Below are 144,179 nucleotides of genomic sequence, written 5' to 3'. Positions count from 1 at the left end.
GGACAAAGATAGCAGCAGAAGAAACTGGCAGCAACCCTTACTGTTCTACAGCTGCTGCAGGTGATCCCCAGGCAAGCAGGGCCTGGAACGGACCTCAGCAGTCCTACAGCAGAGGGGCCAGACTGTTAGAAAGAAAACTAAGAAACAGAAATAAATAATTTCATCGTCAACAAACTGGACATCCACTTAGAGACCCAATCTGAAAGTCAACAACTAAAAAGACGATAGGTGGATAAATCCGCAAAGATGGGAAGAAACCAGCAAAAAAAGGATGAAAACATCGAAACCAGAATGCCTCTCCTCCTACAAGGGATCACAACTCCTCACCAGCAAGGGAACAAGGCTGGATGGAGAATGAGTGTGATGAATTGACAGAATCAGGCTTCAGAAGGTGGGTAATAAGAAACTTCTGTGAGCTAAAAGAACATGTTTTAACCCAATACAAAGAAACTAAGAATCTCGAAAAAAGATTTGATGAAATGCTAATGAGAATAAACAACTTAGAGAGGAATATGAGTGAATTGATGGAGCTGAAAAACACAACACGAGAACGTCGCGAAGCATACACAAGTTTCAACAGCTGAACTGACCAAGTAGAAGAAAGATATCAGAGGTTAAAGATCAACTCAATGAAATAAAAGAAGAAGGCAAGATTAGAGAAAAAAGGGTAAAAAGGAATGAACAAAGTCTCCAAGAAATATGGGACTATGCAAAAAGACCTAATCTACGTTTGATAGGTGTACTGGAATGTGATGGAGAGAATCAATCCAAGCTGGAAAATACACTTCAGGATATTATCCAGGAGAACTTCCCCAACCTAGCAAGGCCGGCCAATATTCAAGTCCAGGAAATACAGAGAACACCACAAAGATATTCTGCAAGAAGAGCAACCCCAAGGCACATAATAGTCAGATTCACCAGGGTTGAAATGAAGGAGAAAATACTAAGGGCAGCCAGAGAGAAAAGTCCAGTTACCCACAAAGGGAAGTCCATCAGACTCACAGCAGATCTCTCGGCAGAAACCCTACAAGCCAGAAGAGAGCAGGGGCCAACATTCAACATCCTTAAAGAAAAGAACTTTCAACCCAGAATTTCATATCCAGCCAAACTAAACTTCATAAATGAAGAAAAAATAAAATCCTTTGTGAACAAGCAAGTACTCAGAGATTTTGTCACCATCAGGCCTTCTTTACAAGAGCTCCTGAAAGAGGCACTAAACATAGAAAGGAACAACCAGTACCAGCCACTCCAAAGACATACCAAATAGTAAAGAGCATCAACACAATGAAGAAACTGCATCAACTAATGGGAAAAACAGCCAGCTAGCATCAAAATGGCAGGATAAAATTCACACATAACACTATTAACCTTAAATGTAAATGAGCTAAATGCCATAATCAAAAGACACAAACTGGCAAATTGGATAAAAAGCCAAAACCCATCAGTGTGCTGTATCCAGGAAACCCATCTCACATGCAAGTAAACACAAAGGCTCAAAATAAAGGGATAGAGGAAGACTTGCCAAGCAAATGGAGAGCAAAAAAAAAAGCAGGAGTTGCAATTCTTGCCTCTGATAAAATAGACTTTAAACCAACAAAGATCAAAAGAGACAAAGAAGGACATTACATAATGGCAAAAGGATCAATGCAACAAGAAGAGCTAATGATCCTAAATATATACACACCCAATACAGGAGAACACAGATACATAAGGCAAGTTCTTAATGACTTACAAAGAGACTTAGACTCCCACACAATAATAGTGGGAGACCTTAATACCCCATTGTCAATATTAGACAGATAAATGAGACAATAAATTAACAAGGATATTCAGGACTTGAACACAGACCTGGACAAAGCAAACCTAAGAGACATATAGAGAACTCTCCACCCCAAATCTACAGAATATACATTCTTCTCAGCACCACATCACACCTACTCTAAAACTGACCACATAATTGGAAGTAAATTACTCCTCAGCAAATGCAAAAGAATGGAAACCATAACAAACAGTCTCTCAGACCACAGTGCAATCAAGTTAGAACTCAGAATTGAGAAACTAACTCAGAACCACACAGCCTCATGGAAACTGAACAACTGGCTTTTGAATGTTGACTGGATAAATGATGAAATGAAGGCAGAAATAAAGATGTTCTTCGAAACCAACAAGAATGAAGACACAATATATGAGAATCTCTGGGACACATTTAAGCCATGTCTAGAGGAAAATATATAGCAAGCAATGCTTACATGAGAAGCAAGGAGAGATCTAAAATCAATACCGTATCATCAAAATTGAAGGAGCTAGAGGAGGAAGATCAAAAAAACTCAAAACCTAGCAGAAGACAAGAAATAACTAAGATTAGAGCAGAACTGAAGGAGATAGACACAAAAATCCTTCAAAAAAATCAATAAATCGAGGAGGTGGTTTTTTGAAAAGATCAACAAAATAGACCACTAGCCAGATTAATAAAAAAGAAAAGAGAGAATAATCAAATAGATGCAATAAAAATGATAAAGGGGATATCACCACAGATCACACAGAAATCCAAACCATCATCAGAGATCATTACAAACAACTCTATGCACATAAACTAGTAAACCTGGAAAAAATGGATAAATTCCTGGACACTTGCATCCTCCCAAGTCTAAACCAGGAAGAAGTCAAAACCCTGAATAGGCCAATAACAAGGTCTGAAATTGAGGCAGCAATTAAGAGCCTACCACCCAAAAAAAGCCCAAGTCCAGCTGGGTTCACAGCCAAATTCTACCAAACATACAAAGAGGAGCTGGTACCGTTCCTTCTGAAACTATTCCAAACAATCCACAAAGAGGAAATCCTTCCCATATCATTTTATGAGACCAACATCATACTGATACCAAAACCCAGCAGAGACTCAGCAAGAAAAGAAAACTTCAGGCCAATATCCATGATGAACATAGATGCAAAAATCTTCAATAAAATACTGGCAAACCAATTGCAACAGCACATCAAAAAGCTTATCCTTAATGATCAAGTATGCTTTATCCCAGGAATGCAAGGCTGGTTCATCATATGCAAGTCTATAAACATAATTCATTACATAAACAGAACCAAAGACAAAAACCACATGATTATCTCAATTGATGCAGAAAAGGCCTTTGACAAAATTCAACAGCCCGTTTTGCTAAAAATCCTCAATAAAGTAGGTATTGACAGAATGTATCTCAAAATAATAAAAGCATTTTATGACAAACCAACAGCCAATATCATAGTGAATGGGCAAAAACTGGAAGCATTCCCTTTGAAATCTGGCACTAGACAAGGATGCCCTCTGTCACCACTCCTATTCAATATAGTATTGGAAGTTCTAGCCAGAGCAATCAGGCAAGAAAAAGAAATAAAGGTATTCAAATAGGAAAGGAGGAAGTCAAATTGTCTCTATTTGCAAATGACATGATTGTATGTCTAGAAGACCCCATCGTCTCCACCCAAAATCTCCTGAAACTGATAAGCAACTTCAGCAAAGTCTCAGGATGCAAAATCAATGTGCAGACATCACAAGCATTTCTATACACCAATAACAGACTTAAAGAGAGCCAAATCAAGAATGAACGGCCATTCACAATTGATAAGAAGAGAATAAAATACTTAGGAATACAACTAACAAGGAATGTAAAGGACCTCTTCAAGGAGAACTACAAACCACTGCTCAACGAAATAAGAGAGGACACAAATAGATGGAGAAACATTCCATGTTCATGGTTATGAAGAATCAATATCATGAAAATGGCCATACTGCCCAAAGTAATTTACAGATTCAATGCTATCTCCATCAAGGTATCAATGACCCTCTTCACAGAACTGGAAGAAACCACCTTAAACGTCATATGCCAAAAGAGAGCCGGCATAGCCAAGTCAATTCTAAGCAAAAAGAACAAAGCAGGAGGCATCACACTATCAGACTTCAAACTATACTTCAAGACTACAGTGATCAAAACAGCATGGTACTGGTATCAAAACAGAGATACAGACCAATGGAACAGAACAGAGGCTTTGGAGGCAACACAATACATCTACAACCATCCAATCTTTGACAAAACTGACACAAACAAGCAATGGGGAAAGGATTCCCTGTTTTGTAAACGGTGTTGGGAAAACTGGCTAGCCCTGTGCAGAAAGCAGAAACTGGACCCCTTCCTGACACCTTACACTAAAATTAACTCCAGATGGATTAAAGACTTAAACATAAGATCTAACACCATAAAAACCCTAGAAGAAAATCTAGGCAAAACCATTCAGGACATAGGCGTAGGCAAAGACTTCATGACCAAAACATCAAAAGCATTGGCAACAAAAGCAGAATAGACAAATGGGACCTAATCAAACTGCAGAGCTTCTGCACAGCAAAAGAAACAGTCATTAGAGTGAAGCAGCAACCAACAGAAAGGGAAAAAATTTTTGCAATCTACCCATCTGACAAAGGGCTGATATCCAGAATCTACAAAGAATTAAAACATATTTACAAGAAAAAAACCAAACAAGCTCATTCAAAAGTGGGTGAAGGATATGAACAGAAACTTTACAAAAGAAGACATACATGAGGCCAAGAAACATATGAAAAAATGCTCATCATCACTGGTCATTAGAGAAAAGCAAATCAAAACCACATTGAGATACCATCTCATGCCAGTTAGAATGGCGATCATTAAAAAATCTGGAGACAACAGATGCTGGAGAGGATGTGGAGAAATAGGAACACTTTTACACTGTTGGTGGGAGTGTAAATTAGTTCAACCATTGTGGAGGACAGTGTGGCAATTCCTCAAGGACCTAGAAAGGGAAATTCCATTTGACCCAGCAATCCCATTACTGGGTATATATCCAAAGGATTATAAATCGTTCTACTATAAGGACACAAGCACACCAATGTTCATTGCAGCACTATTTACAATAGCAAAGACCTGGAACCAACCCAAATGCCCATCAATGATAGAGTGGATAGCGAAAATGTCGCACATATACACCATGGAATATTATGCAGCCATTAAAAACGATGAGTTTGTTTCCTTTGTAGGGACACGGATGAACCTGGAAACTATCATTCTCAGCAAACTGACACAAGAACAGAAAATCAAACACCACATGTTCCACTCATAGGTGGGTGTTGAACAGTGAGAACACATGGTCACAGGGAAGGGAGCATCACACACTGGGGTCTGTCGGGAGGATATAGGGGAGGGACAGCGTGAGGTGGGGAGTTGGGAAAAGATAGCATGGGGATAAATACCAGATATCGGTGATGAGAAGGAAGGTGGCAAATCACACTGCCATGTGTGTACCTATGCAACAATCTTGCATGATCTGCACATGTACCCCAAAACCTAAAACGCAATAAAAAAATAAATTAATTAAATAAAATTCCTTAAAGAGAACACAGAAAGCTCCTGGGCTTTGGGCCTGGAAGTAATTTTTTGAATATCACACCGAAAAATGATAAAAAAGCTCAGTCTGCAAAAGCAAAAATAAATAAATGGGAGTACACTGAACTACAAAGATTTGCACAGCAAAGTAAATAACTAACAAAATAAAATGGCAGCCTATGGATTGTGGAAAATATTTGCAAACCATGTATCTGATAAGGGGATGATATCCAAAATTAATAAACAACTGATACAACTCAGTAGTAGGAAAGCAAATAGTCTGATTTTAAAATGGGCAAAGAACACTTGTTGACATTTCTCCAAATAAGACATATAAGTGGCCAACAGATAAATGAAAGGCACCCACCGTCATTAATCATCAGGAGAATGCAAATTAAAACCACCGAGATACCACCTCACACCCATTAGGATGGCTATTAGCAAAAACACAAAAGATAAATTTTGGTGTAGTTGTGGAGAACAGGGAGCCCTGGTACATTGTTGGTGGGGTTATAGATTGGTACAACCATTATGAAAAATAATATTGAGATGTCTAAAGAAATTTAAATGAAAACTGTGATGATCTGACTCAGCAATCCTTCTTCTGGGCATAGGCCCAAAGTAAATGAAATAATCACTTTTTAAACACATTGACACCACATGTTCATTGCAGCACTATTCTCAATAGCCAAGATATGGGCCAGGCACGGTGGCTCACACCTGTAATCCCAGCACTTTGAGGGGCTGAGACAGATGGATCACGAGGTCAGGAGTTCAAGACCAGCCTGGCCAAGATGGTGAAACCTCATCTCTACTAAAAATACAAAAAATTAGCCAGGTGCAGAGGTAGGCACCTGTAATCCCAACTATTTGGGAGGCTGATGCAGGAGAGTGACTTGAACCTGGGGTAGGGTGTTGCAGTGAGCCAAGATTGTGCCACTGCACTCCAAACTGGGCAACAGAGTGAGACTCCTATCTCAAAAAAATAAAAGTTATTCACCCTTCCATGTTCATTGCAGCACTACTCTCAATAGTCATGATATGAAAAGATCCTAGGTGTCTGTCAATGGATTAATGGATAAACTATTACATAGATATATATGTATATACACATATATATATCAGAAACATGTATTTCTCTTACACTGAATGTATATTATTCAATATTGAAAAAGATCCTGCTATTTGCCACACATAGATCAACCTGGAGGATGTTATACTAAGTGAAATAAGCCAGACGCAGAAAGAAAAATATTACATTATTTCACTTATTTGTGAAATTGAAAGAAAAAAGTCCAATATACAGAGATAGAGAATAAAACTGTGGTTATGAGCATGGGATAGGGAGATGTAGGTCAAATATGTGGGATGAATAAGACTATTGATCTAATGTACATCATGAGTAATATGGGTAACAAAATTGCACTGTATTTGGGATTCCTTCTGAGTAGATTTTAGTTACTCTTGCCACAAAAACAGAGAAGAAATAGGTACCTATGTAAGATTATGGATATGTTAATTTTCTTCACTATATGTTACTATTTATATGTATCCCATAACATTGTCTTGTATACCTTAAATGTATACAATAAAAATGTATTTTAAAAAATTATCTCTGGGATTTATTCATGTTGCAGCAAGTAGGAATAATTAATTCATTTTGCATCACTATAGAGTATTACATCTTATGAATATGCTATAATTTACAGCATAATTTATTTTTGCCTTGAGTGAATATTGAAATTTTTATAGGCTTTTATTTATTTGTGTGTCTGCTTGGGTCTTACAAACGTGGCTGCCTTGAACATTTTTATATATCTCCTGGCATTTATATGCAAAAGTTTATCTAGGTTTATCCACCTAGAAGTATAATTGTTGAGTTATTGGACATGGCACCTTTAATTTTATTTGCTGGATAATGCCAACTTGTTTTCCAGAGTACTAATTTATACAGTTGTCCATTAGTATCTGTGGAGGATTGGCTCCAGGACTCTATACATATCAAAATACACGAATACTGAAGTCCCTTGTGTAGAATGGCATAGTATTTGCAGGTAACCTATGCATAGTATTTGCATAAAACCTATGCATATAACCTATTCCATATATTTTAAATAATCTCTAGGTTACTTAATATACCCAATACAATGTAAATATTATGTAAATACTTATGCTGTATTAAGAAATAATGATAAGGAAAAAAATTGGTACTTGTTCAGTACAAATGCAAGCACCCTTTTCTTTCCAAATATTTTCTGTTCCACAGTTGGTTGAATCCATGAATACAGGACCCATGGATACAGAGGACCAACTGTATTCATACTTGCCTTCTGTTATTGCTTGAGAATCTCTTCAACACTTGTTATTATCCAACTTTTTAATTATTGCTGGTTCAAAGTAGTATTTTTATGTCATTTCAATTTACATTTCCTTTATGCTTGTTGCCAGTCCTGCTGTCTTTCTGGAAAATGCCCATTTTTGTCTTTTGCCCATTTTTTCTATTGGGTTGTCTGTCTTTTTTTCAGTGATTTTGAGTTTTAAAAATTATCTTTTGAGTTCCATATATTCTGCAGACTAATCCTTTGCTAGGTATACATGTTACAAATTGGGGTTTATTGAACAATACAATCATTCATTTTAATGTAGTTCAATGTATTAACTTTTTTCTTTATGATTTGCTTCAGATATCTTGTTAAAGAAATTCCTACCTATCATGAGACAATTTATTCTCCTTTATTTCCTTCTAAAAGTTTTGAAGTTTTGTCTTTCACATGTAAGTCCTTCATCCAACTTGAAACTCAATAATGCATTTCCAATTAAGTTTTATAATTTTCTCCATAATTGCCTTACATATTGAGATAATTGTGTACATTTTCTTTCTTCACAGTTTGTTAAAGTAGTATTAGAGTAATAAACTTGAGAACGTTTAATCAACCTGCATTCCAGAAACAAATTCAACTTGAGCCTGATGTGCATTGTGTAATTTAGTTTGTGAATATTTCCTTGGTGATTTTCATACCGGTTCTTAAAGGAGACTAATCTGTAATTTTCCTTGGTTTTGATCTCACAGTTATTTTACCCAAGAAAGTATTTTAATGCTTTTATCCTTAAAGTATATTTTGTCAATATTAAAATATCTGCATTACATAAATTTTATTAGTATATATGTATACCTATATACCTACACATATGTGTTTGTGTAGTCATTAAGCTGTACACTTAGTATTTCTGCTTATTGTCATATGTAAACTGTACCTAATAAATTACTATTGTTGTTTTTAAAAAGAACATAATAAGCAACCAAGAAAACATGGACGATTCAGCTGCCACCATCAACTTTCAGTAATGGATAATGGCAGGTAAAACCAAACAAAGATGCATAAACCAAAGCAAAATTTCAAAATTCTTTCATTTTGGAAACAAAAACCTCTGATTAAAAAATTTCTTTGACATAAGTCTGTTGGTAGAAATATCTGTTTTTGTCTTCAAAAAGTTTGTTTATGAGAAACTAGAAGCTTTCCTGCCAAGATCAGGAGCAGGGCAAGGATGTCCCTTCTCACCACTTCTTTCAACATGATACCGGAAGTTCCAACTAATGCAGTAAGACGAGAGAAGGAAATATATATACAGACTTGGAAGGAAGAAATAAGCTGTCGGTATTCACACAAGACATAATTGTTTATCTAGAAAATCTGAAATAATCAACAGCATCAAAAAAATTCCTGGGGTCAGGCATAGTGGCACATGCCTGTAATCCTAGCATTTTGTGAGGCTGAGACAAGAGGATTGGTTGTGGCCAGGAGTTCAAGACCAGCTTGGGCAACAAAGTAAGACCTTATTTTTACAAAAACCTTTTAAAAAAGTACCCAGTTGCAGTGGTGTGCACCTGTAGTCTCAGGTACTAGAGAGATTGAGGCAGAAAAACCACTTGAGCCCAGGAGTTTGAGGCTACAGTGAGCTGTGATTGTGCCACTGCGTTCCAATTTGGGTGACAAGAGCAAGACCTATATCTAAAAAGCAAAAAAAAAAAAAAAAAAAACCGAAAATGGCAACATCAACAACAAAACAAATTAATAGATGATGGTAAAGTTACAGCATAGAAGGTTAATATAGAAATATCAATTGCTTTTCTATATACTAGCAAAGACCAAGTGGAATTTGAAATTAAAAACATAATGCCATTTATATTATCCCCAAAAATGAAATGCCTAAGTATAAATTTAATAAAATGTGTCCAAGATCTAGATGAGGAAAACTGCAAAACTGCAATGAAGGAAATTAAAGAAAAAGATGGAGAGATAGTCCATGTTCAAGTATAAGAAAACTCAAAATTGTCAAAACATCAGTTCTTTTCAATGTGATTGATAGATTTAATGCAATCTCAGTCAAAATCCCAGCAAGTTATTTGGAGGATATCAACAAACTTATTCTAAAGCTTATAGGAAGAGGCAAAAGAGCCAGATTAGCCCACACAATATTTATATAAGAGAAGAATAAACTCAAAAGACTGGCACTACCAAATTTCAAGACTTACTATAAAGCTTTAATAATCAAAACAGTGTGGTATTTGGCAAAACAATAGACTAATAGAGCAATAGAACAGAATAAAGAGCTCAATGTAAACCCACATAAATATAGCCAACTAATCTTGGACAAAGAAGCAAAGGCAATTCAACAGACAAAAGACAGTCTTTTCAACAAATGGTGCTGGAACATCTGAATATCAACAGGCAAAAAAAAAAAAAAAAAGAGTATGGAACAAATTCACACCTTTCACCAAAATTAACTCAAAATAGATTATAGACCTAAGTGTAAAATTCAAAACTATAAAACTACTAAAAGATAGCATGGGAGAAAACCTATGACCTTGGATATGGTGCTGACTTTTTAGGTACAGCACCGAAGGCCCAGTTCTTGAAAGAAATAATTGATAATTTTGTCTTCATTACAATTAAAACTTCTTCTCTGAAGAAGACACTGTCAAGAGATAGATGGCAAGTCACAAACTAGACTGGGAGAAAAATATTTGCAAAAGTCCAATTTGATAAAGGTCTTGTTATCCAAAATATATGAAGAAATCTTAAAACTCAACAGAAGAAAATGAACAACTCAATTTTTAAAAAGTGGGCCAAAGAACTTACAGCCATCTCACCAAAGAAGATACACAGAGGGCAAGTAAGCATATGAAAAGATATTCCCCGTTGTATGTCATCAGGGAGATGCAAATTAAAACATTGAAATACCACTATACACCTGTTAAAATGGCCCAGATCCAAAACTCTGGCAACACCGAATGTTGGTGAGGATGTGGAACAATAGGAACTCTCATTCATTGCTGGTGGAAATGGAAAATAATACAGGCCTTTTGGAAGACTGTTTTTCAGTTTCTTACTGAAAAATACTCTTAACATATGATCCAGTAATTGCGCTTATTGGTATTCACTCAGAGATGATGAAAACATATGTCCATGTAAAAACCTGCACATGAATGTTTATGGTAACTTTATTCATAAGTGCCAAATCTTGGAAACAACCAAGGTGTCCTTCAGTAGGTGAGTGGATAAACTGTGGTACCTCCTGACAATGAAATAATATTCAGCACTAAAAAGAAATGAGCTACCCAGCCATGAAAGGACATGGGGCACATTAAATGCAAATTGCTAAAATCTAATCTAAAAGACTACATATTGTATTATTTCAACTGTGTGACATTCTGGAAAAGGCAAAACTATGGAAACAGTAAAAGATCAGGGGTTGCCAGGGGTTAGCAGAGAGGGAAGGCCGAATTGGTGGTGCACAGAGTATGTTTAGGGCAGTGAAACTATTCAGTACAGTGGATATATGTCATTACATTTGTCCAGACTCACAGAATGTACACCACCAAGAGTGAACCCTAATGTAAGCTATAGACTCTGGATGATAATGATGCAATGTAGGTTCATCAATTGCAATAAATATGTCATTCTGATGCCAGATGTTCATTGTGGGAGAGGTTGTGCTGTGTAGGATTGAGGGCTATATGATTATCCTATACTTTCTGCTCAATTTTACCGTCAGTTTTATTTTTCCTTTGTTTTAGGAACATAGTTTCACTAGGAATATGTGAAAACTTAAAGTTGCAAACACTGATTATTCCACTATTGCTGCTGAAAAATCAGCTGTCAGTTTGGCAATGTTTTGATGGTAATATCTTTTTCTGGCTTATTTGAAGGTGCTTTTTATTGTTGGCATTCTGCAGTTTCACCGTATTCTTTCTGGATATGCATTTCTTCTTATTTGCCTTGTTTGGAATTCACTGTTTTTTTTCCTTTTTTTTTTTTTCACCAGAGAATTTGTCCTTTCATTCATTTTGGAAGACTATAAATCACTGAATATTTTCTTTTGTTTGTCTATTGTCTCGTTTAACTCCAATTAGAAATATGTGAGACTCATGGTCTTTTCAAAAATAGCTTCCTAGAGTTATTTCACCTTTTTCAAAAGCCATGGAAAATATAACCTGCATAGGAGTTTTTGAACTTGCCTTTATAATCTGCCTGAACTGTAATCTTCCTGAATTATCTTCTGCTGTTAAAGGCCAATTGCTTAGAATGTGAGGGAATGCAATAACAAATTATAATGTTTTACACTGATGAATTTACTTGTGGGATTCACAGCAACTTGATTCTTGATATTATGGAAACTAAGTTTGGGGTCTTTATAATGCCATTGAAATGTGAGATGATCCAGTCTCCTTGGTCATAAAAAATGAGGAAAATGTCCCATAATAGAAAAGGAGTGGGTAGTGCCACTGATCAATGCCATCTGCAGATTTTTTAAATATAGATTTTAGAAGTTTGGGCCATAACAAATTAATAAGGAATTTATAGGGCTTCCAGTGTATGACATGGATATAACACTTATTTTTAAAAGAGATTTACAACTCTTTTTTATTATGTGATTTTTAAAAGCCTTTTCTTTACTCATTAATAAAAAGACAGAACCACTAATTTGCTCCTCACAAGCATAAACAGTAGGGAAATGGATGTCTCCATCTGGATATATTTGATAGTATCTCAGGGCAAATATTTAAATGCCGCTGTGTCAGTATATTTCTTAACATTTGGAAAGAGCACATCCTGAATGAGGCCCTGTAGGCAAGTACCTAGTAGCAATATTCAGGATGGCTGCCTCTGTTTTTGCCAGATCACCTTGTAAAATGAATAAAACCTATTATTCCAGGAATCTAAGCTTTGTCTAGGACTTCCAATGGCAAATTCTCTGTATATGAAATAACAGTGACACTATTCAATCAACCACTTTTGCCTTAGTAACATTAAGCAAGAAAAGCTAAGTAACTGTTTTAAGTAGAATGAATGGGACAGGAGGAAACTGAAGATATTATTTGATTAAGTGGAACAGTTTGGAAAGAAAAATAGTGCTGCTATATATACAAAATGGTAAGAGGAATGATTTGATCAATGCAATCGTTTATTGCCTGCCTACTCTGAGCAACCTAGTTCCAGTTCTGAGAGCACCTACATTGATCAAAAGTCAATTGCAAGAGCAAAAAACAGCAAACAAATAAAAAGTATACAGGTTAGTATAACATTTAGTAAGAGCTTATATATTTTGTAGGCACTGACTGTGCTAGATATTAGCACACAAAGAAGAAAAAGACATGGTTCTCCTCTCATATAATTATATAAACTAATGCAGTCATATAAGTCACTTTAGAAGACATGCTATAATAGATTCCTGTCACCACGTAAGTTGGCTCTACATTGACGCATGAGTCAGGTTCACCACACCCTGACAAAAAGATGAGGCTGACGTTGCTTATGGCACAGAAAGCTCCATTGTGAGGGCCTGGCACATGAGAGAAGGTGTGCCTCAGACGTGATTGAATTCTCAGAGGATAGGGTGAAGAAGCTGGAAATGCTATTCCTGGGAGGCTGGACTGATGAGGCAGACATCAGTCACCAGGCCATGAGAAACAAAGAGTCATTGATCCTGGTGCCAGCCTCAGAGCTTCTGCAACAGAGTTTGCTCCAGACTATCAGATGGAGTTCATTGCCACTCTCTCTTCACCATCACAAGCAGTCAGGAACTCCTGAGAAAGGAGTGCTTGCACAAAAGCAGAAGAGAAAAGGTTGAAAGCAGGTTATGCTTTTTTTGCATTAAGTAGAATGACACAGCAGTATACTCCATGTGGTTTCATAAAGCTTCAAAACCAAAACTTCTAAATTAGGAGTGAAGAACTGATCAGTTAGTATTCCAATTAAACTAAATTATAGGTGCCAACTTCTTATTCATAAAATCTTCTTTTGCTCCCATTTCTTAGCTAGGGAATGGGAAAAAAACAATTTTTTTTCCCCAAATCGTTATCCCCATTAATGGGGAACATGTTGAATTCTTTAGTGAAACTCTCACCTTTACACTGGAGATGGTGAGATTTCTTACTAATGGTTTTCTTATTCAAAAATTCAAATGGCTTCAACAAATTCTTCCAGGATAGATGATGACCTCAAAGGTATGTTTCTCTACCTGGTATTTTCTGCAAAATCAACTATTTCTCTCATTCTTCATTACTGATTCTATCTCCTAGTATGTCTTTGGCAGACATAAATATGATGTGGCAAGTATGCACTCTACTTTGACAGGAAGTACTAACATGGTTTATCTAAAGTCTGTGATTGGTAAGAGCTTGAGCATACCATACGTGAGTGACCTTGGTGTTGAGTTCATGGTAGATGCTGACTAGACTTAGATTCATGGGGGGGAAAAAATGGTGACCTAAAATTGAACTTGGTCAAAGCAAATATAAAGGTTATTGTTGCATAAATTAAAGATAGGCCTACATAAGTAGAAGTCTAAAACTTTAGACTGGATGTAGAGAGATAGACTTTCAAGGAAATGATCTTATCCTAGCCGGGGGAGATCTAACACTCCCGTGAAGGTGGGAAGTGTACAGAAAAGGCAATCATCATTGTGGAAAGGAGTCACAGTGGAAATGTTAATCAGAAAGAGGGAGAACTTTGCAAAGTTCTCAGCCCTTACGGTCAGCTTTAGGTAGCTAAAATAAACCCACAGACCCACTCTGACTTTTTATATTCCTTTTCACATTTGGATCCACTTCCAACATTTTATCCTCTACGCTTTTAAATGTTGTGAAATATCTCCGAGAATTCCTTTAATGTGAAGCTTCATTTATTTGTTTTGGCTAGCATCTTTATCCTTTTAGTCACAATCACTTTCCTCATTTACATGGATAAATTTGCCTTCACTCTAGAGTCTCTCAAAGGTCAGCAGTGTCAACATTCTCATTGTCTGGTCTTTCTTCTATAATTCCATTTGCAACTGATTCGGATTTTACTTCCAGTGTTATCACTTAACATTTATTTGTGCACTTTCATCTTTCTTGGCCAATTCTCTCTTGCATTTTTGTACAATGTCACGTGAGTTCATCACTGGGAGTCAAGGAAGTAACATAGCTACATGGTTTGCTATGTGTGCATGAACTGTAATAGTTATGCAGTTATACCCAGTTAATGTATTATGATAACTGAAATAGGAATTATGTTTTTGGGAGACTAGTATTATTAAATAATTCATAATAATTAAAATTTGTACATGTTGGAACTGTGCAAAGGGAGGGTTGCCTGTGTATTCAAAGGACTTACACTGTAATTGCCCATGTGCTTCTTAGGTTAATTTTAATTTTTGTATGCCTATGAAATTTGCTCTAAGGATATTTTATAATGAGAGTGGCTTTTTTTCCACTTGTTTGGAATGGTTTTCTTACTAATTCAAAATAAGGAGGTCTTACTGGTTTTGCATAGTCTTTATCTTGTGAACTGTTATGTATTGCATGGTTCTCTGCATAAATAAATGCTATTCAACCTCAGTGATAATCTAGAAAGTTTTAGTCTCCCATGAAGATGAGATGTGAATTTAGAATGTAGCAAAAGGTAATTATTTCCACAAATTCATTATAAAAAGAAAAATATCCGAAATGTTCTGCTTCCCAATTGTTTACTTGACACTATATATCTTTTTCCTTTCTAGAAATTATGCAGCATCATCCATTAGAATGGTTCTAATATCTCAACTAACATTTCATCTACTCTCACTTTATTATTGATTTTACACAAAAATTGGACTTTTTTAAAAAAACACATAATTATGCCTCATAAATGTTAGGTGTTTTTGGAGGGCTAAAGAAACATGTATTTTACTTAGTGTGCTGAGAGAAGATTCCTCCAAAAAGGGATTGTCTAATGTTGGCAAACTAAGCTGCTCCATGTAACTTCAGTGTTAGAACAACCACACTCAATAGGACCATCTTTTTACTTTTTTTGTATATGTCTTTAATTTTCTTCCATTTATAGATCTACCAAGTGGTTCACTCACACATCACTTCAAAGATCTGGCTCATGCCAGAAGCAGGACAAGGCAACTTTGCACATACGTGTGTGCTTTGCTTATCAAAAACATTTTTGCACATCTCTAAATTTGATTGCAGTCATTTAATGTTTTCATTTGTATCAAACTATTAAATAAAATCTGTGTACTGTATTCCATAATATTAATTAGTCCATTGCTTCAAAGCCAATTTCTTACCAACGTTACAGACAAGAAATGTATGCTTCAAATAAATTGGGGCTCTGGATATAATAATTCATTTGATGAAAAAGAAATATTTGAAATGTAAGTGAGGTCAGAAAATCACCTATTTCATAGTATTAAATTATTTATTCTCTTAATTGGTCTTTTGTCAAGAGCTCCCTTGTACTTTCCTCTAAGTGCTTTCCAAATAGTAGAGTATTTCTTCATTATCATCATATTTCTATTTTTTATTCACATATAGTTTCCTTATCTATATATACTTAAAAACTATTTTTCCCTCTTAAAATTTCTTTTTTCCTTTCTAGAAATTGCCAGATCCTTCCCTTATAACTTTTTCCTCCTTTTTAACCCCACTTATCTTGTTACTGAAATCCCAAGATTAATGAGGTACCTTCTAATAAATGCCTTTAGGTGGACTATAAAAGCCATTTTCCTTTTGTAAAATTAATATGAAAAAATAAGACTGGACCTAAATTTCTATCGTCTAGTGAGTTTGTAAACTAAAAAGAGTGAAAGTGTACAAATTCTTATTAAAGATGCCCATATCTGCATTTTTTATAAACAGTGTCTCCGTGTACACTTTGTCTACACCTGGCAAGAGATCTGGATTATGGCCAAATCCAGTTTGTGGACTTCAGCTTCACCAGTAGCTCCTGCCAAATTATTTGAGCTGAGGTAACTAAAAGAATGGATTAGCCAACCATTTATTACTGATGATAAAAGAGAAGAATTTGCATTTTCTAAAAAATTAAGATATGTATTTCTGTTATTTGAAACTAAAAAGTTATTTAGCCTTTTCATTTCCTAGAACATTACTTTGGGTGGAGTTACATCAGTGAGCATGATAGTCACATTTCTTGACCTCATAAAATGCATAGTTTATTAAAATTAATATCCTAACACTATTCATTTGACTTTCTGTTAATCTTTCAACATCTCTTTGCAAGTTGCATCTATATAGCATATGTTTAGTTTCAAAAATTAAAAGAATGAAAATAAACATTATCAGATTTTCATAACACCCCTTGAGATAGAGATGCCAGAAAAAATATAGAGCACCCTGTTAAATTTGAAATACAGATAAACATTAAATAACTTTTGATACATAAGTATGTCTTGTACAACATTTAGGTATACCTTACATTGGATATACCTAAATATGGAAAGTCTAAATAAGAGAATCTCTGGATGGCATTATAGTAGGAAGAGTGACATTCACTATCAAGAGATCACTATGATGGCAACAGTCGGTCCACTCTGCATCCCACAACCCCAGCCATTCTCAACGTCTCCCGCCCCCTGGCCACCCGATAAACAGTATCATCTCAGAATCAGATTGATACTGTACTTCAAACTAGCTAGTCATCTCAATCTATCTTCACCATATGTGCTTATTAATGTGATGTATTGTATACAGCAGATACCATACACAACACCCTCTCTGCTATCCATATTTAAAAATACGTCTAACTGATCAGGTCATAGAAGATTACTTCCAAAATATTCTCCATAAAGAACAACCTGAAATAAGGCATGGCTCAATTTCAGTGGCTAAATTAGCAATTTATATTTTGCATTTATAAATAGTCCTGAGTATTGATTTTGAATAAGGAGATCAAATGTTTTTATTCCAATTCAGGACTTTTACCTTTTGTCCATATTTTGGGGGATACTGGAAGACAGAAGACATAGTTGTTACCCTCCAAAATGAACTGGTGGCCTTGTTTAATTGACACTCTTTGTACACTTGTGAAATTGACAGGGTTTGCAGTATCTACAGGTCAATAGGAGACCCTTTGAGGATAAATGCTCGATTGGGTGTATCAAACATTAAACCTAGGAGGTAGGAGAGAAATGGGCTGGGAAAAACTTGGTAGAAAAGGTAGGACTTCACAGGAAGAAACATGATCTACCATGTGATTAAAATACGAAGTGTGCAAGTATAGAAAAACTAAGTTTATATTATAGGATTTAGCATAGCAATGTTGTGTATAATGGTATATCACCTCTTTACACATTGTCTCAGGGTCAGAAATCTTAATACCATTATATTATATTTTAACCTCACTTATCTTGTTACTGAAATCCCAAGATTAATGAGACTATCTTCTAATAAATGCTTTTAAGTGGACTGTAAAAGCTAGAAAAATTCTATGAATGAAATTGGAGTCTATTTCAGTTGCTCAGCTCACTCTAAATGAAATGTAAACAGTCTGCTTTTCTTAAAATTAAAGAGTTTTTTAAAACTATAAGAAATATATTCATGGTCAGGCATGGTGGCTCACGCCTGTAATTCCAGCACTTTGGGAGGCCAAGGTGGGCAGATCACCTGAGGTAACAGGTTCAAGACCAGCCTGGCCAACATGGCGAAACCTCATCTCTACTAAAAATATAAAAATTAGCCAGGCATCATGGCAGGCGCCAGTAGTCCCAGCTACTCTGGAGGCTGAGGCAGAAGTGCTTGAACCTGGGAGGCGGAGGGGCGGAGGTTGCAGTGAATTGTGCCACTGTACTCCAACCTGGGTGACAGAGCAAGATTCTGTCTCAAAAAAAAAAATATATATATATATATATAATATCCCATATTTTTGTATTCAAATTGGGATATTATGTGCATGTAAAATTCTAAATTATATATTTGTTGACATGATTATATTTTTGTTAAAAATTAACATTTTCAATAACGAACTACACAATTTTTCTTTTAATCAGTTTATTATTCTATAATTATTTAACTTCATTTTCTGATAGCTGATTTTAGAAATTCATATACCTTAACAGTTTAATCTAAGAACAGAGAATTAAAATAATTAAATGAATTTATTTACAGTTCAAAATCAAAAATCAGAACATTCAAAGCTAAAGGTAGTAAGATAGATGCTACTATTTCTTTACAAATAATCTTTTCTAAGGTCTTTGATTTTGGAATATGATCCTACTTAAGCACACAGCAAGTTTTCTTAATTTTAGGTCATTAATGTTTTGTACTTAACAAAAAGCAAGAGTGAAACTATACATTATTTCTTGGCACTTCTTCACCTAAAATAAAGCCATTGAAAGCCCCATCTTCACATTTATGTAGGTCTTATGGAATGCCTTGGTTACTTTAGACATTTGGAAATGTCGGATCAATAGCTATGGGGGCTGAAACGTGCTACTTTACTTTAATAAACAAGAATTAGAAGGCAGGGCATTACAATAAGATTTATGTATGAATATTGGGAAGATAGGCAGAGACCAAAACCAAACAGATCACCATCAGTATTTCGAGTGGGAAGAGTGTTTGAAATGAACTGAGATGGCAACTGAAGAACCACTGGCAAGCTTAATTGAGGGCCATAATTCAGTTCACTAGGGTCAAAATAGGGCAAAGCTATGGAGGATGAAGCCCATTGGCTTAGCTATATAGGATGAGGTCAGGGAAGGCCAATGCCATCATCAGACAAGTTAGCAAGGCATACTGAGACTTTCTTAAGAAAATTAGATAAGCAGAAACTGAAGTCTAGCTCTGAGATAATACTATCAGTCTCCGTGAGTTATTTTGATAAGAGGCTATATTTAACTTAGACCTTTTCTCTGCATGAGCAGGTAAAAGTCTTCCATCGACAACTCTGATACTATGTCAGTATTTCTAGGACTGTGTTTTTTGAGGCAGGTAAGCAGCTGCAGTTTCAAACTCTCAAAACCTGACCCGTGTTTGTGTTGGGTGCTAGTGCTCTGTCCTGCTACCTTAGCAGGGAATCTCTCAGAGGCCAAGTTCTCCAATTTCCTTTTAGCCTCCTTCATGGTACTTTTACTCTGGTCCTGCCCCCACCCTCTACAGGCCAACGTCCTGGGACAAGGGCCAGGCTTAGCAAGAGGGTTTAGAGGTACATTGCTTACTTTAAAAAGTCTCTGATTGGCAACAATTATTCTGTATTTACCTCTAAAGTGCTATGTGTGCTTAGGCATTGCTCTTACTGGAAACAGGCCTATGGAGATAGATTGGGAATGATATAAATATTCTCAATGAATGGAAAAACACATCTAGAAATATTTATTTTACTCTTCCTTATCAAAGCTTTTAAAACTACTAAACTATGATCTTGGATTCCTAAGTGTCTCTGGGGAAGGTCATTTGATTCTGCTGTATTGTCAGGCTGTCTAACATCTGCAACGTGTCAAACCTGGACACTTGGAAATTAGTGTCAGTGTTTTTTGGTTATCACAATGACAAGGGAGTAATACCAGCATTTAGTGGTGATATTCTGTGGATCTTTATCACCTCTAAAATTCATGTTGAAATGTAATCCCCGGTGTTGGAGGTAGCATCTGGTGAGAGGTATTTGGGTCATGGGGGTGGATCCCCCATAAATATCTTGGTACTCTCCTCCTGATAATGAGTGAATTCTTGTTCTGAGTTTATATGAGATCCTGGTTGGAAAAAAAAATGTCACAGCTCTCCCACCTTGCTCTTGCCCTTGTTACCTGATGCAGCTGCTCCCTCTTCACCTTCTGCCAAGATTGTAAGCTCCGAGTCCTTCACCAGAAGCTGCGTAGATGCCAGCAGCATGCTTCCTGTACAGTCTGCAGAACTGTGAGTCAACTAATCCTCTTTTCGTTATAAAGTACCCAGTCTCAGCTATTACTTTATAGTGATACAAAATGGACTAACACAAGTGGAGAACAGCTAGTGATGCTAAGCTTCCTACAAATGCAAAAGACAACAATCTTGCACAACCAGGAATTCCCCTAGCACTACCATGATTGGCAATACCTGTAGTGATTTCTAGTTGACCTTCCAGGGCATTGGCACTAACATTTGTACAAAATTTTTCTTCTTTTCCTAAATACACTGGGGATTATCTGCTGTTACAGACAATTTCATTTTTGTTTTCTCAGACTCTTCATATCAGTCAACAAAATCTTGAATTCCCTCCCTCTTCCCTTTATTATTCTTTATCTGTGTTCAACTGGTTCTCTTTCCTCTGCTCTTACAGAAGGAAATCTTTCATGTCCTTTCCAAAGCTAAGGACAGCTCCATTCAGAGCTTTGCTAACATCCCACTCTGTCTCATCCCCAACTCTCCCTCTTGCATCTTTAATGCCCCAAGAGTCCCTTCTTCCCCTTAGAAAAGTGCTTAACTGTTCGTATTCCAAATACCACATAAAAGCAAAAACAAAAACTCTTAAACCTGCCACTTAACTCCTTAATGTTTCTTATCATTTCTTCAGCAGAAGTCTCAGAGTCTATAAATTGTTTTATGCATTCACTGCCTCTAGTTCCTCACCATCCACTGGCTTTTAAATCTCTCGTACTCTGATTTCTACCTCTCTAACTCTGCTCTCTTGAGGAATGACCCGTTGCCAGAACCACTCTTTCTCACTCTTCAGATTCCTTGGATTCCTCTACAAAATTGGATTCTTGATAAATCCCTTGTTAAAGATCATTTCTTCTCCCTTTGCTTCAGTTTACCTCTTGACGCTCCTAGGAAGACTGAGGCCAAATGAGCCCCTTTATTTTCCTGAATTCCACTTTAATATTTCACTATTTTTATAAATCCAGGATTTTCATTGTTCCATCTTTGGGGCTCCTATATTCCTCACCCTCTTCCCATACACTGGATACTGAGCCTGGGCTCCCTCTGCTGACTCTCCTTAGCCTTCTTCTCAACTAGGTGAATGTCCTGAAATCTACAAACACGGGTAACCATAACCCCTCTCTTCCACTCTAGGCCAAACTTCCAGCTTCCTGACAGATAACTCCAGTTGGATTCCCACTGTCACTCCTGATATTCAACAAAATGACATCCAAAATATTTTGGCGTATTTCTTGTATAGTATTTTATGTTTAGTGATCATTTTTATACATGACTGTCTCAACTACCAGTTCTCACCAGCCTGAGAACTCCTTAAAGACAGGATGGTTTCTTATTTTGTTTCTTTTCTCCCCTAGCCCCTAGCATAGTTCTTTAAAAAATGGATGACACAGAGGAGTGAAGACTTGAAGTTCCTTTAGAAAATTGATTGTGTCATATCTGTGGCACAGTGCCTAGCACAGCTATATAGCAACACAACTGTGCTAAGCAATTTTTTTTTTTAGTGAATCTGTCATCTCTTCTTCCAAAGCCACCTCTGATTTATTTTTTATCAATGTCAATGATACCGTCATTTTCCTAGTAACCTAAGTTACAAACCTCAGTCTTCTCTGATTCTTCCCTGGTCCCTAAATCCAGAGTCATCAAGTCTGATAAATCTTCCTCAAGGATTTTAAATTTTCTCTTTAATTTCCACTGTCACCATGCTAATATGTGCTTTCACTTAGACCAGTATTTCCAGTCTGCTCTCTTGCAGTCTATCAGAGGTTCATGGAGGCATACAAAGAAAATGAAAAGAGTTCTTCAGGAGCAAATAAGTTTTGGAGTTAAACACTGGGACAAATGAAGATAACTAGGTTTTTTGGCTGGGTATCCTCTCTGAACCTTTCATTTTAAAAAATATAAATATCTTTTAAAGGGAAGATAATATATGGGAATTTACATTAGAAGCATTTTTCTGATGCTACATCAATTAACCTCTCCTGAGTGTTCCATAGAGTACTCCTCTAGAAAATCTACCACTAGACTACTAAAATAGCATCCTAATTGCTCTCCCTGACTTGAGTGACTATTTTTCCTAACCTATCATTTAAAATAATCTTAAACTAGAGTTCCTGAAATCCAGCTCTGATTGATGGATTATTGTTTTCGTGTTTGTTCACACTCCCAAAAGAAATTTTTAATGACTCTCAATTACTTAACTAATAAACTTTTTAAATGCCTAGTTATTTTTAGCATAGTGCAATATCCTGGAACAGTTAGGTTAGGCTGGGTTAGCAAACAACTCACCCTTCTCAGTGGATTAAAAGAACAAATGCTTATTTCTTGCTGATGTTATGTGCCCATCTTGTGTCAGCAGGGAGACTTTGCTTGTGTTGAGTGGCTCAAGGACTCAAGCTGACGGAGTCTTGCCAGAGGACGGAGAGAGCTCTGGCGTGTCTTGCACTAGCAAAGTTCTTCAACCAGGAAGCGACACATGCCACTTCTGCTCAAAACTTAGTGGTCAGAACTAGTCATATGACCTCATTCCTTCATAAGAGGCCCAGAACTGCAATTATATCATATGCCAAAAATGAGATCGGACCAGAAATATCTGAGAAACAACACTAATAACTGCCCAGCCTACACTCATGCCCTCATGATCTCTGATCTATCTTTTCTTGTTTATTCTTTTATCATACACAGTATACTTCAGTCAACCCAGGCTGTTTCTGCCATTAATTTAATAACCAGCAATATTTATTGTTTACCTATTGGGTGGCAGATACTGTGATAAACAGTTAATTTCATCACAGAGTGATAAGGGCCATTCTAAGACTAGGAAGCACAGAGGATAAGCACCAAACTCTAGTCGTGTGTGTGTGTGTGTGTGTGTGTGTGTGTGTGTGTGAAAAGCAATGGGAACAGGTAGAAGCTAAAGTTAGAAAAACCTGCATTTGGGTTTCAATTTATTTTATATTTAATTGGGGTGGGTAAATAGTAGAAATATATATTTATGGGGTGCATGAGATGTTTTGATACAGGCATGCAATGTTAAATAAGCACATCATGGAGAATGGAGTACATTGAGAGTTAAGAAAAAGTCCATGGCAGTTTCTGAGGTGGAGGTGGGGAGGTAGCCCAGGGAGGAGCAGGGAATGAGAGAAAGGGTATTCCAAGCTAAAGGAGCCGAGAGAGAGAATTTGTAGGTGGGAAGACAGGACAGACGAGGCTGAGGACAGGAGCCTTGGACGGAACACCGCAGACCTCTTTGCTGTTATTAAACACCTTGAACTTTATTGTCTCCAAAGTATAATTTGCACTTTCCCAACATCATGTCTCTGATCTCACTATTTCTTTCAAATAACTTTTTCTTCTTCTAATCTGTCTTTTCATCAGAATATTCATTTCTACATGCCAATGCCAACTGAAATGATTCTTCATATATGAAGGATCTTTCATTTTCCCCACCAGGAATAATTTCTATCCATGTTTTGATCTTCAGGCACCTCTGCATTCCTTTGACCTGAGTCTTTCTATCCTGTATTAGCGTTGTATCTGCCCTCAGGGCCATCTGCTCCTTGAAGGATAGAGAGTATGTTTTATTCATCATCTATCCTGCCCTTACAATCATTCCCCCAGGCACCAAGAACATAGCAGATGGTCAGTAAATATTTGTGACCCTTGAATCATTTTCTCATAGCTTCTTAGTATCAATTTATAAGTTAGTAGCAGTGAAAAGAATATCATTTTCAATAAGAAAATACCTTTATTCAAGACAACTGTTAGGTGTTATCTACTTTTTTAAAAGAGATTTAAAAAATCTCTTTTGGAAGATTTTTTGGAATCTTCCAAAAGAGAAGAGTTTGGAAGGGGTTAAAATACTTTGAATTATTAAATTGGATAATTCAGAGGCCTATTTTCTTTCATGGTATTAGAATGAATGGAAAATAAAGCAATTGGAGGAAAGATTAGAACGTTTTATTCCATTTGTTGAAATTATAAGGATTATACTAATATGTCTTGGGTCCTAAAAGCTTACTGGTTAAGTTATATTTTTTAGGTGGGTGTAAGGATTCATTCAACTGTTTTTTCACAAATGTGTATGTAATTTATGAATTGTTATGCAATTAATAAAAATATTTTAGAAAAATGTACACCTTTCACTTTCCAATTTTCTTTTTATTTTTTAGTTTTCTGCCTTTTATAAACACTTCTGTCCCCAAGAAAATTAATTAATTCATTCATAATAGAGACACTCTGTCAAATTAAACATTGGGGCTTAGGACACTCCACCCCAGAATATGACTGTAGGTGACCAGAATATGCTTCTTTGGCATATTTTGAGCTGGTTATTCTGGGAAACTGCAGACACAGGAGTAGCTCTGAAAGGCTGCCCTTTTATAAAATAAACTTACATGTGTGAAGGACATTTACATTAGTAAAAGTATCTGTATCAGGTAGACAGCTGCTGTGAGACAACTTTTATTACCTAAGAGACTTTTTAATCTTCATAATAACACAATCTTTATTCATCATACCTTTCCTCCCCTCCCCCTCCTGCAGCTTGTCTCTACCATCCACTAGAAGCCCCAAGCCCTTATTCTTTTGCTGTAGCTCAAGATGCAGCATAAGCTTCAATCAGCTGGTCCTCCTTCAAGTCTCATATTTTGTGGGACATAAGTAATTAAATATGTTTTTTTTCCTGTTAATCTGTCTTCTGTCAATTTAATTTGTAGCACAGCGAAAGAACCTCGAAAGGTAGAGAGAAGCTATCTTTCTCCCCTCAGCAAAAGCAAACCTTATACATTGTACTGCTCTTTAGTTTCTATTTCAGTGAGTATTCAGTATTTGAAAAAATATATTTTCCCTAAGAATATAATAGTTCCTTATGTATTCAGCATTAAATGAAGTTTCTTCTTGTGTAAGTAAGACTCAGAGTTAGAGATTTGTGGCCACTTTTAGGCTTCCCTAGGAGATGGTTGTACAGTTCAGTAAAACATATAGTGGCCTAAAGCGTGTGTCATCTAAACTCGCCACTTTCTAACTTGAGTATTTAAGCAGATGTGATGTGACATATTCATTTGTATCTAAGGATATTGATAAATTTCTACCAGTTTGTCCTACTTTCGCACCCTGTCTCCTTCGTTATTTATAAAATGCAGTTTTGAATGTCCTGAGGTTAGAGCCATTTGTACGAGACTGAAAAACTGATTTTCTTGTGTGATTCCAACCTTGTATTCATTAACAACTTGCTCCCATCAGCTGCATAACTTGCACCAACAGCATGGGATGTTGAACTGAATCACTACTCCAGAATACAATCATTTAAAAATAGAATGGCCGCTTTCAGTATCTGGATAATCTTGGAATCTCTGCTTGAAAAGCCAAATCCTGGGAAACATCTAGACCTAGAAATACAGTTTCTGATTTTGTCAACCAGTGAAGCATGTGGCCACCACATGGCTTACCTTCTGGTCAGCAATATCACCACTATCCACCCACCTCACCCCTCACACACACAATACTGAAATTTTCCTGAGAACAAAGAACGTGGTTTATTCTTTTTAATAAACTGACCATGGCAAGAGTAATTTGGTCTTAATGTTTTCTATAAGTACCAGGGAACAACACACAAAGCATCTTTTTGAGTACCTTTGAATGACTCATTTCCTGGGTGTGCTCAATCATGATGAAATCAGGAAAGCTATGATACATTTCAATTTAAGATTTTTATTTTCTGGATAAGTAAAATTGGAGAAAAATCATATTCTTTTCCAGGGGTGGGGGAGCATCTGGTAACTTCACTAAGAAGGAAGGAGTAAATATGTTTCTAGTTGCTTTGAGCAAGTCATATGGTGCCAATCAGTACCAACACTGGCCAGTGAGAGAGCTGAATTTCACTCATGTGTTTTGAGACTTAGTCTGATCCTCTGTCATTTCCATTCCTAGATTCTGTGCAGATCTATTTTCTTCCTTGTGTTCTCATTTAATACTTTCAAAAGATTATCTATTATTGATTGATATTTTCTTTTTTTCTGTATAATTCATCAATAATAATTTAGCCAAAACTAATAAGAAATTCTCCTGGAAGTCTGATCTCTAATGAATACCGAAACCAAGTTCAACACATTAAAGGAAGTAATTAAGAAGGCACCCTATTGTGTTGAGGTATGCTAGGTCAGCCAAAACAGAGGCTTTTTATATTTTTATGAGTTTTTGTCAAATTTAATGTATGTCTACATTTTAAAACAAAAATTTAATGGAATTTGTTTGTAGCTATGCTACTCTATAAATATTTATTTTTAAAATTATTCTTCATGTAACTTAAAGATGGTTTTTTTGAAAATAATGGCCTAGACATGCCAATAAAAATACCTATTCAATTTGCAAAAAAAAAAAACTTATTAAATACCACAGATATTTTCTACCTAATTATATATATATACACAAGTGGTAAGTGTGTGCATGCATGTGTGTGTGTATACGTGCTGTGTAGCATACTAGCCATGTAATAACTGTTAACTGTGAAAGGTTATAGGAGGTCAGTCATCTGTTTCATCATCTTACTTCTTATTAACCATGGGGCATGGCTAACTAATGTGGTTTCTTACCTCTTACTCTTCTACCCCGTTTTTTTTCCACTGAAGTCGCAGTCATAACTAGCCCATACACAGTGCTCACTGTTTGCCAAGCAGGTTGCACTTTACACATGCTGACTCACTTAACTCTTACAGCAACTCTATCACATAGGTTTTCCATTACTCTTCATATATTTCCTTTAAATTCCTTTTCTTTCTTTCCCTTGCTTCTTATTTAACCAAATTCTGACCTTAAATAAGCTCACATCTCTTTATTCTTCTATTCTCATATTCATACTTATTTTAATTTTTTTCTGACCCATTTTCCTTGCTGTGTCACTACTTTATCTTCCTGACATTTTGTTTTATCTCCCTCTTTCTATCACATTTTTCAGTACTTTTGCTTTTCCTAGAACTTTTAGCTGACAGCCACTGCTGGGCAGTGAGCTCTCACAGTGCAAAAGGCCAGTGCTCAGGACTCCCAAGACTGAGCTGCTCACTTATTCCCATATGATAGGAGTAGGTGAGGCTGACAAGCAGGCTGGGTGCCTGGGAAATCCAGCAGGGTCAGGCAAACAACACTTTTAATGAATAGAGCACTCACCCTGTTAGATTGTGTTCAGAGATAATCACGCACTCAGTCAGATTGCTATTTAGATTAACAAGCTCGTGAAAAGTAATGCCCAACCTTCCCTGATGAGTATTTCAAGTTCACCCTCCCAGCAAAGATTCTTCAGAGGACTCCTTAATAACCTTGCATTACATTAGAGTCACCTGGAGAGCTTGTTAAAACAGATCTGTGGGTCTGGGGAGGGGACCACAAATTTGCAATTCTAACGAGCTCCCAGGCTTCACAGATGCTGTCTGCGCGCAGACCACTGTTGGAGTAGCACTGCTTTACAGTTTATTTATTTTTCTAATTTTCAGTTTAAATAATTCTGGATACAGTTTAAAGCCAATCACCTGTACCTTTTTTCCAGTGTAAATGTTCTGCTAGACAGCTCCTGTTGCGTGACATTCATTCATTAGATTCTGTTTTGCGGCTAAACAACACCAAGTTTCTTTAGCTTTATATAAATCTATTTTGTAAACCTTGCAGCACTCTTAATCTCTCTTTGATGCCTTCTACCAGTTGTCTACATCTTCCTCCAGTGTAGATATGCAAACTGAACTGAATCTCTGTATGTTTTAAATTGGAGGGAGGTTTTATTCCAACTTGGTTTTGCAGATTAACTTTGGTTTATATTTATTTAAAAAAATAAGTATTCAGAACCTACGTATAATGTACTATGAAAAGTGAACTGGAGATTAAAAAACAAAAAAGAACTTAAGACACAGATCCAGGACTCCAGTTGCTTTGAAACACAGTAGGAAAATAAAACATAACAAGGCAATAACAAAACAAATCACAGAGAAAGAATTTTGGGAACTGGAGTGGACCAATTAAAGACCAAGCATTGAATAATAATATAAAACTGGAACAGCAATTCAAGGGAAAATAGTTGAGTCAGTCACGTTTAACTAAAAAAAATAAGGACACGGATAACAATTTTTCATTTGTATATCAGTACCCATATAAATATACTTTCTGTCTATGCCATGAAGTTGTCACTGGATACATAGCCCCTTTTTCATCCTTATTTGCTATGTCCTGTCTCCTCTGCTATAATTTAAGGTCCTTCAGGGCAGAGACAATGTCTCATACCTCATATTACCAACACTTAATATAGCATAAGTGTGTAGTCCCCACTTACTATTGATTAAATATGTGAAAGTGTGTATATAGGACATATTCTTATTAAGAAATAAAATGGTCACTGTATCATATTTTTAAAGCATATCAAGTAATTTCACATCAATCATATTAAAGATCTTTGTAGGAAGTAGCATCTAAATTCAAGCACAGTGTTCTACATGTAGAAAGACCTTATTAGCAGCATGTATTAAGCTAATCATTTCATTCAACAGGTATTATTTATTGAAAGTCTATCTGACCCAGTCATAGCTTTTCGGCACTTACTAATTCACTTATTCTTCCCGGATATATACTTAGGATACTAGGTGGAAATTACCGCATACAATGATAAGATAATCTGCCTAAGGTCACAGTGGTTGAACTGGAATTCAAACCCAGGATATGGAGCTCCCAAGTCATGCTCTTGAGCACCGTACTGCATCACCCTACCTCCAGGAAGGAATGCCTGTTACAGTCTCCCTCCCTGCAACCAGCTGACATCCTACCTTGCATTACTTCTTTGTGCAGAGCTGGACATTGGTGCTTCCCAGGTATAGGTGAGGTGTGTGGTACATGGGGGTGTTGCACTTTGCCCTGACCTAGTACTAAGTTGAAAGTGATTCAAATTTGAATAGTATGGATCTATTGAGCTTAGTTTGGTGCTAGTTTGAATAGAATGCTGAACTTATGTACTAAATCTCCGTTAAAATATGTTTATGGTTTCTAAATATTAGATTAAATTTCCATGCTTCATGACTTGAAATTTGGTTCTGTTTTTGTAAATGAATTGCTGATCCTACTCACAGTTTCCCTCTCTATAGCTAGAATCCTGTCTCTTGCATTATTTCTTTGTGCAGAGTTGGACACTGAGGCCTCCGAGGGATAAATGGGATGTGGCGTACATGTGTGTTTGGGGCTTTGCTGTGATTAGCACTAATATGGTTAAAGCAATTCAACTTTATACTATATGAATCAGTCTTGGCCACATTTTAACTTCTTTGAGCTCCTAAAGGACTTTATATTATTCCTGTCACACACTGACCTGGATTGTTAGGGAAGGCTGGTATACATCCAGCACAGCAGGACAGAAATATTTGTCCAGTAAATAAGGAAATGAGTGAAAAAGTCTGGAAGAATTCTATGTCACCTGAAATTCATAAGCAGACTTTTCTTTTTAAATAGAATTGTAGTAATTATGAAAGTATGAATATTAACAGTTCTTATACAATTTTCAGTCTCCTCATTAAGCCCACATTCCTCTTGGTTATATGTGTAAAGAGAAAATAGGTCAAGTTTATATTAGCAGCCATCAACCTACAAAGAAAATAGTAAACCTAGAAATTTACAAAGAAAATAGAACACCTAGGTCAGATTTTCTTATTTAAAATTAATATCTGCTTGAAATAACATATTTAGAAGTGGCTCTTAAATATAGCTTTTATTCATTTGAACAAAAATAAACATATTTAGTGTTATGGAGCAAAAATTGCACATTAAAAAAGAAAACACATAAAGTCTAGTTCTTTCAGTTCTTTGAAGATAAAAAGGTTGAGAGGAAAAGCAATTCTTCCTGATACCAGTCTTATGATACAATATATGTTCTGTGAAAATGTGAAAAAAAATGTAAAAATTTTAAAAATGTGAAAATAGTATTGAAAAAATGGTTTTAAAGACTGATGATGAAGCTGCCTTCTGCCAATCTTAATGCTAGAATAAATGTTGAATGTGTAAATTCTTGTTGGTGCCTGTGCAATTAATCAAGATATTTATTCTAAATACATTTTTGTTTCTATACATTCTCGTATGTTTTCAGTTAATCTCGTTTCCATATTTAAGAAATAACAAGAATAATGTTTAAAATACCACAAGTAAAGGAAAATATTAGGTTGGTACAAAAGTAACTGCGTTTTTTGCCATTAAATTCAATGGCAAAACCACAATTACTTTTGAATCAGCCTAATTGTGTTGCTGGATGACACCTACACAACATCCTGGCAATTCAGCCCCTGTCCCCCATTCATTTAATTTCACGTTTCTAGTTTCTACCTCTCCTCCTTTCACAGTTACCCATCTTAATCATAATGCCCTCTTTCACACTTCCCTGGTCAGCAATGATACTCAAACTATTTTTCCTGCACAAGCACATATACCCATAAACATAAATACACGCAGATATTAAACAATCCAACACTTGATGGATAGCCCGGCAGCCTGGGACACTGTGGGGATGTGGCTGCACGTGGGCTCTGACCCTGCTGGCCTTTTGTTGGTGTTGGAGGCTGCCTCTTCTGAGGCTGCAGCACAGGTGGCTGGAGGTGGCAGAGTGTGCCGGGTGGGCAGTAGTGTGCCTATTCAGCCCAGGTACAGTTTCCCCAGGTGACCAGATCTCAGGTGATCCGGGCAAAGGTCTTCAATGCAGCCATGTGGTTCTGGATTCTCTGGTGCTTTTGTCATGACTCAGGTGCTGTGTTGGGTCACTTTGAACATCCAGAGCCTTTCCAGATGAATTGGAAGATGAAGAATTAGGTATCCTTCCTGATGATGAAGACTAAAGTGTAGACTCAGCTCTTTACAAGAGTTAGGTGAGAATTTCAAGAGATTATAGGCTTCACGTTATATATTGAGGTAATAAATTAAAGTTGTTTGGTGAAAAATAATAATAAAGCTGGGTGTGGTGGCCCAGCACTTTGGGAGGCCTGGGTGGGAGGATTGCTTGAGCCCAGGAGTTTAAGATCAACCTGTCAACATAAGAAGACCCTGTCCCTACAAAAAATTAAAAATTCAGCCAACCACGGTGGCACACACCTGTGTTCCCAGCTACTCAGGAGGCTGAGGTGGGAAGATCTCTTGAGTCCTGGAGGTCGAGGCTGCAGTGAGCCATGATCGCAACAATGCACTCCAGCCTGGATGACAGAGTGAGACCCTGTCTCAAAAAATACAATAAATAAATAAAAATAAACAGTACATTAGGTCATACTGCTAATGTGTGTGTGTATATGTGTATGTATACACATATTTTTTCTCATGGTGTAAGTGCAGTGATCACTGAACAGAAGGTATAAAATAGTTTTGTCTTGTGGTCATTAGTAAATCTTCTTGTCAATACTTTCATGAGCCCTCTATTGAGATATTGTCACTTTGGTGCATACTTTGTGGTATCCAGTTTAGTCTATGATCAAAGGATAATGCAGAGTGAAGGCAAACAATTTTGGAGGAAGAAAATCCACCCTGATACCACTCTCATAATTAACATGCTATGTGCAGACTTCTTGTTTTCTACCACCAACTTTGTGTCCTGGCAAACAACTTTGAATTCTAAGACTGATAGCAGAGTGCTAGTGATAGTGCTGCAACTTTAGCAAAGAAAAAAAAACCATGTTTCTGTATGTTAAAATGCAAGTTTTGCCATGACTTAAGACTTCTTCAAACTGATTGTCAGTGAAACAGTGAGCAAAAATCAATTTAAGATTGGTGGAAGCCCATTGCCAATAAAGGATTGATCTCTAACTTTGAGGAAGATGGTTAGAGAAACTATTGCTAAACAGTAGGCAGGGCTTTATAAAAAGGAATTACCAATAGATAGTACTGGACACACAAGGCCATAATGACCATACTAATACCTGGAAAATGCTCCTCAGTCTTGTAAAATGCTCTTCAAGTAAAGCTACCATTGTTGGAAACATGTTTTTTTTTTTTTGCCTCTCATTCATGCTGTGTGTGTATACTTAAAATGCCTTTCAGCTTTAGAAGGACCTCTGTGGGATTAGATTACAGGTATTGGATAAACTCATGGTTTAATAATAATTCTAATAAACCATGAGTTTCCATGAGATAAACATGGAAATAGATATAAATGTATGCATGCATGTGTGCATGTATGCATGTATGTGTTTGTATGTTATAAAGCTATTTTCTACTTCTGTCTGCTGAAAGAATATATAAGCAATGGCACCCCACTAGCAATGACACACCAAGTGTCCAGATTTTATTTCTAAATACAATTCTATACACTAAAAGGAACCAGGTCTGCATTGTTTGCCCTTGTACAATTGTTGATTGTAGGATTGGGGTTGGGAAAGAACCAGATGAGCCTGGAACATTTTACGGTGGCAGCAAGCAAAGAAGTGCTCAAAGAATGGTGAGTGCAGTAGCTCATGCCTGTAACTCCAGCACTTTGAGAGGCCAGTGAGAGAATTTCTCGAAGTGAGGAGTTTGAGACCAGCCTGGGCAACAAAGCGAGACTCCCATCTCTAGAAAAATAAGATAATTAGCCAGGTGCAGCTATTTGGGAGGTAGAAGCAGGAAGATTGCTTCAGCTCAAGGGTTCAAGGCTGTGGTGAGCTATGATCAGGCCACTGCACTTTAGCCTGGAGCCTGAGTGACAGAGACCCTGTCTCTAAAACAAACAAACAAACAAACAAGCAAAAATAGAATGGTAGGGACAAGTCAGAAGAACACACATCCAGCCTGAAGGAACTTTCACAGGAGAAAATGGAATAATCTGATCATCAAAATAAATAAAAATATTAATGAATCTAATCCTTTGAATAAAATAATACAATGAAGTCCACAGCAATATTAACAGGAAGGAGAGGATAGAATCTACCTCTTTCTTATGATAGAAATATAACTCCTTAGTGTAGAAAGAATGACTAGAATAATTACCATTTGGCAATCATCATGATCATTACTGATTCAGACAAGAATTATCAATGGATGCTAAAACTAATGGTAGAAACTTTGAGGTGTACCAGGATATTCACATAGTCTCAAAGTATTGCCCCACAAGAAACATGTTAATTACAAAAGGAAAATAGTAACTTTGCATTGAGTAAACCTGGAAGACATATTTTAACCAATTGATCAATATTATGATCACTAGCGTCAATGCCTTGTGGCCTAAGACCACCAGGAACACATCCACCTGCAGTTGAACAAGATGAGTTATTAATTATTTAATGACAGAGAATGTACCTCATGAGAAACCACAGGGACAGCTCCCTAAGATGGTGTTAGAAAGGACTTAGAGGATTTGGGCTTGTGTTAGATAATTTTGTGGAGGATTTAAAGAAATTCTGGATTGGATGCTCTCAGGAAGCAGGGATAATTCTATGGTTGAATAGCTTATTAAATCTAATAAAGAAGTAAGGAAGACCAGACTGAAACTAGAGCTGTAATTGGTAAAGAAGCCACAGGCATACATATTAGCTAGGATCAAGGGATGATTAGTTATTTGTATGATGATGACAATGTTTATGGTTTTGTCTATGTTCAGACTTGATAATGAATGGTCTTGTCACAAGGTCACAGAGTGGCCTTGACTGACTGCTCTGGTTCAATAAAACGGAGCTTGACTGGTGTTCTGGTAAATAGTTTATGTTCAACAAAAGAACTTCAAGTCTCAGCTGTGAGTGCCAGTGTATCTCCTAGCAACACCAAGGTTACTGTGGCATTCTCAGATTCCAGATGTCAGGGAGGAATCAACATCACTTGCCTACTGATATGATGCAGTGAAAATGGAACACCATCACGCCTGTGACATTCCTGCCCAAATTTCATAACCTGGATTCAATCATGAGGAAATATGAGACAAATACAAATTGGTGGATATTCTACAAAATAGCATGCCTATATTCCCCCAAATGTCAATGTCATGAAAGAAAGACAGATTGACTAGTTAATCGTTCTGCATCAAAGGAGACTAGCAAGACATAACAACTGACTGCAATGCATAATTAACAATTTGCTTTTGCTTTAAAGGACATTACTGGGATAGTTGGCAAATTCTGAATAAGTCTGTAAATTAGGTAATTGTATACATGTTAAATGTTCTGATTTTGATAATTGTACTATGATATGTAAGAGAATATTTTTACTTGTAGAAAACATATATTGAAGAATGTAAAGATAAAGAGGCATTATATCTGATTGTGCCTCAAATAGCTCAGAAAAAAACAATATTTGTATATGTATATACACGTGTGCACATACACAGAAAGGGAAGAATAAAACAAGATTTGGAGAATCTGGGTAAAGAATATATGAGAATTTCTGACACAATTGTTGCAAATGCTGTGGATCATCTGTAATGATGTCAAAATTCAAAGGAAAAAGAAAAAACAAATGTGAATTTGACTTTGCTGTTTGACATATTGCATTCTTAGGTAAAATGTCTATTTATACACATATTTACATCTAAATCTCCTAGCTTAATTTTTATGGCCGCCATAAGGCTGACTTGTAGGGTTTACTCAGAGGTATATAATTCCTTTAGCAATCCTTGTATTTGGTAGAATGTGTTCTAATTAATCTTTTCTTCTGTAGATATGAATTGCCAGAAATATACGCACTAAACTTTGCTTTGAAAAACCCCCTTGATGCCGGATGCACTGCATCACTGAGAAGTGATCCACAGGTGAGTATCTAAGCATTGAACATTTTTTTTATTCTGTATTTTTTCTTTCGTGTGTTGTTGATATCAGACTGTTATTAACACATTCTATAAAACAGGACCATAGGTGTACGCATTACAACACAGAACTTATTCTAGCACAGAGTACAGAATTAGGGATAAAACAGAAGTGAAATCATTTTTGATAGCTTCTTAGTGAAACATAATTGTTTTTATTTTAATGACTATTGTTTTAGATGATTTGAATATCATAGAGCACAAGAGAAAACATAGTGTTTTCATATATAAGTTCGTGTGTGTGTGCTCATAAATGACTTAATTTTAAAGCTAAAGAGTATTTAGTATGCTATAGATTAAGACAAAGCATTATTTGAGGCAAATAAAATTATTATCTTACTATTATATGGTCTAGAATCAGCTAAAGTCAGATACTATGGAATTGTGTTGACACAGGCCTGGGTCATCCTAAGAAGGAAATAAAAGTACTGTAGCTCAGTCCATTGTATCACTTAGTCTTAAAATTTACAAATTATTATGAAACCTTGCTAAATTTAGCTCTTCTTGATAACAATTGACAATCAGTGGTGGCTATATAATTTTTAATAAATGTATAGAACAATATCTTATTTAGTGCAAGTATCTCTTAGGTTCTCATGTATATGTCAGGGGGACTACCTTACCTTCAGGATTCTACCATTAATCTCACTGGGCCCCATTACCTGTGGCAATGACCTGAGGTTTGACAAAACTGTAAGAACCAGCATCAGTAACAGTGGTTCTCCAAGTGTGGGTGCTTATTAGAATGAAGATTCCTGGCTCCACCCCAGACCTACTCCATTGGAAACTGATTGCAGGACCTAAGAATCTGCTTTTTAAAGAAGCTCCCTAAAGTGATTCTTAGGCACCTAATTATGAAAAACATTCTCCAACTTGCCTTAAATTAAATTTTAAAAAATGAATGTACTTTTTACTCCTCTATCTCTCTCATCTTTCTTTTCACATTACATACTTTATCAATATCTCAAATTAAACACATAAGAAACCTCTGAAATAATTTTATTCAATCAAGATCTTAAAGTCCAGAACTACCCAAGATATCCTCAGTACAGCTCTTCCATAGTTCTGCTTTCAATCTATTATTCAAATCATCTAAAGATCATGAAGTCATTTTAAGCTATAGTTGTTTGATAAGGAAATAATAATAAAGTTTATTAAAACAACTCACATTCTTCAACTATGCTTCTTGTTTTAGCAGGTAACCTGCGGGCATCATTGATGACATTAAAATTAGGATGAATCACAAGCAGGAGAAGATATTACTTCAGAAGATTATAAAGTGAATCACAAACAATATACATATATATATATATATATATATACATACATATATATATATATTTCAGTTCCTTTATATGTTCAATTTACTTGGTGTTTGTTTATTTTGCCCTGTTTGTGGTGATCCTTAGCTTTTTCATTTTCTTGCAACTAGTTCATTCCTGTAAATGAAGAGTTTCTAATTCAGGAACTGCTTCTTTTTATACACATTAATTTTTAAAAGGTTTTTTCCACATAGAATTTGTCTATGAAATAATACATTTTACTGTTCCTTAGTATGCATTTTTGAAATGTACTTATTATCATTCTATCAAATAAACCATCATTTACCCAAAGCATTTAAATAGGAGTCACCTTTAAAAAATGTGGGACCTGAAAGGTAATAATTCTAATAATAGAATGCTCAAAACACCCAGTAATGTTCTATATTGTGCAACAAAGCAAAGCATTGGGCAAATGATTCTGGACTTCCAGATCAAAGATATCAAAGCTATTTCTGATTTAAAGTCATTATTGAATCGCAGATAAAATAATACAGGAAATAGGCAAATAAATAAACACCAGCATGATAGACTAAATATCAGCATTAACAATGTGGTCATTGGAGTGTGAAGGGAGTGGGTAATTTTTAACAAATGTAGACCTACCATCTCACCAAATACATATGAGACAAAAAGACCATATATATATATATATATATATATATATATATATGAACTTCTTAATCAAATGCCTAGTATATATAGACTGATATATACATATATAGAGAGAGACATATATATATAATATAGGCATTTGATGAAGATGTTCTTTTTTCTGTAAAGCATATACTTAAAAACTTTGATAAACTGTGATTTGTTTAATATATTCACTTTTAGAGTATCCTTCTCTGATGCTGAAATCCAAGCTGAACTATTCTTGCCCTCATTTAAGAGTATCTTATTCATCTTTTTAAATTTGTAGACATCTTACTATCTACTACAAGCAATTTGCATGTATAAGCTTACATTATACATAAAGTTCACATTCAAGGAAGCAGTCTAACAATTACACAATTTTAACACTTGCATAAGATTCTTGTACTAAATTTGGAGAAATAGAGAAATCTGAATATTCTATCCTTCTCAGTCGGAGTTTAAAAAATTAATGGTTCAGTGACTTAATACTTTGAGCTCAAATTAAATTCAAGGTTTGCTATAAAACTTTTCACATTTTAGCCCAGAGGAAAACATTTAACCACTTTTAATTAACTACAAATATTTTTTGTTCTATAGTATGTACTATGACAATGATATTATAGTGATTTTATGCAATAAAAATGTGATTACAAATTTTAATAAATTACTCTGAGCCTAATTTTCCCTAGCACTTATCATTAATATAATTCTCTCATCAGCACCCCACCACATGCCTAGTTTGATACTGCAGATTGAGAGCACTAAGGGAGAACCTACTGCTATAACGAATGAGGAGAAAGAAAGATCAAACTTTTGGAAACATGTACGTAACATTTTCTAAAAATATTAACGCTGAAAATAGGAATATAATTCAAAAAATATTTTTCATGATTTGTAATACAAGCAAATGACTTATTACTGTCACTCTGTCAATTTATTACACACCAATAACTTCCATAAGTTCCCTGGTCACATCAAGCCTTGCAGCATCTTCATGGACTGGTACATGACCTCACCAACTGGTTGGGTTTAGGATTTTCATTCTTCAGAATCTATTGTATGAACTAAAGTGGGTGGGAACAAACTGTTCTTGACTTTACTTCCAAATGTTTCTGAAGCTACACTTCTTAATCTCCTTCTTCCTTTCCTGTCTCAGAGCAACAGAGGTTCTTTTTCCTCACCAGTTCTAACTTCCATCTGCAGTTTTGATCTCATGGCTTCCCAACAATTTCCATCAGTTTTCTATGTATCTATCTATCTATCTATCTATCTATCTATCTATCTATCTATCTATCTATCTATCTAATATACCTACCTATCTGTCTGTCTTCTGTCTGTCTAGCTATTTCACTGTGTTTTTTCTGTCTCCCAATTCTCCTTTTATATACAAATATCCTCCTGTGTGCTCCATTTAAAACAAATTTAAAAATTAAAAGCAGGCCAGATGTGGTGACTCACACCTGTAACACTTCCCAGCACTTTGGGAGGCCAAAGGTGGGAGAATGGCTTGAGCTCAGGAGTTTGTGATCAGCTGGGGCCAGATAGTAATATCCTTTCTCTACAAAAGAAAAAAAAGTAGCTGGTTATGCATGTGGGAGGTTGAGGCTGCAATGAGCCGAGATCGTGCCACTGCACTCCAGACTGGGCAACAGCGAGAGACCACATCTCAAAAAAAATAGTAATAAAAAAATAAAAAATTTAAAAAGTGAACATTGAAAGAGCAAATAACAGTAAACACCCTTTCATTTGATCCTCCATTTCTCATTTTCTTTACTGCAAAGCCTTCTGAAACTGTCTCTTCTTTGCCTAGCCTTTCCCTTTGCCTAACTCTCACTCAACCCTCAGCAGTCAGGCACTCATAAAACTATTTTCACACTAGTGCCTTGCTTACTGCCTAACAAATGGTCTCTCAATGCTCTTGCTAACTGCTCTGTGTTTGACACGACTGAACACGCCTCTCCTAATAAGACTTTGTTCAGCCTGGCCATTTCCTACCTCTCTTTCCCTCCCCAGCGTCTTGGCTGACTCCTTAGTGCTGCCTTCCCGTTATGCAGGGCTCCATCCCGGCTGCCTTCTCACCACATTCTATGTGTTATACCTGGGCAGTTTTGTCTACTCCAAAGTAGTAGCACCCACATACTTCTGACTCCTAAATCTGTATCTTATGGCTGGACTTCTCATCAGAGATCTTGTTTAATCTATGTATCCACCTACTTAACACCCCAACTTGAAAAGCCATAGACTCCTGAAACTCAACATGTCCAAGAGTGAATTCATTTGTTACTGCCGTAAACCTGCTATGTCCACAGCGTACGTTTTCCTCCTACTTTCCTCATCACTATGAAGGTAGGAGGAAAAGCAGGTTTTTCTCTCATCACTCTTTGCCCAGAGTCATCCCTAGTTTCATTTTATGCTTCCAACTTCTGCCACCACCACTGTATCCAGTTGGTCACCGAAAATATCTTTAACTTTTTTCCATGCCCTTCCATCTCAGTTTCCATTACCTTAATCTGACCCCTTTTCATTTCTTCCCTGTATTACTAAGTGGCCTTCTATTTGGGTTCTGCTCCACAGTTGCCTTGGATCACATCATTCCCCTTCTTGAATGCCTCTCATGGCTATCAACTACCTACAGAATAAAGTCTGAGCTTTCCAGATGGCATAGGAGGCCCTTCACAACCTGGGTCCCACTAGCTCCCCAGTGTGGCTCTGACCTCTTCCCTTAGAGAGGTATAAACCTTGTATTCCAGTTGAGCTGCAGTATTTAAATCTCACCTCTGTTCATGCTACTTCCTTTGCCTGGCCTCTTGGTACCCACCTACCTCCATCTGTGGATCTAACAAACTCTGACGTCTCATGGTACTGCTTAGGAGCTACTTACTCTCTCACGTTCCCTGCACCAAGTAGAATGATTGCTCACCTTTAGTGCATGATGCTTTTCTAACACATCACACAGAATTATGAAAGTTTATTCAGGTCTGTTTCCTCCTTACCAGGCTCTGTGTTCCATTAGGGAGAAGACTACATCTCATTCATTGCTGTATGTTGGAATGTCCTCATGGAACTTGAGACTAAATGTTCAATAAATACGTGTTGAAGTGGATTCAAGACTAGAATTCTCCCATCCCCATTTGCAGAATTTTCTACTGCCCTATGGCTCTTTGCCACCTTTTGCAAATTTACATGAGAGTTATAGACAAGGAAGAGATTGCTGTATGTATTCCAGAAGAAAAATATTACATAGCTATCTTTCTTGAGTTCTTACTAGGTGCTGCTTTTAAGTAACATATGCATATTAATTCATGTAATGCTTGCAACAACCTTACAAGGTAGGGATCATCTTTATCATCATCCTTACCTGAGAGAGGAGGTAACTAAGACAGAGTAGTTAAGTCACTTGCCCAAGGTCACAAAGCTAGGAAGTAGAAGAGCCAGGATTTGAACCCAGGCAAGTTGGCTACAGAGTAGACATTCTCAACCATCACTCCACACTGTTTCCATTGGTGCAGTCCCAGCCTACCTCTTTGTTTTCCTTATTTGGTAGCAACAGCACATGTATTTTCAGGAGCAGATAAATATGTCAGTACGTTTAAATCTATTTGGCTATGTAAGTATGGGAATGTTTTATTGATATAAAGTTTATATGTAATTTGTAATTTTAAAAAAGTTAAATAAAGTATGTATTGCTTTTGACTTTCTCAAAGAAGTGTAGAATTTTTGAGTCAAAAGGGGCTTTGAGGATCACTCAGAGAGATGACTCTTTACTCAAGGTAATAAATCTAAATTTTAAATAGGAATAATTTTAGAATATAAGCCAATAAAGTTAAAATTCTTAACTAATCCAAATAAGTGTAACTTACAATATAATTGTTGGATAAAAGTGTAAGTGGGAACTTTATTGAAGCCTACTGTGAACTCAGAACTCACTCTTATGAATATGTTGCTTTACTCAAGAAGATGCATTTCTAAATAATACTGCTAAAATGAGTTATATAAAGTCACCTTTTTCATAAAGCATATTACTAAAATAGCTTCTTGGCAATTAATATTTCTTTTGTAATATCAGTAATTACTCTTAATAAAGAGTAATTCTTTTTGAATTTGGTTTTCTGAAAAAAGAATAAACCCCTGCTAGACATTTAACACTGGAGGATTCATAAACAATTAGAGAGAAATCTTCAAAATTTCTATCATTTAGCCTATAAAGCAAAATACTTGGTTAAATTATAATTAAGCACCATTTAATTTTTTTTAAAAAGATGAAAAACAAATTATTATTTGGAAACCAAATGGTGCAGCTCTAAAAAACATACAGGAAAATCCAGTCCCTTTCAAAAAAGTCAAAACAAATGTAGGAGGAGACATAATTTAAGGAAACAGAAAGAAAGTTTGGACTTTGTCATCTTACATTGGACTTGGCAGTGAGATGTGAGAATGACCATCTACAGCTATCACTAGATTGAATTCCAGGAAAGTTCAGAAGCTGAAGAGCCAAGGAGAGTCACCAGCAGGGAAGTAATGGATATTATCTGTTGCTTTTTCTGTGATGAGTGGACCAGGGCACGAAGAGTTCAACTCATCACAAAGTAGATTGTGCCAATATTCTGGGTGATACAGGACTAAAAAGAGGAAATCTAATAACAATGTGGAGGATGTGTAAGTCTGGCTAAATCTTTGAGCCTGGTTCCAGGGCTACCTCTAGAGACACCGCTATTGGTAGGGACCTGCTGAGTGTGGCCTGGCACAGTTCACAGCATTATTGGTTAGGTTACTTGCTCTTCTGTGGGAGGCAGGTCACAATTAGATGAAATTCATGACCTAAGAGACCCCAGGTTACTCTCCATGCTGATTGTGACCCTAATTTCCCAGGTTCTAATGCATTTAGAGCTGATTTTTTAGATGCCATTTGGCCCCCAAGGATTAGAACCAGTCATAATGATGTCTGATATGGTTTGGCTGTGTCCCCACCCAAATCTCATCTTGAATTCCCAGGTGTTGTGGAAGGGACCCAGTTGGAGGTAGTTGACTCTTGGGGGAAAGTCTTTTTCATGCTGTTCTCATGATAGTGAATAAGGCTTATGAGATCTGATGGTTTTAAAAAGAGCAGTTCTCCTGCACAAGCTCTCTCTTTGCTTGCTGCCATCCACATAAGACATGACTTGCTCCTCCTTGCCTTACGCCATGATTGCGAGGCTTCCCAGCCAAGTGGAACTGTAAGTTCAATTAAACCTCTTTCTTTGGTAAATTGCCCAGCCTCGGGTATGTCAATCAGCAGCATGAAGATGGACTAATACAATGTCCTTAGAGGATATTACAGAAAAAAAAACTAGAACCCTCCCTTCCAGATTCCAACACCCTAGAATTAAATGAGATAAAAGAATGACAAATGAAAAAGAATAAGTATTTTGGGAGGACGAGGTGGGTGGATCACGAGGTCAAGAGATTGAGTCCATCCTGGTCAACATGGTGAAACCCCGTCTCTACTAAAAATACAAAAAATTAGCTGGGCATGGTGGCGCGTGCCTGTGATCCCAGCTACTTGGGAGGCTGAGGCAGGAGAATTGCCTGAACCCAGGAGGCGGAGGTTGCAGTAAGCCGAGATCGTGCCATTGCACTACAGCCTGGGTAACAAGAGCGAAATTCCATCTCAAAAAAAAAAAAAAAAGAATACGTATAATATATGTTACAGCATAAAATAATTATGACCAAAGGGCAAATATTCTGGATTATTGTTTTTGAAAGTTAAACTAATTGAACATGAAAAGCCTTGTGATTTCTGATTTAAACTACTTTGTAGATTAAAAAAAAACTTTTTAGATTTTAAATTTATCTTTAAAGGAAAAGGCTACTGGCTGGGCACAGTGCCTCATGCCTCTAATCCCAGCACTTTGGGAGCCAAGGCAGATGGATCACAAGATCAGGAGATCAAGACCATCCTGGATAACACAGTGAAACCGTGACTCTACTAAAAATACAAAAATTAGCCGGGTGTGGTGGTGCGTGCCTGTAGTCCCAGCTACTCGGGAAGCTGAGGCAGGAGAATCACTTGAATCTGGGAGGTGGGGGTTGCAGTGAGCCAAAATCCCACCACTGAACTTCAGCCTGGACAACAGAGTGAGACTTTGTCTCAAAAAAAAAAAAGGAAAGAAAAGAAAAAGAAAAAGATTACTGAATTAAAAAAAATTAATCCTATGTGATCCAATTTCAGTTCCACTCACATTCTTTATGGGTAAAGTCTGGATGTTAATAAAATGAAAGTAGTTTTATGTAATCTGACTTAAAGGCAAGTCATTATAGAGAGCAACCAGAATAAAATAAGTGTACTTAAGTCAAGCGTGCAGTTTGTGCCTACAGAGGCGAACACAGGCAGCTTGGTTCTTATGACAGAGCTGCTCACTTGGAGTTCTCCCAATTACGAAGTTGGAGACAAAAGTCCATTTTTTATAGTTGCATGAACCTTTTAGGTATGAATCAGCTTCAGTTGAACTACATTAAATTTTTAGTTCAGTGGCAAGTATAACATCATAGGGTGACTATAGTTAACAATAATAATAACTAGTTTCAAGTAGCTAGAAGGAGGATGTTAAGTGTTCTCAACATAAATAAATGATAAATGTTTAAGATGATGGATATGCTAATTACTCTGATCTGATCACTGTATATGATATGTATCAAAACATCACTATACATCCCATGATACTGTACAATTATTAGTTTTCAACTAAAATATTTAAAAAGTTTATAAAAAGTAAATGTAACTACAAAAGGGCAGAATGATACACTGATCCCCTTCAAATTAACTTTAGATATTAAAGCGACATTATATATATATATATTTTATTATACTTTAAGTTTTGGGGTACATATGCAGAACGTGCATGCTTGTTACATAGGTATACATGTGCCATGGTGGTTTGTTGCATCCATCCCTCCATCATCTACATTAGGTATTTCTCCTAATGTAGTCCTCTCCAATCCTCCCACCCACTGCTATCCTACCCTTAGCCCTCCCACCCCCCAATAGGCTCCAGTGTGTGATGTTCCCCTCCCTGTATCCATGTGTTCTAATTGTTCAACTCCCACTTATGAGTAAGAGCATGCAGCGTTTGGTTTCTGTTCTTGTGTCAGTTTGCTGAGAATGATGGTTTCCAGCTTCACCCACGTCCCTGCAAAGGACATGAAGGCATCCTTTTTTATGGCTGCATAGTATTCTATGGTTTATGTGTGCCACATTTTCTTTATCCAGGCTACCACTGATGAGTATTTGGGTTGGTTCCAAGTCTTTACTATTGTCAACAGTGCTGCAATAAATACACATGTGCATGTATCTTTGTAACCCTTCGGGTATATACCCCATAATGGGATTGCTGGGTTAAATGGTATTTCTAGTTCTAGATCCTTGAGGATTTGCCACACTGGCTTCCACAGTGGTTGAACTAATTTACACTCTCACCAACAGTATAAAAGTGTTCCTATTTTCTTCATATCCTCTCCAGCATCTGTTTACTGATTAAAAAATCAGGAAATTTTTCTCTTGATTTTTTAATGGTCACCATTCTAACTGGCATGAGATGGTATCTCAATGTGGTTTTGATTTGCATTTCTCTAATGACCAGTGATGCTGAGCTTTTTTCATATGTTTGTTGACTGCATAAAAAAGAGACATTATATTTTCAAAAAACATATCAATAATAAGTATTGCTACAAATCATTGATGAGCTAGTGTGCCTATGTCACTTACAGTTTCTCTTCAATGGAAGGTACATTATCAAAAGAGCCATTGATTTTCAACACCAATTGTTGCCAAACTCCTGCTCAATTTCTTCTTGTTTTCTTATGGAGTTACTGCTTTACTGCAGTATAAGTGATTTCTTTTTGCATTTTAAAGCAGGTATTATGGATCCTATTAGGTTTTCTAAATACTAAACCAGTGATTTATCTTTTTTTTCTCATAATTATTCCCCTGAAAATTGACTAGCAGTTAAGACACTCTGAAGGGCCTGAGTAATTTGATTTTTGTAGGCCGGTGCCCCATGAACCCTTGCAGGGGTTTAGAGAGCATTTCATTCCACTCTAGTGCAGGCAGAACACTGCACACATGCAGTCACTGAGGCCTCAGGAGAGTCAGCAACCTCACAGAGCATCAGATATGAGCATGTAAGCAAAGCATGATATTAAAAGTTATTTGTCTTTATGTCTTTAGAATGTCTACCTATTTAGGAGTTTTGAAATATAATAAAATTCATTGCTGCTCTGGTACTTGATAGTACTGATGCTTCTCAATGCTGCTCTGTTGGAGGATAGCAATACCCAAATTTCCAGTGCATTTCCTGTATGAATACAGTGGCACTGCAGCTGTCTTCTGAATATGTAGTCTAAGGCTCTAGTCATATTTCCTTTTGTTAACAATCTGGGGTCATCCAATATCCATATTTATTATTGTCTCATAATGATAAACTAGGATCAAAAGGAAACAAGATTAATTTATAAAGTGGTTGTTATCTTTCTTCCAAGTGATTAAGAAGTAACATGGATTGTGGTTTACTGTTTATATTTGAAAGTGAAACATGCTTTATGTTTTGTGTAAAATCAAAAGTTTTACTCATTTCTTGATAACATTTTATCATTTATGAAATAGATATGTGGGGTGTTTTCTGCTTTGTGAGAGGCATTTTTGCACAAACGACAGGTTTTAGTCTTTGTTTTTATGATTATAAACCACTTCATGGTGAACAGCCGGAGGAGCTGAGCTCTGAGAAAGCTCCCAAATTTCCTGAGTGTGAGTCTCCGTGTGCCAGCTGCCTACTGACTGGCTGTGTCCATTTTACTCAGCTCCAAAACATTTGCCTGCTTTCTGCTCACCTCTGTGGCTCTGTGCCCGTCCTCAAAAGGGGTCTGTAAGTAAAAGTATGTCCTTTGGCTTCAATGTGTTCTTGGATGACTGTGCTGTCAAGGAAGTAAGGCCCCTCTGCCTTACTTTGCTTAATACGAATATTACAGATGATGCATCATAGTATGAATTTTCATACAATGCTGTAATATATTTGATTCTGTTTAATTCTTCAAACAGCCCTCTCGATATTATTTCCATTTTAGAAAGATGGAACTGAGGCTCAGAGATGGCAAGTGACTTTGCGTTTATTTCCTTGTAAATGGCACGTCCAGGCTCTTAACTTAGGATTTCTGCCTTTCTGCCTCCTTCCTCTGCAGCACGGCTGCCTCAACCTGTTGTTAATTTTACATTAAGCTATATTAATTGGAGCTAGGGGTCTTCATAATGCTAAATGAAAATTCTTTGTTTTGTTCAATGTTCTTATTTTATGGTTGGCAAACAAAACAACGAAACAGCATCCACAACAACAACCAAAACCACCAACTAAAGCTACAGCTTTGAATCTTTCTAAAGACAATAGGCTAAAGTGTGGTCCTCATAATAAGGTGCTAGTCACCAGGAAGGAAGCCAGGAAAAATCTCCTCTTAGGGGGTAATTGATCTCTATTGGCCTAACACTACATATAGCACTGAGTTAGGAGGCTCCATGGAGAAGTGTCTGCTTCTTTTCCTCTGCTGCCAGAACAAAGTTCACAAACACGTTTGTTTTCCCCACACCCTTGGAGTTAGCTAGTTAGGGCTCCTATTTTTGTCCGGGAGACCAGACCTGGGCATTTGTAAAAGAACTGAAAATAGATGGATAGCTAAGAAGAAAACAAATGTTAAGATTATCATTATTTATAGCCCAATGATTTAGTAATCTAAAAAAAATCCAAGAACAACAAAATAATCCTTAAGAAGGACAAGAATTTTAAAACATGCAGTTCAGAAAACCACATTTATCAGGCCTAGGGCTCAAGTAAAAAAAAAAATCTGACATGAAGTCTGGAATACTGGGCCTAGATTCTACTCCTGGCTCTGTGCCCTTCTGTGCCCTTGGGTAAGGCATTGAACTTCCCCACCCCAGATTCATGTGTCTAAGGAGGGTGTAGGATTTTGTAGCCTTCCTAGTGAGGGCATGCTATTAATCAGAACCTTTACCAGCTCTATTCTCACTATCCCAGTAAAATGATGTTAAAAATTAGACCTCATGGCATGAGAGAAGAGGGGAAATTAATTACAGATTACAAAGAAAGTGTGGGATCTAAGTCTAGGGTGAGCTGTTCTACTGAACCTCTAGGGTTGGTCATAGCACCTGCCATATTGCAAGCATTCAGTAAATGATGGTAAAGGACCTGGGGCAAAAGAGACCTGTTGTTGAGTCCTGATCCCCACACATGAGTACAGTGGCTTGACAAAGTTATAAGCCTCAATTTCTTCCTGTGCCAAATGGAGATAATACCTCAAGGGTTATGAGGATTAAATAAGAAAACTGTAGTTCCGTGCCTAGTACACAAGTACACAGTGAATATTGGTTATTATTATTTCTAATACTGTGATGGTATCTTCCCGCCAAAGACTTCTCTGAGGAGCAGGGAGGATCCAGAGATAAGAAGCCTGCTGGTGGCAAATCTGTTAGCCTTTCAGGGCCTTAGGCTTCTGCGGAACTCTGCACCTCTTCCCTGTCCTAGTTCTTGAGAGCGGAGACTCTCCAGGGACCTGCGGTGAGGTAGCCGGTGGGAAGATGAGGTCTGGAAGTAAGGGGGTGCCTGCGAGTCTCAGTTTCCGCCTCTGCTGCACTGAGACCCAGGCGAGTCTTGCTTGGCCTGTGTGCTACTGGGAGAAATGGACGTGGGCTTGAGGGCGCTGGCCCCGGGGCCATCCAGCCGGCGGGGACACTGTAGCTGTCGTTTGTCCTTCTGCAGGCGGGTAGGAGCAGCGGTGACCAAAGTGGAAGTCGATCGCTCAGTGCAGAGTGTTGACCAGGAAAGTCTAGGCTCTTTCTAAATCTTCCCGCCAGACCTGGTGACCCATTCGCATGTATTTAAGGCGTTTGCACGCAGAACGTTATCACAGAATGTAGCCACCTTTCTTAAGATCCAGGAAACCAGAGGTCTCTCCAGCAGGTCGTGGTACAGGAATTTCTCCTATCTCCATGTGACGTCTTTTGATTTAGAAGAACTAATGTTAGATTTCTTGGGCCTTTCCACCTACTACAGCGACAGTCTTCCCTTTGTTTAGCTAAAATTGAGGCAGGCAGGAAAATATTATTGGGGGCATGAACCTATCAGTGTGTAAATGTATTTTTATGAAGTGTGCCTCTAGGGAGCGATTAAAAACTGACCTCTCAATCACAAACATAGAAGAGATTTTGATAACGTTGAGAAGCTGCCTTTTGGAAGGTAAATTTACAACGGTCCTTGACGAAGGGGCTCGGGAGCGGAGAAGTCCAGCCAAGAGAAGCTCATTCCATGCTGTATTTTTGCCGTTGAAAAGCTGCCTAATCATTGCTAACTGCTTCCCGCATAAGAGGTCTGGGAAGCCTTCAGAAACAAGGCAAATGAAGACTTTTCACAGCCTCCTTCGGGCTGTCGCTGCGGGAAGCCAAAGTCTTAGCACACAGAGCAGCCGGAGGGGGCTGCTTTCAGGCAGTTCCACTGAGCAAAATAATTCATTGAATGGCATTAACGTTCTGGCTTTAAAAATCGGAATTTATCAGAGGCAAAAATTACCTCCGAGAAACTACGGACACTCGGCGTCCTCATTCATTTCCAAGGCAGCAGGGTATCTGCACTTGGGCAACGTATTCAGATTCATGCCTCCTATCTGTCTCACCTCCTTTCTCTTTGAAGTGATGCCCTTTCCAAAGAAGACGGCCGGAAAATGGACCCCACCCGGAGAAAAAGAAAAATGAAACGTAAATCAGTTTGGCACTGCTTGCGTCTTCCAAAACGCGGTGGGGACAAGGCTATGGAGAGTCTATAGGTAATTCTTTTATATATATAAAATGTATATATATAACAATTCATATGAATTCTTTTATCTGAGTCCATGTGACTCTGAAGCCGGAGAAATCAATTCATATGAATTTTTATGTATATAACATATATACATATGTATACATTATATATATATTTAAGAATTATCTATAGATAATGTAGCTATGTGGAGCTGTGAAGCAATTCTCCATGCTTTCGTCTCCCGCAAGTTCCCAGGTGGAGGCCACAGTCAAAGGTATTATAAGCCGCCTTAGTGACCACCAGAGACGGAAACCGCTAATTACCACGTCTCCTTTGATCTCCAGGTGCCCTTTGGCCCCTGATACCAGAGGCTTTGGTATTGGCGCTTTCCCAGAACTGGACCAGAGGAACCAGTTCAAAGTCTGACTTCGGTCTGCATTTAACGTACACACGGAGGTCTGGATTAGACTCCCCCGGTTTTAGAGAAGTGTGCTGATTGCTGTGCTGCTAGAGGCCAGCAAACTCTCCGTGTGGAGATGATTAGTTTCAGCAATTCGCCACCTGGGAGCTTTTCTTTAAATTTTGGGAGTAAACTGGGAAAATAAAAAAACCTCCAGGTCCACTGGCTCTCTCCCTTTCCCCACCTTCCTCTTTCGATTCGTTTGTGGGAGTTTCTCCTCTTTGCTGGGACTAAAATGTGATGCGCAATCGTTTGTGAATGAACAAAAGTCACCAGCAGGCGGGGAGACAGGGACAGATCTCTGACGACAGACTGAGGGTGGGAGCAAAGGTCCTGCCTCCTAGGATAAAGGGGAGCAGCCCTTCCCGCCGCCTGGTCTCCATGGCTCCCTTCGTCTTCCAGGTAAGATGAATGTTCCTTCATCCATCATCCACAGAGTACCCTCCCCCAGGCGAGCGTAGAATCTGCTCTCTGATGAAACCTATTAGCCCCGAACTGGGTTGCTTTGTGGAGCCAACCGAGGCTCTCCATTGTGGCCTTTGTCTGCAGAATTTAAGCATTTACATAATGCATTAGCACGGAACTCAGCACGGGGTGAGGACACCGCGTGCCAAGCCCTTTGGCATGGGCTGACACTTCAACAGCTCCCTCAACCGGCAGTTCTCAAGGACCACCCTCGAGGATGCGCTGGAATTGGGCTGCAGGCTCTCTGGCAAAGAACTCAGCATCTCATCCAAGTACTTCTCCTTCCTTGGTCATCTCTGGGAGGTTATGCTTTAAAAATAAAAAATATAAAGGAAGGGGTGCAAAGTTTCGGTTGGTGAACTGAAGCTGGATCCATGTGACCCTGAAGCCGCAGAAATCAACTTAACATGAATCTTGCTTCCCTGGCGGACGTTGGGACCTCGCCGTTTTTCAGGCGGACCGTTGGAAGCTTTGTGCCCAACGGCCACAGGTGCCTAGGAGCACAGAGGCTTCGGGTTCGAATCGCTGGCGCGAGGGGCCTAGACTCGCGAGTAGCGACTACCTCCCCGCCCCCCACAAACCCGCGCGCCGGAAGCGGTGTCTCACGCCAGTAATCCCAGCACTTTCGGAAGTCGAGACGGGCAGTTGAGGTCAGGCGTTCGAGACCAGCCTGGCCAACATGGTGAAACCCCGTCTCTACTAAAAATACAAATATTAGCCTGGCGTAGTGGAGCATGCCTGTAATCCCAGTTATTCGGGAGGCTGGTGCACGAGAATCACTTGAACCTGGGAGGTGGAGGTTGCAGTGAGCTGAGATAGCGCCACCGCACTCCCGTTCTGGGTGACAGAGCAAGACCCTGTCCAAAAAAAAGGAGAGATTCGGTCAGGAAAGAATCCATAGGTATTCGGGGCGCTCCCACTTTGCAAAGTAAATGCAATCTGTTTAGTAAGCCGAAGTCCCGAATAACCATCCTATAGAGGGTGGTGGTCCAACTCAGAAATCTCGCCCAGAAGGACTTTCCACCAAAGATGTCCCTGAAGCGCCAAGAACTCGCCCCAGTCCCGACAGGTGCAGGACCTTTTGTGCTGCCACAACTTGGGACTCTACCTCCCTAAATAGGCCGCTTAATGGCCAGCTGTGCAACTGGGATCCCGCGGCGATAAAGAATCACTGTGCAGAACCCTGGAGCTGGGAGTCAGCCCGCCCCCTTCCAAAGAAACCACCGGCCGAACGCGGCGGCTCACTCTTGTAATCCCAGCACTTTGGGAGGCCGAGGCGGTAGGATCACGAGGTCAGGAGTTCGAGACCAGTCTGACCAACACGGTGAAACCCCGTCTCTACTAAAAACACAAAAATTAGCTAGATGTGGTGCTGCGCGCCTGTAATCGCAGCTACCCGGGAGACTGAGGCAGGAGAATCCTTTGAACCCGGGAGGCGGAGGTTGCAGTGAGCCGAGATCGCGCTACCGCACTTCAAGCCTGGGCGACAGAGCGGGACTCTGTCTCAAAAAAGAAAAAAAGAAAAGGAAAAAGAAAAAAGAAACCACGATCCCGCGTCCTCCCAGCCGCTAGTGCTGCGCGCCGGCGGCGCCCAATCAGTGAGCTTTCCGGGTGTGTGACGGCCTTCGGCTCCGCCCCCTCGACGGCCATAAAAAGCCTCAGCAAAGCCTGCACTTCCTAGCACCGCACGCGGCCCTGCGCTCCGGGATTTCCCCCAGGTGCACCTCTTCTCCGGCTCCTTGTAGCACTGGTCTCACTGTCCCCGCCGTCCGCAGCCAGTTCCTTATCCTCCTCACTTCCCATTGTGGCTTGGCTGAGCCAGTCGCCAGGCCTCGCTGTCCTCCTTCTCTGCCGTCCTCTCTCAGCAGCAGCCACTTTGCGCCGCACCTCACCTGGCTGCAGGTGAGCAACAGCGCAGCGCCCCTGTCCGGCGAGCTTACCTTGTCCAGCCCTGCCCACGCCAGAGCGGCACCGGCACCTCTCCAAGACTCCCCCTTCCCCGCAGGATGAAGAATCCCATGCTGGAGGTGGTGTCTCTACTGCTGGAGAAGCTGCTCCTCATCTCCAACTTCACATTCTTCAGTTCGGGCGCCGCCGGCGAAGACAAAGAGAGGAACAGTTTATATGAAACCAGCTCTTTCCACCGAGGCGACGTGCTCGAGGTGCCCCGAACCCACCTGACCCACTATGGCATCTATCTAGGCGACAACCGTGTTGCCCACATGATGCCCGACATCCTGTTGGCCCTGACCGACAACGAGGGGCGCACGCAGAAGGTGGTCTCCAACAAACGTCTCATCCTGGGCGTCATTGTCAAAGTGGCCAGCATCCGCGTGGACACAGTGGAGGATTTCGCCTACGGAGCTAACATCCTGGTCAATCACCTGGACCAGTCCCTCCAGAAGAAGGCACTGCTCAACGAGGAGGTGGCCCGGAGGGCTGAGAAGCTGCTGGGCTTAACTCCCTACAGCCTGCTGTGGAACAACTGTGAGCACTTTGTGACCTACTGCAGATATGGTACCCCGATCAGTCCACAGTCAGACAAGGTATGACCTGTGACCCGCAGGGAAGTGGGCTCGCCGGGGATGCCCCCTCCCATCCCTGATGTTTTCTCTTCCGCGCTAGTAAGATCTTCTACCTTGACGCGCCCCCCCCCTCCGCCCCACACTCCCATTCCATTCTTAAAGCTCTAGATTAAGTAAGGAAAGTTCTGGTGTTCCTAAGGTAGGCTAAGTAAATAAACAAATGGCAACGTGCCTTGTAGGACTCTCGAAATGCACAGAGAAAGGGTGTGGTAACTCAGGGCCACTTCCATAGATTCCAGAGCTGCTCAGTATTGCTGCAGAAGTCATCAGGGTGTCCACCCACAATGTAGTTCAAATGACAGAGGGCAAGTGACTGGGGGCGGGGGATACAAGAAATCAGTCATTGCTGCTTGCACCTTTAACCAAGAATTTCACTTGAAAGGAAGATGTCCAGAGTTTATATTTAATCCTTAACACTATAAACAAAGTGTGTGCCTTTAAAATAAGGAAGCATGCAGTTTTCTCCCTCTGTAAGCTGCATAGAGGGATTTTTCATTGTTTGCTATAAGCTATCAAAATTCCTAGTAAGAGGGCCTCCCTGCTAGGTCCCTTGTTCTTGTGTTGGTGTTTCAGAGTGGTCTTTTCCTTGGTATTCTGATTTCTTTCTGGGTTGGCTTTATCTGCATCTAGACTTCCTCATTGTTAAGCATCCTTTACTCATTAGCCCTCAAGGTAGATTGGATTGTTTATGAGTTCCCCAGAGATCAATACAATTAGTTTTCGAGAAGAGATGTTAAATGTTGGAAGGTAATTTTTATAAGTAATTTGAAAAACAGTATTAGAATTGAATATTATTAAATTAGCCACAAATGCAAAGGGGAAATGGATTTTTATTTCCTTTTAAAACCTCTTAACTTTTAAAGATAGTTAATATTTTAAGCCTACAACTTCATTTACAATTGGAAACGCTCTTAGCCTTCATTGCACTTGTTAAAGAAGCTATTAATGTTCACTCTTTACAGTGGAAACCTGGGCAGTAACATAATGAGCTTTAGTGTTAGTCTTCATGTTTAGATATTTTGCAGACCAGAAAAATCTGAGTACATTTTTTTCATGTAACCAATTTTTTATTGCTCCACATCTCGGTTAATTTTTTTGACCCATTTGGGGATATCTCATCCTCTGTGGGAGAACATGAAAGTATTTTGCTTTTATAGATCGGTGTATGAAACTTTTTGTAGATTTTATAGAGCCACAAAAGACTCCATCTAGGAATTCTTTTCCAAGTAAAATAAAAATACAGTTAGAGCACTGTGCAGCGATTCAAGAATCACAGCTCTAGTCCAGGCATGTTTAGAAATGAACTCCACCACATTTACAAACACTGGCTCCCAAAGTGTACAAAAGGAAACACGTCAGATTTACTTAGGAACCAAGCAAATCATTTCTCTAAGGAGAAACAGTATTTCTATCCAGTAATTAGGAGTTACCCTTTCGTGGAACACATACAGTACTCCATTATATATTTCTACAGAAAAACAGTAACTAGTGCTTTTGTAAGGTAGTAAAATATTTAATCTGCATGGATTAAAACTGCATGTAAGGTAGTAAAATATTTAATCTGCATGGAAACAACTAGTTGGAGTAGTTTTTCATCTTTGGAAACTTTGTCAGGGTTTATAGAAGTAGAGAAGTGTTTTAATTGCTATTGCTGCATAGCACCTCTTGTGAAACTGAGTTTTGTCTTCACTTTGAATGGTCTAACAAACAATTTGGCCACAGAGTAGATTTCCCGGGGGAAAAAAGTTTTCATCCCAAATTTCCTAATCCTACAAACTGTTTTTGAACATGCGCAGAGACAAGTAGGTCATTAACACTGAAGGAAGGACTGGTTTCTACTTTTTAGAAACGTAAGAAATTATTTAATTCTGGGTCTGATTGTCGAGTTCTCCATATATGCAACTATCATTAACATGAAAGATGCAAGGTTGCCTCTTACTTTTAACTTTGAGTTAATAAAAACTCTTAAGAACACACTATCCCTAAGGGAAACACTGCAATTAGTTTGCAAATGAATGAACTGGAAAAGAACATTTACTTCTTTGTGGTAATACTCTTTTTTACAAGTTTAGAAGTCATAAAATTATGGGTTTTTTTATATAGCTGTTGACAATCAGTATTTTGTAAACTAAAAATTCCTTTGGTTAATGACTATTACTATTCCTTATGCTCTTTCTACTATGATTTTTATTTTACTTTGTTAATATTGCTTTTTTTTTTGCCAAAAAAGATTGCAAATGACCCTTTTAATTTGCGTGGATTGAGTGCTCACAAAAGTGTTCCTACAGACTTCTTGATCCTTTCTAGAAATTTCCTACTGTTGAGCACCACTAAAGATGCTTGATGGTCTGCTGACCAAGTGAACAGGAACAGGGTATTAGACATGAGATGGTCCTTGAAAAATCTGCTTTTGTGGGAAATACAGCCCACAATGATTCTGACTGACTTATAAATTATCAAGGAAAAGATAAAATAAGGATAACTGTATTCACAACTTACTCATGTACCAAAATATATGTCCTTTATTATTTGTCAACCTCCATTTCTCCCTGTCCTGAAAACTTCAATTTGATCTTCACCACCGTAAAACAGTATACTTCTCAGTGCCTTGCTAGTTTATTAAAAAGAGACAAATAGTGTGTTTGACAGAAAAATAGACCAACATCTAGATAAAAGAATATTTTCACATTTGTTTAGGTAATTGTGTAAAAGTATCGATGAGACAACCATACTGTCGAGATGGTATATTGAAACACATTGTACTTGTTCATTCTATCCCTAAAAAATTTGGAAACCTAGCTGCCCAGTACCATGTAAACCACTGTCAAAAACCCATAAAGCACATACAATGCCATGTCTAGAAAAAGAGCTTAAAATTAGTATGAATAGCAAAACCCATATAGAAATGACAATCACTGCATTCTGGCATCAACAGCAATGTGGTAGAGATAATTGTCAACAAATACAGTAGTAATAATCATTGTAATAAATTATGATTTTTATGGCACATAGAAGAATACAGAGTACTTGTGCATGAAACATCTCAGTTGATCCTCAGAACAATTTGAGTGTTCTCATGGAGGAGTAGAAGAGGGTAGCCTGGTTAGGTTAAATGACTTACTTGAGGTGACACAGCCAATAAGAAGAGTTGGAGCCAGGACTCAGACATAGGCCGTCACTTCTAAGTAAAACTAGTTCTTTAAGGAAAACATTACACATATTAGAAGGATGCATTCCTCAGATGTAGGGCCAATAGTTGTTTTTATTTTTCCAGCAGCCAGTTATGTATTACAAAATCAATGGTGAATTTAATGTATTTAGTCAGGGAATGGGATTTGACATTAAAATTGGACTTCCTAACTTGTAGATTTTGAGAATTATAAAAAATTATCATTGGTATCATTAGATTTTAGAATGGCAAATTGTAGAAATTGAATCTACCTTTAATCTCTTATTCTAAGTTCTCTTATTTTTACTCAAGATTAGAGAACTCTTTCCTCATCTAATTTCAGAATATGCTATTGTTATTGATAAGCAGTTTGATGTTTTAACCTTCAGTCCTGAATAACCATGTGGTTATACTTTCTATAGTTTTCTATACATTATGTATTTACGTAGGCAACTGCCATTATTAACTTAGCTGCTGAAAGGATCGTTTCTGCTACTACAGGGTATAGAATCAGAACTGGACTCTTAACATTGTAAAGTTTTTTGTAAGTCATAAGAGAATTTCTAGTTCTTCTGGTATACAGAAAATAGCTGGGAAAACTGGCTTACTATTTGATATATGTGATTCTTCTTGGGTTTAGTCACCTTTCCTAATTTTCTTAAATTTTATTTTCCAGTTTTGTGAGACTGTGAAGATAATTATTCGTGATCAGAGAAGTGTTCTTGCTTCAGCGGTCTTGGGATTGGCATCTATCGTCTGTACAGGCTTGGTATCATACACCACCCTTCCCGCAATCTTTATTCCATTCTTCCTATGGATGGCTGGCTAACTTCATACCCCCATGTCAGTGTGTGTATTCTGTGTGTAAATATTTTATATTTATAGAGCATCAATCAGTATAAGCATTATCAAGAAAAATGTGACCTGTAACACTGTGTTCTGGATAAAAATGTGATTAGGAATCACACCAAGTGCTTACTGTGTAAGCCCAAGAACAAAGGCTTTCCGAATCTTCTCAGGCAGTTCAGATTTAAAGCACCATCCAAACCTTGGAAACACAACAGGTTGTGGTAGAATTCAGCAATATGAGAAAACCAGCCCCAAAGATGATAGCCACAGAGATTGTGTTCTGTTTTTCCTCTTGTAATCCTTGTACTGTTAGGCTGAATTTGAAGATTGGAAGACTATATTGAGACCAATACCTTTTTTATAAATTTACTTTGTTTTATTGAAAAAAAAATGGATAAACTTGAGTTAAAATGAAAGTATTTTCCTCATTCAAATGAAAACATGTTTGCTAACTGGTCAAAAAATAAGCTCAAAATCTATTTTTTTCATGTAGTGTATATAATCCTGAAAAAGTTGAGTGTTTCATTTTCATTATGTGAAATCAATATTGACAAATAGTACTTTAATAATAAAGTAACTTACCAGAAAGTATAGAAATCTGTGTTTTCCTGTAAAAATAGTGACTATAGTATCATTTGAACATTGATTTGGTTTTACTTACTAGGAAGCCTGGAATTCATTATTTTTTTTCCTTTTATGTGTCACTGTGGTTACTTTAAATCACTCTGAGAGGTAAATGGATATAGGATTGAAGTTATGTGGGTATTTGGCGTGTTTGTGTGTGTGTGTGTGTGTGTGTGTGTGTGTGAAATAAATATGCATATAGTCATATACACAGACTGAGAGACAAATTGTTCTTGATTGCTTTATTATCATCATACTAGTGTGGTTATTATAGAGCATCTATAGAGGTGATTGTAAAAGTAAGTCCAATCTATTTTCTTATGTCTTTGAATTTGTAGTATTAACTTGCATATATGATATTGGATGGGTTGTCTTTTGAAGCATTTACTAATGTACTGTAAAATTTTTAAAAACCTTCAGATTTGTTTACTAGTCACTTTTCTCCATATCATTTCTAATTATAGTTTATATCCTTAAAAGAAGGATGCCACAGCAGTATATAAAACCCAAACAAGCAGAACCCAAACAAATAAATTTATTAAAGATAATTTTAAAGTAGCTTAGTCCTGCCAGTCATATAAATTGATTTTGCTGAAGCTCTTATAAGAGTTGAGGTATAGCAATTTTAAAACAAGCATTCGAGCACTTTTGCAAAATTACCAAATTCTTAAAATGAAGCCACAGCTAGACTTGCATTTCAAGTATTAAAATTGTTTTCTCAACTGCCAAGAATCATAAAATAACAAATCATATTATGAGTGAATATGGTGGGGAAGGTGGGGCCAATCAATGATTCAATCAGAATAAATTTTAAGAGCAGATCTTAGATTAACTAATGTTTTATCACCACTGATTTGCCCACAACAAACTTAGTGTTTAATTTTTCAAATTAAATGTTGAATGATTTAAGTTTTTAAAATAATTATAATATTAAATGGCACCATCAGAGAATACAGGTGTTCTCTGGACCTATTCCAACCACTTAAAATTATCATAAGTATGCATACATAAAAGCAACCACTATGACAACTACTGTGTTAGTGGCTTTCACTTGCTATATATTACCCTTGTAGAAATAGTTTAAGTAAATTCATTTCTTTTTTTTTCTTTTCTTTTTTTTTTTTTGAGACCGAGTCACCAGGCACCAGGCTGGAGTGCAGTGGTGGGACCTCGGTTCACTGCAACCTCCGCCTCCCAGGTTCAAGCAATTCTCCTGCCTCAGTCTCATGAGTAGCTGGGACTACAGGCGCGTGCCACCATGCCCACCTAATTTTTTTGTATTTTTAGTAGACATGGGGGTTTCACCATGTTGGCCAGGATGGTCCGATCTCTTGACCTCATGACCCACCCACCTTGGCCTCCCAAAGTGCTGGGATTACAGGCATGAGCCACCGTGCCCGGCCTCATTTCTTAAAAATATAGTATCCTCAAATAATTTTTGCAAACTTTAGTTACTACAGGCAGCAAAAACAACTGTCTGAAATTAAATCTGTGTTTAAATATAAAGACCCCATATTAAAGCCAAGGATGTTCTTAAGATTGGAATTGCCATAATTAGTCTTATTTCATTAAAGCAAGATTCAATTCGTTGTTCATTTGAATGCTCATTGTATGCCAGGCATTGACCAGTTGCAATTTTATGGTCCAGAGTTAATATTATTATTCATATAGTAGCTATAATAGAGTATACACAGTGCTGTGGGAATACAGAAGAAGCAGCAATTAAATCTGCCAGAAGGGTAAGAGAATTCTATATGCAGGAGGCAATGTTAGCATTAAGCCAAGAAATAGTGTACGGTGATCTTATCATACTGATGTGTTCAACTGTTTATGGGAAGAGGAAACTAGAAGGATGGTTTTATTTGTGAAATGTTCTACAACGCTAGAATTGTTGAACTTCTTGGGAGAAAAGGAGTCTTTGTTTTGTTGTGCTCTGTTTGATTAGCTGATAACAAGGTAGAAAGAAAAGCACATCTTCCTGATCACAGTTAGACAAGAAACCCTGAGCCATTAATGTGTCTCCTAATTTGAGGCAGTTCATGAATTTCTCTGGGCTTCATCGGGTAAGATTCATCCTTACGCTCCTGCAAGTCCCTTATATTTCTGTATTTCTATTCTAACTTCTGAAAGGATAACTTAGTAGTGTCTGATGAAGTTTTTTCTTGCTTATTTTATTCTTTGTCATAGGTGAAGACAGAATAGGACTAACTGGGGCTCAGATGAGTTAATTTAAGTGTCAGATACTAGGCCTGTGTTAGTGATGAAATGATGAATGAGGCATGGACCTTTTTCTCAAAGTTTATGGCCTAGTAGACATAATTGTATTAGGACTCTCTGCAGTTGACATTTGCATAAAGCTGACTGAAGGCACAGAAAGTGAAATGGTTGATTTTTAACTGATAAGGCCAAATTTATACAAACCATGTACCAAGACTTGGGTGATATTTTCCAGGAAACAGATTTCAGGCAGGACATTCCATGCATTGGAAATAGCATGAGCAAATGCATGAAAATTGCCTACAACATGCCTGGCACATAGCTATGAGATACCCTACTAGTTGTTGACTTGAAAACATGGAACTGCACAGGGCATTCAGGCAAGTGCAAGTGCTTCAGGGGCCAGAGCAGAGAGCAAGAGTGGTGAGCAAAGATGTCAAAAAGGAAAGCAATGGTCAGGTACAAGTCTTGTGTAGATCAAGAAGTTTAGACTTTTGAACAGGTAATCGAGATTTGAGGTTCAGAAAGATAAATCCCAAAAGTACGGAGGACAAAGGGACTCATTTAAAGGACTAGCTAAGGTGCTCAATCTCTAAAAACAGGGGTCTGTATTTGTGAGAGTAGAGAGCAAACATGTTAAGGAAGAGTCAACTGACCTTAGCAAAATCCTTTTATTTGACTCATGCATAACTCTTGACGGAGTGTTAAGGACGAATCATTCACTTTTCTTTCCTGCCAGAAAGTGGGTTCTTGCATAATAGATTAACTTGATGTCTATGTGTATATTGGATACTCATGATTTTTGCTCTGTTAGATATGTTTCTTTCTAAGGACAAGCAAGTTTGTATGGATTTGTTGTTTGAGTTTTTTTTTCAGTATATATATATATATATATATATATATATATGTTTCTTGTTTTTCCATTTTCTACTTCATACTGTTAATGTCAAATATCAAAAATGTTTTCCAGCAATATCAAGTTATGGCAATGACAAAAGTCCTTCACTGTAGATGAGAAGCATATAAGAAATGGTTGCCAATCTTTGTTTTGTATGATCTATTTAGCATTTAAAACAACCTAGATCTGTCAGCTAAGCTAATTTTATATTTGGTATACATGCATGTCAAATAAAGTCAATTTTACATACTGTCCTCTCTTGTCTTTGAATTTTAAATACATAAATATAGATTACAAACTTTATTTTTCAGCATGGTAGCCTGAAGAGTTTTGCCTCTCCAAATTTCCTTTACAGATTACCAAACATAGCTGTATGCATTTGAAGTTAAATCTTTATGTGGCTCTGTCTTCAGACTGATACAATCTATGTTGTCTGTATCTTGAAGCCTACCTCGATTATGTAGGAATAGGTTCTGTGTAATGTTAAATAACATATCCCTTCTCCATTCCACAAAATTAAGTAACAATGACAACAAATAATATTAGTCATAGTATGAACTCTATACAGTTAACCCTTGGACAAAACAAGTTTTTCTCTCTTTATTTTTTGAGACAGGATCTCTCTGTCTTGCAGGCTGCAGTGTAGGAACACAATCCTAGCTCATTGTAACCTCAAACTCCTGGACTCAAGCGACCCTCCTGCCTCAGCCTCCCAAGTAGCTGGGACTACATGGGAGGTAGGTGCATGCCACAATGCCCAGCTAATTTAAAAATTTTTTGCAGAGAAGGAGGCGAGGGAGGTCTCACTATGTTGCCTGGCTGGTCTTGAACTCCTGACTTTAACTGACCCTCTCACCTAAGCCTCCAAAAGCACTGGGATTTTAGGTGTGAGCCACCAGGCTCAGTGAAAACATAGGTTTTAACCAGGTAGGTCCACTTACATGCAAAATTTTTCAACCAAATGTGGATAGAAAATAAAAGTACTCCTAGGATATGAAACCTGTTTATATAGGGAGGACCGACTTCTGTATATGTGGGTTCCAGTTCCTGCAGGGAGTCAGAAGAACCCATACCGCAGTTGGGTTACAACAGGGCGTTAAGAACAATCACTTGAGATTATATTGTTCTTCTGAGAGAAAGGTGCCAGTCCTGCCACAAAGAACTCACCATTCCTTTGGAGAAGAACAAGTCTGACTCAGATGATGCTGGAGACAGGAGGCAAGTTCACAGAGGGCTTCGCATTGTGAAATTTTGGAGTGGAAAGCAAGCATTCCCCAAACTTTTCAACTGGCTCCGGTGAGTATTAGGAGCATGTGATTTTGTGAAACATGTGAAGAAGAGGTATGTAGTTGGTTTGTAAGGAAAATAAACACTCTTTTCGGATGGCATTTCATTTACGGTTACATGGAGAAGTGGAAAGTACAGAAATCACTTCAGCACTCAGCAGATGGTCACAACTGTTCTGTGTCCCCAAACAGTTCTAGTGATATCTTCTCGAGTCTAGATTCTGGTGCAGCTATTTGTTCCCATTGGGCTTGTGATGGCTACTCACCTGGTGGTCCACCTACTGTCACTCATAGTGCAATTGCTTCTGCAGCCTTGTGGCGTCCATTACATTTCTACCCCGTTACTTTTAACTTCTGCTCCACTCTATCTGGTCACTGTCTTTCATTTAAAATTGCAAAGGGATCTAAGCAAGCTGACCAGTCACACTGCAATATTTGTGGTCACGGTAAATAGTTCTCTAGCCAGGCTACTGCATGGGCCAGTGGTTGCCCTCATGGCCTTTATGTCAGGTACCTCCAAAAGATGACATCCTTGGGCTAATCACTTGTTGCCAAATTGCATGCACGTGCTCCCAGGCATGCAGATCTACCCTATTCTTAAGGAGCTATTCATAACTGATACTGCTTGGAGGATGGCTGTCTGCTTTAGTTTAAATGGGAGAGTAATATCTGATGATCACTTTAGAGAGCTTATTCTGTAGCAATATAGAGAAAGGATTGGATGAGAAGATGTAAATTAAAGAATATGAAGTCTATTACCAAGATGCAGAAGATGAACAATGAAGACTAGATGGAAGTCAGTGGCAGCAGAGATGGAAGGGAGAGAATGGATTGATTTGAGGGGTGTGAAAGATGGAGTGTTTCACACAGGGTCCAATCAAAGAAACGAAAGCCATTCTAGGTACTGTCCGGTGGTGTGTGTGCATAAGACAGATGCCCTGTCTTCTCCTTTCCTCTCATTCCAATCTCCTGTGAGAACTTCACATTGGTCAGCCAATGCAGAAACAACTAACAGGACAGCCTGGAAAGGAGCCTGCTGAGCAAGGCAAAAAATGTATTTGAGGGATAACAGGCCAAAGCAGGGATTAGTGTGACTGACTGTATTGGGGCATCATGGCTAATCTAGGGGAATTTTTTAAAAATGAGGCTTGGGAGAAGTATGAATCTGGGTTTGGATCTATGAAGTGTGAGTAGCCCAGGGTCTCACAGTTCTTACAGGAAGGTAATTGGAAATTGGAGTCTCATAAGACAGAGTTCAGGGATAGAAATGTATTTGGGAGTTATAACAGTGGTGGTTCAGGCCAAGGATGTGAGTGAGCTAGACCATCCTGGGGAAGTTTGTGAAAAACTTGTGTTTTTTTGGGGGGGTAAGGATGAAAGAGTAGGGTCACAAACAAGGGAAAGGAAGAATGATCCAGAATAGTTCCAGGAGGAGACTACAAAATAATGGTACAAAAAGTTAGAGCAGATCACATATGGGAGAGGCTGTATGAGGAAGTCAAGGAGGAGTGAGTTTTTAAAGGGATGAGTGTGAACAACACCAAGATACAGAAGTGAGATAAGATCTGAGTAGTGCCTACACCAGATTTGGCAACAAGGAGACTGTGAGTGACCTTAATTAATAGGCGTTCCACTAACTTTAAGTATGGGAGTGTTAGGAATGTTGTGGGGGGAAGGCAGGTCGTGGGTTGAGATGTAAATGGAAAATGACGATTAACTTCTGTTTGCAGTAGTTTGATGGGAGAAGGAAGAAACAGATAAAGGCCAAGGACTCCGAAAGCAGTATATCATCTGATATCTCTTACTACTTCTGCTTGCTTTAGAACAAAATGTGCTGTAACCTGTCACATGTTAATTTTTGTAATTATTTTCTGATAATATCACTCTTTTTTGTGATATTATCACAATTGTACTTTTTTCCCCAAGACTAATTACTATCAGACCTTCAGTCAAATCAATGAGCATTCCCATTTCTACTGGATTATTTTAAAAGAACACATATACCATCTCACGCCAGTTAGAATGGCGATCATTAAAAAATCTGGAGACAACAGATGCTGGAGAGGATGTGGAGAAAAAGGAACACTTTTACACTGTTGGTGGGAGTGTAAATTAGTTCAACCATTGTGGAAGACAGTGTGGCGATTCCTCAAGGCCTTAGAAATAGAAATTCCATTTGACCCAGCAATCCCATTACTGGGTATATATCCAAAAGACTATAAATCGTTCTACTATACGGACACATGTACACGAATGTTCATTGCAGCACTGTTTACAATAGCAAAGACCTGGAATCAACCCAAATGCCCATTGATAATAGACTGGATTGGAAAAATGTGGCACATATACACCATGGAATATTATGCAGCAATCAGAAATGATGAGTTTGTGTTGTTTGTAGGGACATGGATGAATCTGGAGAACATCATCCTCAGCAAACTGACACAAGAACAGAAAATGAAACACCGCATATTCTCACTCATAGGTGGGTGATGAAAAATGAGAACACATGGACACAGAAAGGAGAGTACTAAACACTGGGGTCTATTAGGGGGAAAAGGGGAGGGCCAGTGGGATGGGGAGGTGGGGAGGGATAGCCTGGGGAGAAATGCCAAATGTGGGTGAAGGGGAGAAGAAAAGCAAAGCACACTGCCATGTGTGTACCTACGCAACTGTCTTGCATGCTCTGCTCATGTACCCCAAAACCTAAAATCCAATAAAAAATTAAAAAAAAAATAAAAATAAAAAAAATGAAAGAACACATATTCAAATTCAGAGTCTAAATAGGCTCAGAGAATGGGGAAAGAGTAGAAATTAAAACCACACTGCATAGTACTCTCGATTCTTGGGCTCTCATTCAAACAATCTGTTGAAGAAAGTCGATTACCATTCCTTCCCTTTCACAGAATGATAAAACAGAGAGATCAAGACACAGTGCAAGACTCAAACTCTTTTGGAAACTTTTGAGCAGCATGACCTCATAAATACTTCAGATTCTTTACAATTAAATTATTCATTAAAAATATAATTCATGCAGCATATTGAGACCACTTATCTGGCACTTGAATCACCTGTCCTTTGAAGAAGAATGTGTTAGTATTCCCCAGAAAACCTTCTTATTTGTGGTGAGCCCAACAACAAGCCCAAATTCTAAAATTTATTGTCTGCTAAGCCTGGCTCAGCAGTAGCTGCTCCCAAGAATCTGTTCAGGCAGAAGCAACAGAGATTTTTAAGCTTTATGTTGGTCCAGACACACCTGATCTGACCAGGTGTCTCACTGCTGGGTAGAAACCAAAAAGGTAGCAATTGCTACATGCTTGATGAACATCAAGATTTATTTCTTCTTCAATCCCCCCATGTCCCTAATTCTCTTCTTCACACATCACATCTCCACGCACATCGTTCTCCACTACCCCTCTGACAAGTCACAGACTAATGACTGCCAGGGAATTTAACCATGGTTAATTCATTTCACACTACATGCAGTTTTTCTGGATGGATGACAGAAAGTTGAGATGACAACAAACTTTACATTAAAAAATATAAAGGCATTTAAGGAGTAAATCAAGATGGGAGAAAATCTGAAAGTGAGATTGAAGGAAGTGGATTTGCAGCACCTCAGTCTGTTTGAAGGGCAACTCCTCTGTGAAGTGAAGCAGCAGGTAACCGTCAGGTTCCTCTCACAGCTGCAGCAGCAACTGGTGCATCAACACAGCTCAGCCAGATTTCTCCACTTTGCTAGTGCTCCTTCTCCTGACCACCCTGCAAGCCAGTGCAATGGGGATCCTCCCTCTTACGAGATATTTGAAAACAATGTTCTTTTTGCATTTATTCTTCATGCACCTCAGCTGTAGGATTTCTGGACTTCTGAGGTGGAGAAACAGACTTTCTTTTGGAGCAGTGATTCTCAAAATATGGTTCTTTACTTGGTTTTCAAACTCAAACTTACCCTGCAAGAGTAAGTCCATTCTTCTATTTGTACTAGAAAGTGGGAATGAATGGGATAGATTAGTTGCAGTCTTTTTCTTCTTCTAACAGGACAGAAATAAAAGTTTCAGTCACTATTTTAGAGTACTGTGTAGTTTGAATGGGTATAAATGAAAGAATTGTCATCATGGCTTCACATGAGACTTTGGAAGTTTATCCTCTTACAGTGTAATTAATTATATCAAATTTGTCAACTTGATTTCCTCTTTATGTTTTATTATTATTTTATATTTATTTTCTTACTTAGAGAAAGATGAATCAACTTTCACTCTCAGAACTTGGTCTTTATTTTTTTTTCCAATTAAAAAAACTTTGTTCTCAAGTTCCCATAGTGTCTAGGCTCAAGTGTCTTAGCTCTTGAGGACTTCACCTGCTCTTCTGGACTTTTCCATGCCAGGTGAACAGATCCAACATGCAGAGTAAGCACTCTACAAGAGACCAGAGCATGAAAGCTTTATTTAATTGACATAATTAAAGTATGGAATGTCACTACATCCTTGCAAAGCTGATTTATGGTCAAAGGGCAGTGAAATGGCAATGATGTCTTGTAGTTATGATGACCAATGTTGAATATCATTCATAACAGCAGAGAATGAGATCACAAGTTTCTGGAGGAGCCATGGATGCCCAAATGTAGGGGAGAATATTCAGATTATGAACATTCCTGAACCCCAGTAATTATCAGTCAGAAATGGACGGCCATGGCAACTGTTGGTATGATCGTCTACTGAATCAGAGATGAGAACACATTCAGAGCTCCCAGATGGTTAGGCTAGAGAGGCTAAGGCCAGAGCCAATCTAATCCCTTCTCTTTATATGCAAGTTAGAGACCTATGATAACATAGGCCTCCAGGAAATTTTGTAATAGAACCAGAGCAAAAATCTGATTTTTCTGACACTTATTCCCTATTCTGCTCTGGGGATTCTATATTGATGTATTGTTTGTAAGCTCGCCAGCTGATAAGATTCTTATTCCACACTGGTACCATTGGTAGCTTATTTGGAGGAAAAATATTTGATCCCAAAGTTTTCTTCCCACCTAGACAAGTAGGGCATACTCTTAGAAAAGTGAAAAAGGTCAATTTTTATCCCTTCTGCCCTCCTCCTCTTTTTTTTTTTTTTTTTTTTTTTTTTTGGCTTGCTTGATTCTTTTCCTTGCCAGGCTCAAATAACTTGTACAAATTTTGCCTGGTATGGAAAAGGTAGAATCAGGGAGTTCATCCAAGAACCCAGAGAATCTGTAGGGGTTCAATTACCAACCATTCCACATTTATAGCCTTAAAGCATTAACTTTTTTATGGCAGGGCAAGGCAGCCAGCTTATTCCCATGACAGGTAATTCAGTTCCTTCACTCCTTTCATTCAATTCACATGGATTCACTGTCCATAATGTGCTAGGCATTGAACTTGGCAGTGGGGCTACAGCAGTAAAGGACAAAAGTTTCCACTCTCATGGAAAAGGTATGTTGTGACATAGTGTTATAATTATCTGAGCTGAAACAGCTTCAGAAAACATATAACATTTTAGGATTTATTATTTCAGAACATACTTTCACATAAGTTTGCTCATTTAATAACTATCACCCCATAAGGCAAAGAAGAAACTGAGCCCATAAATATCAAGTAACTTAGCTTTTCATAAGCCATTTTAACCAAGAAGGCAACTGTGATTCTCATCTTATAAACAAGAAGATTGAGGCTAAACACACTAAATGTTTTATTCAAGATCCTATAGTCAGTGATGTTATAATAAGACTCATACCTCAGTATTTTCACTCAAAATTCTGTATTATATCACACTGCCCTACTTGTAGAAAAACCAAGTAAATACAGTCATTACTTCCTTTCAAAGGTCATACTGATACATTTAGCCAGTGGCCACTTGACATTATAAGAAGGCAACATATTTATTTCTAGTCCTCACCTGTGCTTTTTGGCTATAGAGTTTAAAGTTCAATATGGGCCGGAAGCGGTGGCTCAAACCTGTAATCCCAGCACTTTGGGAGGCCGAGGCGGGTGGATCACGAGGTCAAGAGATCGAGACTATCTTGGTGGGCACGGTGGTGTGTGCCTGTAATCCCAGCTACTAAGGAGGCTGAGGCAGGAGAATTCCCTGAACCCAGGAGGCAGAGGTTGCGGTGAGCCGAGATCCCACCATTGCACTCCAGCCTGGGTAACAAGAGCGAAACTCCGTCTCAAAAAAAAAAAATAAATAAAGTTCAATATGATACAACAGTTCTTAAGATCTTAAAATCTTCACCTAGGGAAGTAGTATGGAAAAATATGGCAGTGTCTGCCCCTGGAGCCTGAAATTAAGCTGACACAATTCATGTCTGGCTTCAGTTTTGTTAATGTATCTGTTATGGGATGAATATCTGTGTACTCCCTAAATTCACATACTGAAATCTTAACCCTCAAAGTGATGGTATTTGGAGGTGGGGCCTTTGGGAGATGATAAGCATTAGATGGCATCATAGGGTGATGTCCCATGATGGTATTAGTGTCCTTAGAAGAAGAGAGACCAGAAATCTCTCTCTTTCTCTCCCTGCCATGTGAGGACACAGTGAGAAGGTGGCCATCTGTAAGCCAGTAAGAGGGCATCCACTAGGAATGGAATCTGCCAAAACCTTGGTCTTAGACTTCTCAGACTCCAGAATAATGAGAAATAAATGTCTTTTGTTTAAGTCTTCCAGTCTAGGGTATTTTCTTATAGCAGCTCGAGCACATTAAGACAGTATCCATGCAAGTTGCACCCAGTTACACCACATACGTTTCATGTTCAGCAGTCCCCGATGAGGACAGTATGGGGTTTATGAGCTGACACCATTATGAACAGTCCATAGTGAAGTGTTTGCAAAGCAATTTCCTTTTGTGAAGCAATGTTACAACAGGTATTGAGATAAAACAAAAGACTGCAATAATAGATGTGTCCCTGCATCTTGTTGGTATAATACAGATGCACATGTAGGTTCTTAACTGGGCATCTTGGTAATTGAGATTTACTCTCTAGGTGTATGAGGAAGAATCATTTATGGGCAACAAAATCTGAGTTCCAAATTATAGTCCTGAAACTCACCTGGTCCCATGCTGAGAAGCTGGGATGTAGTGGTAGCAAATGAACCACCCTGGCTCTTCAGTGGGGAATGGTGCAATCCTTCTCAAGGCCTCGTTACAAATCAAAGAATATAATTTACATGTGTGATATATGTAATGTTGATTCAGCAGAAATCTGTCTTGGCCATTTTCTGAGTGGACAGGACTTAATCCTTCTATAGTTCTCCTATGGAATTTTTAAGCACTTATAAACCAAGCCCTGGAATCTTTGCTGATATTGTTGAGAAGTCAAGGGAGAGGCCACTGTCAATTCTCCCTCAGAGAACTGTCCTGAGGTGTCAAAAACACCTCTGTCCTGAAGAAGAAATTAGCCTAGGAGATGGGAAATATGTTAAAAGGCAAAGTGGAGACAGGCAGAGCAAATGGTTCATGACAGTGCCTGTTGAAAGCCCATGTGGTCCAGTCTATTCTCATAAGGACATTCCTCCCAGTTTCATATGGACCCTTTAGGCACCTACCAAGTGCCAGCCTGAATGTTTGCAGCAGTGTGGGAAAACAAAGACCACATGAGTGCAGACAGGGGTGCAGACCCCTCTGCAGACAGGGGCTTAATTGGTAGATACAGGGCCAGCACCCTTCTTCTACCGGGGATTGTAAAATGGGGGATGGGAAGCTGAGCACAATGGCTGGTTCCTGTAATCTCAGCTACTTGGAAGGCTGATGCAGGAGGATGACTTAAGGCCAGGAGTTTGAGACCAGCCTGGGGAACACAGCAAGATCTGGTCTCTAAAAAAATTAAAAAGTTACCCAGGTATGGTGGTGCACCCCTGTAATCCCAGTTACCCAGGAGGCTGAGGTGGGAGGAACACTTCCGCCTAGGAAGCCAAGGCTGCAGAAAGCTGACTGTGCCACTGCACTCCAGCCTGGATGACACAATGAGACCCTGTCTTATAGACGATACACAGATAAAATGGGCAGTGGAGGGAGGCAGAGCTCAAGAGGCTAAGTCACTCCAAAACACCTCTGTGCTGAAAGTTTGAAATTGATGAGTTTGCCTTGTTTGTAGTTTGCCTTACTCCTTAACAAAATTATGCATTTTTCAAAGGAGTTTTGTAGTGTCTAGTAGTCACAGTATATATAGCACTCATAAATTATAAAGCGTGAATACAATTTCACTGTCCTCCAGAGTCATTTTGTTTTTTAAACATTTCTATAGACAGGCAATCAAGGTAAAGAAGATCTTTCATTTCTAGTCCCTCAGGAGACATACATTCAAACATCTAACCATCCATTCTTTTCCTTTTTTCTTTCTACTTTCCTCCCTGCAACAAGTTTATATTGAATACCTGAGCACAAAGCAGGCGCTGTGCCTGTCTCTGATCTGGTTTGGAAGAAGAAACAAGAAGTCTTCCTCACAACCAGATTGCAGAGGGTAGGTCTGTGTGCTCTCTCAATCTTGTGCCTGACAGTATTAGTGATATTATTCAGGCTGTGGTTTACGCATGTGCATCACACTTATCTTCCATGCATTGTAAATTTCCTATTTAGTCCATTGCGTATCTCTACATTCTTATCCCAGAGTTTGAAATCTCTGTCAAGACTGGCTCTGGGTTTAAGGTAGAAAGGATTTTCCTTTCTGTCTTCCTAAATTTCTTCTGTTGTCCAGATGACTATCATATAAAAAACTATTTTGGCATGAACCAACATGAAGTGAATTTGATTGGCTCTGAAAGCACCAGTTTTCTGGGGTGTTTGCTCCACTGCCTGCTTGTGGGCATCCCATCAATTCCGCATGTGAACTTTCAGGTTGGCTACATTACCTGTTTCCATCATTACTCTCATCATTAAAAAAAATAAAATAAAACCCTGCTCCTCTCTTGCATGTTCTTCTGTTTGTCTACCATCTAATTTAATGGAAGACTGTCAGAATAATTTTCTTATTCTAGATTTAATGGGAATAAACTAGTCAAAGTGGAAGTTTTTTATTCAACTCTCTAATGTTACTGTCTTATTTCACAAACATGATCACATTTATTTGCAGTTCCTCGTCATGATTTCATTTTTCTCCGATGATTCTATTCAGTCTTCATGTGATAAAACAAAAAGGCCTAGCTTTTTTGTCTTGCTCCATTAAAATGATCCCCATTGAAAGTTATTACATCCACTGAAAATTAGGTTTTAATTTTCTCTTGTCTAAATGAGGGTAATACTACTAACCTCTCAGGATTATAGTGAAGGTTAAAGTATGTCAAGTCCTCCAGTGGGCTTGGCACATAGCTGTTCTTAATTGATGTTAACCAAGAGGCTGTAGGTAGTATCACCTCCTTCATATTCTGAATAGTATTTCTAGGCTTACCATTCCTCCTTGTACCTACACATCAATTCTTTCTGCTAATGTTTATTAAAGACATCCTTCTTGTCTTCTAGCTTCTCCACCACAATTCAGCTCTCAGATGCAAAGCAGCTGCTTGGCCTTCCTGCCACCAAACTTTGGGGAGCATGTCCAGGACCTGTGGTTTCTGGGTGGCACCATGAGCCCTGGGGTGGCTGTTAATCCCTCTGGCCACTCACTCTATTCGACTGATATGACCCAGCTGCTGAACTTTTGGAGATTCCAGTAGTGACAAGACTGGCTCAGCTTATAGCAACTGGATGTGATGGTTCTTTTAAAGCAAGGAGTTTATGAAGAGAAAGTCTACAGGGAGTAAAGTGTTTTTTTATGTCAAAGCTGTGGAACAAGAAAGTTTGTCAGGGAAAGGAGGAGGGAGGGAAAAGGGAAGTGGGAAAAGGGAAGCTTCTAATAATAGAAGCTAGGAATACAAACCAAGGCTTGTTTTATAAACGAACACCTCTTTTTCTGAAATCAGAACTTAGAAAAGTAAAATAACTGATAATCCTGAGGTTTTGCATCATTCAAGATTCCACCTAAAAGATTCACTTGTAATCAACCTGTGTGTGTGTACATGTGTGTGCTCAGTGTTTCTTCTAAATATTTGGAAATAATAACACATCAGGCATTACTTAGCTGATTAAAATTTTAACTTTACACTGATAGTCAATTTTCCAATATTGTTTATAAATGAGAATACATTTTCCTTGTGCTTATTGCTTCCATCAAAAAGCCTTTAAAAAACCACCATAACATCAGCCAATTATAATTTCCCCCTTATTCTGATTTCCTATGGTACTACTACTTAATGTGCATTCCATGAGCCACTTGCATCAGAATTTCTCAGGAAACTTGTTAAAATTGCGGTTTCCTGGGGCAACATTCACTGGCGCTTACTAGTTAGGTATTCCATCATCAGAGGCCCTTTCCCCTTTAGTAAGATGATCTTGACTTAAGTGGAATTAACCATCCACTTGGTCTTCTTTTCCATGTGACAAAGTTTTGACCAATCAAATAAAAGGAGATATGCAGTGTCCAGGAAGTCTCCTTCAAAGAGAAAGGATACAAAGTTTTCTTTTCCCATTTCTCTTGCTGCTAGCCTGGGAGTGGACACCATGGCTAGAGACCAGAAGCCATTCCAGATTATGAGGTGACTCTGTGCATGGAAGCCAGGAACATAGGGTGCTGAAACAGAAAGAACCTTGGGTCCTGTGGTGCCACTAGGTCAGGCTTGCACTTTCTTCCTCCAGAGGAAATACGCTGCTAACTTATTTAAGCAGCTCAAGTTATTTTAGATTGTTCTCTTATATGCAGCTGACCTAATTCCACTTGCTACTTCTCCTGATTTAAAATATGTGAGGGTTCTGAAAATCTGCATTTTCAATAGTCACCTAGGACAATTCTTGGACACAATCAAATACTGAAAAAACTGCCATGAGATATAAGATCTATAAATAATTTTATAATTATTTCTTAGAGACAGACCAGAGACAGGGAATGTATACATTACACCTTTACTCGTATTCTGCAACATTTAGTACCATAACAAATAGTGGGGGATGGTCCATCAAAGTCTACAGAATAAATAAATAGTTAAGAGAAGTCTTCTGTTAGCTACCAGAGAAAATGTTTCTTAATTGTGGAGAAACACTTGGCAGATAATTTTTCTATGACTTTAAAAGGTATAGGTATATGACTGAACCACAAAACAATGAGCAGCAGCTTCGCAGTGACAATACGGTTTCTCAAATATGGTAGCTATTTTGCCTCTGGTATCTCTTCCATAGCTTGCTACCAGGATAGTATGAGTCCAGTAGGCCTACCAAGTCCTTCAAGACTACTGGCCCCATGCGGAAGAAAACAAAAGCCAGTCCTTAATTACACAAAGCAATTAAGTGCTCACTGTATTGTTTTCATGACATTTTATATTTATATATATATGTATGTATATACCCATGGACAAACATGCATATGTGTATACATATACACATCACATTATAAATAAACTTCCAACTTCTCAAATATGTTTTCCAACATTATGGCAATTCATGACTGTGATGATTATGCTAAAGAAATACCAGTAACTTGAATGAGAAGTTATTTGTGGTGCTCATAGTAAAGGATGATGCCTGTTGGTGATCTATGGGATTCTCATTATAAATTTGGAAATAATACATCTGCATCCTTCAGCACATTTATTATCCAACATTTCTAAAATAAGTTTAGTCAATTTGGCTGTTTACCGGTATTTCCAGATTCCTTATAGAGTCTGTCAGCTTACCCAAGTTGATAGATTCTACAAGTCAATAAACTGATTGTTGAAACAAAAATGAAACAAAACAAAGAAACCTAAACTCTCTAAGCTTTAGTTTCTTTCTAGGTAAAATGGAGATAATAATAGCACTTTTCATAGAATTGCAGGGAAGAATAAATGAGAGAAGGTATTTAAAGTTCTGGTATAGTGTCTATCAAAGTAAATGCTCAGTAAATGATATCTATAATTTGCATTTTCTCTGTTTTGTTTTTTAAAGATGGAGTTTCACTCTTGTTGCCCAGGCTGGAGTGCAGTGGTGTGATCTTGGCTCATTGCATTCTCTGCCTCCTGGGTTAAAGTGATTCTCCTGCCTCAGCCTCCCAAGTAACTGGGATTACAGGTATGTGCCACCACACCTGGCTAATACTGTATTTTTTAAGTAGAAATGGAGTTTCACCATGTTGGTGAGGCTGGTCTCGAACTCTAGACCTCAAGTAATCTACCGGCCTTGGCCTCCCAAAGTGCTAGGATTACAGGTGCCTTTCTCCTTTTATTAAATGTGCCTTTCTCCTTTTATTCAATGTTTCATCTTCCTTATGTGTTTCTGTCCAGAAGATAAAACACCTGTTAAACTTTATGAAATACATTATTTTAAACCTCAAATGGGAAAAATAGGATCACTTTTCTCAAAGTTAGCCATTTTTCATTTACTTCTTCAAACACCATCAAAATCAATAACAGAATGAAAACCCAGTGCTGCCACATTTGTCCTGTGTTCACCAGGTCAGTCTGCTGGGAACAGGGTTGCAAGCCCAAATCCATAACCAGCCTTTCATCCCCTGGACCCCGCCATGCCTGCTTTTTGGTATTCCAGGTCACCCTAATTACATGATGGGAAAAGAGAAATCAAAGAAAGAATAGCAGAAGATGGCTACTGAAGCCAAGTTCCATTTATAGTCTATTTACACTTCTTCCATTAAACTTCCTCTAAGGAGGTAGAGTGATAAAAAAGAGGGAAGCCTTGGAGTCTAGCCCTGCAGGTTGGTATGTACCATCAGCAAGAAATGACAAAATAAGCTTATGAGTGGAGTACCTCTGAGGGCTAATCTTCCTTTAGGTTATGAATTGTTTATTTTTATTATATCGAAAAAGTTATCTTCCCATTTCTGTATTTGTTTAATGACTGAGTTCAGGGTTTCTGGTTCCTCATTAGATGACATTGGCAGCAAGCAGTTTCCTAGGACCAAACCCCGGAGATATCATAATTTCAAGACAGACCTCAAAGGATCTAAAAACCTATTGTTAAAAATGTGAGAAACCCTGAGAAGACTGAAAATGTTTTGGCAAAAAACAGCCATCAAGATGTAGTAGGGTGGACATCATCATGGGAGAAATTTGGGGGAGAGCATGTGTGATATAATTTCATTCCCTTAAATAATACTGGGTGGAATACAACTTTGTCACTGAGAAGCAGGAAAATGTCAGCACTAGCTAGGGCACCTAGTGGGAGGCTTGTGCTGGTTGTGGTGAAGAGCAGATAATGATAGAGGCAGGTCCTGGAGCTGCCCCTTCTTCCCCACTCATTCCATGAGCACTGGGGCTATATAACTAAAGCACAGGAAGACCCTACTGTCTGGCTGATGGCCAGCTGCTGACTCTTTACACTGTTCTTTACCACCAATTCACATTACTAACGAAGAATGCAGATGTGACTACAAACTCACAAAGAATATTAGACAACCAAAGAGGGCAAAACCTACACAATAAACAAGCTATAGTAGATTAAGTTAATATCCTCCAAATAAAAATAAGCATAATATATATTCTCAAAGAAATAAAGGAGGCTAACAGTAACATGAAGCAAGAACTAGCAGTTACAGAGAAAAAACAGGTGGAAACAGTTGTATATTAAAAATATGATTTAAAATAAAAACTCACCAGGAGAGATAAATAGCAAAATAGATACAATCAATAAATCAGGAGGTAAAGGTTACAGAGTCAAAGTACTTTACAGTAGCACCAGGGACAAATATAAAACCACATGGTGTAGTGGTTAAAAGTGAACCGTGGATCCTGAAGGCTGGGTTCAAGTCTCAACTCTGACAAATATTAGTTGAAACACTTTCAACTAATAGTTAAAACAGTTAAGCAATTCACTTAACTATCTGTAATGACTTTTTTCATTTGTAAAATGAGTACATGGCAATAATACCTACACTATATGATTGTAATGAGGATTAAACAAGTTAATATATGCACAGTACACATAAGAGTCTCTGGCAAATAGCTAATGCTGCATAAATATAAGCTATTGTTGTTTTTAAAAATGGGAAATACAAAAGAGCTATTTGTGAGAGACAGAAGTAAACATGGCATGTAACTCACAGAAATCCTTGAGAAAAACAATTAGGTAGAAAGAAGAAAGTGTTTGAAGAAAAGATTGACAATATTCTAGAATCAAAGAAAGATAAAATCTCTGATCCTTCAGAGATTTCAATTTTCAGATCGATTATCATACAGAACTAAACAAAATGTCTAAAAAAACCTATACCTTGACACCGTATGATAAATTTAAGATCAAAGAGAGAGAAATAATAAATGCTTACAGAAAGAAAGAATAGAAAATCTTCAGAAGAAAAAGATTATGTTGACATCAGACTCGTCCATAATAACACTGATGATGAGAAGATAATGAAGTACTATTTCAAGGTGCTGATGTAAAAAGAATTTTATACCCAGGAAAACTAATATCTAAAAATGATGGAGCAAGAAATATAATGATGTCAGACATTCAAGGCTCAGAAAGCTTGTATTCAAAGCCCAGTTTTGAAAAGACTATTGGAAAAAATATTCTAAGAGAAATAAATCTAGGCAGTCATATGGGAATAAGGGGTGAGTAAATAATTTAAATAATTTGTAAGAATAAAAGTGTGTGTGTGTGTGTGTGTGTGTGTGTGCACGTGTGAGTGATGATCTGAAACTAAAATTCCACATAATAGCAAAAAAGCAGGTGTGTATAGTTTGGTTGGGGAAGCGGGGAAGAAAAGAGAGAGCTGAGAGATTTCTGAAATCCCTGTCTAAATCAGAAGGAAAACACAAATGTTGATAGGTATGGGCTGTAGTGAGTTAGTCAAATAGAATATCTTATTTTCATATTAGCAGAAAAATCATAAATCTATCATAGGAGGTGGGAAAGGGAAAAAATAAAAGAACACATGCAGTATCTTCTCCCATTGTGTTAAATCCCTGCTTTCTTTAGTCTTCATAATGTGCAAATTGGCAACTTCGGTATGAGTTAACAATTGGCCACACAATTTCTTTATTCCTTGTCACTGTTACAGTCTGGTAACATAGTGGCTTTAAATTACGTACTGATATATCTAAAATCTCATTAATTCATATATCAAGAATTTGTATTTTGTGACATTGCTGACAGGGATGGACTGAGGTTTAATTCTGCAAGAATTTAAGAAAATGAGTAGCATGCCCAAGGGTACAAGAAGGAATATTTAAAATACTTTAGATAATAATTTTGAGGATCCAAATACTTCTAAAGCAGTCATTTATTTATACCCATTTACTTGCAAGTATACTAACTGTAAATCACTCTTATGTAGTCAATAAATCTGTTCTCAAAAGAAGTTGTGGTCAGAATTTATTGCTCAAATTTCTGTATAAAACAATAAATGCTTATTGTTAGTCTGGACATATAAAATATTTGAATTTTTTTCTCAAGATAAAATCCCTTTTCCTCCTTTTAATTTGAATTAGTGAGGTAAGTTTCTACTGTAAAGAGAAATCTAGTATTAAATCTTTGCTGAGTGACTTCTTACTAGCTGTACTCGACAGTGTCCACCCCACAGGTGAGAAGCTGACCCCCCACACCCCATGGTCATTCTAGTTCTCAGCCTATACAGTATCTAGGTGTTTTTTTTTAACCTTGTGCATATGTATCATAGAAGTTTGTGTTTAGACATGACAAATGGTACATAACTAACACATGCCTTATTAAAACTAAACCTAACACATATATTTCTTTGCCTAATTACAACGTTAACTTTTTTCCTATGGCAGATGAAGTCTTGTTTTACTGAGTGACTGATCGATATAATTGCCTAGATAACTGTATTAGCATATTTTCACATTGCTATAAAGATACTACCTGAGACTGGGTAATTTATAAAGAAAAGAGGTTTAATTGACTCGCAGTTCCCTATAGCTGGGGAGGCCTCAGGAAACTTATAATCATGACAGAGGATGAAGGGGAAGAAAGCAACTTCTTCACAAGGTGGCAGGAAAAAGAGAGAGCCCAGGAGAAACTGCCACTTTTAAACCATCAGATCTTGTGAAACCTCTCTTACTATCATGAGAACAGCATGGGGAAAACCACTCCCATGATCCAATCACCTGCCACCAGGACCCTCCCTCCACTCACAGGCATTTCAACTCGAAATGAGATTTGGGTGGGGACACAGAGCCACACCACATCAACTACTGTGCTTACATAAGAGAGGGGGACCTTCATGTCTTACCTCTTCCTGCTTGGATAGTCTTGGTTATCTCCTTGGCCTGAAGCAGCTCCTCAGGGCGCACCTGTACATTCTTGGTCTTAACCCTGGGGGCCTATCTGGTCAGTCAGGAGCTTCTTGCAGGCCAGGCCTTCTCTGCTTTCAGCTTGTGGATATGTCCGAGAAGAATATCCTTGATTCTCTTTCACCTAAAAGATAATGTAATTTTTTAAAATCAGATATGTTATTTTCTTTGGGTACTGTGGTCACAGCTATGCCTATTGCTCAGGCAACCAAAGAGGCTTGCCTCCAGCATCCCCTGCCATGACAAAAAGGCCTGGTAGGATCCCAGTGAAACCAACCACCCAGCCAATGCCAACTCTAGCTAGCAGATCTGGAAGTTGATCAAAGATAGGCTGATCATCCACCAGACTGTGACTGTTCATTCTCAGGTTCCATGCCAGAAAGGGGCAGGCACACATAAGCCTAAGGGCCCTGGAAATGCTGAAATGTCCCAGAAGGTAACCTGCACAAGGAAGAGAAGGATTCTGTATCAACCAGCTTCTTAGAAGATACGGTGAATCTGAAATTGACCACCACCTGTATCAGCCTATACCTGAAAAAGGCTTGCCATTTTAGAACCTAGCACTGACTTGTCCGTGTGGGATCTTCAGAGTCTCCTTTTCCTCTGCCATGGCAACCTGTAATGTAACACCTTGTGATGCCCCATCAGTCTCGATTCCTGAGTAAAGAGCTGAAGGATGACTGCTTGGGATCAGAGCTACAGATACTATAGCTCCAGAGAGAAATACACCTTGTTGTTTTAAGCTGGGATTTGTGGGATTGTTTACTATTACAGTATAACCCAGCCCATCCTGACTGAACAGTTATCTTACTTATTCCAGACAACAAACAGACAAGGCAGACAATATTGCTAAAAAAAAGTAACTGTTGTAAAAGTGGAGACTTGGGAAACTAAATAATTCATGTCCAAATTTACACTGCCAGCATTTGAACTGTCTCATTCCAAAGCCCACTGTATTTCCACCTTATCACTTTCATTCAAAAAATATTGTGAAGTACAACTCATAAGACTTGATATCATGCTTAGAAATCAGAAAGTTTTAGATAAATATTTGTTGAGCAATGTTAAGCATGCCCTTGAACCACTCTTCCAGTAATGAAGAGGATGAAGTCCTCTGTGCCAGCTAAGAATACTTCCAACAGCTAAAAAGAAGGCTGGCTGGAAAATTTCCTTTGAGATTTGCAGTTATTTATGCTTCACCATAACTTCCATCAAGGGATAAATGAATGAAAGCAGCACAGACTGTCTAAAATCTAATTTTAGAGTCACATGCCCATCAATTTCAACATACTTTAGCCAAGACTTCTCTGAACTCTAGATATTACAAATGTCATTCCACTCCTATTTTGAAAGTAAGTATTCTAACTTTTCAGTAGAAGCAGAAAAATGGTGATGACATCTATGTATTAGTAATCTGAGAAATCATATAGGAATTAAACTTTCATTAGATCACTTCAAGCATTAAAATTTAGGAAGAAAATAAGCTGCTCTAATTTTTCATTCATTCATTCATTCATTTGACAAATAATTATTGAGGGCATTGTACTGGGTACTGGAGATAAAGTGATAAGCAAAATAGACAAAAATCTCTGCCTTCTTGGGTCCTGTTTTTAATAGGGGAGACAGATAATAATAAGATAGAGACTTAGATGTAAGAAGCACTGTGGAGAAAAATAATGCAGAGATAGACCTTGTGTGTGTGATGCAGAAGGATGTAATTAATATAATATGGCCATGGAAGGTCTTACTGAGGAAATGAAATTTGAATAAAGTCTTAAAAACGGTGAAATAGCCATCTACTTGGCTATATGGAGGAAGCACATTCCAGGATCTTGGAACAGCAAAAATACTAGCTCCAAAACAGAACTGTGCCTGGTATAGTCAGAAACACTCAGGATATCAGTGTGGCTGGAGTAAAGTGAAGATAAGAATTTCTGTATGTCTTGATCACCATAAATCCCACCCTAGCAACCAGCACAGTGCCTAGCACACAGCAGGTCCTCTAGCACATAGTAGGCACACTGTAAATCCATGTTGAATAAATGAACCAATCAATGGGAAAAGGGAGTGAATAGGATTAGGAATGGTGGCCAAAGGTAGAGTCTAACTTTATCATATGTGGTCTATACAATTTTTTTAAATAAATAATAATTAAGGCAAATATGACCGTATGTTAATAATAATCAATTCTGGGATGTGAGAAAGTACGTGGTATTTTACTTTTTACATTTCTAAAATTATTGTAAACAAACAATTCAAGAGATGCTAAAAATCTCACAGCCCAACAATGAAGTGGCTAGTACAGAACTTAGTATTTTCACCTGCTGTTTCCTTTTATCCTCCACACCTGTGAGAGAACTGGTTTTCTATTCACTTTACAACTGTAGAAACGAGCTCAGATAAGTTATGGGAGTTGACCAAGACTATGTACAACCAGGCAAGAGAAAAGCTGAAATTTTCTGACTGTAATTCCAGTGTTTGTTTTTTACATTACACTATTATGCATGTAACATATATATGAGGCTTTTCTACACCTATAAACTATAAAATATTTGTAACTGTTTGCTACATTTAGTAAATGAATAAAAATAAAGCTGTGTAAAATTTTAATGTAATTTTATGCCGTTGCTATTTGTTCTTAAAACAGTCATTCTGAATTTACCTCTTATAGTCATTCCACTGAGGGCTCCCCTTACTCCCCTTTGAACCTCCAACTAATTGATCTATAAACTACTCACTCAATCCTTGTCCCACTAAACACACACTAAGACTTACTCTATCTTATAATTATACATAGAATTATAGACCTCCATTTGGGTTACACATAACTACAAGACTGAACCAGAGAGGAAGTTCTAATTCAGTCTGGTTAGCCTGACCCACATACAAAGGGCCATAGAACAGTCTTAATGAAAACCAGAACTACAGATTGTAGATGTTTCAAAAGTTTACATTTGAATAAATTATTCTGACAACAGAACAAGATTGCTTTTTTGGCCTTTTTTCTTTTTTTAGTCAGAAGGGTTTAGTAAATTCAGTAGTGTTAAGACACAGGTTGAGAGAAATGTATCTAATTTATTAAGAATCAGAATTGGAGTGGAATAAGTAAAAGGTGGTAAAACATAAAAGCCCAGTGATTTCTGGGACATCGACTGTGCATACAAGCTGACCAATACAAATTAAGAGAGATACAATGATTCATTAGAAAAATATGATGCCTAATTTAAAACCAGACCGCATTATGGATCATAATGACATTCCTCCTTCCCCTTAGAGTTCTATGGACTCCTTATTTCCTGCATTTGAGAAATGCAAGCAAGTGCCCTCCTGGGCACCAAGAGGGAGTCTCTTTCAGCTTCCTCTGCAGTGATGAATGATAGAGTTGGATTGTCACAGCTGGAATCATCTAGGGAAGATGCCACCAATGGAGTGTTAAGAGAGAAATATCATTCCTAGGAAACTGCTTTGTCTCACACATCCTTCATGGCCAGGTGTACTGAAGTGTCTGAACCAATGCTGGCTCTGTTGTCCTCAACCAAAATAATTTTCTTCGGGGAATATATTTATGATGGCTTAAAAAAATGCAATTTCAAAGTTTCTGGGAGAACCAGAGTATCAGAATGAATGTCAGAAGAGAGATCCAGTATTGCTGCTAACTGTTTCTGTGATATGGGGCAAGTTATTTCAGCTTCCCCAGCCAAATGGTTGGTAAGGTGTCTTTCAGCTCGTTTTTATTTTAACTTGTTACCCAGGGAAGCACACTACCAAACTTATCCAGTGAGATAAGACAGGAAAGATTTAATCACATTCTCTCTCAGCTAGAGTGGTTAAACTTTTAATCAGTCTTCACTAGCAGAAACTCATTTTTTTATTACATATGTTAGTTTCTTATGTTTTGAGTTAATCCTAGATCTCTCAGAGAAAAATAAGTATTTTTTTCTCCTGGTATCACCTATTTCTAATATTGCGGTTTATTTATGTATTTATTTTTAATAATTAGATAAGTGGATGCTGATTTTACAACTAAAACCAATCAGAAAAGGTTTAGCTTTATGAATACTTCTTTTAGTTTGCCCCTACATCAACTGAGTCCTTGGTTATGGGTTTGGTCCCTATATAGGCCATTAGCTACATTTGAAGAAGATCTCAAGTTCTTATTTGCTGCCTTGGAAAGTGAGGTTGTTAATCATAGGAGGTACACTGATAAGATGTAAATATAGCTCATCACCACAACTGGAAAAAGCAATGTTAACGTGCCTGTCCCGCCACATATAGTCATCTTGGTGCTGATTCTTAACTTCCAGTATAATGAATATAAATGTATCTGTCAGAATGCATTAAACCAGGATAAGAAAGTAAGGGTCAGTGAATTGGAATAAGCATACTTACTACATACATAAAATAAAACCAAAAATCCACACTTCCAAAACAGGTTTGAGATGACACCTCAGTTGAAGAGTCACCACATTAAAAAGAGTTCCTTGCTCCTGAGCAATAGTGGTATAGATCACTATTTCTATAAACATGCAAATAGCTGCCATGTTTTTGGTGGTTCTGTGTCATCACTGCCACAGTGATAAAAGAAGCTGAAGGGCAGACAGCTTACAAAAATATTTGTTGAGCTTCTAGGATGCATCTTGTATTATGCCAAGTTTTCTACTTGTTGCTGGACATACTTTGAGACAGTATAGTATAGAAATTATGTCTGTAGGTTTCAGAGTCAAGCTGGAGCCATTTACTTGCTGTAAGACCTTGCCCAAACTACTTAAGCTTTCTGTATCTGTTTTCCCATCTGCAAAGTGGGGCTAGTACCTTTGCCAAAGTTACCGTGAGGATTAAATGAAAACATGAAAATCCCTTGGGATTGTTTCTGGCACCTAAAAGTGCTCAGTGTTTGTTAATGTCATTCATTATTTTATCTTCACAATCCCCACTTTAAACAGGATCTGTCTGGCTCCAAAGTCCCTGCTAATTCCTCACTGTTGTAGTATATTTAAAAATTAAAAATATACTTTAATTTGTTAATAAAATTTAGATTGGTAGACATTCATTAGTTCCTTGAACATATGGAGAAAATACATCAGGAATTAATGTGGAAGAAATCACCTTGAGGTTGGGAATAAGGAGATCTGTGTTACTCAGTGATTATTCTGGGCATGAAGTTCCTTGTTAATTGGAGAATCTACATGAGCTAGGTTCTTTACAGTCTAATATTCCATGAGTCTATGGATATGATCTATAGACACAGATTTTGTTCCTAAAGGTAGTTTCTTACTCTCCTTGTCTGCATTTAGTCTTGAGCTGTCTTCAAAGGAAGCAAAGTTGAAGGTATGGGTATAGAATGCCAAACAACCGTATCTGTGAAAGCTGGTTTTACACATGCATAGAACCCAGTTCGGCAGTTCGCCACTGCCAAATGTCTCTGCAAGCTGATTAGTGGTAGCCAGGCCTATCACTAGGTCTCCTAATTTAACCCATTCTCTTATACATTTAAACCACTTATACTTTATACTTCTGGCCTATTTAAAAATCCACCTTTTAGCTTTATTACCCACCTCTCCCCAGTCCTTAATTTCAAAGGTCCACCGGATATATGTGGTTGTTTTGCGTCCAACTAGCAGTTTAAGACATGAAAATGACATCAAATAAGAAAAAGAACCATTACGATGTTTCTATATTTTCCCATAGGTACGGAATTTCACATTATAGCCCTTGTCTTCAAACACCTAAACAAAGTACACAGGACCTTCATTTATTATTCCGTGCCCACCCACACCCTAAAAATAGCTCTCTTCACGCCACTTGCTCGAAATGCCTGACACTCCAAGCACTTTTACTCGCCTAAGAGCCTTATTTAAACTTTAGCCCCCTCCTCACCCCGCCCCGAAGCTGATCCCTGATTGGTCGAGGACCACTCCTCGTGGGCCTGTTCAGGCCACTGCGCGCGGAGCGCACTAGGAAACGAGTGGAGGCACGAGGGGAAGCGCAAGCTGCTTCCGGTGCGCTCCCTTCCCCCTTCCGCGATCCCGCTCTGACCGACTGCTCCCTGAAACAGTGCCGACGGTTTGTGGTCGTTGGTCCCCGGGATTTAGGACCAACATTTGGAGACCTGACGGGGTGAGTAGGGGAAAGGGGAAATAGGGTCACTACCAAACCCCTGCTAACGGCTAGAGACCATGTCCGGCTTACTCTCACTCCGAACACTCAGTGGGGTCTGGAGACGGTGTCTGCGGGGTTAACCCCTCGTCCTTTCCCGGCCCCTTCGAGCAGTGGGAGGGTGTCTGAGACGCGGCTTCCCGCCCGGCAGCATCTGGTCAGACAGTGCCCTCGCTGACACCCAGGCGCCGCGTGGTGCGGGCCTAGAGGCCAGTCTCGTCGTGGCGTCTGGCGCTTCTTCCGCCCCGCGTCGCCATGCGCTCTCCGCCTTATTTCCGCTCTCCCCCGTCGCCTTCCGGCCGCTTCCCATCTGTGCTGCCTTCCTTGTTCTTTTCCTGACACGCTCCCGCCGACGTCCGTTGTAGGCCGGGTCAGCCGCCTGGCCGTTGTTGGGCCGCGCGTCCCCCGGAGCCTTTGAGACGCCGTCTGGAGCATCCCCACGGCTGGGCGAGATTCAAGTCTAGTTGTTTCAGAATTGAATTCATGCTGGGTGAGCTTTCGCGAACTCCTTGTTGTTTTTGTGGAGTTCTAGCCGGGCTGGGCCTCGAATTCTCCTCTTTGTCTCCTTTTTGTCTCTTCCCCGAGTGCCTCCTATGTGCTGGGCTGTGGGCAGAGGGAGGCCGCGGGTGTGCGTGGGGTGGGGTGGGGTAAAGAATCTCGCCTCTCCCCCCACACGGCGGCAGCCCATGCCGTGGCACTACCTTTGTTTCCTGACATCTGGTAGTTTTTAAACCACTAATTTAAAAGTGTTTCTTTGAGGGTACTGGAAAGACCACAGAACTCGGAGTCAGGAGGCACGGGATTTAATCCTGGCGTTTATATCTGAGATGTTGCGAAGCTCCTTTTTTTATTTGGGCACCAAATTTTCACAAATTTAACTTAATATTTAAGTTCTTTAAGCTTTAACTGTCTTTACAGTCTTAAATTCCCTGTAACCTTTATATTATATGGCAATCCTAATATAGGCAAATATCAAAGAGGCAATATCGGCAGGAGCTGATATTTGATATATTTTTTTTGGGGACAGTCTCGCCCTGTCGCCAGGCTGGAGTGCAGTGGCATAATCTCGGCTCACTGCACTGCAACCTCCACCTCCCGGGTTCAAGCCATTTTCTTGCCTCACCCTCCCAAGTAGCTGGGACTACAGGCTTGCGCCTCCACGCCCATCTAATTTTTGTATCTTTAGTAGAAACGGGTTTTCACCATGTTGGCCAAAATGGTCTTGATCTGTTGACTTCATGATCCACCCATTTTGGCCTCTCAGAGTGCTGGGATTACAGGCGTGAGCCACCTCTGAGCTTTTTAAGTCTTCGCTTCTCTTGAAAATTGGTCCGATTTTGTACTTGAGAATGGCGTTATAACCAGGAAGCAGGACATATTGTGTGTATAAGGAGAATAACATTTAAAGGACATGTTGAAGTGTTGGTAGAATTTTGCTTATTTGAATAATGGGAACCTATTTTCCTTTCAAGAATCACCATGATGTACACAGTTTGACAGACTTCCATTTGGATCTTTTCAGAATTGAATCTCCTTTGGGGGCTAATGATAGACTTGTTTTCAGGGCCCCCATTTAAAACATTCTACTTTAGACTTTGTTTGCATCTGTTTGCATTGTTAATAAAATTTGTTTGCATCTTTATAGAGATAAAGATGACTGTTAGTGCTGCAATCAATAAATATTAATGCTTTCTGCTTAAGGCACTGCTTTGACTACTAATTTTCACTTAAGAGGCTGGAGTAATGGGCTTGAAATTATTGCCAAATATTGTAATACGTATCAACATTTAAAATATATGCATTACTGGATATATCATGAAATAAGAATTATTAATGAGAACAAACCCAATTTATGGACTGAGATTAAGCCTCATGTTTAATGATGTTATTTTATTGTTGGGAGAAGGAAGACAGGTCCATTTAAGTAGAGTTTGTGAATACAGATCAAGTAATTGCTGTAAAAATTGTCCATATTTGTGTATTAATGCGGAATATTCTCATTTTACTGCCTGATGGTTGAGGAGGCAAGAAAATAAAGAAAATGTGATTTCTATGTTCAGATTTCAAATAATAGACGAAAGACCTTATGTAAGGAATAGTGTACTTAATTTGGACAAGAATGTGTAGATATCTTTATCCTGACTTAAAAGAGCATATACACCTCTGTGTTTAGAGCAAAAAATTTTTAAAGTAAAGTTTTTTTAAGTAGTTCAATTTTTAAGTTATTCTAAATTTAAACTGAATATTAAAACTTTTATTCATTATATATGTAACTTCTAGCAATAAAATATGCTGTCATTCTTTAATAAAAACCACTTAAAATCAAATTGAACTGATCCATCTATACACTTACTTTGAAATAATTTTAGACTTCCGTATTCACACACTTTTGACTGACTAACTCTTCTCAGTTTCCAACCAGGTTGGCTGTAGTGCAGTCTGTCACTAAAGTGAATTGCTGCTTAAAAACAAACCGAAAAGCCTTCATTGATCTGGCCACCATGCTTTCTGTGTACCATACTCAATGACAACTGAGCTAACAAATCAGTAGTTTAGTACTATATAATTCAAGGAATGTCATAAAGATCTAATGGGCCTCCATAAAGGCACATTTTGATATTCTTAAAAATTATTTTTCATTATTACCTTGAGTTTTTAAAACCCAAGGTAAGATTATATAATGTTCACTTTAACAACTTGCTAAATATTTACAGTAACTTGGAAGATGAAGTTTCAATTTAAGTAGTTTCAGTGCAGATGACGCAGTTCCTTTAAACAATTTTCATTAATATTTGGCTAAAATTGTGCTTCTCATTTTTTCATTAATATACTTCCTATTTTTGAAAGGCAGTACAAATTTAAAAATACATTTTAATATTAAGATGGTTGAAATTAAAGGAGATATAGCTAGCATATAGATAGGAAATATATAAAGGCTTGATTCAGATTGTTAACTTGAATATCCTGTGATTTGCTATCCTTTCTTGGCCTTTTGCTTCATACTTCAAAGACGTTTTTTCCTTCTATTTTCTCTTTTGAAAGTGAGCTAGAGAGGAATCTTTGAAAGTCTAAAATTTAGGGGAAAAATATATATCTGAAAGCTAGAGTTAAATATGGCACAACTTTTAATTTCTCAGTTCCACTTTGTTTGCAAAACCATTTTTGTTATTCTCAGGATCCCTCTTTCTCTTGAATTCTTTGGCTTAGCAGGGTAAGGAAACACATTTTTAGAACACTTTGGAATGTGGCTCCACATCTGAAAGTGACAAGAGGACAGTTGGTTGGTATGTCTGTTTTGCCCTAATGTTTAGGACAGGTGTGCTTCCTTGAATATTTAGGTTACACTCAGATGGATTCTGGAGTGTTTTAGAATGAATGTGTTGTATGCTTGTTTTAGATTTGATTATATTTCTCTGGCTATTCTTGAATTTTGCCTCTTTTAGAAATATACTTTTGTTAATATGTTAAAGTTAGGTAATTTTGAACTTTCTTGATTGTGAATTATGCATGTGCATACGTTTTGTTTTGGAGGCTTTGAGATAACACCTTTTTTTTTCTACAGAGAGTATGGGATTGGTGACGCTTCAGTGTGTCTTTTTCTTCTGTAGTTTCAAGCTTCTATAATATTTTTATATTTCTTGAGATATACAGAGTCTGGCATATGTTTTCAGTCATTCTCTAGTAAAAGGAGCCTTTAATGTGTATGGACTGGCCTGTTATTTCAATAAAATACTCTAGATAATTTCTTTAAACATAGAACTTTAGAGACATGAATTAACCCAAAAGATAGGTCTGTAAAGCAGTTGTAGGGGTATGCTGGATTGCAGAAATCAGCCATTTGAAGCTAGCTATGAATTGCAGTTAAAAAAGGTCTTGTTTATTAACTTAAATTCTACATTTTGGATAAAATGGGGGCATATTTATTGCTTCTATAACCAGTAAGTAGCATATGTAAGGGGCCATACTAAGGCTTGTGCAAAAGTAATCACAGTTTTTGCCACTGTTTTTAAAATTTTTTTGCATCTGTTTGCATTGTTAATAAAATTTGTTTGCATTTTTATAGGTGTAAAGATGACTATTAATGGCAAAAACAGCGATTACTTTTGCAAGAGCCTTAACTAGGTTCTTGTTTTTTCTTTCACTTTTTCCTGTAGCATGTTTAAAAAATATAAATCTCACAATTTCCTATTCACATTGTATCAACATGATCTTTAGTGTGTAGTGAGCCAGTATGATGTCCTGTGGGATGTCGAGGCCATTGAAGACCTTCGACTAAATTATGGAAGAGAGTTGAGAGTTACGAATTTCTGAGGTGACATGACACTCCATGGTTTGGGCCCTTGGTCTTTTCGATTACTAATTTTGTGACCTTAAGCATTACTCTTTGATGCATTTGCTTTTGGTTTTCTTGTCTACGGTACTGAAGGTCATCTAAGGTCCACTTGAAGTTCTAATATTTTCTTGTTACAAAATCTTCAGTAATGGCAAAACCTAGAGTAAACAGTGTTAAGCTGAGAAGGATAGTTGTATCATTTAAAATGCTCCTAATTTTAAATGAAGGGTGATAGAAAAACATTGACTTTTTTAAAAGACAAAAGGCTGAAAGTTGGTTGCTCAGTCCTTACCTTTTTTTTCCCTTGAGACAGAGTCTTGCTCTGGAATGCAGTGACCTGATCCCGGCTCACTGCAGCCTCCACCTCCCTGGTTCAAGCAATTCCCCTGCCTCAGCCTTCTGAGTAGCTGTGATTACAATGATTACAGGAACATGCCACCATACGTGGCTAATTTTTTTTGTATTTTTTTAGAAACGGTTTTACCATGTTGGCCAGACTGGTCTCGAAATCCTGACCTCAGGCAATCTACCTGCCTTGGCCTTCCAAAGGGCTGGGATTACAAGGGTGGGGCACTGTACCCAGCCAATCCTTGTCTTATTATTGGTTCTGATTAGAAAAAAATAACATTTCTTCTATCCGAATCTATTAATAGTACATGTTTTATTCATTGCATTTGGTGTCACATAAATCTGTCCATGAAATATAGTGTAAGATACACAGCTGATAATACAGACATAAGACTTTTCCCTTGATAAAAATTATTTTCTACTATTTCTGCCATTTAGTAAATGTGTAAAGATACTCATCTGAAATCTTCAGTTAAAAAAACACAATAGTCCTGGTGCGGTGGCTCACGCGTAATCTCAGCACTTTGTGAGGCCAGGCAGGTGGATCATGAGGTCAGGAGTTCAAGACCAGCCTGGCCAACATTAAAATACAAAAATTAACTGGGCATGATGGCACACACCTGTAGTCCCAGCTACTTGGGAGGCTGAGACAGGAGAATCACTTGAACCTGGGAAATGGAGGGTGCAGTGAGGCAAGATGGTGCCACTGCACCCCAGCCTGAGTGACAGGGCAAGACTCCATCTCAGGGGAGAAAAAATGCTCGAAGTTTGTGAATTATAAGAACCTAAAAACAAGGTAAAGAAAGATGAGATAGTACTTAATGTTGAAATGAACATGAAAGGAAGAATTGAGGGTAAGCTGAACAGCTTTTTTTTCCTTCTCTGGAAATAGATCCTTATGGCATAGCTTTATTCTTTTTTAGTAAGTGAGTTTCTATTGCTTTTCTGCCTTTTGGCCAAGATCAAGTATAGTATGTGTTCTTAGCAGTTTAATATCTGATATATCCTCTATCTGAGGACAAAAATATTAAATGGATTTTTGGAGCAGGGAGATGGAATAGGATCTTGCTCCATCTACTCCACACATCAATCTGGTATTGCAGTACCTCCAGGAATGGGGCACCCCCTCGGGGGGATAAATTTTTTAAAAAAGCAAAATGAGTTTTCTTGGAATATCTCATATACCCATTTTTCAAATGTAGATACATCTTAAAACAAATTCTCAGGGCCCAAATTGTATTGATGGGTAAATATTGTGTGATATTACAATTATGACGGAATGTTGACTATTTAAGACAATGCAGAATCCTGTTATTACTCACTGGTCAGAGTAGGGAAATTTTAAGATGTTTTCTGTTTATATTTGGACAAATAGCTCTTGCTAATATGAAAAGTTTTATCTTGGAAGGCGGGGAAGTTAGCTATTTCATGGATGGGACAAGTGAGTAAAAGATCAGAGGGGAGGTAAGAAGAATTGGCAGGTTGAATCTAATAGGATGAAATTAAGTTGATTCTAAAATCTGGTTACTTAATATAGGGCAGGTCAGATTTGAGGTTTTCGGTGACAGCATGCTAAATTTCAACCAGCAATAATAGCATACAGCTGTGTAGTTGTGCTGCTTCTCTGTACTGGTGGAGTTTTCAATTCTGGCCACCACGCTTTTGAAGGAAAATGGGACAGGCTAATGAGAGAACATAAACTATATCATATAAGAAACAGTTAAGTAGCATTTTCCCATGGTTCTGTAGAAACTTAATAGATATGACAAGGACAATTAAGGTATCATGCTGAAACGCTTGAGTTAAAGCTGAAAAGTTCTTTTTAACTGAAACTTTTCATGGCCTTAAATAATGCAGATGATCATTGTGATACTTTCAAGAGGGATGTATAGTGATTTCTCAGATGGGTTTAGACATGGAACACATTTTGGAGACCTGTTAATCACCTCTGGAAAAATGTTTTAAGGGATGCCAGTTTAGGAAAGTATTGGAATAAAATAACTGGTAATGAGGTCAGGTGCTGTGATTCACGCCTGTAATTCCAGCACAAGAGTTCAAGACCAGCCTGAGCAACATGTTGAAACCCCATCTCTGTAAAAATTAGCTGGGTGTGGTGATGCGTGCCTGTAGTTTTAGGTACTTGGAAGTGAATCATCTTTCAAATGCAATTATATGAAAGAGGCAGGTTCACTTTGGACAGAAGGTTAAAATCAGGATTGATATGTGAAAGTTACCAGGAAAGAGATTATGATACATCATAAGAAATAACTTTCTTAAATAATTATTCAAAGTTTAGTTGCTCTAGAGGATAAGTTCTTTGTAAGAATCAAAAATAAACGGGGGGATGAATGCAGCAAACCACCATGGCATGTGTATACCTATGTAACAATCCTGCATGATCTGCACATGTACCCCAGAACTTAAAGTATAATAAAAAAAATTAAAAATAAGATGGATACCTGCTTTTTGGCAATATTATAAAGAGATCCCCGTAACAGGTGGGTAGTTGAATTAGATAATTTTTAAGATCTCTTATAAATTTAAAATTATTTTTATTAGGGGTTTTCAAAAAAAGTTTTGTTACTATAATTTTCCATCTAAGTTAGTACAGTGTCTGGGTTGTTTTAAAAGCATGCAATAGTTTTTCAAAGAAGGTATGAATAATTGATTTGATGTTATAACATAAAAACAATTGTGAAAAAGATCTGGATTTCGGTACTTGTGTTGCTATTTGTAAGTTATATGACCTCAAGTGATCACATAGCTTTTCAGAGAAGTGAATTTTAAATATCTAAAATGAGGGTAATACAAGTAGGGGTTAGGAGACCAGCCTTTGGGCAGATTTCTGATTTGAATACCATATTTACCTTAACCAATTTATTAGCACTATGACTTTCTTACTCTCAGTTTATGTATTTTTAAAATGAAAAAGAAAAATACTTACAGGATTACTATAAAGAATAAATAAGATAAGGTATATAAAGTGCCTGTCATTATATGTGATATTTAATATGCCAAATCATTAAATGTAGAAATAAACATAAAACAGAATTTCATTGTTAGGAAAGTAAAGGTCAGAGTTGTAAAGTGTTTACCAAAGATCTGACCAAGAACTGGAATTCAGGTCTTCTCTCACACAGTTCCATTATTTTTAGTTAAATCATGGTGTCTCTCCTTCCCTGTCTCATTCATTGAATGAACATTCATCATATGCCAGGGAGTCTGCATGGTGCTTGAGATTCAGAAATGAAAGGCTAGACCCTTCTCAATGTCTGGTAGTGGGAGGGAGATGGAGGGAATTGACAGTCACCCCACTCTGAAATGGATTCTGTGATATAAGTACATATAAAGGAATACTTGATTTAGAGTTGAGAGGGAGATTCAAAAAAGGTTTTCCTGGAGAATATTAGGAGTAGGAAAGGCCAAGAGAGTAGAGGACTGTGGGAACAATCTATGTAAAGGAACATATTATGAGCACTTGGCATATATGAGAATTTGCAAATAGGTCAGCATTGTTGGCATATAATAAGAAATGAAGCTGGAGGGACAGATGCTGAAGAGATCCTTATGGCTTTCTGAAGAGTTTAGATTTTGTTTTTAAGGTCTTGGAAACCCCTGAAAGGGCTTTTTAATTTTCATTAAGTAGCACATGCTCTTGATAATCACAGAAAAGTGAGAAGTAAAGGTTACTTGACACCTTATTCCTCCTCACATATGATAACTACCAGTAAAGTTCCTTGTAAATTGTTTTAACATTTATATATTCCTACACAGCCAACTATGAATATGTACATGTGTATCTTTAAAACAACACATACACAGTTCATATGAAAGTAAATGTATTACTCTCCTACTTGCTCTTTCTCACATATTTCTTGAATATTTTTTATATCAGTATGTGCAAATCTATGGCATTGTTTAACAGCTGCATAACATTCCTCGTGTAGTTGTACCCTGATTTTTGATTCAGTCCTCTACTGAAGAGCAGCTAGCCTTTAAGCTAAGACCTTTTGTCTTGGTTTCTCCATTTGTATGGGATGTTCTTCCCATAGTTGCATGGGTAGGCTCCTTAATTCTTTGCTGGAAGGTGACTGTTTTGGTGAAGTCTGCATTAGCTTTCCTGTTTAAATTTGCATGTTCTCTTCCCTTGTCAACCTCCCACTGATCCATGTGCCCTATTCCTGTTCCCTTTTTCCCAAAGCATTCTTACTTCCTCATATATTATTTGCTTTTTTTTTTGAGACGGCGTTTTGCTCTTGTTACCCAGGCTGGAGTGCAATGGCACAGTCTCGGCTCACCGCAACCTCCGCCTCCTGGGTTTAGGCAATTCTCCTGCCTCAGCTTCCTGAGTAGCTGGGATTATAGGCACGCGCCACCACGCCCAGCTATTTTTTTGTATTTTTAGTAGAGACGGGGTTTCACCATGTTGACCAGGATGGTCTCAATCTCTTGACCTTGTGATCCACCCGCCTCGGCCTCCCAAATTGCTGGGATTACAGGCTTAAGCCACCACGCCTGGCCTATTTGCTTATTTTTTTAAATCATCTGTTATTTTCCCCATTAGAGTATAAACTATGCAGGGGAGAAATTTTGGCTTTATATTTACTAATAATATTCCAGACATAAGGAATAGTGCATATTTGTTGAACAAATGAATGAATTTTGAGTTTGCAGGCCCTGCTTTGCAGTTTGTTTTTCTTACTGTTTTATTAGATATTAATAATAGGAAATGCATTTATAGTGCTTGTATGCAAAGGCCTATTTTAAACCCTTTATTTTGAATCATCTGAATCCTTCTACCCTGAGATAGAAACTATTATCTACTTATTATAGAAAGTAAACATAGGCATTGAGAGGCTAAATAATTTGTCCAAAGTCATAGCTTAGTAAAAGGAAGAACCAGGATTCAGATTTTTTTAGCCAGTCTTGAACCTGAGTCTGCAGTTAACTACAACACTATGTTGCTCTTTTTGTTTTAAGGAAATTAGCTCTTTATGTTGTGTTACAGATCATTTTTCTGTGTAATTTTTTGACTTGGTTTTGAGGTATTTTTGCCTCCTAAAGTATTTTTTGTGTAGTTAAAAAAATCTATTAATTTTTTTCAGGCATTTGTTTATTTTAGACAGGATTTTGCTCTTGTTGCCCAGCCCAGTGATTCAGATTCAGAGAGTAGTAGTGTGCAATCATGACTCACTTCAGCCTCAAACTCTCAGGTGCCTTTTGAGGCTTTTAAACTTATTTTTTAGAAGGATCTTCCTGATTTTAACATTAATAATTTAGTCATTTTCTTCCTTATTTTTGATTTGAAATATAAGTTTAAGATAAGCAGATATATATTTTGTTTCACCTTGACAGCATTTTAGAGATTTTGTTTGAGGGGAACCAAATTAAAAGTTGGAACAATATTTAGGAACCTAGCACTAATTGAAGCAAGAAATAATTATCTGAGAACAGGCTGTAGGGATGGACAGGAACAGACTGATTTCAAGAAATATTTAGGTCCAGGTTCAGTGGCTCACACCTATAACCCCAGCGCTTTGGGAGGCCTAGGTGAGTGGATTGCTTGAGCTCAGGAGTTTGAGACCACCTGGGCAACATGGTGAAATCCAGTCTCTACACATACACAAAATAAATACAAAAATTAGCTGGGCATGGTTGTGTGTGCCTGTAGCCTGTAGTCCAATCTACTTGGAGGACTGAGGTGGGAGAAACACTTGAGGTGAGAAAATCGCAGGAGGTCAAGGCTGCAGGAGCCAGCTTCACACCACTGCACTTTAGCCGGGGTGATGAAGTGAGACTCTGTCTCAAAAAATGAAATAAATAAATATTTGATAAAATCTTCAAGTCTTAGTGACTGATGAGCTGTGCATCAAAGGACTCTGGGATAACACTTGGATTTCTGGTGGTAAGAGTTTGGAAGAGAGAAAATATGTTTGTTGGGGTGCCATTTATTGATTGAATGGATGAATCATTGAAATGAGGTACAACAGAAAGGAACGGGTTTGGAAGATTAAATGGTATTCAGTTTTTCGTATGTTGAATTTGATATACCTTATGAATATCTCATTTTCAACACTTATGTTCATCAGGCAGTTTGATAAATGAGTCTTAGCTTAGGAAAGAAAACTGGACTTACAGATATTAGGTTTAGGAAAGTGAATTAGAAACTGTGAGTTCATGAGCTACTCTCATGCCTTGTTTTTTTCCCCCAGAATTATTACATTGGATGTAATAAAATAAAAAAGAGCTTGGAAACAGCTTTAAAACTGTAAAAACACTGTGTATGGTATGTATGATAGGAAGTTTTTGTAGCTATATTCATTCCCACTCAGAAAAGAGTATTAGTGTTTCTGCAATGGCGTTTGTCATGAGGGTGGGAGTAGAAAGGATGTCACCAAAGAGTCACCACTCTAGAGCAAAAATTCAGATATTTTAAAACTAGGAAGGACTTAAAGGCTACCAAATTTAGCAATGACAACTTATTTTTGAATATTCCATTTGCATAAAAGCTAACTTGGGCTTCCTGTTCTTTAGGAGACTTTCAGGTAAAGTTTTAACAGAAGATAATGCCAAAATTTTTTCTTGGAAGGGGTATTTGTGATTAAGCGAACCTGGGATTGCATTCTGTCACTTTCTGGCTCTGTGATTTTGTGGGGGGTAGTATGGTTTCTCTCTCTAAGCCTCAGTTTCTTCCATTACTTAAATGGAAAGAGTAATTTTCTTTTAGCAGTGATAAGTAGCTTCCACTAGCTTAGAGATTATAGATAACAAGTGGAAGTGTCCTGGTATTTCTAATAGACCTATTAAGTAAATAGAACCTCTTATGATCAGTATTCTCAGCCTGTTTTTATCTTGTTTCACAGCTTTATTTTGAAGCCAGTTACTCTAAAGATAAACTGAACAGTTGTTTTCAAAGCCATAGTTATTTGCAGATGTTTAATGATTTGAAGGGATCCAATGTATGCATAAAAATTGGTATTGGTAAATATTTGTATTGTCTAAGCCAAAAAAGGACTCCTAGAGGATTTTTTTATACCAGTTAACTGATTCGTAATTCATAAAAACTCTGATATAGGCATTACCTGCATATCGCAGATGAGGAAATTGAGGTATAGAGGAGCTAAGTAACTTACACAAAATTATGTGGCTAGTAAGTGAAAAGAAAGGATTCAAATACAGTCTGTCTCCAGAACTTCTGCTATACCAAGTACTATTGAGGATAACTCAGTGACAGTTTCATTTGCCTTAGAGCAGTGATTCTTTGTAGACATCCTTTCCACTTCCACCCTCATGACAGAATTTACAGTAAAGATGCTGGTACTCCTCCCTAGGTATGTATCTACCATATCACATGTGTGTTCAACCTTTGAGAAAATGTAAGATGTTTCTGAAAGAAAACAAGTGATGCCTGTGATAGCAGTGTGGGTGCACAAAAAATTAGGGAGCACTGCTTTCTAGTATTTATTAGAACTAACCTTTATTTGACTCTTAGGGAAACTCAACAAGCCTTTTACATACATAGTTTCCATAAATTTTAGCAGCAGCCTTGTGGTAACTTGTATTGATACTCCATTTTCTTCCCCCCTCCCCCAAGACGGAGTTTTGCTCTTGTTACCCAGGCTGGAGTGCAATGGCACGATCTCGATCTCGGCTCACCGCAACCTCCCCCTCCTGGGTTCAGGCAATTCTCCTGCCTCAGCCTCCTGAGTAGTTGGGATTACAGGCACGTGCCACCATGCCCAGCTAATTTTTTGTATTTTTAGTAGAGACGGGGTTTCATCATGTTGACCAGGATCGTCTCGATCTCTTGACCTTGTGATCCAACCGCCTCGGCCTCCCAAAGTGCTGGGATTACAGGCTTGAGCCACTGCGCCCGGCCATAAATTGAATAAATTGCTCAATTGTACAACTCAGAAGTCTGAAATGAAAGGGCCGTGACTCAAAATTTCATACTTTAAAAATGTTATGCTGTGATGACTTGGTTTTTATTTATAATATAGAAGGATCTATTGAAAGTCAAAATAGCTTTCCCCATATACTCTCCGTTCTGTGAATTTTAATGTTTGCATTTATTCATGGTAAAACTAAATGAGAGAGATGTAAAATTAACCAAGAGACAGAATAAATCAAAGCCTTGGTTTTTTTTTTAGGGGAAAAAAAACCCTAAACGATATGCTAATTAAGTTCATTTTTTAAAAGTTAAAATACATTTTTATATATGTGGTCAATATAGATCTCAGCTCTTCTACCCTAGCTCCTGCTCATCTGTTGACATAACTTTAAGTTGCTGTCAACTGGAATTCACAGTAGCTCCAGTTTCTGCTCAGATGATAAGTGGTTGTGTTCTCTGTTCTCTCTGGTAACAACTTCTAGTAGATAGGAACAGGGGTTGATTTGATGCTCTGTTTACTTATTCCAGCCATCTGTTCAATTTCTGGTAACTGGCGAAGCTCTTGAGGATCGCTGACATTGAGCAGTTTAGCATTAGGCTGTGTGTGTCTGACAAGTGTAAGTAACAGAAAATTTCCGTTGGCCTGTATGATAAAATGATTTAAACTTTGGGCTGTGTAGATTGGCAGGTATATTCATTGATGGCTTATATTTTGCTCTTACTCTATTTGCTTTGCTTTTTCTTCTCTTTCACATACTTTTGTTTTCCCACCTTGTTGCTTTTTCTTTTTTATTGTTCGTGTCCCTTTCTTACGGCTTGAAGGTGCTGCATAATTGGTCAGTGAAGTTTGCAAATTTCCACTAGGGAAGAGCCTTGGGGCAGAACCTCAGAGGACAATGAAGGCTAATTAAACAAGCCAGCCACAACTGTGTTTCTGTGCAACCCAAAGAAATGCTTTGTAGATTCTTGGTATTCTGTCATAAACTTAAACAGTGTTATTAAACTTTATTTTAGGACCTGTAACCATGAATGAAGAAAACACTGATGGAATAAACGGATGCAGTAAAGTTCGAACTGGTACTCAGAATGAAGCAGCATTACTTGCTTTGATGGAAAAGACTGGTTATAACATGGTTCAGGAAAATGGACAAAGGAAATTTGGTGGTCCTCCTCCAGGTGTGGATTTGTTTTTAGTCTTTTAAATTTAATCTTTAACCGCATTATGTAGATTAGATGTGTATCCCCCAAGTATTCCAAACAATAGCTCTCTCCTTATAACTGCTTTAAGACAATTGTTTTTACTGTTGAGGAGAGGTAGATTATCAGTGTTACTCATAACTTACCCTTGCATTTTTTCAGCCCTGCTCTTGGCCTTAGAAGCAGTTGAGAAAGAAGCTGGGCTAGGTTGAGAAAGAAGTCAGGATTAGGAAAGCGGGGAAGAGGGTGCTACTCTAGGTGTTAAAGAGGAGATCATCTGTGGAGGAATTTGAAACATCAGTGAGTAGGTGAGTGGTGTTTAAACTAGAAAACCAAAGGAAACAGGCAAATAGAATGTTTCACCTTTCTACCAATAACCAGTATAATTTCTTTGCTCAAAAATCCTCCAATTTATCACACTTAAAATGAACATATGGCTTCTGGTTACCTCAGTGGCTTCGGCACTTAACCACTTTCTTCCTTTCTCAAGTACACTTTAGCTGTATGAGCTTCCATAATCTGTCACTCTGACACATAAAGTACTTGCTTTTTCTTCTTTCTGAATGCCCTTTTTCCAGATAATCCTCAGGGCTCACTCCCTCAATCTATTCAGGGCTCTGCTTAAATCTCATGTACCCAGAGATTTGCCTGATCACTTCCTTGATTTTCTTCGTAGCACTTATCACTCACTATCTCCCTTTTCTATTGAATATTAGCTTCATACGGGAAGGGGCCTTATTTTATCCACTGTTGTATGCCCAAGACCTAGAATTCTGAGTGGCACATAGCACAGCAAATTTGTTGAATGAATAAATGATTGAAAGGTGAATACAAATACCTGATTAGAATTTATGTGTCTATTCATTTTTGTCTTGCAGGTTGGGAAGGTCCCCCCCCACCTAGAGGCTGTGAAGTTTTTGTAGGAAAAATACCTCGTGATATGTATGAAGATGAGTTAGTTCCTGTATTTGAAAGAGCTGGGAAAATATATGAATTTCGACTTATGATGGAATTTAGTGGTGAAAATCGAGGTTATGCTTTTGTGATGTATACTACAAAAGAAGAAGCCCAGTTAGCCATTAGAATTCTTAATAATTATGAGATTCGACCAGGGAAGTTTATCGGTGTGTGTGTAAGCTTGGATAATTGCAGATTATTTATTGGAGCTATTCCCAAGGAAAAGAAGAAAGAAGAAATTTTAGATGAAATGAAGAAAGTTACAGAAGGAGTTGTAGATGTCATTGTTTATCCAAGTGCAACCGATAAGACCAAAAATCGTGGTTTTGCATTTGTGGAGTATGAATCTCATAGAGCTGCTGCTATGGCAAGGAGGAAACTAATTCCAGGTAAATGGATTAGTTTAAAGGTTATTTTCCAGTGTTAACCTTACTACAAATATGGAGATATGATAGTATCCCATGGATCAATATTATCAAAATATATAATGCCACTTAGAGGAATAAAGAATTGTTTAAGTAATGAAGTAAAATCACATGATTCTAAAATACAATAAATTGTTCCTATGAGTACTCTTTATGATATATTTACTGAATGTATACACTTTGAACTATTACTTGTTGTTTAATAAAAACCCAAAGGGCAACACTTAATTCTTCTGATAAAGATCTAACTTTGAAGTGTATTTGTTCTATTCACTCTTAAATTACATCATACATTTTAGTTGTTTGCTTCAGTAAAAACTTTTGTTTGAATAGAAAACAAATGCTTAACTAAATTTATTGATGTGTAGTTGAGTTTCTGCTTCTCTGGGGAAACAGTTTTATTGAACATCTTTAACTTTATTTTTTGTTTTAATTCTCTTTCAAATTAATTTTTTTTTACAGGAACATTTCAACTATGGGGCCACACCATTCAGGTAGATTGGGCTGACCCCGAGAAAGAGGTGGATGAGGAAACCATGCAGAGAGTTAAAGTTCTCTATGTAAGAAATTTAATGATCTCAACTACAGAGGAAACAATTAAAGCAGAATTCAATAAATTTAAGCCTGGTACAGTTGAACGAGTAAAGAAACTTAGAGATTATGCTTTTGTTCACTTTTTCAACCGAGAAGATGCAGTGGCTGCCATGTCTGTTATGAATGGAAAATTCATTGATGGAGCAAGTATTGAGGTAACACTAGCTAAACCAGTAAACAAAGAAAACACTTGGAGACAGCATCTTAATGGTCAGATTAGTCCCAGTTCTGAAAATCTGATTGTGTTTGCCAATAAAGAAGAGAGCCACCCAAAAACTCTAGGCAAGCTGCCAACTCTTTCTGCTCGTCTCAATGGTCAGCATAGCCCAAGTCCACCTGAAGTTGAAAGATATACTTATCCTTTTTATCCTGGAACCAAGCTTACTCCAATTAGTATGTATTCTCTAAAATCCAGTCATTTTAATTCTGCAGTAATGCATTTAGATTATTATTGCAACAAAAATAATTGGGCACCACCAGAATATTATTTATATTCAACAACAAGTCAAGATGGGAAAGTACTCTTGGTATATAAGATAGTTATTCCTGCTATTGCAAATGGATCCCAGAGTTACTTCATGCCAGATAAACTCTGTACTACCTTAGAAGATGCAAAGGAACTGGCAGCCCATTTTACACTACTTCATTTGGGTAAGTTTAAAACTACTTTAAACAGTGTAGAATATGAAATTAGGAAATGCTATAGATTATTTATAGATTTATTTATTTCAAACTCTTAATATTAGTGGTAAATATATGAGAAAAATTTTGTCTTAGTTTTATGAAGTCATAATAACTTTCTTGAAACTTGTGCCCTGTAAAATCTTTCTACATTTAGCTTTTTAAGCATTACTTAACCAACAGGAAAATTTGGTTTTTATTTACTATAGTGTTTATAACCCTGTAGAGGCAGGGAGTTAGTAAAATCAGTGGGATTTCAGATGGGTCATGTTTTGACACAGCTTTATGCTCACCAATCTGGAAATTTGTCATTATCACTCATGAAAGACAATAGCCATCTTTAAGAGATATTTGTGACCACTCTCTCTTTTAACTTCATGCTTTTTAAAATAAATTTTCTTTAAAGTGTTTGAAGGATAATTATGAAAGGCTTTGCAAAAGCATAAAAAGCTATGCTAACTAAATATGTGACATTGTAAAGGAAGAGACATAATATCACAATGGTGTTTTCCTACTTTCTGTTTTTTACTGTTATGTTAGCCTTTCCCCTCTCTTTACCTATTTATTTTTTAAGGCAGCAGTAGATTTTAGTAGATGATAACTTTGTGCCCCAAATAATATTTACTGGAAGAGTAGTAGTTTTCTGAGAATCAGAAATAAAAGAGAATGATCTCCTGAGGAATATGATTGTTTCTTGATTATAATTGTCAAACTCTTCACTGAAAATTAATTTTTTGTATGGTTGCAGAACCATAGTACAGAAGCCTATATGTATTTAAAATTGATATTCTCAATTTTAAGAAAAATAGTCAAAAAAGAAAAACATTGTCAAAAGGGAGAATACTTTTTATATATTGTTTAGGCTTGCTTAGGTACCACTGCCACTGCCATAGTATTACAGATCTTTTTTTTTTTTCATTTAAATTTTAATTAATTATTTTTAATTACACTTTAAGTTCTGGGGTACATGTGCAGATCATGCAGGATTGTCACATAGGTACATATAGCAATGTGGTTTGCTGCCTCCATCCCCCCTATATTTGGCATTTCTCCCCATGTTATCCCTCCCCAGCCCCTGATCCCTCCCCTAACCCCTCCCAACAGACCCCAGTGTGTAATGCTCCCCTCCCTGTGTCCATGTGTTCTCATTGTTTAACACCCCTCTGTGAGTGAGAACATGCAGTGTTTGATTTTCAGTTCTTGTGTCAGTTTGCTGAGAATGATGATTTCCAGATTGATCCATGTCCCTACAAAGGACACAAACTCATCGATTTTTTATGGCTGCATAGTTTTCCGTGGTATATATGTGCCACATTTTCCTTATCCAGTCTATCATCAGTGGGCATTTCGATTAGTTCCAGGTCTTTGCTATTGTAAACAGTGCTACAGTGAATATACATGTGGATGTGTCTTTATAATGGAATGATTTATAATCCCTTGGATATGTACCCAGTAATGGGATTACTGGGTCAAATAGTATTTCTATTTCTAGGTCCTTGAGGAATCTGTCTTCCACAATGGTTGAACTAATTTACACTCCCACCAGCAGTCTAAAAGTGTTCCTATTTCTCCACATCCTCTTAGCATCTGTTGTCTCAGATTTTTTAGTGATTGCCATTCTAACTGGTGTGAGATGGTATCTCAGTGTGGTTTTGATTTGCATTTCTCTAATGACCAGTGATGATGAGCATTTTTTCATATTTGTTGGCCTCATATATGTCTTCTTTTGAAAAGTGTCTGTTCATATCCTTCATCACTTTTGGATGGGTTTGTTTTTTTCTTGTAAATCTGTTTTAGCTCTTTGTTAGATGGGTAGATTGCAAATATTTTTTCCCATTCTGTTGGTTGCCAGTTCATTCTAATGATTGTTTCTTTTGCTGTACAGAAGCTCTGGAGTTTAATTAGATCCCGTTTGTCTATTTTGGCTTTTGTTGCAATGTTTTTGGTATTTTAGTCATGAAGTCTTTGCCTATGCCTGTGTCCAGAATGGTTTTGTGTAGGTTTTCTACAAGGGTTTTTATGGTGTAAGGTCTTATGTTTAAGTCTTTAATCCATCTGGAGTTAATTTTAGTGTAAGGTGTCAGGAAGGGGTCCAGTTTCTGTTTTCTGCCCATGACTAGCCAGTTTTCCCAACATAATTTATTAAACGGAATTTTTTTTCCCATTGCTTGTTTTTGTCAGGTTTGTCAAAGATCAGATCCTTGTAGTATTGTTGGAAGTCCACTATTGTGATGCCTTCAGCTTTGTTCTTTTTGCTTAGAATTGACTTGACTATGTGGGCTCTCTTTTGGTTCCATATGAAGTTCAAGGTGGCTTTTTTCCAGTTCTGTGAAGAAGGTCATTGGTAGCTTGACAGGGATAGTGTTGAATCTGTAACTTACTTTGGGCAGTATGGCCATGTTCACGATATTAATTCTTCCTAACTATGAGCATGGAATGTTTCTCCATCTGTTTGTGTCCTCTCTGATTTCGTTGAGCAGTGGTTTGTACTTCTCCTTGAAGGGTCCTTTACATTCTTTGTTAGTTGTATTCCTAGGTATTTTACTCTCTTTGTAGCAATTGTGGATGGCAGTTCGTTCTTGATTTGGCTCTCTTTAAGTTTGTTATTGGTGTATAGGAATGCTTGTGATTTTTGCACATTGATTTTTATATCCTGAGATTTTGCTGAAGTTGCTTATCAGTGTAAGGAAATTTTGGGATGAGACGATGGAGTCTTCTAAATATACAATCATGTCATCTGCAGATAGAGACAATTTGACTTCCTCCTTTCCTAATTGAATACGCTTTATTTCTTTTTCATGCTTGATTGCTCTGGCTAGAACTTCTAATAATATATTGAATAGGAGTGGTGAGAGAGGGCATCCTTGTCTAATGCCAGATTTCAAAGGGACTGCATCCAGTTTTTGTCCTTTCAGTATGATATTGGCTGTGGGTTTGTTGTAAATAGCTTTTATTATTTTTCAGATACGTTCCATTGATACCTAGTTTATTGCGCCTTTTTTTTTCATAAAGTGATGTTGAATTTTGTCGAAGGTCTTCTCAGTATCTATTAAGATAATCATGTGGTTTTTGTCTTTGGTTCTGTTTATGTGGTGAATTAACATTTATAGACTTGCATATGTTGAACCAGCCTTGCATCCACGGATGAAGCCTACTTGATTGTGATGGATAAGCTTTTTGATGTGCTGTTGCAGTCGGTTTGCCAGTATTATAGAAGATTTTTGTGTCGATGTTCATCATGGATATTGGCCCTAAGTTTTCTTTTTTTGTTGAGTCTCTGCCCAGTCTTGGTTTCAGGATGATGTTGGTCTCAGAAAATGATTTGGGAAGGATTCCCTTTTTTGGGATTAAGCATAGTTTCAGAAGGAATGGTGCCAGCTCCTCTTTGTACGTTTGGTAGAATTTGGCTGTGAACCTATCTGGACCTGGATTTTTTTGGGTTTGTAGGCTATTATTTGCTGCCTCAACTTCAGCCCTTGTTATTGGTCTATTCAGGGTTTCAACTTCTTCCTGTTTTAGGCTTGGGAGGTTGCAAGTGTACAGGAATTTATCCATTTCTTCCAGGTTTACCGATTTATGTGCATAAATGGTAGTTTCTCGTTGCATCTATTTGATTCTTCTCTCTTATTAATCTGGCTAGCAGTCTTGTCTATTTTGTTGATCTTTTCAGAAAACCAGCTCCTGGATTTACTGATTTTTTTTGAAAGGTTTTTTTCTGTCTCCTTCAGTTCTGCTCCAATCTTAGTTATTTCTTGTCTTCTGCTAGCTTTTGAGTTTTTTGATCATGTTCCTCTAGCTCCTTCAATTTTGATGATAGGGTGTCAATTTTATATCTTTCCTCACTTCTCATGTGGGTATTTATTGCTGTAAATTTCCCTCTAGACACTGCTTTAAATGTGTCCTAGAGTTTCTGGTATGTTGTGTATTCGTTCTCATTGGTTTTAAAGAACATCTTTATTTCTGCCTTCATTTCGTTGTTTATCCCATCGACATTTAGGAACCACTTGTTCAGTTTCCATGAAGTTGTGTGGTTGTAGTGAGTTTCTTAATTCTGAGTTTTAATTTGATTGCACTGTGGTCTGAGAGACTGTTTGTTACGATTTCCGTTTGTTTGCATTTTCGAGGAGTGATTTACTTCCAGTTAGGTGGTCAGAGTAGGGACAGTGTGGTGCTGAGAAGAATGTATATTCTGTGGATTTGGGGTGGAGAGTTCCATAAATGTCCGTTAGGTCCTCTTGGTCCAGATCTGAGTTCAAGTCCTCGATATCCTTGTTAATTTTCTGTCTCATTGATCTGTCTAATATTGACAGCGGAGTGTTAAAGTCTCCCACTATTATCTGTGGGAGTCTAAGTTTCTTTGTGGGTAATTAAGAACTTGCTTTATTTATCTGGGTGCTCCTGTATTGGGCACATATATATTTAGGATTGTTAGCTCTTCTTGTTGCATTGATCCTTTTACCATTAGGTAATGCCCTTCTTTGTCTCTTTTGATCTTTGTTGGTTTAAAGTCCATCTTATCTGAGACTAAGATTGCAACTCCTGTGTTTTTTTTTTTTTGCTCTCCATTTGCTTGGTAAATCTTCCTCCATCCCATTATGAGCCTGTGTGTATCCTTGCACATGAGATGGGTTTCCTGAATACAGCACACCAATGGGTCTTGACTTTTTATCCAATTTGCCAGTTTCTGTCCTTTGATTGGGGCATTTAGCCCATTTACATTTAAGGTTAATATTGTTATGTGTGAATTTGATCCTGCCATTTTGATGCTAGCTGGATGTTTTGTCTGTTAGTTGACACAGTTTCTTCATTGTGTCTATGCTCTTTACCATTTAGTATGTTTTTGGAGTGGCTGGTACTGGTTGTTCCTCTACATGTTTAGTGCTTTGCTTTCAGGAGCTGTTGTAATACAGGCCTGCTGGTGACAAAATCTCTCAGCAGTTGCTTGTCTGTAAAGGATTTTATTTCTCCTTCACTTTTGAAGCTTATTTTGGCTGGATATGAAATTCTGGGTTGAAAGTTCTTTTCTTTAAGAATGTTGAATATTTGCCCCCACTCTCTTCTGGCTTGTAGGGTTTCTGCTGAAAGATCTGCTGTGAGTCTGATGGGCTTCACTTTATGGGTAACCTGACCTTTCTCTCTGGCTGCCCTTAGCATTTTTTCCTTCATTTCAACCCTGGTGAATCTGACAATTATGGGCCTTGGGGTTGCTCTTCTTGAGGTATATCTTTGTGGTGTTCTCTCTATTTTCTGGACTTCAATGTTGGCCTGCCCTGCTAGGTTGGGGAAGTTCTCCTGGATAATATACTGAAGAGTGTTTTCCAGCTTGGATTCATTGTCCCTGTCACATTCAGGTATACCTATCAAATGTAGATTAGGTCTTTTCACATAATCCCATATTTCTTGGAGACTTTGTTCATTTCTTTTCACTCTTTTTTCTCTAATCTTGCCTTCCCATTTTATTTCATTGAGTTGATCTTCAGTCTCTGATATCCTTTCTTCTGCTTGGTCAGTTTGGCTATTGAAACTTGGGTATGCTTCATGATGTTCTCGTGGTTTGTTTTTCAGCTCAATGAAGTTGTTATGTTCTTCTCTAAGCTGATTATTCTTGTTAGCATTTTGTCTACCCTTTTTTCAAGGTTCTTAGTGTCTTTGCATTGGGTTAGAACATACTCTTTTAGCTCAGAGAAGTTTGTTATTACCTACCTTCTGAACCCTGCTTCTGTCCGTTCGTTACACTTATTCTCCATGCAACTTTGTTCCCTTGCTGGTAAGGAGTTGTGATCCTTTGGAGGAGGAGAGGCGTTCTGGTTTTTTGGTGTTTTTATCCTTTTTGCATTTGTTTCTTCCCAACTTTGTGGATGTATCTACTTGTGGTCTTTGTAGTTGGTGACTTTAGGATGGGGTCTCTAAGTGAACATCCTTTTTGTTAATGTTGAAGCTACTTCTTTTTGTTTTTTAGTTTTCTTGCTAGCAGTCAGGCGCCTCTGCTGCAGGACTACTGGAGGCCCACTGCTTACCTGGGAGTCAATCGTGGGGGCTGCAGAACATTAAGGGTTGCTGCCAGTTTCTTCTTTTATCTTTGTCCCAGAAGGTAACCTGTCAGATGTCAGCCTCAACTCTCCTTTATGACGTGTCTCTTTGGATATATGGGGTCAGGGAGCCACTTGAGGAGACAGTCTGTCGCTTATCAGAGCTCAGGTGCTGTGCTGGGAGCTCCGTTGTTCTGTTCTGAGCTGCTGGGTAGGTATGTTTAAGTCTGCTGCAGTGGGGCTTATAACACCTTTTTTTCCCCTGCTGCTCTGTCCTGGGAAGATGGGGCTTTATTTATAAGTTCCTGATGTTCTGCTGCCTTTTTTCAGAGATACCCTGCCCAGCAAGAGGTAGCCTAGTCACAGTATGCCAGCAGAGGTGTTGCGGAGCTTCCATGGACTCTGCCCAGCTCTTCTGTGAACTTCCTTGTGGTTTTGTTTATAGAGGTATAGTTAGAACTGCCTCTATACCTCTAGACAGAGTAATGGCACTCTGTCTCAGTAATGGCAGACTGCCTCGGTAGTGGCCATTGCCTTGGTAATGGCATATACACCCTTCCCCCTCACAGAACCTAACCATCCTGGGTCCAGCTGTTCTTGCTGTGAAACTCTCAATCTAGAGCGTTTCAGATTGCTGGTCTTTGTGGGGGTGGGACCTGGTGAACTAGATCACCTGGCTCCCTGCTTTCAGCCCCTCTTTTTCAGTTGAATGGGTGACTCTGTCTCCCAGGCATTCCAGGCGCCAGTTGAAACGGCTGCCCAGATTTGTGTGAGTTTTTGTGTGGGGAAACCCACGGTGCCAGCTGCCATTCTGGAAACTTGTGGCGCTTTTCAGCTGGAAATCTCCTGGTCTGTGGGTGGTAAAAAACTATGGGAGAAGCACAGTATCTCAACCAGAGTGCTGGAGTGGCTGGAAAAGCCCCTAGTGGCCTCCGTTGAGTAGGGAGGGGGGTCCTCCAGGGACTGTACTTCCCAGTTGAGGCAGCACCCTACTCTGCCTTGGCTCACCCTTCTTGGGCTACACCCACTGTGCAGACAGCCTGATTGAGATACACCTGGTACCTCGTCTGGAAATGCCATGATCACTTACCCTCTGTATAGCTCTCTCTGGGAAGTGCACTGTAGAGCTGTTCCTATTCAGACATCTTGGATCTCCTCAATTTTTATTTATTTATCTTTTTTTTTTTTTTTAAGTCAGTCTCACTCTGTTGCCCAGGCTGGAGTGCAGTGGTCTGATCTTGGCTCACTGCAACCTCCACCTCCTGGGTTCAAGCAGTTCTCCAGCCTCAGCCTCCCGAGTAGCTGGGATTATAGGCGCCTGCCAGTATGCCTGGCTAATTTTTGTATTTTTAGTAAAGACAGGGTTTCACCATGTTGGCCAGACTGATCTCGAACTCCTGACCTCAGGTAATCCTCCTGCCTTTGCCTCCCAAAGTATATTACGTATATTTTTAGGAGATTCTGATTTGGAGCTAACAACAAAACTTTTGGGACTAAAGGTAGGCTTCTGCTTGAAGACACTTTTAAGTAGTGTCCTGAATTATTAGTTTAGAGATATTTGGGGATTTAGTAGCATCATTGAAACTAATAAATTTTTAGTTCTTATTTCTATTGATGCACAAAATAGAAGCCTTCAATTTTTCTTTTAAAAAAGACTATCTAGGTTAAATATAAAATTATTAGGTAAATAGCAAATAATTCAACTTAAGCTTCTTAAAGAAAAGTGGGTCAAATATTATTTTGGAGTGAGATATAGGTAATTAGTTGCTGAGCAAGTTTCTCCCAGGATGCTTGTGTCTGATTTACCATACTGATGCTGAAAGACTTAAAATTTCTATCCATCCTAATTTCCTTACACATTTAACTTAAACTTCTAAAATTCTTACTATAGCCATGTTTAATTTATGGCAAATATTTATGTACCCATTGTTTGCCCCTTTCATAAAGAAGATTCAGATTCTATATGGAAGTAGATCTGTTAACTCCCTTATTACCGTAGTTAACATAGTTAACCTATAGTTCCCTAAGAAAACACCTAATCATGTAGTTCCCTGAGAAAACACCTACTCAGGTACAATATTTCCAACTTAATTATGGTTAATTAATGATCAAGTTAGCTACGATAAATGAAATCCTTAGTGGGTACATGCAGTTTCCTTTAGTCATCTATTCCAGATTTTATCAACTTTGTATCAAAGCTGATTTTAACAAAAAGTTGAACAATTTGTATTTTATGTATTTCCTCAATCTGTTTTCAGTATCAGAACAGTTAATATAATGTAAGGAAAATTCACGTATAAACAAAATGTTTAAATGAAACCTTAGGTTCTATTTTTGTGGAGTACACAAAGCCTGAGGTCTTGTCTATGGACAGTAACACAGAAATCCTTATGGTGCTTGACTGCCTATGTAAGTAAAGGTTGTTGAGTTAGAGGCAGAAAAATACATTTAGGCAGCTGAGAAGGGGAAAGAGAATTCAGGGAGGCAGAAGGGCCAAATATCTGGAGTCTAGGAAACTTTGATCAGAAAACAAATGTCAGGCCTTCAGAGGTCATTAAAGTAGGGTCAGGAGCTATAGACAGCAAGGACGTTCCATGTTGCCACATGGCAGGTTAAGGGTAGATTGAGTGTTGTTATAGCAGTGTTCTGGATTACTTTTTCCCCTTCTGTTAATGTTGGGGCCTCTGGGTTTTAAAAGGTTGATGCCTTTTTAGGTATACCTTCTTTTAGTTAAAGGTCATAGGGTTTCATCAAATAGTTCAGAGTTGAGATCAATTAGTAGTGGTGTCTTCTTGACATCCTAGTTTATACCTATGTAGTCCAAGGATTTAATTGTTTTGAAGTCTTGAGAGGTTATTGTTAGTTCCTAGAGTTTCTCAAATGAAGTTCCTTACCTATTAAGTCATCTTTTGGCTCTGTTTTCTTAAAGAATTTGAGAAGTCAAATTTTCTGGAGAATGCATTTAACTACTGTTTTTAAGATATTTTCTTTGCGGATAGTAACTTTTTAAAGATCTGCTTCGGTATCCTTATTTTAACCCTTTCAGTTTGATGCTGTTTTGGGCGGTTCTATCCAGTCTTAAAACTGGATATTCAGTCATTTTTAAAATTACTATTTCAGATCTCTTTAAGAGTGTGCTTTTAATATTCACATTGTTTTGGTGTTACCACTTCTATTTCCCAAGTTTGAAAAATAAAAGAAAAAAATTAGGCTTTATTTACTTAAGTGGCCATCATTGCTGTTATGAATAAAAATATATCTTTTTAGGGATAACAGGCACCTACGTGAGAACTAGAAATCATGGAGTTTACTTCTGGTGAGCATTTAGTGCTCTTACTGGCATCTTGAAATTTCTTGGTTTACAGGCTTAAAATCAATTTAAAAAATATTTTGGTGCTTTTTTTGGTCCTATCTAAAGCAAGATTTGATTTTAAGGAAAATACCCTTAATAGAAGAAAAGCTGGAAGTTGGGGTTAATGCCAAAGTAGCACCTTGAGGAAGATTCTACCTTACCTTTTGCTCTTACTTCAAAATTAGAGACTGCCTTCCTCTTCATAATGGCAAAGAATAACCTCTCTTATCTCACTGGAAACTCATTACTCTACCAGCAGGATAAGAAATTATGTATTTACCTGGTTATTTTTAGGGATCTGTAATCTATAGGATAGTCAATGAGTTTAATGGGCAGGATCCTGATATAGTTTGGGTATTTGTCCCTGCCAAATCTCATGTTAAAATGTAATCCTCCTTGTTGGAGGTGGGGTCTTTTGGGAGGTGATAGGATCATGGGGGTGGATTTCTCATGAATAGTTTAGTACCATTCCCTTGGTGCTGTATTCGCAGTGATGAATGATTTCTCTCCACATCTGCTTGTTTAAAAGTGTGTAGCACCTTCTTCCTCTTGTCTTGCTCCTGCTTTTGCCATGTGACGTTCCTGCCTCTGCTTCACCCTCAGCCATGAGTAGAAGTTCCCTGAGGCCTTCCCAGTAGCCTAGCAGATGCTGGCACCATGCTTGTAAATCTTACAGAATTGTCAGCCAATTAAACCTCTTTTCTTTATAAATTACCCAGTCTCAGGTATTCCTTTATAGCAGTGCAAGAATGATCGAACACAAAGAGTTGATGGTTAGCACAGATAGGTTCTACATTAAATATTTGCTATATGGCGATATCTTGGGTTATTCTGTATTACCTATTTTAAATAAGTCTTCTATTTTCACAATCTCATTATCTGTTTAGTAATGGAGCAAACTATCAAGGTGAATAGTATTGCTCTTTCTAAAAGTCAACTCTGTTTTGAATCTGGGCCTTTCAGTGTTGCCACTGCTTCTCTTTGGAGGATTCTTTGCATTATAGAAGTGGAATAAGCAAAATCAAGGAGATCAAGGAAAGTCCTAGAGAGTTCAAGTTGTGAAAAAGAAAGTCCTGGAGAATAGTGAAAAGAGGGAGATAGTCTTATGTGTATATAATTCACCTTGTAATATAGTTTATTAGCAAATAATTTAAAGCAGGGCATCTCTTCTCTGTGTAATACTGATACAAGTGGTATTTTTTTTTTCTTACTTCTATGGTTATCTGAAGCTTTTAAAAACAAGGATGAAGAACCTGTCACAAACTAGCTTTTGACAATTATTTAATTTCATCTGATTTGTGTACTGTTGTTCTGGCCATAAATGATTAACTTTTATTTTATTTTTTTTAAGAACAGATCTTTCTTGAAAGCCTCTTACATGCTAACTGTACTTCCCTAAGCATTTTGGAGGTAAAAATAAAGAAAGCATTGTTTTTTTCATTTAAGGAGTCACAGTCTAGTGATGAAGGCAGATACACAAATTCTTTGCATGGGTTATTTTGGGAGTCCAAGAGGGAAAGGTATGCTTCCTACCTGACCTTAGTTGTAAACCTTTTGCAGTTTGAGGGCAGAGAGGTGCACAATGTGAGCAAATTCCTTTTAGAAAAATAGCATGGTGGTAGTTTAATGGCAAGTAGTTCTGTATATTGTTTGCTTTGTTGATTTCAGTGTGATTTTAGGAAGAATTAAAGGAGTTGAAAATATGTGAGCATTAGTTAATTAAAATCACATTAGTCCTGTTTCTTAAAACTTCGTATTGTTTTTAGTGCAACTATGTTGGATATATCTGCTTTTCTTCTGAGCAAGTAATTTTTTCCTAAATGAATCCATCTTGATTTGTGGGGACCATTTTGTGTATGAATATTCATTCTTACAGTATCTTTTGTACTTACTTTTTTCAATATTCATTTTGCATCGGACTTGTATATCGCTTCTTATATTTGACTTTGAAATGGCATACGTCAGTAGAATCTTGCTTTTTTTTTAGTAATTGAATGGTATTTAGTGTATATATATTCGAAGCTTGATAGTCGCTGTTTGCTTATCCTTTTATTCAAATGAAGCTTTTATTTCTGTTATCACTTGTAAATTTGCTGAAAGACAGCAGGGTGAAAGCATACTATTGTGAGAAGTTTTAATCTGAAAAATATTTGGTGCTTTTATTCTTATGAGCTAGTATTATTTCCAGACTGATGGGCAGAAATGCAAAAATAAAAAAGAATTTTAGATAAAAATATTCCAAACCATTGCTTTAAAATAAAGAGGAACTTTCTCCAGGTTTTTTTTTTTTTTTCAATTTAACTTAAGCAGTAATTCTAGGAGGCACTTAAGCTAAACATGAAATAATGACTCTGTGACATTATGATGACGTTACTTTCAGAAGTATTTTTTTCCAGTTTTAACTACAGCTCTAACTTTGATGATACTGTTCAAACTGACATTTTAAAGAACAAAGGTAATTTGCTGAATTTCTTTTAAAATTCACCTACTTAAATGAGAAATAGGCATCAAGATAACGTTTTAGACATTTGTTTTCATATGACCAAGTGGTAAGACCAAAATTCCATTAACTCAACTATGTGTCTTTGACCCTCTGAGAGGGCTTAGTCCTCATGAAAATGTATTTGTGTTACTCTTGAAATTTACTTTTTTTTTCTTAAAGACCATTTGGATGAACATCTAGTATTACTCACAGTTCTCATCTTACTAACACTTGTATTAATGCACCATAAATATTATTATGGAGTTAGTACAGTGAAAGAAGCAGTGTAATGGAATAATGATTATTAGAATGAAAGTATAAGAGTTGAAAATCCTTTATCAACCATCAACAAACTGTGTGACCTTAGAATGGCAAGTGAATTGTTTAGTCTTTGTACCTCAATGTCCTCAGATTATCAGGATTTTATTTAGTAAGATTCAAGGAATCTTTTTTTCAAAAAAAATATGGTTTTATTTAAAATATCAAAAATTCTATGTAGAAACTAATAATACTTTAAAATATTTTGTGTCTGCAAAGATACATATTTGAGTTTAGATAGTTTAAAACTAAGAGCTGCTTTTGCAAGAAATAATCTTTCATCAGTTTAATATTCCTTCCTTTATTGAATTCAAAGCTTATGCCTGCCTACTTTACAGCAGAACAGCTGGACAAAAAAATGAAAGATTCAGTCAGTCAACTGAATCTTTTTGTTTTGTTTTATTTGCATGATGACAAGTAATTGTTTATCAGTTATTTTTTTTGAATTTGCTATTCAATTACTATAGCCAAAACCAAGGTTTTTATAAAACATGTCAGCCACTTAAAAGTTTGGAAACTAGTTTTCTTTTTGTGACAGAGGATCAAGGAAAATAATGATGTGTATCAAAATATGCTATGTGGGCAGTATCTGTCCTATAGTTACATTTGTTAACTGGGGAAGGTGATCCTTATTATTTTATGTACTTGATAAATCTGTTTAATCATGCTTGATTCTTTACCGTAAACTTATTAGTGTCTTTGGTTAATACAGTCCTAAAATACTCCTTCTAATAAACTAGTTTTAATAGCTACTGCTGTATTAATCTAATGTCTAATCTTGTCATTTAATTCATATTTTCAAAAATGGTTTTAAAAATTTTCCTTTGTATCAGATGCCATTAGAAATTGTTTATATATGTTTCATTCTTAAATGTTAGCAGCAGTTCATAATTTTGCCACACGATGTCCCTAAATACCTATTTTTTAATGTGATTTTAAAAGAAATTTTAATGTTACATTGAGTTTTACCTCCTCTTTGTCTTACCTTTCTTTCTTTTGTTTTTAGAATCAGAAAAATCTCTGTGAAAGGCTTCATTTAGTCTTCTTCAGCCTGTCATGCCCTTATCTCTGCTTCCTATTTAGTAGACAATAATTGTTTATGCTATAGCAGTGTAATTAAGTGAATGGACTAGTGAATAAGGAGATAGATGATGTAGAATGATGGTTTCACTGTGATGAATTTATTTTCTGCTTTTAACCACTTTAAAATTCAGTGTTGCTTCCTGGCCTTTTAGGTAAAATCAAATATAGTATCTGCCCTTACTAGTTAATATCTGATACTTGCTAAATCTCAGAGAAGTTAATCCTGTTTCCAAGACCTGGGAGTATATTACCTCAGAGAATGGTTCACCTTCCTGTGAAGCTTCAAAATGGAAGCACAAAAATTAAAAATCTTAGTATCTCCAAATAATTAGGACCTTTAAATCACCAGAATATTAATAACCCCTTGGATTTTCATGCTCCTTAGATAGTATTTGGTCAGAGATGTATTAATGGCATGTGGGCCCTTATTTGACTCATACATAGCAAGTAACATTTGAGCTATAAGAGTGGTCTGCATATGAAATTCTACATACACAAGAATTCATATTTTAAGAAAATAATTTGGGTAACTAAATACATTTAGTTTGCTTCTGCATTGCTTTTATTCAGTAAATATAGTCTTTATACCACACTGATCGTAGTATCAGCTCTGCTATCATTGTGTTTATAACTTCAGGTTAAAAAGTATGTAGGAGGACTGCAGTCGTTAGAAAACATCAGTCTCTTACAGTTGTATTGCCTGATAATTTGGTGTGTGTACTTTGTTATTATTCTTGTATGTTTAAACAGTATACCTTGATTCCTGTACACAAATAAATTCAAGAGACTGGCACTTAAATAAAAATGTAAACCATGATATAAAACTGCAGCTTCTTTTTATAGAGTAGATAAATCTGTGTTGACCTATGCTTTACTTTTTCTTTTGTGCATTTTGATTGTCCTTCCATTTTTATTAAAGTTACTTGTCTTCTTTGTATTTTTCTTTAATACTGTTCTGTATGTGGATTTTTGTAAGACTGAAGCCCATATATAGTTAATTTTTTTCTTGTTAACTTTGTTCCAACGATACATAGTTCCAGTCTGCTTGTTTACTGGATGGCCAGATTATGCAGTAAATGAATATTCACAAAATTTGCAGCATATGTGCCATATATGTGGATGGCTTTTTTTTTCCCTGTTTCTGCCCAGCTAGTTTTTGGTTCAAGGGTGACCAAATCTGTAGTTAGGAATTTACAAAAGTATTTGATAATTTGAGGCACAGAATTCATAAGGTTCCAGGTGAGCCATTATCTTTGGATAACAGATTAAGATTGTATTCTGCACTATAAATAATTTGAGCAGAGAAATGCTTGTTAATTTAAAGGTGTTTCACCTGTGTGCATATGTGTACATGTGTTTCCTGGAGAGATTAAGAATCACTTAAGGGATTCCTTGGTATGAACTTAGTTGTGTGTATCAAGTATAAAATAGTGATTATACCAGAACATTGAAAAATTACTTGTTTTCACTTAAGAATTAAAGGGAGAGAGGTGATACTAAGCAAAATTATGATTGCTTTCACTGTGCAGAGCACTCACTTAGTTTCTGAGAGGGATTTACAAATGAGATAGTCATGATTTTCTTAATATTTTCCCTATTTTGATAGACCTAAGATTTTTAAGTTATTGTATTGAAATACATGTCTGACTCTTCTGTTTCTCACTAATATACTAGTGTTCTAAAAAAAACCTTTTATTGATTTTTTTAAATCTTTACATTTTATTTTCTTATTTATATGTTTGTTATTGTGATTTATGCTCCAAGCAGGGAGTTGCTACATTAGCTAATATGGCTTGGGAGAAGGATGGACAGGGTTTTCATCAATCCTCTGAGGCCTTGGAAAGCAGCTTGGTAATGTCAGATGCTCTCATTTGAATTGATATATTGGAGAATTATGTCATTGCCTTTAGATTTTGTCAGAATTTTTCTGTAATGATTCCTAATATTAGTTTTTTTATTCAAAAATACTATATAATGAGTTTTCTATGACAAAAACTTCTATAATCAACTCCCAAATATTTAGATATGAGGCATGAATAAATTGAAACTAAATAATCTGAATTAGCTTATTTAATTATTTATGCTAGAATGCTCTTTAAACATATGGTACATTGATTCCAGAAATTTACACAAATTCAAAGGCCCTATTACAAAACCCAGCTTAGGAGAAGATGAAAAGATATTCAATTTCTCCACCCAATTTCTTATCCTGGAGAGATGACATTGTCTCATATTGATGCAGTGCACTTACCTAGGTAGTATATTAGTCTGTCCTCTGTCTTTTCTCCATCATTTTTACTGGTAAGAATAGATTATTAACTTTCATTCCTGTCTCATTCCACAAAAGGTCTGGGGTGGCTCCTTAAGAATATATAAAATGTAAAAGGATTCAGATTTTAAATTGAAGAAATAGAGACAGTGGGAAATTATGGTTAGAAAAACAAAGCAAGCAAAACCAAACAATAGACTGTTTAGGGATAGACAATTATGAGGTAAAACCATAAAAAAAGGCCAGGGAATTATTAACACTTGCAAGTTACGATCTGCATGATTACTTGAAGGGAGAGATTGGAAAGGATGCAAAAGGACTTCTGAGATATTGACAATTGCCTATTTCTAAACCTGAGTGGTGAGTACATGTTTTTATTTTTATAAGGATGTAAGGCATACACATCTGTATTGTATATATTTTCTCTGTTGTATATTTCATTATTAAATAAAATGGAAAAGAAAGCAAGCAAGCCAAGAGTGAGAACTTGTATTATTTTGTCAAAACTGGAATAGATTCGTTCTACTCTAGAGAGTCTCAATATAACTCAAGGTAAAATATGAAAGTTACATATTATCAAGACTAAATAATTTTATTCTACTCAGACTATATCTGGAATGTGTTGTTTGCTTATGGGCACCACAATTTAATTCAACCTTGACAACTAGGGAGAGCTTGGAAACTCCATAATATGTAATAGGACAGTGAACAGCTGAAATACTTGAAACTGTTTAGTCTGTAAATACTAATACTTACAGGGGAAATGAGATTGCTGTTTTCAAATGTTTGAAGTACTTGCACTGGAAAAAAGACTTTAGTCTTTATCTTTGGAGCTCTAGGAAGTGGAATTAAGTCTAAAAAAGCAAAGTTTTAAGCAGGTAGATAATGGCTTAATATAAGTCGGAACTATAAGCCTTTCAGCTAGTTAATATTCTGTATTCCTCTCAGTACAAAACAACACAATTTTTTTAACATTTATTTTGAATTTGTTTATTAAATAAATATATGGGGGAAGGAGAGAGTCTTTACTAGACTATTGTAACTCAGAATTATCTTCCCTATTACAACTTGGAATATAATAACCTTGCCATTTTCAAGCCCTCTGAAAAACTTACCTTTTGCAAACTGTGATTTAAGAAAGTTTGATTTGGGAATTTTTACCCTTATAAGAATATCCTGTTTCCTTATTTCTTTGGACTTTCCATTCTCACATTTAGTTTATTAACTGGTAGATGGCTGATTGTCACATCTTCTTAAAATGTGTTCCTTCAGCAAATATTTACCTAATACTGTTTTGTGTAGAGTTACGAGGATTACTGTAGTGAATTAGACACAGTTGCTGCTTTCATAGACCTTAGATTCTATTGAGATCAATATTCAGTTAGAGTTCTTATAAATACTAAGAAGTAGTACAGGGGATTAGGAGGACATACGATTGGATGACCTGACCTAATCTAGGATGAGGGTCAGGAAATGGTACAATGCACTTTAGAAAGAATTTCAGGAAAAGGAAATTATTGGTGTACCGTATCGGCAACATGGGACAAAAGAGTGTGGCATTTGGAGCCAGATTTCCTGGGTTCACATTCCAGCTTCATTATTTACTTGGAAAAGTTACTTAATTTCTCTGTCCTTCATTTGTAAAATAGGAATGATAATATTTATATCATAGGGTAATTACATGTATTAAATGAGTTAAAATTGTAAAGGGCCCAGAACATTGTCTTTTATGTATTAAATACCATGTAAATAGTGAAGAATAATTATTTAGAAAACAAATCCAAGATACCAGTTTCTAATCATATTGTAATATAAATATTAGAAATAATAAAAGTTAAGATTCTTTGAGCACTTACTATGTGTTAGATTTTGTGTTCAATGCCTTTACATAATATATTATTCTCACAGTTCTTTGTGGTAGATAGGATTTTTTTTTTTTTTTTTGAAACAAAGTGTCACTCTCACCCAGGCTAGAGTGCAACAGTGGCAGGATCTTGGCTCACTGCAGCCTCTGTCTCCCAGGTTCAAGCAGTTCTCCTGCCTCAGTCTCCTGAATAGCTGGGATTACAGGCACGTGCCACAATGCATAGCTGATTTTTGTATTTTTAGTAGAGACGGGGTTTCAGTGTATTGGCCAGGCTGGTCGTGAACACCTGACCTGTCATCTGCCTGCCCTGGCCTCCCAAAGTGCTAGGATTACAGGTGTGAGCCACTGTGCCTGGCCTGTGGTAGATAGGATTTTAATGTTGGCACTTCTTTACCTTTTCTTTTTGTTTTTAAAGACTTCATTCAGTATGTTAAATAATTTGCTCAAGATCCTGGTTAGCTAATAGGCTGTACTCTTAACTGCTATTCTTTGTAAATACACACGATTTCAATGAAAAACTGGCTTTTGTCTAGTATTTGTTAACAGACAGTGGTCTTGTGGAATATTATTGGCAAATTATGTTTTTATAAGTTAAAACACAATGAGATGGGCTTTCAATCCTGCCTTACCTTTTTTCCTAGATACTGTTTTGGCTTTAGGAGACCTACGGGAAGCCCATGTACCAGACCCCTTTCCATTGTAGTATGGACATGAGACATCCGGTTGAATTCTAAATGAATCATTCTGTGTTAGAAAAATTTTGTAAACATATCTTGTTTACAAGGTAGCTTCATGATTTTTAAATTTACCATAGGATAAGCATTGCCAACCAAGACATGTGTTCAAGATGGCAGATGATATATGTCTTTTCCCCATCCAGATTCTTGACAGAATGTTGAACAGGCAAAGTTTGTTTATATCTATTTCCTGGTCCCCTGTTAGTTGGTACTCATTTTTACTCTGATTATATTCAAAACATCTGAATACATAGTTTAGCCATATAATTTGCTAGTCCAAATATATTTATGCTTTTTCATTGTTACTTCCTTGCTCAGGAACCTATCATGGCTTGCTGTTTTAGTATAATCAGATACTCTGAACTTCACATTCTCTTGTTCAGAATGCCTTACTCTTTGGCCCCATTTAATCTAACCATAGCTGTACACTTCTGCTGTGATATCTTAATTTGCCATGCTTATTAGGTCTAGGTCCTTCCTATTGCTGTGTACTGTGCTTAGAATATTCTGCTTATACTCATCTACTTCTATATTAAGCTTTTATTGGACATAGTAACCCAAAATGACTTTTTCTTTATAATATTATTGAATTTTCATATTTTTATTTACTCTTACAAAATTTTTTATCCATCCATGCATATAAACCCAAGAGACTTTGTATATGTATGGTTTGTTGTTATTTCCTGCATTATATGGGGGAGTAATATCTCCTTTAGTACTCAGCATATGGTGCTTTTCAAATAATTTAAAGCAATCTACATATTTTCCTTGTATCTACAAGAGCTTTGTGCCAAAAGAAGAAAAGATTGGGGAAGAAATACACGAGATAGGAAGTTGACAGGTATAAAGACAGGCACAGTTAAATTATGAATGGTGGTTAATGTGCTGAGATACCTGTATATATGTCACCAAAGTAAAAGTTACCAGTATATAATTTTTAACATGCTCATGTTGGGGGTTTCAAAATAATAGAAACCCTTGAAATACAGACTGGGGCTTATGGATGATTTTATATTGGATGTGTTTATGTTATTTATATGTAATATATGTATACAAATTTGTATAGTGGAATAGGAGATTAAAGTTGTAATTGTTTTTAAACCCTCTGAGAAAACCTGTGTCTTTATATCAACCAAATACAGTATAGAATATAATGATGTATGTTATGTGCAATTATGAAATTTCTTTTTTTTAATTTTTATTTTTTACTTTCCTCCACCTTGTAAAAAATACTTTATATTAGATACTGTCTCATCTTCCTGACATATTAGGGGTTCCTTTGAGGCTAATCATTTTTTTTTTTAAAGAGTTTCACTGTGGTGCCCAGGCTAGTGTTTACTGATGTGATCATAGCTCATTGTAACCTTGAACTTCTGGGCTCAACACATCCTTCTGCCTCAGCATCCCCTTGTAGCTGAGATTACAAGCCTGGCTAATTTTTTTTTTCCTGTGTGTCTTGACACCCTGGTTTTTTTTTTTTTTTTTTTTTTTTTAATGGATTGGAGGTTTCAGTGGGATGAGAGAATCACAAGGAATCAGGTGTTCAGAGGAATGTATTGAGTAGAGGTGAGGAACTAGGATGTTGAAACGTAAAAAAAAGGAGAGAAGGAGAGGAAGAAAGAGGAAGAAAAAGAGGGATAGAGAACAGGAATATTGCTTCATTCTAAAAATGGGTATTAATAATGGCCGATCAATATTTTGTGTATTTAAAATGGAGAACTCTATAAAATGAGTTTACTTGTTCCAGATCTGAGTTGAAGTCCTGGATATCCTTATTAATTTTCTGTCTCATTGAGTCTAAATCTCGTTATGGGTCTTATGTATCTGGGTATTAAGATCTCTTATTGTTGCATTGATCCTTTTACCACTGTTCTTTGTTGCTTTGAAATCTATTTTATCAAATGTGAGAATTGCAACTCCTGCTTTTTGTTTATTTATTTATTTTTTCTCTCCATTTGGTTGGTAAATTTTTCTCCAACCCTTTGAGTCTTTGTGTATCTTTGTGTATACCGTTAGGTTTTGGCTGTATCTTTTGATTGGGGGATTTAGTCGATTTAAATTTAGGGTTACTGCCATTTGATGTTAACTGGCTATTTTATCCATTCGTTGATGTAAATTCTTCTTTATGTTGATGCTCTTTACTTTTTGGTATATTTTTAGAAAGGCTCATACTGGTTGTTCCTTCTTATGTATAATGCTTCTTTCAGAAGTTCTTGTAAAGCAGGCCTGGTGGTAATAAAATCTCTGAGTACTTGCTTGTTCATAAAAGATTTTATTTTTCCTTCAATTGTGAAGCTTAGTTTGGCAGGATATGAGATTCTAGGCTGAAAGTTCTGTTCTTTAAGTATGTTGAATATTGGCCCCCACTCTCTTCTGGCTTGTAGGGTTTCTGCTGAGAGATCTGCTGTAAGTCTAATGGGCTTCCCTTTATGGGTAACCTGGCCTTTCTCTCTGGCTGCCCTTAGTATTTTCTCCTTCGTTTCGATCCTGGTGAATCTAACAGTTATGTGCCTTGGGATTGCTCTTCTTGAGGAATATCTTTGTGGTGTTCTCTGTATTACCTGGGGTTGAATAGTGTCCTGCTTTGCTAGATTGGGAAAATTTTCCTGGATAATATCCTGAAAAGTATTTTTCAGCTTGGATTCATTCTTTCCATCACATTCAGGTACACCAATCAAACGTAGATTGGGTCTTTTCACATAGTCCCATATTTCTTGGAGACTTTGCTCATTCCTTTTCATCCTTTTTTCTCTATTCTTGTCTTGTCGAAATTTCTTTTAAATTCATTACATAATCCACAGTTATATCTAGCATAATCTGTAACATTTGATCAAGGCTTCACAAATAGGAAACATCAATCACTTATTGTATGTTATTTCTAATCTTAGTTTATTACTAGCATTATGCTTTGTTATTCTTCTATGCAGGTGTAAACTGAGAAGATGGTGGTGTTCCTTTCAGTTTAGTTAAGTAAAGGCAGGAAAAAAACCTTGATAATTCGGGATGCTAATATAGCAGGCTTATTTGGAATACACTGGAATCCTGTGCACTGTTATTTTCTGTATTCAAAAGAAGAAACAGTATGACATATCTAAGAGCCTGAAAAATAATTTTTATCTTTCATACCATTTACTTTAAAATTTACATGGAATTTTCTCTCAAACTAAATACTAGTAAAATCTTCTTCAAAGATACAGAATATGCTTTTGTAATTAGTTTTCAGGGATGTTTAAAACTTCATCACATCTTTATAGAACAAATCATCCATCTACAATGTTATGTGTTCTTGAAAGTAATGAAAATTAGGAACTTAGTGAGATTTTTTACTTACTTTATCCTTATTTTGGCCCTTATTCCTACATAACTTCTAGAAAACTAAATATAAAATATTTAATGATTCCCATTTTACAGAGCGTTGGTAAAGATCCTATCTCTGGTCTTTGAAGCTTAATTTATCCTGTTCTTATTCTCTGCTTTTGACATGCCTTTTCTTTCTCCTAGTCTCTTTCTTATTGTCTTGCTTACTAAATAATCCCTTTTGAAATAATTTATCAGAATATATTTATTAGCAGTTGTTGCTTTTTAAAAAGGAGTGATACAGATAAGATGGCAAATTAAATTGGGTGAAAGCACCAGTAAGTAGTAACCTTGTATTTGACACTAAATTGAGACTCTGCCAATAGTTTTTGCTTTTGTTGTGAGAATTATCACCATCTCTTCTATATGCTAACAGAAATTTAATTGTTATATATTGGTAATTTAAATCCCAGCATTTTTCCTGTTAAATTTGATTTCATTCAAACCAAAGATTAACAAGGTTAATTCTAAAACTCCAGGTGGTAGATAGTGAAGGCGTTATGAAAAGAATTGTTTCATATTTAGTAGTATTTCTATTAGGCATCTGTACTAAAAATCATCATTATAGTTTTTAAATTAGTCTGAATCATTTTCATATGCTCTATTTTGGTAATAGGTATTTATAAAGTGATTATATATTTTATCATAATTATACCTTATCAACTTCTTCTTTATGTATATCACTGACAGGTTTTTAATCCCTCCCCGCCCCAAACACAGGTTTTTTAAACTCCTTAAGCTATAACATTGCATACAAACAGAAAAGTGCATAAATAATGAGTATGAATTCAGTCAATTGCCATGAGGGACTATGTCTGTAATACCACTGAGGTAAAGACATAAAATAACAATACTCCAAAAGACTGTGTCATATTTTCTCCAGACATTACTTTCCTTCCTGCCAAAGGAAGCACTCGTCTGACTGACTTTATGTATTTTTGAAACTTACATAACATTTTATGTCATCTTGTCTGGCTTTTACATTATGTTTGTGGGATTGATTTATACTGTTTCCTGTTCTTGTAGCAGTACTGTTCATTTACTCTCATTGATGATGCAAGTGTTTCATGGTAATGTTAATAACTTGCTGTCTTTGCTGGTGAAAATACAAAAAAGTATCAGTTTGAGGCTGTTTAAATAATGATGCTCTCTTGGACATTAGTGTTTTTGGTGCTCATTTGCACACATTCCTGTTGAATATAGGAGTGAAAGTGGTCAGTCATATTTTTTAAACTTTAGTAAATAGGGTCAAATAGTTTTCCAAAGTGAATATACTGATTTACACTTTTCTAGCAGTAAATGAAAGTTCCAGTTGTTCCACATTTCTGCCAACACTTAGGTATCAGTCTTTTAAATTTTGTATATTCTGATTGGTATATATTTCTTATTGTAATTGTAATTTTTATATGATGGTAACTTATGATATTGATCATACTAGGATTATAGGGCATTACAGCGTAATGTATTGGTGAAGTATCTTTCTTGTTCCAAGTCTTGCTTCTTCTATTGCTTTCTGGTTTTTTTTTAATTTTATTACTTGATATACAAGTCCTTTACTGACTATATTTTTTAAATACCTGTTCTATGACTTACCTGTTTATTCAGTTATTTTTGAAAAATAGAACTTCTTAATTTTAATACTCAATCAATTTTAATGTTAGTGCCATTTGCATCCTGATTAGAAAACCTTTATTCACCTCAGGGTCATGAAATATTTTCTATATTGTCTTTTAGAAAATTTTTATCATCTAAATTTAGTGACAATACAAAGTATCAGAGTTCCCCCCCATATTAATATTCACATAACACCATTTTTTGAATTCTGTTTTCCCATGATTCTCTAGTGCTACCTTAACATAAATCATAAATCATACATAAATCATTCATAAACATATATGTGCTCCCTTCCAGTATGCACATATATGTATGACTTATTCTGGATATTAACATTCTATTTCATTGATCTGTTTGTTTTTGTACCAATACCGTACTGTTTTAATTCTGAAACTTTATGATGTTTGGTATAGAATATTTTCTTACTTATTTTTTCTTCTTTACAATTATCTTGACTTTTCTCAGCCCTTGAGCTTCTATATGAATTTTAGAATCTGCTTGTAACTTTATACCTCAAACTAGAATCCAACGAGATTTTGATCAGAATTGAATTGAATCTGTAGATCAATTTGGGAACTAAGAGCAGTTTTATAGTATTGGATCTTCTAAACCATGAACATGATACATCTTTTCATTTACCTAGGCTTTTAAAAAATATACTCATTCAGTAATTTATCTACGTCTTTCTTCAGGTATATACCCAGTGTTTATCATGACTCAATTTGGTCATGATAAATTGTACTTTTTATATATTACTAAAATATATTGGTATTTTCTTTAGGATTTTTACATCTGTGTTCATTAATGAGATTGACCCATAGTTTTCCTCATAAAAATAGTTGGGAAATGTTTTCAATTTCACTGTTCTTTGGAAGAATTTGTATAAGATTGGTGTTTTATCTTTTTGAATATGTGGAGTATTATTTAAGAAGCCATCTTAGTTTAGAGTTCTTAGCCCCTTTAAGGCTACAAATATCTCTCCTAAGTATGGTTAGAGCTGCATCCCATACATTTTGTTTTAGTTTTATTTTATTTTTTGAGATAGTCTCACTCTGTCACCCAGACTGGAGTGCAGTGGCATAATCTCGGCTTACTGCAACCTCTGCCTTCTGGGTTAAAGCAATTCTGTCTCTCCCTCATGAGTAGCTGGGATTACAGATGCATACCACCACACTTGGCTAATGTTTGTATTTTTAGCAGAGACAGGGTTTCATCATGTTGGCCAGGCTGATCTTGAACTTCTGACCTCGAGTGATACATTCACCTTGGCCTCCCAAAGTGCTGGGATTACAGGTGTGAGCCACAGAGCCTTTTTGATATAATTTATTTTTATTATTTGTTTAAAAATATTTTGTTTTATGTTTTGATTTCTTCTTGAAACTTTGGTATTAATTTCTAAATACACATTTAATGTCCTCACCAGTATGCTTGGGATTAAGTGTCTCATCTTGCCATTTGCATTCTATTTCTCTGCTTGTTCTATATGACTTTTCTTATTTCTTTTTTACATAGTGTTTATTTTGAATTTATTTTTTTAGCTGTATTAGCTATACAGTCTTTAATCTCTTAATCATTACTCTATAGATGCCATTATGCATTCCTAACCTACTGAAGTGTCTAATATTATTTTATCACATCCTAGACAATGCAGGGAACTTAGTACACTTTGATTTCTTTTACAATTTATGTAGTGTCATTGGTACTTATATGTATTTTAAACCTTATACATTTAAAACCCTACATTCCTAATATAATAAAAGTACCTAGTTATAATTGTTCTTTGACTTAATATACATTGATATTGATTTATACTTTATTATTTCCTTTGCCCTCTATTTCTTCCATCTCTGACTTTCCACTTGAATTGTTTATTCTACCTAAATAATATTCATTAATATTTTCTTTTGTGTGGATATGCTTTTGACAGATTGTCTCAATTTTTGTTTATCTGAATGTATTTTTAGTTCACCTGCCATTTGAAAGGGTATTTTTATTAGACCAGCAATTATTTTACTTCAGCCCTTTGCTGTTATGATTCCATTGTCCTTTAGCTTCTATTGTTTGTCTTGGGAAATATGTTGTTGATCAACTTCTTACTCCTTTGAACATCAATTGTGCAATCATTCCCAGTACTCAGCTACTGTTAGTATACATTTTTTATCTGTGATTTTCAGAAGTTTTACTATTATGGACCTGACTTCTGTGTAGTTGTCTTAGTTTTCATCTTGCTTGGTACTTTTACCACTTCTGAAGTTAATGTTTTTCATTTGTATTAGGAAGTTCCAAGTTACTCTGTTTTCAAATATTGCTTTTGTTCATTTTCTTTCTTCTTTCTTTATGGTAACCAGCTACACATGTTAAACCTTTTTACTGTAACATGTATATTTATTCTGTTTCTTCTGTATTATTCATCCTTTTGTATGTTTAGTCTGTATATTTTCTTACCTGTCTTTTGGTTTGTGAATTTTTTCATCTGTAAAAAATTTAAAAGGTTTTATCATAAGAACCATTCATTTAGACTCGTTTCTCAGTTCTAGAATTCCATTTGAGTCTCTTTTATGATTTCTGTTTTCTTCCAAAAATTTTAGTCTTTTATTTTCTTGAGTGTATTAGGCATTGTTATTTCAATACTAAGTTCTGAAATTTAATTATCTAAATACCCTGTAGATCTGTTAACTGTTGTCTGCTGTTTCTATTGGTTTTAGGTGGTACTGATTTACCTTCTTGTATGACTGCTTATTTTTTACTCAATACCAGGTATTCTGTATGAAAAATTATAGAGACAGTTTGAAGGCTAGCACGATGTATTTATTCATAGAAGATTTATTTTGGCTTCAGAAAGGTGGCCAAAGGACTGACAATCTCAGATTGCTTTAATCTAGGCAGGAATTGAGAAGATTCAAAGTTAAATTTAGTCTCTGTTAAAGTTTGTCTGTTTCTGGTTCATTTTTACTTAGTTCTAGTCATGCCTTTTTAGTAGCTCCCTAATTGTAGTTTTAGCCCTCCTAGCTTCAGATTTGGTCTCTGGGCATTTTCCCTTATGTCCCGAAAGGGACCTTTTGGCAATAGGTCAACCCTTCTGGGAGGAATTTACCTCCCAAAGAGGTACACATAACTTTCGTTTTCTTCTTGTCTGAGATCACAGCCCCATAATTTGTCACTGTCTTCATTGTTCTCAGTGATTTCCAACAAACGTTTCTGTTATTAATAATTTCTTACATTTTCTAGTACTCATCAAGAAGGTTTATTAATGTCACCTAGTTCATCATGTAAGCAGAAGACTTGACTGTCTTTATACTGAGTTACAATCTTTAGATGTTTATTTTAAAATCTAGTTTTCTATAGATTATCAGAAATTTGCCATTGCTTATACTTTTATACACAATTTCTTAGCATAGATTTGGATATACATTCATAACAGAAAGCTTTAAGGCATATGAAGAGATAACCACTAAAATAGATGGATGCTCACAATTGTACTATATATGACTAAATTAGATTTCAAGTAGATAAAATTTAGCTGTGAGGAAGAAAGATTTAAATTTAGTATTATTTTGGTCATCTATTTTTTTTTCCTTTTTTTAATTTATTTTTTTTAATTGCATTTTAGGTTTTGGGGTACATGTGAATAACATGGAAGATTATTGCATAGGTACACACATGGCAATGTGATTTGCTGCCTTCCTCTCCTTCACCTATATCTGGCATTTCTCCCTATGCTATCTCTCCCCACTCACCACCCCCCACTGTCCCTTCCCTTTTTCCCCCCAACAGATTTTTTTTTAAACACAGCAAGGAAATAATGTTTCATATATAAAATAACTATACCATATACAGCATTTCTGTTTCCCAAATTTGCTTAGATTTTTTGGCTTTCTACTTAACAGAAATTGGATGATCTAATTTATTTTTAAAGTCTTTTCTTTATCTTAGCAGGGTAGTGATATTTAGAAAGATAAATAATAATTTGTTTAAAAAGGTAAAATTTTTTTTCTGATATATTACTCATAATTTTCATTCAAATATCAAATATTTCATTTTTTTCATAATTTTCATTCAAATATCAAATATCAAATATCAAATCTTCTCTTTGTTCATCTTTGTGGAATTCCAGAAATAACTATTTGCTACTCACTTCTTTTTCTCTAAATTGGTTTTTTATTTACTGATCAAAAGGTTTTTAACTAAAATTATCAAGGATTCCATGCACTTCCAAGATAGGGATAAGATCAATCTAAAGACTCAATTATTTCTGTCTTCACTGCTTACAGACAGGGAACACAGTCTCTTCAGCGTGGACCTGTGTAGAAGAATTTGGAGGAAATAAACAGGTAAGAGTTTATTTGGTAAAAGTCTCTTAGGAATATTAAGTAATATTTAATTTTCAGAAGATTGGTTATGAATTGTTCTTTATAATGAAACTTTGTGACGTATTTTGTTTATAATAGCCTTGTTAATTACAGACTCATTAAGCAAGTGTTTTAAAAAGTTAAACTGGTTTCTGCATTTTAGGTCTTCTCCAAACATTTAACATGCTGTATACCTTGAAACACCAAGATAGTAAACAGTATTATAAATTATATATGGAGTTAGTGTGTTATTTATAGATTATTCAAGTATTTCTCAAAAGTATCTGAAATAGAACTTTCTTAAACCAAAATCTTATTGAAACAGTTTGGAATAAAAGTTATATTTACTATGACTTAGTGTTTAGTTTATTCAACAAAGTACTTCTTGAGAAAGATAAGTTTTAGTAGGAAGTTAAAAGATAGCTTGTTATTTGAGTCAAGATTATTACTTTCCAAAGTCTTTTTTTACACGTAGAGGCAAAAGAATGTTATGCTTTCTCGGGTACAATTCATGTAATATATCTGTGTCCTTGAGCAAGTTACTTGACCTTTTTGTGCCTCAATTCCTCATTGACAAAGGGGATAATAATAATACTTATAAGTCTGTTATATGGATTCAGTTGTACTAATCTTGTATGGTTATTTTTATCATTCAATAAGTGATAAATATTGGCCATTACAATTAATATATTCTGTTCCTCAGATTCAAAGAGAAATGCTTTTATACTTGAGACTTAAGATTTTACTTTTATAGATCTTAATCTTATCATAAAAATTCAAATAAGTGATACTAGTCTTAGAACTCCTTATAGCTTTTTATAATTCAAAATTTGAATTACAAGGACTGATTTTACTTATAGAAATAAAACTTAAAAAGAATTGCTGGATTTTCTAAGGCTTTTCTCTTTTGCCTACATGGTTTATCTAGTAAGCTACAACTTTTTTTTAACCTATACTGAAGCCTACCTAGATTGCTGCAGCTCTGATCGTAATTTTTTCTCTCAAAGGCTGCTTCTGTTACTCAGTTTCCAAATGGCCTAGAAAGGAGCATTAAAAGGAGTTTGACATAAGCATCTTTTAATAGAAAGGTAGCAAAGTAGAAACTCTAGATATGGTATTTTTTTTTTGTCTTATAAAGGAAAGAAACTAGGCTTAATTTCAGTACAAATAAATATCTTTTATTCTGGACCCTCTTTATGTTCTTTTTGTTAGTGTGTTGCCTTGACTCTGAAGGCACTTGAGCTTGTAATTGCTGTGTTTAAATATTTGAAGATTTTATTCTGTTTTATTTTTAATGTTTTCCCATTAAGTTTTAACTCCATTAAGACTTCTTCCCTGATTTTCAAAATTCAGTGAAATAACTGCTTCTAAGGTCAAACAGGTTTGGGAAAATCTGTATACTAAATATTCCCTTTGGAAAATCATAGTGCATACCAGCATCCTAGGTAAATGAGGTAGCAATCTGTTTAACTTGTAAGCCTATCTGTTCTAAATTTTTCTGGAAATTATTTGGCTATAGGATGCTTATTTTGAGGAATTCTTGCACTTTAATTGTATGGGAAGTAGTTTCGGTAACACTGAAGCTAACCCAGAGACACACAGAGTTTTATTTCTTTTTATTATGTTTTCGACTTTATTTAGGTATAAATAAAATGCAACAAAATGCTCATATTTAAAGTGTGTAATTTGGTTCATTTTGAATTATGTATACTTCTGTGAAATGACACCACAATTAAGAAAACAAACATTTTCATCACCCCATGGAACTGTTGCCCCAAAAGTTGCCCCATGCAACTGTAATCCATTCTTCCTTTCACTCTCTTTCTCAGACAGCTACTCTAGATTAGTTTGCAATTTCTAGGATTTCAAATCCTTGCTTCTGAAGGTTTAAATTGTAATCTTTAGATAATTTACAATTTCATTTTAAAGAAATTTTATTTCTATAACTATTTCCTCTGCTTAGTTAGCTTTTAATTTTCTGTACTAGGATAGAAAGTACAAAATAAATGATAAATATTATTTATACTTACATGACATTTTAATCTCTGAACCCAGCCATATTTTATGTTCTGGGAATGTTTAGGAGTACAGCTAAAAGAAAAAAAGGATTGTTTTGCAGATAAAATTTAGTGTTTCAGTGAAACTAAGTTATTGAGATAGTTCTTTCAGTTATGGTTATTGAATGTTATAAATTGAAATATTAATAAAACTGCACAATAAGGATTTTTTAAAATTTCAATACAGATGCCACAGGAATCTAAAGAAATGCTTAAAATATGTGTTAAAGGTCTGATAAACGTATTTCATGGATGAAAAGATTAGGTGTTTCATTTTTAACACTGGTGGGAATGTAGAATGTTATAGACTTAGCTACCTTGGAAAACAGCTGAGCAATTTCTCAAAAAGTTAACCTGGGAATGACTGTATGACTCAGCAGTTTCATTCCTAGATACTTACTAAAGAGACTTGAAAACATATGTTCACACAAACACTTGTATTTGTTATTCCTTAGCGGTATTATTCATAATAGCCAAAAGGTTGAAACAACCCAAATACCTATCAACTGATGAATGGATAAACAATATGTAATGTAGCTATGATAATATATTATTCAGCCATTGAAAGGGATGAAGTTCTGATACATGCTACAACATGTTTGAGCCCTGAAAGCATTATGTTATGAAGTCAGTTCTAAAAGACCACGTAAATTTATACATAAAGTCTAGAAAAGGCAAGTCTATAGAAATAGAAAGGCTAGTAGTTGCTGGGGCTGGGAGAAGAGAGAATGGGAGTGACTGCTAATAGATACAGAGTTTCTTTTTAGATTGATGAAAATATTTTGGAGTTTTATAGTGGTGGTGTACATGTGATTAAAGTTGTACACTTAAAAAAATATATGTTAAAAAGTTGATGGAAGTGGTGTTAGAACTCATGTAGCTAACAGAAGAAGAAACCAATTATGAGGAATACATTTTTTTAATTAAAAATTAGTCTAAAGAATATAGTCAGAAACAAAAAAGGAGTCAAAATTAATATGAATCAAAATTTTATCTCCCTTTAAAGTCTCAAGTGTTTTCTTCATCTTTAAGACAGAAAAGCCGCTAAGAATTAGTGAAGTTTGGTCAAGATGTATAAGATGAATTAGAGACAAAACAAGAAATATATTGAATGAAGCAATATATCTATCCACTGTTTACATTTTCAGTGAGAAACATACTGGTATTATTCACTACCAGACTGTCTTTGTGCTGAACACAGAATGGTGGTAGACCCAATTATAGTAGCTACATAAACAAGCCTGACAAGTATGTGGTTTATGTACTGCCAGTGTCTACTCTTGCTTCTGTGTCAGATGTGGCATAAGTCATCACTCACTTTCCTGTTAATTCCAGACATACCACCAGAATCTTTCTAAATCTAGAATTCCTATTTGCCATTACTGCTTGATTACAATTGCCACGTAAGGTTAAGCTTATTTGCTACTCTGTATACATCAAATTTGTGCTATGAAAATATTTATATTCCATATGTAAATATGAAATTAGGATAACATTTGATCAGATTTTCTATTTAATCAGAGCAGTTCTATTTTCCATTATATCAGAGCAGTTTCTGTTTTCCCTTATATCAGAGAAGTTTTTCTCTCTTTTTTTTTTTCCACAAAACAACCTTTTCTTCAAGTGAAAGTTTAACGTATAAAACAAGGAATGCAGAGCTGCATGAGTTGAAATGGGAGGTATGGGAATGGGCAGTGCAAGTGAAAAACAGGTAGCTTAGAGAACAGCACTGTCTGCTTTAGTTCTGCCCCCATCCCCATAATAACCTCTTCAGACAGTTTCTCTCAACCATGCTTGAGAAGATTGCCAGAGCAAGAAAGATTAAGCAAGTGGAAATCATACTTTCCTAGGAATCGGGAGGCCTGAATTTAATTTTTCTTGTGTCTGTTTAGCTTTTATCTCTGTCATTCATCAGTGAAATAAATCATTTGATTTAGAGTTTAATAAGGTCTCAACCTACTCCTGGTTTGTGATTTGGAATGAGAGAATTTGACTAGTCAAAAACTATCAGTATCAACAAGAAAAAGACAAAGCCAATAAAAATAAGCAAGAGACTTAAACAGATACTTTACCAAAGATATTTAAATGGGCAACAAATATGTTATTAGTCATAAGAGAAATCAGAATTAAAACCACTGTGAGATACAATTTTACATTCACCACAATACATAGGATTAAAATTGCTGGAAATAACAAATGTTAGGATGTGGAGCAACTGGAGGGCTCATATTTTATTGGTGTGAATATAAAGTGGACATACTGGAGAACTCTTAAGCAGTATGGGTCATCTATCCTAGGACCCAGCAATGGCATTCCCAGATATTGACCCAAAAGAAATGAAAACATATATCCACCAAAAGGTTCCTATAAAAACGTTCATAGCAGCTTTATTAATAATAAAACCATCCCAGATACTCATTAGTAAGTGAATAGATAATGAGATTGAATTATATTCATACAATCAAATGAGGCTCAACCATAAAATGGAAGAAACTACTGAAATATACAACATGAATGAATCTTAGATATTATATAGAGATATTATCTGGATTACCTTTCTGGAATAATTTTACCAAAACAATCTATTTCAGTTTCAAGTTCGCAAAGCAAGATGTCAGTGGATTCTCTTTGTGAATGGAAAAAAGCATTTTTATTTTGTATAGAAGCCTCCTCTTCTTTTTAATTGCATTTTTGGTTTTGGGGTACATGTGAAAAACATGCAAAGATCGTTGAATAGGTACACACATGGCAGTGTGATTTGCTGCTTTCCTCCCCATCACCTATATCTGGTATTTACCCCCATGCTATCTCTCCCCAACTCCCCACCCCCTGCTGTCCCTCCTGTTTCCCTCCAACAGACCCGTGTGTGATGCTCCCCTCCCTGTGTCCATGTGTTCTCATTGTTCAACACCCCCCTATGAGTGAGAACATGGGGTGTTCGATTTTCTGTTCTTGTGTCAGTTTGCTGAGAATGCTGATTTCCAGGTACATCTGTGTCCCTGCAAAGGACCCAAACTCATCGTTTTTTGTGGCTGCATAGTATTCTTTGGTGTATATGTGCCACATTTTCCCTGTCCAGTCTATCATCGATGGGCATTTGGGTTGGTTCCAGGTCTTTGCTATTGTAAACTGTGCTGCAATGAACATTCATGTGCATGTGTTCTTATAGTAGAATGATTTATAATCCTTTGGATACATACCCAGTAATGGGATTGCTGGGTCAAATGGAATTTCTATTTCTAGGTCCTTGAGGAATCGCCACACTGTCTTCCACAATAGTTGAACTAATTTACACTCCCACCAACAGTGTAAAAGTGTTCCTATTTCTCCACATCCTCTCCAGCATCTGTTGTCTCCAGATTTTTTAATGATCGCCATTCTAACTGGCGTGAGATGGTATCTCAATGTAGTTTTGATTTGCATTTCTCTAATGACCAGTGATGATGAGCATTTTTTCATGTTTGTTGGCCTCATGTATGTCTTCTTTTGTAAAGTGTCTGTTCATATTCTTCACCCACTTTTGAATGGGCTTGTTTTTCTCTTCTAAATCTGTTTTAGTTCTTTATAGATTCTGGATATTATCCCTTTGTCAGATGGGTAGATTGCAAAAATTTTTTCCCATTCTTTAGGTTGCTGATTCTTTCTAATGATTGTTTCTTTCTTTTTTCTTTTTTTTGTAATTGAGACGAAGTTTCACTCTTGTTACCCAGGCTGGAGTGCAATGGCGTGATCTCGGCTCACCGCAACCTCCGCCTCCTGGGTTCAGGCAATTCTTCTGCCTCAGCCTCCTGAGTACCTGGGATTACAGGCACACACCACCATGCCCAGCTAATTTCTTGTATTTTTATTAGAGACGGGGTTTCACCATGTTGATCTGGATGGTCTCGATCTCTTGACCTTGTGATCCACCCACCTCGGCCTCCAAAGTGCTGAGATTACAGGCGTGAGCCACTGTGCCCAGTTGATTGTTTCTTTTGCTGTGCAGAAGCTCTGGAGTTTAATTAGATCCCATTTGTCTATTTTGGCTTTTGTTGCCAATGCTTTTGGTGTTTTGGTCATGAAGTCCTTGCCTATGCCTATGTCCTGAATGGTTTTGCCTAGATTTTCTTCTAGGGTTTTTATGGTGTTAGGTCTTATGTTTAAGTCTTTAATCCATCTGGAGTTAATTTTAGTGTAAGGTGTCAGGAAGGGGTCCAGTTTCTGCTTTCTGTACATGGCTAGCCAGTTTTCCCAACACCATTTATTAAACAGGGAATCGTTTCTCCATTGCTTGTTTCTGTCAGGTTTGTCAAAGATCATATGGTTGTAGATGTGTGGTGTTGCCGCCGAGGCCTCTGTTCTGTTCCATTAGTCTATATGTCTGTTTTGGTACCAGTACCATGCTGTTTTGATTACTGTAGCCTTGTAGTATTGTTCGAAGTCCAGTATTGTGATGCCTTCAGCTTTGTTCTTTTTGCTTAGAATTGACTTGGTCATGTGGGTTCTCTTTTGGTTCCATATGAAGTTTAAGGTGGTTTTTTCCAGTTCTGTGAAGAAAGTCATTGGTAGCTTGATGGAGATAGTGTTGAATCTGTAACTTACTTTGGGCAGTATGGCCATTTTCATGATAATGATCCATCTGTTTGTGTCCTCTCTTACTTCGTTGAGCAGTGGTTTGTACTTCTCCTTGAAGAGGTCCTTTACATTCTTTGTTAGTTGTATTTCTAGGTATTTTACTCTCTTTGTAGCAATTGTGAATGGCAGTTTGTTCTTGATTTGGCTCTCTTTAAGTCTGTTATTGGTGTATAGGAATGCTTGTGACTTTTGCACATTGATTTTGTATCCTGAGATTTTGCTGAAGTTGCTTATCAGTTTCAGGAGATTTTGGGCTGAGATGATAGGGTCTTCTAAATATACAATCATGTTGTTTGCAGATAGAGACAATTTGACTTCTTCCTTTCCTAATTGAATACGCTTTATTTCTTTTTCTTGCCTGATTTCTCTGGCTAGAACTTCCAATACTATATTGAATAGGAGTGGAGACAGAGGGCATCCTTGTTTGGTGCCAAATTTCAAAGGGAATGCTTCCAGTTTTTGCCCATTCAGTATGATACTGGCTGTTGGTTTGTCATGAATAGCTTTTATTATTTTGAGAAGCCTCCTCTTTTTGTAATTCATTTTTTATTGGTAAAAATTAAAAATTCAAATGTACTTAAAATTATGTTGAGAGAAAGATTGTAGATTTAAAAATACTTATTACATGTAATCTAAGAACAGGCAAAACTAATCTATTGGAATAGAAATCAGAAGGTGGTTGCCTCCAAGAAAGATCTGTTGTTTGGAAAAGGGCACAGGAAACTTCTGGATTGGGTGATATGTTTTATATCTTGTTTGGGATGTCAATTACATAGATTTATACAGTCATCAAAACTCGTTGAAATTAACATAGGATATATGCATTTTATTTTGTATAAATTGTATGTCTGTATTCAAAGTGTTAAGGCAGTTGAGAAACAGTGTAAAACATACCTTTTGAAATCAGCTCTGTATCATTCCTTAAGAAGGGATCTGAAGTACAGATCCCAGTCTGAGGCAGAAACAGTGGGATTGAAGAGATAAGGATATTCATTGGGAAGAAACACCAGGGTTGGGCAAGTAAGTATATGCTAGGAATTTTAACTCATTTATTAATTAATTATTTTCTAAAAATTAGTGAGGATTTCTGCTTTTTATTTTCTATGATATGAAAATTATATGTTAGAATAAATCTGAGGAAAACACTGTACTTTTAGGTTCATCCCTCTAATTAAGCATTTTCAGCTTACATTTCATTCATGGAAGTTTGGTTTGTATTGTGTTTTCTAACCAGCTAGATGTCTTCCTAAATATATTTAGATTCTTAGTGATTTTATTAATAAAATTTATTTTTGAAATGCTTCTAAAATTTTACAAATTTCTAAAACCTTTTGTTTTCTAATCTTTGTAGTATTTGTGAGGGATTTTTTTTTAAGATTTATCCTACATGAATAAAGTCATAATCAACTTTTAATTTTGTATTTAATTGCCTTAAAAATATGCAGGACTCAGTTGATCAGTGTATATCTCTAAGGGCTTAAGTTCAAGGTTTACAGTGGACACTATCAGGAATGCAGATAAGCTAAGGAATTTGCTAGTATCCAACTGCTTTGGCTAGCCACTCTCTGAGATTTTTCCCTGAAAGTACCTTCTGTGTCCATATTTCATGAATAGGCTGTATTACCTCTTGAGTGGATGTAAACTCAAAATAAAAGTGATTTCTCTTTGAAAACTACATTTCCCTGTTTGCAGTAACCTGCTCTTCTAAATTGTGTTATTGATTACCACAGTGTTAAAATTGGAAGAGCTAGGTAAATAGATAAATGGCTAATAAGGAATTGACTGCATTTGCATAATAATTTTCAGAAGGAAATAATCCAGCCTTTTTTATAAAGCAGTTATTTGGGAATACATCAGACCCACTAATGTTACTGTTTATACTCAGTACCAAACCCTTCAGGTAAAGTGGATTCTTTAAAAAAAGAAAAAAAAAAAGCACCAGGCATGGTGGCTCATGCCTGTAATCCCAGCACTTTGGGAGGCCAAGGTAGGTGGTTCACCTGAGGTCAGGAGTTGGAGACCAGCCTGGCCAACATGGTGAAACCCCGTCTCTACTAAAAATACAAAAATTAACCAGGTATGATGGTGGGTTCCTGTAATCCCAGCTGCTTGAGAGGCTGAAACAAGAGAATCTTTTGAACCCAGGAGGCAGAGGTTGCAGTGAGCTGAGACCACACCATTGTACTCCAGCCTAGGCAACAAAAGCAGAACACTGTCTCCAAATAAAGAAAGAAAGAAAGAAAAAGAAAAAAAATTGTGTGGTATGTAGAGTCATCCTACCTTGGATATTAGAAAAGTAAATGGTATCAAAGTAATTTCTCATTCTTTTTCAAAATACTGAAAATATTGGGAACTGGTTACTTTAAATCTATTTATGTCTTCCTGGAACAAATTGCTTTGTTGATCTTATGGTACCATTCATAAAAATAAAAAGGTTATAAAATTATTCTAATTAGAGTTTTTATAATGCTAGAAATTCAATCTATATTAAACTGATTTTCATTTTTCCTTTTCTTTTTCTGAACTAGGTCCTTTCTGATGATGCTTGAGGTTACTCTCCTGCAATTGATCTCATTCCTGTTGGCTAAACATTAAGTCCCATGACAACATTAAGTTAATGAACCTATGGTGTAGGCATCATTTATAGTATCAGGACAGTATTACAGAAAAAAAAAACCTTACCTGTGTATTAGATGACCTAATTTTTCTTCCATTCCTAGAAACACCATAATGTTTCTGAATATTGATTTTATTGTCACACCCTTGGCTTATTTTGCACTAAAGAGCATAGTTGAGTTTTTGGAAGGTACAGGATTTAAAAATTTGGTCTGTAATATACATACATATAAATATTGCAGTTAACGAAGCAGGATATTATTGGTGCATAAGATGAATGTTTATTGTGGAACAGCATATTTCAAGTATAATTATTTTTTAATTGGTTTAATTTTGGATATTTTTCTGTACTATAAGTTGATAATGGTTTTTTGAAGTTCATTTAATAAAGGATGATTCATTTTACTGTTTTATCATACCAGTAGGACTTTTAATGTTAAATCAGTATGTTTAGTTAGATAAATGTTTGTAATAGTATTTAAATAATGAAATATTGGTCAGCTAGTTTATACCAAATGTTTTTGCAGTCCAGGGGTACATGTTTCTTCTGGTTTGTTGCTTAATACAGCTTCAAAAAAAAACAAATATGAATTCACTGTTTTTTTATCTTTTCTTCATGGGCTACCCCTTAGAACCAAATTTAAAAGAAGCTTCTTTGTAGAGCAAGAGAAATCAGAGGTTTTCTTTTTTTTATAACCAAAACATCAAGAAACAGTAGATATCCAATAATTTATTCTGGTAAGATCTCTGAAATATTGTGTCAGTAAAGGAAAGTTAATGCTGACTGACAAAACTATCAGGATTTGCAGTGCAGTGAATGCTGAAATAATCTTTAACCAGCAATATAGTATCATCAGGATTTCCAGTGTTAGAACATTATGTTAAAATGTGATTTTTGTTTTAATGCTTTGTCTCTTTGAATTAAATTTATGTCCATAAAGATGTGCAGCATAATTGTTCATGTATTTATTTACAGACTACAATTTCCATCGCAGCTCAGTAAATAAATAAATAGTCTTTCCCCTGTTAGTGCTACCCTCTCTTCTGGGACTCCCAGCGTGCCTCTTTATACTTCAAGGCCTTATTCTTATCCAAGCTATCCCTTGTCACCAACAATATCACTTACTAATGGCAGCCATGTTGGACAACGACTGTATATCTCCAATCAGGCCTCATTCTTCTGAAGAAAATATTGTAAACATTAGTATGAAAATTTGTGTAAATTTGTAGCATGAAAACTTGCAAATTAAAATACTGTTTCATTTTAGAATCGGGTATGCACATTTGGTTTTAAAAATATATTTATTCAAAAGTACCTTAATGGCTATAATTCAGAATAACATGGAGTTGTAGAATATATAAAAATGCAAAGTTTAAAAAGTTAGTGGTTTCTTGATAAAAGTACAGCAAACTACTATTCTTTTTCAACTTTTGGGATTTTCTTCTCATTCCTAAGTGGGCAATAGAACTTAGTCATTTAAGTTAGTTTTTTGCATAATTTTGCTAAATTGCATTTCACAAATATTAAAGCACTTGAAGACAATGGTTAGAGTGGATTTGATTACCAAGGATCACTATCTGTATTGGAGATTAGAACAATTATATGACCAAAAGCATCTAACCATTATGTAGAAAGAAATGATGAGAGAAAAATTAAAATTCAAATATTGTGCAGTATTAAAGAAAAAGCAGTCTACCATTGTGGTCCTTGAAAATAACTGTAGATATTTTCATTGTTAGACACAAATTATAATTTTGCTGTTAATGTATTTAAAGATTTTATAGTTACAATTTGTGTTTTTGGTATTCTTTTAATAACAAGTGTTATGGGTTTTTAATGTTGAAATCATGTGTTAATTTTTGTACTTGGCTTCAATTTTTTTGACATTAAATATATGTTGCTTTTAATGATCATGTTTTCTTTTTATTAGAATGACAAAAACTTTAGTTTTCACAATCACTTTGAGCTTTTCTTGAGAACAATTTCACTTACTAGTTATACAGTAATAGGCTCAGTGCCTTCCTGAGACTCAAGTGAAGGATGATGAAGAAAGAAATTTTTTTTATATACCCAAAGGAATGTAAATCATTCTACATTAAAGACATATGCACACATGTTTATTGCGGCACTATTTGCAATAGCAAATACATGAAACCAACCCAAATGCCCATCAGTGATAGACTGGATAAAGAAAATGTATTTTGTTTATGTATCACATAAAGAAAATGTGCAGCCATAAAAACAAATGAGATCATGTCCTTTGCAGGGACATGGATGAAGCTGGAAGCCATCATCCTCAGTGAACTAACACAGGAACAGGAAACCACCACATGTTCTGGCTCATAAGTGGGAGCTGAACATTGAGAACACATGGACACAGAGGGAAACACACATCAGGGCCTTTTGGGAGCTGGTGGGTGAGGAGAGGGAACTTAGTGGACAGGTCAGTAAGTGCAGCAAACCACCATGGCACACGTATACCTATGTAACAAACCTGCATGTTCTGCAAATGTGTCCCATTTTATCTTTTTGGAAGAAATGATTGTTTTGTAAAACTAACAAAAATTATTTTCAGGGACTAATCGAAGTACTTCACTAATAAACCCACTGAAGTTTCCTCCTTTCACTGATGAATAATTAATGAGTTCAAGTCATTTTGACTTAAATAAAATTAGTATACATTTGTAATGATTTCTAATGATAATTTTTATAATATCTGAGATAACTCAGCAAACCTTTGTTAATCAACTAATTGTGGAGCCGTATGGGGTATAGGATTTGTAAACAGAATTTGAAATAGCTGCAAATATTTATCAGCCTGAGTTTCAAGCAGAAGTTACGGAAATTTCAGTTTTTTTCAATCTTTAATATTCCATATAAATCATGCAATACTTACCTTCCGGTTTACTGCCTTAGATTTTCTAATTTAAATGGTCATAGACATTGTGCTTAAATATTTTTCTCCTGACTCAACTGTTTGAATTGCATAGATTTTGCTCTTAATTGCCAGACATGTGGCTGACAGGTGCGTATCACTCAGCAAGCATACAGTGAGTGTTTATTTTGTTGATGACTATTGTAATAACCTTGGAATACAGAGGTTACTCAGACTCCAAGGAAGAAGAAAAAGAAGACACACTTGTTTTTCATAGAAATATTTGAAATAGCCCATCAGAATAATTGCAAGTTTTCACATAGCTTTTTCACTTTCAAGAAAAACAATTGAGCTTACCAACCACACATTGTATTTGGAGATCCATGGTGATTTGATGAGAAGCATATAAGCTTTGTTAGTCAAATCCCACTCCATTAAGAAACAGCCCTTTGAACCTGGACACAGTTTTTAATGTTAGCCATACTTTTCACTTCTGTAAAGTGGTAATACACATTCCTTTTAATGTTAACAGTAAAATGCCTGGCAAATGGAAGACATTCAGATGGTGTGTGTGATATAACATGGGTATAGTTATATGAAGAGCATAGTACTTTATAGTTTTTCATCCCTACTCCCTTTAATTGGAAATATAGAAATCAGTACATTCATGTGAAACACTATCCCTTTCTGTGATGTTCTGGATGAGCAGGTAATCTTTATGTGGAATAAAATTTTATTTGAGTTGTGAACGTAGCTACTAATCATTTTGCTGCTTTAATTCTTACAGAATAAGCTGTGTAAGGCATCTGTTCCAAATGAGGGCTTCCTTGGATGATCACAAGCTATTCATAAGTCTTAGCCATATGATAGATCTCATTAGTCAGGGAAACAGTTCTAAAGACAGACTTTATCAAATTTTGTGTGCAACATCATGCAGAGAGCCATGGCTGATATGTGGAAGTTTATGACCTATTATGTTGGAGCTAGGACCTGTGTTGCTTAAAGTCCCTTGTAAGGAGAAAGATTAGAAGGTATGCAGAAAGTTTAACCCTATCATTCTTCCCTAGCTTGTTTATGATTTTAGGGAGAGAAAGACTTCTTTATGACTTACTATGTAGAAAGCATAATAGAAAAAATTGCTAAATTCAATTTAAAAAGAAAAGTCTGCATGGTAAGGAAGTAACAAATGTCAAAGGATAAATGAATGGTACTTGAATGTTGTTTTACAAAGGGCTGATCTCTTAATATCTCTAGATATCAGAAAAAGTAACCACCCATGAAAAAGTGGATGAAATATCTGAATAGGCAGATGACAAATGGCCCTCAAACCTATTTAAATGATGACTTATGTCATGCTAAATGCAGATTAAAAGTTCAGATTTGGCCGGGCGCGGTGGCTCAAGCCTGTAATCCCAGCACTTTGGGAGGCCGAGGCGGGTGGATCACGAGGTCAAGAGATCGAGACCATCCTGGTCAACATGGTGAAACCCCGTGTACTAAAGATACAAAAAATTAGCTGGGCAAGGTGGCATGTGCCTGTAATCCCAGCTACTCAGGAGGCTGAGGTAGGGGAATTGCCTGAACCCAGGAGGCGGAGATTGCGGTGAGCCGAGATCGCACCATTGCGCCCCAGCCTGGGTAACGAGCAAACCTCCGTCTCAAAAGAAAAAGTTCAGATTGGCAGAAATTAATAGTTTGATAAACTTTTGGCAAGCCTGTAAAGAAACAAGTATTCTCATATTTACAAGCCTGAAAAGAAACAAGTATTGTTATTGGGATCAAAAAATGAAATCCATATAGAAAGCAAGTCGACAGCTATTGTCCAAAATTACAAACCTTTTGATCCAGCAGTTCTGGGATATACATGGATGTATATATGTAAAAATGATATATGTGTAAAGCTATCCATCATTAGAGGACTGGTTAAGAATAAATTTATCAGTACATACTAAGAAGCCATACAAAAGAGGATTACTCTTTATTCCTGATAGAGGAAGAGAATGTTAAGTGAAAAAGAGCAAGGGTTATTTAGGAATGTATAATGCAGTGTTCTCTGTTTTGGTAAAGAGGGAAAGAACATTTGTATGTGCTTATATTTGCATACAGATTTCTGGAAGGATATGCAAAAAACAATTATGAGAGAAGTATATAAGATCACACTGTGACGTCTCTTACTTTCAGACAGTGTAATGAATAATAATTTTAAGTAAGAAGACACATAATTGTTCTCAGAAACAAAACAGAGCTAGCTCTAGTGAACAATAATCTGAACAAACACATTAAGAAAAGCTGCACTGGATCTCTTTACTGAGTGACCAGAAGTCAGTGGATTTCAAGTAGAAACCCTGGGCAAAAACTTTCAGATAATAAATAGCACTACAGACAGCTATGAACTTCACTGCTTTTGAGTCAGTGAGTCCAATATATTTGAAATGTCTTTGACTAGCTATGATGTCTGGATATGAAGCATGTTCAATCTGGTAGGAAAATCACAGTGAAGGCCTCTAGGATTTGATGCAAGGCTGTATTGTCTAAGGCAAAGAATTAGTCTGCTTTTGAGAAATAACTATTAACCAGTTATTAGGCCTTAATATTATGGGATACCAAGTACATTGAGTTGCCCCTATGAATTGGCGTTATTTGATCATCAAATTTATAAAGTTGAGCATGTCCAACAGCACTGCTACAAAGTGAAAATAGTACGTGGTGACTGTCTAGAGACTTCTTCCTGCCACACTACTCTCTTTTAGTGTGAATGTACCTAAGATGAGTTGGCTGAGGAAGAAAACTTTGGAGCCTAGTATCCTAAGGATAATGGAAGTCGCCAAAATCTGTTTACACATCCTGTACAAACTATATAGAAAAATAGCAAAACACAAATGAAACCACACATTACTGACGTCTTCAGCAACCAGAGAACACTACAACTTTCAAATTACCTGTTAATAAAAGTAAATATATATGGACATCAAATTCCAGCAATTATGTTTTTTAGCTCTTGCCATAAGGCTTTGGAAAAGAAGGGGTGTTTTGAGGGGCTGGAAAACACAAGAGAAAGGAGAGCAGAGGGCCTGAGGATGAGCTAACAATGTCTATCCCAGGTGTGAAAATACTGTAAGAATACCCTGGTATATAAAAGTATTGACTAATGGAGAATGACTTAAAATCACGTAGACTTGAGATGGAAGTTTTGGAAAAGCATTACTTCTGGGAGAAAAGTGTTGAACTGGGAGGTGCCCTTTTGTTGTGGGTAATGAAAGGGAAAAAAGCAAAGGGGAAATTCAGAATCCTGCAAGACATTTGAGGACCAAAAAAGCATGGGTGAAATCAACAAGATGGCAGAATAGGATTCCCTAGACCTTTCTTTCCTCACGGAAATGTAGAGTTAGTAATACATGCACCAGATTGAAGCCCAGTAGAAAGATTTGTGGCACTATCACGAGAACCGCTACCCCCAGCATGATGTGGCCTAATTGGGAGGAAATTCACAGCTCCTGTTTTCTTTCTGGAGAGGGAAAGGAGTAGAATGTAGGTCCAATGTTCTGACTTTGAGTGAGATTTGCCAGAGGGGCCAGTATTTGTCATGCTTGAATCCAACACTGACACCCTGTGGTGGTGGGGGGTGATCCCTGAAAGCAAAGTACACCAAAGTCTGTGGTACCACAGAAGTAGGTGGAGCTTCAGCACTAAGGCTTATTATAGCACCAGAGTTGCCACAATATGGCAGACAGACATCAGGGTAGAAACTGACAAACCTCTTCAATTAGGAGATTACACTCACAAGACCAGAGAGGGCACATTTTTCAGGGAAGACTTGAGATATCTTCAGAAGTTATAACTGGACTGAGTGAAGAAAGTTCTTATTGTATAAACCTAGATCATAAAATGTGGAAGAGATGGCTGATTCTTCAAGTGACAAAATCTCAATAAAAAATAAGACATACAAAGAAACATGACACATTTAAATGAATAAATATCCAGAAACCAACCCTCCATAAGTGTGGAAATATTAATT

The 144,179-nt window shown here is 36.8% G+C and overlaps 3 protein-coding genes and 1 non-coding gene across 9 annotated transcripts; 3 read left to right on the top strand and 1 right to left on the bottom strand.

The window, feature by feature from the left end:
* Positions 1-51,735: 51,735 nt before the first annotated feature.
* Positions 51,736-58,426, top strand: LRAT (lecithin retinol acyltransferase). Its single transcript, XM_002745343.6, has 2 exons — positions 51,736-52,604; positions 56,489-58,426. Exons 1-2 carry the CDS (start codon positions 52,065-52,067, stop codon positions 56,639-56,641), a joined length of 693 nt encoding a protein of 230 aa, XP_002745389.1. The 5' UTR covers positions 51,736-52,064; the 3' UTR covers positions 56,642-58,426.
* A 6,296-nt stretch (positions 58,427-64,722) lies between these two features.
* On the bottom strand, positions 64,723-84,553 carry LOC144581726 (uncharacterized). 2 transcript variants are annotated; one of them, XR_013532850.1, is made up of 3 exons: positions 84,152-84,553; positions 77,902-78,086; positions 64,723-65,667 (listed from the first exon to the last, which is right to left on the bottom strand). XR_013532850.1 is itself a non-coding variant. In XM_078366368.1 (2 exons), exon 1 carries the CDS (start codon positions 84,551-84,553, stop codon positions 84,167-84,169), a length of 387 nt encoding a protein of 128 aa, XP_078222494.1. In that variant the 3' UTR covers positions 75,842-78,086; positions 84,152-84,166. The 2 variants fall into 2 exon arrangements, 1 of the variants encoding a protein (XP_078222494.1); XM_078366368.1 differs by lacking the exon at positions 64,723-65,667 and having other exon boundaries at positions 75,842-78,086.
* RBM46 (RNA binding motif protein 46) lies at positions 83,919-139,194 on the top strand. 5 transcript variants are annotated; one of them, XM_035292831.3, is made up of 7 exons: positions 83,919-84,079; positions 97,219-97,307; positions 97,705-97,866; positions 98,766-99,233; positions 99,732-100,514; positions 127,924-127,983; positions 137,201-139,189. In XM_035292831.3, exons 3-6 carry the CDS (start codon positions 97,716-97,718, stop codon positions 127,977-127,979), a joined length of 1,458 nt encoding a protein of 485 aa, XP_035148722.1. In that variant the 5' UTR covers positions 83,919-84,079; positions 97,219-97,307; positions 97,705-97,715; the 3' UTR covers positions 127,980-127,983; positions 137,201-139,189. The 5 variants fall into 5 exon arrangements, with proteins under 5 accessions (XP_035148722.1, XP_002745373.1, XP_035148723.1 ...); XM_035292832.3 differs by lacking the exon at positions 83,919-84,079 and adding an exon at positions 84,416-84,608 and having other exon boundaries at positions 137,201-138,450; XM_002745327.6 differs by lacking the exon at positions 97,219-97,307 and having other exon boundaries at positions 137,201-139,194.
* On the top strand, positions 89,736-89,927 carry LOC118152412 (U2 spliceosomal RNA). Its single transcript, XR_004741196.1, has one exon. It is a non-coding gene; the product is annotated as a U2 spliceosomal RNA (small nuclear RNA).
* Positions 139,195-144,179: the final 4,985 nt, after the last annotated feature.

Source organism: Callithrix jacchus, chromosome 3 (genome assembly GCF_049354715.1).
Source record: "Callithrix jacchus isolate 240 chromosome 3, calJac240_pri, whole genome shotgun sequence".
Classification (NCBI taxonomy): domain Eukaryota; kingdom Metazoa; phylum Chordata; class Mammalia; order Primates; family Cebidae; genus Callithrix; species Callithrix jacchus.
The sequence above is the reverse complement of the archived record's forward strand: the minus strand, read 5'-3'. Positions and strand labels throughout refer to the sequence as shown.

What these genes read in the sequence shown, in the direction of transcription:
- LRAT (XM_002745343.6), top strand. Translation starts at nt 52,065, where the DNA reads ATGAAGAATCCCATGCTGGAGGTGGTGTCTCTACTGCTGGAGAAGCTG. An exon ending in TCAGTCCACAGTCAGACAAG is followed by an intron (nt 52,605 to 56,488) that starts GTATGACCTGTG and finishes TTTATTTTCCAG; the next exon opens with TTTTGTGAGACTGTGAAGAT.
- LOC144581726 (XM_078366368.1), bottom strand. Translation starts at nt 84,553, where the DNA reads ATGCTCCAGACGGCGTCTCAAAGGCTCCGGGGGACGCGCGGCCCAACA.
- RBM46 (XM_035292830.3), top strand. An exon ending in ATTTGGTGGTCCTCCTCCAG is followed by an intron (nt 97,867 to 98,765) that starts GTGTGGATTTGT and finishes TTTGTCTTGCAG; the next exon opens with GTTGGGAAGGTCCCCCCCCA. An exon ending in AAGGAGGAAACTAATTCCAG is followed by an intron (nt 99,234 to 99,731) that starts GTAAATGGATTA and finishes TTTTTTTTACAG; the next exon opens with GAACATTTCAACTATGGGGC.